General features: G+C 39.9%; 1 protein-coding gene across 4 annotated transcripts; it reads left to right on the forward strand.

Annotated features, from left to right (window-relative positions):
* The first annotated feature begins 32,275 nt into the window (after positions 1 to 32,275).
* On the forward strand, positions 32,276 to 106,529 carry LOC137294012 (uncharacterized). 4 transcript variants are annotated; one of them, XM_067824925.1, is made up of 5 exons: positions 32,276 to 32,517; positions 58,765 to 58,881; positions 86,033 to 86,412; positions 101,592 to 101,718; positions 104,419 to 106,529. In XM_067824925.1, exons 1-5 carry the CDS (start codon positions 32,491 to 32,493, stop codon positions 105,061 to 105,063), a joined length of 1,296 nt encoding a protein of 431 aa, XP_067681026.1. In that variant the 5' UTR covers positions 32,276 to 32,490; the 3' UTR covers positions 105,064 to 106,529. The 4 variants fall into 4 exon arrangements, with proteins under 4 accessions (XP_067681026.1, XP_067681027.1, XP_067681030.1 ...); XM_067824926.1 differs by lacking the exon at positions 58,765 to 58,881; XM_067824929.1 differs by lacking the exons at positions 32,276 to 32,517; positions 58,765 to 58,881 and adding an exon at positions 60,991 to 61,292.
* The last annotated feature ends 37,650 nt before the right edge of the window (positions 106,530 to 144,179 follow it).

Here is a 144,179-nt window from a genome sequence, read left to right on the forward strand (position 1 = left end):
ATTCAAATGGGCCGTCACAAATTGTGGGATGTGACGTACGTGGCGGTATGGATCGAGTGCTGACATAGTCGCGAATAACATGCATCTCATCTGAGTGAGTGAGTGTATATGGTTTTACGCCGCTATCACAAACATTGTAGCAATACCTGAGGGCACCATAATTGGACTTGGACTAAATGCGGCTTGTTGGTGTGTTGTTCAATGCCGCACTCAGCGACATTCCAGCATTGAGGGCTGGAAATAATTGAGTCTGGATGAGATAAACAAGTGATTGACATCATGAGCATCAATCTAGGTGCAGGTATTACTGCGACGTAAAACAGTGTTCAGGTGCAGACCAGAATCTACCGGATACCTTTCCTACCTTTGACCTTTTACTCTATTCTATGGTGTCATTCGCCTTGAGCATGTCACTAACATCGATAAATTAAATATTGATAGAAAAGGGACATAAAAAGAACGCACTCGCTCATTCCCTCATGCTGACTCTCATACTCACTCAAATCCATCCCTCATCCCAACCCTGCCCTAATCCCTCACCGATTCCACTTACTCCTCCTGAACTGCCGCGTTATTATGACTCTAATTACATTACCTGGTACTAGCGGTTCAGCATGGATGTTGTACGATCCTGTAGTATCTTCGATCACGTGTTCTTGAACGTGGATCACTCAACAATTCAGACACGTTTAATATGTGTAATGTTTTAAAAAATGTCAGTTGTTTCCCTGTATGTGTGTCAACACCGCTATTGAAACTTGTTATTCTCGTGGTTGTCTTATCTGCCAGTGGTTATTTTGAGAATAGGGAGAGAGAGGCTTATTTTATCTCCCTGCCTTATGGTGGCGGTGAACGACAAGTGTTCACACTCTTGTAGAACAGCTAGACACTTCATTCACTTGTAGTTTTTTAATGTCCAAGAGTTTGAGAGGATTTGTCACATTTTGGAACTGATTTAGGATAACAACAGTTCGATTAATGATATATTACAGAAGACTGGATTGACAAGTGTCTATTGAAAGGTTTCTCGGGGTGTGGATGTGGCGCCGGTTGGGTGTAGACAGCGGGTAGAGTACAGTGAGGCGGGTAGGGCTGGGTGGCTATAGAGGTATAGGTAGGCTGGGTAAAGTGTTTCGGTATAGTGAAGTGGAGAGTGAGGTAGAGTAAGATGGTGAAGAGTGAAGTCAATGAAGAAGTGCGGTGGTGTGAGTGTAAAGGTGCAGATAAAGTGGACGAACTGGGATGAGTAGAGTAATGATGAAAATTAACGTGTGTTTATAACGCGCTGGATTCCATATGAGAGTGTATGCTCAAAGCGTTGCATATAAAGGTGAGCTGAGTGCTGCAAGACATAAAACATTTGTACATAAAATGGTTGAAAAATACTACTGAAAAATCATTCTTCTATTGTGGCTAAAGGAATTACCTATTTGACCACATATGTGAAATCACGTAATGATAATACTACAAAATGTGCTGTCGTTGCTTCTGCTGCTGCTACCGCTCCCGACACTGTCTTTTGTAAGAACTATTACACATGGGTTTCAAGAACAACGTGGTCGAAACGGTAGGCCAATTAGGATCAAGACTGTCCATCTATTATAGCACCGGATGACGTTGATTGTTGCTCATGCTTTTAATCACAAGTATGCCTCTCACACACCCCATTATAAACATTTACTTTGAATATCACCGACTGGTGTTAAACAACAGACATAGTTACCACAGTAGCAACCATCACAAGGGATTGTAAAAGCAAACTCACAAGCAGTGCTTGTAATAAAACATTGCTAATCGCTGGCATAAGTTAACTTCACACTAGCTAAATGTCAAGATACGTCGACCAGTTAGGCTGTTTTCCTCTTCCTGGTAATGGAATTTCACTTCACCATTCCACCTAATCTGTAAAGAACTGCCAGCTTGAATTAGGCAAAGGCGTCAGTTTCGCCTAGACAGTCCATGACACCGACGTTGACGACTGTTTAGCAGAGGAGTGTCCCAGGAACGTCCGGGTTTAGTTCGCGACAGCGTCAACACAGACGAAAGTGGATGATGTGGTTCGTATATGCAGTTAATTGCAATGGTAGTCCCAAACCAACCTCACCCCAAATTGACAATATCCTAGAACGGTATTTTTCACCAAATAGTGTGGACCATGAGTAGAGTACGTGAGACTGTAACTGAAATGGTGGGGGCTAGAGGCTAGTGGGGCGGTTGTCAGAGGCGTAGGCTTTGGGTTGGGGGATGTGGGGGCGTTTGGTGCAACTGGCGTGGGTTTGGGGGTGGTTTGAGGATGTGATCACTGAGTGCGTTGGGTGATGGGAGTTGTTTCCACAGTAGCGACATCGTGATGGGGTGGAGGTGTGTGTATGTGTGTGTGTGCGTGGAGGGATTGTGGGATGTGGTTAAAGAACGTGCGTGGGAATTTGATTTCAACTTGGTTTGGGCTGTCATTATTTGTTTATGGCTTTATGAAATGGGCAATTTGATGACCCAAAGTAATTCCACACATGTATAAATATATTGCAACACCTATTACATACCCCTATTGTATATATCCCGTAGAACAATACACAATGTATATCCATGTCATAATATTGCTTGTATGATTATTTGGCTCACTGTACATGGAGTTTAGACATGCACTGGGTACGGTTATATGTGAGCACCATGTGCCTCTACGTGTACCCGTCTTTAACAAACATAGATAGTCAAGAAACTTTGAACATTGATCTCATTATTGACAAGGAAACATGAGACTTACTCAGCTGACATCTGCTTTCACATGAATGTAATTGACACCCTGTGACGATCAGATAATAGACAACGGTACATCACAGATATCCTAGACATGGTGGTTGTACCACATTTCGATGACCATCCCCTGAACACAAGGTCAGTCTTCATAGACGACAATGCCAGGCCACATTGAGCACGTGTCGTTGGGAATTGAGTGCGTGAAGAAACAGTAGCAAATCTACCTTGATCACCCAGGAGTCCAGATCTCAATCTCAAAGAAAATGTATCGGACAAAATGGGTCACGGAATACGCCAGAGAGATCATCAAGTACATAATATTGACGTAGGGGCAAAACCCTCTTCGAAGAAAGAAGCGCAGCATCTCAAAGCCAAATTCAGTGTCTGATACAGTCAAGATGACTTAGGTCAAGGATATTATTGCAGTTGACGCAGGTGATCCCATATACTGACGTTATGCTCGAGTGTTGATACTTATGGGATTGCTTGAGGATTGTATGACAAAATCGTGCAAATGGTCGCACTTATTTACGTCGTAACGCTATAGCTTTCAGCACTAGAAATTTTGTATAACATGTCTGCATGCCATTTTGGTGTTTAGATTTGTCATGTAAATATTCTTTGATTCCTTTCCTATGGTTGGTAACATATGATATTATGAAAATTATAAGAAAGTGTAATCCCAAATGTAACATGTGTTGCAAAATAAAGTGTGGCAGTGTTTTTCCATGTGTATGTGACCATTTGCAACAACGTCTTATGATATGCTCATATCATCAATCATCGGTTTGCAGTATCAATAATAGTCACCCTGCAGGCATGTTTTGAAGCTGATAACAGAAAGTTGTTTTAACGCAATCAGCCTCACACAGCCTGTGGGCCTTTATCCGCTCCGTGTTATAAAACAAACTTGGAACGCAGATTCCCCATCGATACCATGAGAAACACATCCCAATCGTGTTATCTCTACAGAAATGATGACGTTTTGAGCTAACTCAAACATCGGATTCCGTGCTCAGGCAATCAGCAGTCATTACAAACAGGCGTTTGGTGCTGATTGAAATAGCGGCAAATGTCTCAGTTTGGGCTAGTAATAAATTCACACGCGCAGCTTTAGCTCTGTGCTTTACAGATGTAAACATGCCTGTCTGCTGTGTCAGTTACAAGAAACTGACATCTGTCAATACAGGTGTCAATCACCAGTGAAAAATGCTTTGTAAGTTGCAGCGCTGGAATCTCTTAAACTGTATATTTGTTTGATTGTTCAATCCTCCATTGTCCCATTTACATATGCGATCAATTTTCGAAATTTCCTTCAGGAACATGCTGTATGCGCTAGAAATTACAAACGTTATCAAACGTTTCTGGGCCGCCACACTACTAAAGTAAGATTCCCAAAATAACTATACGTTGCCAACAAATAACATTTTTTGCTTGTTTTATTTAAAGCTGCCACCAAAGAAAGTTTTTCGCTTCCTTTTGCGCAACAGTACATGTACCAATATATTCAAGGGTCCATTTTCTCATATTTCATCTTCGAAAAGGGATTGCGTTCGAATTCACTCTGTTTATTGAGTTGGTGTTTCAATACGATTTTCCAAAAACTGGTAAACATGTATGTCTGCATCCTCTCGGTCTTCTAACCACCACAGTATGAGTTACCGTTATTTAAATGATTTATACTTCGATAGACCGGGCCAACTTACTGGCTCATTTGGGATCAGTGGGACAGCCTAGTGTTTGCCTCGTCAGTGATTTGTCGAACAGAAGGAATGTTCAGTTCCCGGGATATGTATAAAGACATCCCTGTGGTTTCCCTTGTCGCAACATGTTCTGAATAATTCTAAACCTAATTTTATACTTCTCAAAATACTTACAGACTGCCTTAACGGCATGTTACTAGATTTATCCTATAAAGCTATCCGAATCTGATGTTCTTTTATTTGAAGAGCATACCATGACAGCGAGTGAGTGAGTCAGGTTTCACGCAACAATTAGCAAAAGTCCATGGACCTCAGAAATCGGCTTCAGCCCATGTAGGAGTCGAACTCGGGTCTTCGGCATGGCGAGCGAGACGTTATCAAGTACTCGACCCCACCCCGCAAAATACAGATAATATCTTATACTAGCTGTTTTGATATTATATGATTTGATTTCTTTATCTTCTTATCGTTGCAGATACCTCCCATCACTTCATGAGTAATTTACCTATTTTCCATGTTAACATGTAAGGAAAATAATTCTAAACGATTTGTTTTTTGTTCGTGATGCTTGTGTACACTTTATCGTGCCTGGGGCACCTGTGATTAGACTGTTGAAGATGTCGTGGCTGACTTTGCCGAGTACATTTCTTGCGTGACCTATACCAGTTTTTGGCGTCATTTAGGCAAATCTCAGCTTTTATCCCCATAGACAAGCTTCTGTATCCGAGTACGTGACATTCACACGTGTATGCATGTATACATATGTTAGAACACCAATTTCACCTCTTCACCTCCTCCAAACAAGTTCATCGTTACCGGTGACATTTGCCAAATATCATTACAGCCCGGTGCTCTTTATCACGGAATACAATGCATATCAGATGAGCCATCAATCACTTTGAGAGAAATACAATACACCTAGAGGATATTAACACTCTTTAGCAGTGTAAAACGATTGTGTCAGTTGTGAAATGTGTCAACACAATACCAACATAACCAACACGGTAGGATATTGTCACAAGCCGCCATTCTCCTTCATGCAGCTGAACAAATATTTTGTTTTATTGATGGAATATGAAATCCATTTTCAACAGCGGTAGCGACTAATGCTCAGAATGACAAATGAGTCGTGTTCCGACTAAGCGAGACATCATCAAACCATTAGCCGTGTGGGCGCTGGGAAGGTTTGGCGGTGTTTCCAGTATATGCCTCGCATGTCTTCGTGTCAGGCGGGTTTGCTCGCCTGCAGCGCAGTCAACTATAAATGTGATTCGGAATGGATTCAGAATGAGAAAATAGGCCTGGACAAATCACATTTGTCTTATATTTGTCAGCAGAAATAAAAATACAGTTACATTACTTAATTAATTTGAAAAAAACCCACTATTCTTGACATCTTTCATCAATGTCACTTATGAAATTGGCTGCTCATAGAGACAAACACTGTTGTATGGATATGAAGGGAAATACGTATCTGCATCGAGTTATCAGGGTTCGACACAACCATCGCAAGCATAATGAAGATTACATACGCAAGGAAAAACATTTTAGATCGAGATAACCGTGCGTTCGACACAATGGTGCTGACAGTACATCAGCACATTATGCACTAACTGTCTATCTAAAAAAAATCGGCGTGGGTGTTAAAAGTTTGGGAGCTTGGTGTATATATTTCACAACAACAAAACACAAGCAGGCTCCATATAGTTTTCTCACATCGAAAGCTGTTTTTGGTCTGAAGGTTGAACTTGGAAAGTGAGAGAGTGTCAAATTACAGTGTTTTGAACAATATTTCCGTTACATCATTCCACTTCAGTTCCACCCGGTGAGCGCGGTGGGAAGGTTGTTTGAAGCCCCAGACTAGTGGTCCAGCGAACTTGGAGGTGGCAGGATCGAGCCCGCCTGAGACCGTGTTATAAATTCTTGGAGTCAACTTGGTGTGTGCACACTGTTTCAGTGTTGTCACAACATCTAGTGTGCAGTACACAAACCTGTGCATTCAAAAGAACCCACGAATCCGTAGGTAGATAATCAGATGGTGGCCACGTGAATACGTGCAAAACAGCTAGTTGCGGGTACAGCAATGTGCAGTAAACTTGGACAAAGTACTGTGACTGTATGTATGTATGTATGTATGTATGTATGCATGTATGTATGTATGTATGTATGTATGTATGTATGTATGTATGTATGTATGTATGTGTGTGTGTGTGTGTGTGTTTGTGTGTGTGTGTGTGTTTGTGTGTGTGTAGGTAGGTAGGTAGGTACATATGTGTGTGTATGCGTCATGTTGACAATTGTATTTTTTGCGTGTAAACAAAGATTTTCAAGGTGATTCTTTCTTTTTCAAAAACAGAACGTGAGCCAAGGCGGTATAAAACACACTTTCGTCTGTCTGTCCTCTTTATTTTGCCTATTAAAGTATTAAACAACAAATTTCATGTTTTGTTTTGCAGCGGCGTGGAAGGTTAATGTTGACACGATATCGCATGACTGTTTGATGAAAGTGCAAATGTAAAAATACAACACCAAAGAATTGTCAGGCCCGATTTTCTGACAAAACACACTCTTGGGGGCTAAAATCCAAATTAGCTGATAATTGTCAGACGAGATCAGTGAGTGTCACAAACGGCACCAACCGTTCATCAGAAGGGCGCAACCAATTTATTCCACTTGACACTTAAACAATTTACATACAAGATGCATTCGATGTGGTAATGTCTGGGCATATAATATTTCTAGGAATATTATAATCATTTGATCTAGTCATAATTTATGTACGATTGCGGAAAAAAATTCCTAACGAGAAATTTGCCATGCTACAGTGCTGTACCTGTAATCAATGTGTTGCTGCTAGGATCTATGTGTAACTTCCCGTTGTGTGTCATGTGATGATAGAACGGCTAAAGGCAACAATGTCCATGAAAATAGATATAATAAACTGCTGTTTGATTTTGGTCCACTATCTGTTAATTGTTCATACAGTTGTAATGACAGGTGTATAACCCATGAGTTAGCTCCTGGGTCAGTTCCAGGGTTGATCACAATGATTAATAATGGACCTTGGTACTCTCCCTCACCAAGCAGGCCGTGGTGACCAGCAACGGCATCTCAGGCTAGACAAATGGACATGGTTCAAATGACGCGTTTCCACTACACATTAGCAACTATTCACATTTATATTGGTGGAGATGCTGGACCCGTAGGGAGATGAGGGACATGGAGGCACATTGTGAGTTTGCAGTCAGTGTAAACATGTTGTCGTTGAGATTAACGTCAGTGGATTAGATTTATCACAGTCAATAACGAGCGTGTCCTCTATTGACTTAAAGACTCGCCCGCAGACCACGTTTTCCAGATTTATTAATTTTATTGTTGACTAGTTTAGGATTACCCTTTCTATCGCGGTCTGTTGCGTTTCTAAAATGATGAATACGGTATTCAAATGAAGCTAGAGTACTGATTCTACTAAGTATGTTCTTGCGTATAGAAGAGACTGTCCTGTCACAGTCACCCGACTCCATATTGCTCAGAGTAATGTGGCTCCGAATAAGACGCGAATGTTTACCCGAAACACAATTCTCCTATGCCAAATGTGAACATAGTGGTGAATCACAAGTGAAAGTGGGTCTAAATCACAAGTGAATGTACTCCCGAATTGAATCGACTTGAACAATGTTTCTAGCGCGCTGTGGTAGCATGATGACGTCGGTTGGTATTCATGCAGTCACAGGTGCTTGTAAAGCTAAAAACTGCCATCAAGGCACGTACTGTCTCTGATGGGGTATCAGTACTATGAAAAAGGTACTAATGCCCCATCAGAAAGAATATACATTCATGGCAGTTTTTAGCGTTACAAGCCTCTGTGCATGCAATCAATCACTGTGCGGTCTGATCCACAACTTATTGCCATCCTGTAGCATTAATGCTGCTGACATATATGATTAATATGTATTGTTTACGGCTGCAGCAAAGTTTGTTGCAGCGATGCGTATCACAGTATTTCAGGAAAGCCTTTTGAACAGTGAATGGTGAATTTTGCAGAGTTGAAACCCTTTGGTGAGCCAGCGTCAGGAGAATGGCTTCGATTCCCGTTTCAGTGTGATTAAAAACAATAAGTCAAACATGGAGTAAATTGGATGTCGATAAGGAGCCATTCCTTGTTATCATACAAACTAAAAATATCCTGAGGTTGCTGTTTCACGAGCCGAAAGTCGCAGTTCCACGTGGGTTTTACGGCAAAAAGATAAGTGGGCGTTTGCAATAACATATGTGAAAAAAATGGTTGACTGACTGGTTTTCTTGATGTGAATCAGACACTGAAAAATGTCATCTGACCTCTCTCGAAGACACCTTCACCCCACCTACAACCCCCAGGCCCGACCCTCGGGACAGATTAACTGTAATCCCAGTAACTCGCTGGTTTGTCTCTACATATCTTCTGAAAAACACAACCCCACAGTATCTTACATAAATAAACCCATGAGATTAATATCCCACCAAGTGCTCGGGAGGGAGCCTCGCCGCACTTAATCCAATAACGACATCAACAAGCCATCTCATGTACATTTCACCCATGCGAGCCAAAGAGTGAGGTCCATCAGCGGGGCAGTTATCACCGATGTCGTGTCCCCCGTACCCTTTATGTCCATCTCGAATATTCATAGCCCCCCAATCGGTACTTTTTCCGGCCGCGTTGACCACTCAGACCACTGGAATCTATTTATCGTCGTCTCATATCTCCCCTCTCTCCAGCATATCGACAGCTGGGATGGATAAATGTCAGCCCGGCTGTGAAATATACATCAGATGTCCTGCAATAGACAAGTGTCTATCAGACCAGCCAGCATATCTAACACTAGTTTGAGTTCTTCACACATGCAATCCCATGCAATCTACATTACACGAGGGAAAGCAAAGGTGGTGTATATTTCCGTGTCGCGTTTCCGGGTCCATTCGTTTTGATAGTGTAAATATTTGTTTAAGGAACGAACATGGCTATAAATGAATCGAATGTGGGTGAAGATTATTTACGTTTAGGTATTTACGCGTGTGGATCAACATTGAATTTAGGACTATTTTTGAGTTAAATAAACCACTGAGAAAGTTATATCGTTCAGCTCAAGAACACGTTCAACAAAACCATCCACCAACTCGACTCTATTTTAAAATGTGAGCATTCACGGTGTAAGATGGTAATATCATATCGCAAAGATCACCGTGATCCCCAACATTGCTTTGGATACCTTCGTACAGAATGATCTTAGTGCCAACATGATCGTGACTCCCTTGCTTTAACATGGACCAATCACAGTCGTAGAGCTGTGGGTGTTGTACCATGGCACACAGGTTGCCAAAGTCGCTTAGCTAGCTAAGATTGCTAGGGTGGCGGGGTAACCTAATGGTAACAGCATCCGCCGGTCACAGTGAAGGTACGGATTCGATTCTTCATATAAGTACAGTGTAAATCTATTTCTGGTGTCATCCCCCGTGTTATTGTTGGCATTGCCAAAAGCGGTGTAAAAGCATGCCGACTCACCCTAAAATCGATAATATTGTTGATGAAGATCACTAAGATCCGGAAAATAGATAAGACTGCTTACATAACCACGGTCACTGAAAGCCCCTGAGGTCACTATCAATCATCAGTAAACAGTTCAAAGGCTTATGTCTGAGAGAGCACTATGAGACGTTTGTTATATTTTCTATAACCGATTCACACTTTCCAAGGCTGAATTATTTTAATACACGGCAAGATGATTTACAATCATCATAATCTACCTCTTAATAAATCACAGCGGACTGATATCGTAAATTACATGTTTCGCACATATTTATCCGCACATCCTTTACATACTGAATCAATATCTCTTCCGCGGAGCTCACCATACCTACCTGCATCCTCTTCACGCACCTCACCACTGGTCCAGTCCCTTTACAATGCACATCACACTGACAAACGATCGCTCACTGTTGTGACGCCGCATGCGTTTTCTACATCAAATGTTTTGTTTGTTTGTCAACTGGAAATCCTATTTCGTTCTTACAAACAGGTGTGGTGAGAAACACGAGGGTGTCTGTACTCTTCCTCTTGACTGGAACCTCGAACACATCGTTCCACAAGCACACGTAAGCACACCTGGAATTGCAAGTAAGGTATTTAAATAACTATTTTGGCAAATCACTAAACGACAAACACAGATCCACACAAATATACATGGCTTGAGTTTTGGTGTGAGTGTACATTTTGAAGATACTTGCAGTGGCTGCGCAATCACTTGCGACTGAGAGTGTAGCGAAAAGGGCACGCACTGGACGGGAGCGTGAACTCCGTACGGTTTGTGAGTGAGTGAGTTTAGTTTTCAACAATATTTCAGCAATATGTCGGCGATCTGTAAATAGTCGAGTCTGGACTATACAATCCAGAGATCAACAGCATGAGCGTAGTTCAGTGTTTTCGGGCTGGTTTACCCATGTATGGCGGCAGTGGCTTGGATTTAACACTGAATCAAGCAATCAGAGCCTCAGGTTGTGTATATGGTAGAACGGTAGATGGTCCGGCGATAGTATATTTATCAATACATCTTACTGGATTATTGATTGTTACTGGGATTCAAACCTGTGATGAAGGTACAGATCCGACTTAGAACTGATCTTGTGCTTGTCGCAAGAGGCGACTAACAGGATCGGGTGGTCAGGCTCGCTGACTTGGTTGACACACGCCATCGTATCCTTGTTGCGTAGGTCAGCGTTCATGCCTTTGATCACAGCGTTCGTGATGCTTGCTTGTCTGATGGTCCAGATTCGACAATTTACGGACCGGAGCCATATAATTGGAATAGTGCTGATTACGGCGTAAAGCAACAATTAAACAAACAAATAAACCTGTTGTCGCCTGAGCAAGCATGACTGAAGGCTGTTACTTTGTACACCAAATTGACCACCATGCCCCTGCACTGGAAACAGAAAGGAGAGAAAGGTAGGTTTACATGAAATGTAACGAAATGGTCGTACTACCGATAACTTGAATACTGGTCATAGCACGATTACGCACGGCAGTCGTATGGCAATCGTAATATAGCTTAGTCGTGGAGGCGTAAAACATTATTCACTATAACCGTCTAGAGATTTATCCCCCCTAACACAGAAACAGATTTCTTAGCAAGTCTCAAAGACATGCTGGATAATTGGGAAAGAAACTGCCAAGCGTTTTTTTTTTCGTTTTTTTTTTATTTTGGCAAGTCGCGAACAGAGGAATTTATGCCTTTTTCTGTAAATTGATTTTTTACAACACGAACTTACTCAGCCAAACAATGCAGGTTAGGGAAGACATTCACTTAAGCTGGCTTTTGTAATATGAAGATATATAGCTCCATGAATCCAGATGGCTGGGTACACTGAGACAGGAAGGGGAATGCCACGTGAGAAGACAGTCGCTGTGTCCTCTGAATACCTTCCAAACATCTTAACATGATTCTGGCAAGACCCAAAAAGGTGCTGACCAGTTGATCTTCTTATGGTAGACTGGGAATCTTTGGGTGGTTTGGCTCAAATGTTCAAATGATACGAAGCATTCCAGGAAAGTAATTAGTAATACAAGTGAACTTGTATATCATATGGGACATATTTTGCGAAATCATGATCAGAAATGACAACAGCATTTCCACAGTCATAAGAAATCTCTGAATAAATTCGATTGTATCTTGTCCATCATGTGCACGTAGTCTATTAAATTCTTATGTTCGCAAAAATAGAATAGTATCCTGCCCCTGTTGGTAACTTTAACAAATCAAGGCCAGAGACATTTGTTTTTTCCGGTAAACGTACAAACCAGACATGATCGTTGATATCCTCCATGTGTCTGTTGCAAAAACAAAGGCATTCCTTGGATGTTGAAAAGCTGAAGAAATATTAGGCTCCTCAATAAGTACTTCATTACGTAGACACACGGCCAAGGTGTCAAGAACAATTACAGAACGCTAAATAGGTAGTTCGTCATTAACCAGTGCACACTGCCACACTTATTGCAAGTACCTATGTATGCGGTCTCTGTGCCAACATCGAAAAGGTGTCCTAGAAGTGTCCCCTTCCTGGGCGTTAGGTCCGTATCTACCAGTACACGCAGTCAGTGGGAGCGTTCATTAGGGCCACTAGTGTATGCGGCTTTGGGGCTGGCACATCGGGTTCTCAAGCTGCAGGAACACCACGGAGAACTACTTTTGGGAACCCTGCCATCTGATGCTGAAAAACGTCCAACACCGACTAGGTTTACCCGTTAACTATTTTATGGGGGAAAAACGGAATATGTAATATGCTCGGTATTTCCCCGTGTTGACGGGGAAGTGGGTCTAGAAACTAAATCTGTCCATTCACATGAGAGGCTCTTAGTTGTTTGTTGGTTGGGGCGATCACGTTGAAGAGGTTGCTACACGAGCGAGTGCTTAGTAATGATTTAATGGGACAATTGTCCGCATTTATGGCTTTCCAAGTTCTGAAACGTTTCGTGAAGTCATTATCACTCACATATACACGCAGCGATAGCGAAACGTGGACACACACGTGGACACAAGCACGCACGTACGTGGACTAGGCCCCGATCTACAAAGTTTTCGTATGACATTCTTAAGCCTATGACCATAAAGATGAAGTGCCTGCTATGAGGAAAATGACATCAAGTTTGACGTGATAACGAGTATGGCGTCATTTTTAAAATGCTTGTGGATTTGTAAGCTTATGTCGATTTAGCACATCCACGATTGCATGTCAACTTTGTTTACCACGTAACAAGAACATGGAAGATAACGGACCCCAGACACAATTGGCTGATAAAGGTCATTCCAACAGCAAACTAGGCTCAATAAGGGGAGGTAACCTCTATGTACTGCGTAAAACTATATTTGTCAGATCGATCCACAATCTGAACGTCGATACTCTCAGAACAACTAGCTTCGAATTATGTCTATGATAAACGTTTCATCGAAGGGTACCCCCGGGTCAGATGATTTTCTCAACACCCTATACTTAAAAGGCGTCTATAAGTGGTCGAGGGTGTCTCACTAACGGTAGGGATCTTCGTTGGCAATATCAGTTTATTGTCTGCTCGAATCCAAATTATGTACACGCGCCGCCATATCTTGAATATAATTTAGGGTACACGCGTGAGGATATGGCCGACAGATTAATGGGGAGATGTATTCCCATTGGGCATGTACTCCGGGTCCAATTTGGACGTGCTATCCACTTGGCCAAACACAGAAATACCTACACTGAGGAGGGGGCAGCTATTGGTCAAGCATCAATAAAGACGAAGACTATACCACACCCAGACACTATGTTGACCAGACGCAATGCGCATATTTACAAGGGGACAAGTGATGCATAGCCCGTTCTGCGACTTGACAATACCTCAATATACATTTATACATTTATACATTTGAGTCCATAATTAGGACAATAAGGATGCCGTGATACCGACACTGTCCATGACGTTAGGAGAAAATACCACATACCAGGGTTCAAACTGCGACATAGCCTTGAACTTCCGGGTTAGAACTGGTCTTCAGCAACCCATGCTTGTCATAAAATGCGACCAATGGGATCGGGTGGTCAGGCTCGCTGACTAGGTTAACAGATGTCATCGCATCCCAATTCCACAGATCGATGCTAATGCTGTTTATCACTGGATTGTCTGGTCCAGGCTCGATTCTTTACAGACTTCCGCCATACAGCAGGCCTATGGATATTACTGAATGCTGTGTTAACACACAAAAACATTTCGAACTGAAACTATTTGAAACGTACTTAGTATAATGATTTGATGTTAATTTTTGTTCTCAATAACTCAACAATTGACTAGTTTGAATATATCAGTCTTGTATTGTTGTCTAGTTCACACATGATATTGTTCTCTTGTTTTTGTAAAGGTATGAACACACGTTTCAGGTTATGACTTTAGGACAGGTCGACATTTTACTCAGGTCCTTTCAATTTCGTACTACACTGCTCAACAGTAATCTGTCAACAGCAGCCCCAAATCAAACCCACTCATTCACTCAGCTGTATTTAGGTTGCGTGCCCATAAAAGAAAATGAACGGTAAAATCTGTATGTTTATGAAACTGGTATTTTGGTCTAAAACGTTCTATGTATTTAATGTACAGGCACTAGCACCGACCGCATTGTCTAGCAATGCCTCGTGACTCCTACAGGTTGAATGGTGACCGAATGTCATATATGTTATGCTGACTGCGGTTGACTTTAATGGCACAACTGACCCATCTATAAGAGAAACAATTCTACAAGACCGCTGTTTGCATTACCACAAGTGGTATATGTACTACCGCCATATCGGCTACCCTGGAGGATATACTGTGTCAATTACGAAACAAAACACCCTCGTTTTTCATAGATTTACCCACGCAGTGTGGTAGTCCACATTGTTACGATGTGTGAAACGATTTATCGTGTCCTTCGCTGCTAAATGGCTGGGTTATTGCTCAAAGCCACGTAAAATCCCATGATTCCAGGCGAATAAACAATTTCTGCTCTATGTAATCTTGACAATGAATAACGTCCATAGTTAAAAGATGAATAAGCAACTGCAAACGTTACTTATGTTGAAAATACCTAACTTAATTTGAACTTGAGAGTCCAAACTAGGCTACCAACATAAAGCACATGCCCATTCAATCACGATTTCTTTTGACTTCCCCTTCAGACATTTTAAAATATGGTTGTCTACTTTATTTTTCCTTTCAGTATATTTATATTATCCATAGTATACCGTACTGGATACATATGAGTGCCTGTAAAAACTACCCCAAAATAATAAAATGATTGTATCATTGTTTGCAACTATCACTGCAATAAGATACAACAATGTACTTACAATGGATTTTATCACGAATACAGTCAACTGTAGCACATCGTTTATATGTTGTTAATATGAAAACAAAATTATGAATGATACTTTGAAGCCGTATTGGAGCCAACATCACATTGTCACAGCATACTAATTCTCAAAGACGTTTATTCACGAAGGTTCTAATCAGAGATAACCAAGGGAGAAGAAGAATTAATCTCATGACTCCGAAACATCTCTACGACCAGGATGATAAAACCAAGTACTTAATACCCACCACACTCCAACAACAGCGTATGGCATTACAAACATGCCAATAAACCAACGCTCAAACTGTCATTTCACACACGACATTTTCTCGACTGACCATTAAAGTTGATACCGATGACCACATCCCCGAGCGTCTGATTACCCCATGTGAGGTCACCCTGGTCAGTTAGTGGCCATCGTACATCATTGTCCGTAGTCATTAACGCCAGCACCTATCAAAGCAAGTATAAATTATGTCCATTATTTGTCATGGTCATTTGGAACGGGACGGAATGGATAACAGTGATAGTGGGGATGCCCCGAACGGACCACTAATTGACCAAGTGTAATACATTACCATCAGACCAAGGCTTCTAATACACCATGGCAACTGGCAACGGGATTAGCTATGTTAACCACTCTTGGCAGTAATGTGTGACTATTTATGATTTGCCAATTGCTACGACGGTACTAAACAGCCCATATACCAATTACATATTAAGCCCACGGAGTGTTTGTGGAGGTATTCGACGCTGTGTTGAAAATACTGTCCTGTAAATTGTCGGTTAATTTCACGCAGGCCATTTGTGAACAGTCCTCCTGTTGGTAATTGCTCGACTGAAGATAGGGTTACTCTTGATCTTGGCTTTCTACATTCTCAAGGCACCAGTGTCGAAAATATTAACCTTATTTTGCCAAGACAAAAAATTAACGAGTGTCACATAATTAGTTTTTCAATTGTAAATCTTTATACTCGTTCGTTAAAATTGTTTATGACGGGCCATTTTTTAAAATATGCATCCGTTTCCAATGTTAAAATGTCCCAAAGAGCCTCCGAGGCTATTTCCGGTGTTTCTGTCTCGGTATGTCGCTTGGCCAAAGAAAATGCCATTAATGTTCCTTTCATGTAATATTTCGACGTCTCTATGGCAATAACTCAATAACTCGGGTGTCACTTTGGGCGTGGCAAAGACACTGGTGTTTACTGGGTTCAGTATGTATCCGCTATGGTTTCTAAACATTAAAAAATAACAGAAAATTTTTAGAAATAATATTTAGTTTATGTCAACCATTTTTTTATCTTTACCGAATAACGATGACATGTACATGTACACTCGTTCCTTTCTATTTCGAGATGGAAACCTGACCTGTTCTCTACGTTTTGACTGCAGCGTGAATCAGGTCAACCTCCAAAGGTCTTTAGAAAAGGTTGTTTTTTTCTGTTTACAGCGTAACTCTTATATAAATGAAATATTGTGCAAAAGGCTACATAAAAAATCAACTTCCCAACCCAATGAAAATTTCAATTCCGTTTCCTTTTTATAGTTCACTTTTATATTTCTTCGATTACTTGAGTTGCGCAGTAAAATCTGAGCCCGGCGGATGTTCGCTTTAATGAATTCGAACCTAGCCAGTTCTCCATGGTTCAGTTGTGCTTGATGTACTATGCACTGCTACTAAGCCCACCCAGCTGTTGGAGTATTACTTTAATAATTTATGGCCAGTAAAACTCAATTCAAAGTGCAGTCTACGTTACACATCAGAAGGTTGCAGAGGCGTCAGTTTGTTTACAGCGTCATGAATATGTTCTTCTGAGATTGTAAGAGGTTCTTTTCAAACATCGTTTACCATGTCTTTATCGCTTTGGACCTCTCTTTCATATCACGGCATTCGGGTTTTTCATGACCAGACTGGATGCACCGTTTTGAACAGTCCTTCACATATATTTCGGCACGCCATTATGGCGTGGAAGGATAGTGCGTAGTGACGCCAGATAAGGACATTGATGTACGATATAGACATTGGACATTGACATTAAGTGGAGACCACAGCCTAGAATATAATACTTATAGACAACCAATCGTAGTAACAACGAGCCGAAGGCTAGTGGCTACGGGACGCACTTCTCCCTAACGGATTCGATCTACTTGACCACCCGCAGGTTGACATTCGAGGTCACTTTTCTTTGGTGTCATCTATCAATATATCACTTTGCAACTTCATAAGACTAAAGACGGCTTGAACGACCTTGAAGTCAGCGAACCTGGCCACCAGATTCAATTAGTTGCCTTTTACGGTATGCATTTGTTGATGGTGATCATTATTTATACTGGAATCCCCGTTGGTCAATACCAGGTATGTTTGTTTTGAATTGACTCGTTATAAATAAGTTAGAATTTTCACAAGCTTTACCAGGCTTCTGGAGAAGTGGCACCCAAGTCGAGATGACAAAATTTATCATTCGATCAATAATTTAAATATCAATCGTCTGGAATAGTTGTTGGAAAAGAAACCGTGTTTTCCCTTAGCAACGAAATAAAAACATGATCCATATCTGGAGAGATGTTCTGTGTGTATTCGCATCGATTGTGAGGCCGAAGGGAGATGAAGACTTCTACAGTTGGTTTACGAATAAAAGTCTTCCGTTCAGTTTAGCAGGCGGGATCTGAAGTTTCCCAGACGATGGTGCTTTCGGTTCTCCTGTCACCACCGCTACGGAATGCCGCACTCCAGTTTTCTGTTCACTAACCCTGACCTCTTCCTTTGCTGACTGCCAACCTTGTTTGACGGCAGGAAAGGGACAAGTCACTTTGAGTCTTTAGTCAGAGTCTTCATCCAATCCAAAAACAATCGTACAATCAGTATTTTCTAATGTTGATAGATGAAGTGCCGAGTGTTCTCGTTATCCACACGGACATAGCGTGTCTACCTGTGGGACTGTAGAACAGAGAGAGGAATATCTTTCTGAAGACCAAGCTATAGGGGCTGGACATATCCCATGAAACTCTGCAACAGGCAGAGGCCATAATGTCCTTTGAGATATGAATAAAACGACATAGAACATGTCGACCGTCGAGAGTAGTAAGGGAGAGATAAAGAACATGCACATGCTAACCATCGAGAGTAGTAAGGGAGAGACAAAGAACATGTCCACCTTCGGGAGTAGTAAGTAAAAGAGATAGATCATGTCCACCCTTGAGAATCATGAGAGTATGAGAGCGAGAGTTTGCCACACTGAAGTCCTCCTTCGAAACAAAGCCAAAAGGAGCTGGGAAACGGACAGCACACATCTCCCATTGAGACACAGCTACATCTTCAGCTACCAATACCGAGGCGATAACGTTCAGAACAGCTTTTACATCAGTCATACAATGACGTACTACTTGCTGTCCGTGCGTCATTAATGGAGGAAATGTGATATTTCTTACCTAATCATCAGGTTACTAGCCCTTAACTCCTTTTCCACAGGGTATAACATTATACTATGTGTTGTCACGTAATACAATCAAATACATAGGCATGTTTCCCAAAGGTCATCATCAATAATGACTGCTAAATTGCCTTATAACGGAAAAGGAGATTACCTGCTAGAAGTACGTGGATACAAGTACCCAAGAGACTGCTACCACGCATATACATCGAAATTGTTACTCCTTGGAGCAGTAATGCATTTTTGCATTGTACCGGATTCTATATTTGAAATGCCACACTGTTGTAGATGCATATCACGTTTAGTGTTTCATATATGTAACGCTGGTGTTCGGTTAAACGTTTTGGTGCGGAGGACCTTATCTCAGAGACGGTTGTAAGCTATTCGATGTAATTGGACAATATCGACAATATAAGCTTGATGGCGAAGATGTTTTGTAATAGAAACCACCGTACTTGGCAGCATGTAAAGGTCATTAAATACATTTACTTTACACATTACTAATGTGTATGAAGGGTCAGTACATGAGTATTGTTTTATGCCGCCTTAGGAAATATGCTAACTATACCACGTCAGGAACATTGGAAACCGCCTGTACATCTATTCAACATGCATTACGCACACCAGAAATATGTAACAATACAGGCCATTACTAACTAACAACGCAATGTTCTTGTTGAATTTGCTCTTGATGTTTATCATTAATGTGGTCGACCGGAGAAAATCAGTTGGATTTTCAGTATTACATTTAACCGAGATATTATTCAAATCATTCCAAACTGAATTTCTCCCTACCAGTCCTTTATCCGCATTGACCAACTCTGCATATAAATCACATTACCATTCCTAACGACTATAACGAATACAAACAGACTACAAAACATAAACAGGCAATGTTAAAAAAGCAGATCTGTTTATAACCGAACTCAATAACACACGTGGAAGGAATCACACGGAGCAAGGTGTTTCCAGTCAATACTATTGAACCACACCCGGTTGACCTACAGTCGACGTCTTGTTCAGGGGAATACATGTAGCTGATAAACTGACGGAGGTAATGTTGTCCACCTGGTATATGTACTAAAAACCTGCCATCCAATTGTATATATTGTCAATACTATGTGACGTAAGAGGCAAATTAAAGTCGACAAAAATATCATGACACTTAAACGCCAACGATCACATTTGTCTCTTACATTACTATGATGACACCAGGTGTTCCGAAACAGATGAACGTGTTCTGTCCTACCGTTAGGGGTTAATAGGGTCATGCCTCCGGTTCTTTCCCAAGTGGTTTTAAATGAGGATTAAGTCATAAAATCATCAGGTGCTGTTTGAGCGAAACATGGGTGATACTGACACACAGGTGGTGAGAAACAGGATATACCCATAGCAGAAGGCAAAACAATATCAACATGAAGCAACCGAAATAGACTGTGGTATATCGATCATATTTGCTATGAGCCAGATAAGTATAGGAGGTAACGAGGCATAATATTTCGTGCACCCCAATTTGCGACTAATATTTCTTTGGATGTAAGCACGTATCAGTAAACACGATATTCACTGTGTGAAACTTGCCAAGAAAAGCCAGATTGTTTAACGTAATGTCTCTGTGGTTATAAAACATGCAAATCTTAAGGGAGCAAGAGACTTTCTTCTAAACATTATTATATATGAATCATGAGTTGTCGCTTCAACAGCCTAACGCATACCTCCTTTATTCTAAACATGTATGAATGATATGAGGTAGCTTCAACAGACTAACGGATACCTCCTTTGTTCTAAATACACGTATGAATGATATGAGGTATAGATTCAACAGACTAACAGATACCTCCTTTGTTCTAAATACACGTATGAATGATATGAGGTATAGATTCAACAGACTAACAGATACCTCCTTTGTTCTAAATACACGTATGAATGATATGAGGTATAGATTCAACAGACTAACAGATACCTCCTTTGTTCTAAATTTTGAATCATGTGAAAAAACTCAACAGACTAACGGAAAATTCATTTACGATACATATGTCCATAACATGCGATAGGTAGCGATTGACCAAAGGATGACCTCCTTTGTGTTTATGTAAATATCATGAGGGCGTTACCAACCGACTGGCGAGTTATTTCAGATGTAATAAAATAAATGAATTACACAACATAGTTAACGATGAACTAACGAAAGTCTTCATTTGCTATAAACATGGGAGTCACTAGGTGGCTACCGACACTAATAAAATACTTTATTCACTATTAACACGTGAATCATTCGACCTCGTACCGACAGACTAACAACGAACCCCATGTGAAACATCCACGTTGTCACAGACAGATTAACGATAAATCTGCTGTGTGCACATGAAACACCCGAGGTAGCCACCAACAAGCTAATGGAAAACTGCACTTGCCATTGACATGTGCAGCATATGAAGCGGCGGCATACCTCAAAGATGTCATATCGATTGATGTCGTAAAACACCATTGTAGGGAAGTAATTATTTGTTGTGCATGGTTTGGTTTTTACAAAATGATAAAACGTTGCAGTGGTAACAGTTCTGGTTGATGAGGATGACAATAAAACTATATTAACATTGATTGTCCAACAAGCATGATACAATGGCAATACAAGGGAGCAGATTTATGGAGTAACGATGTTTATTTCTGGCAACCCTGTCTCCGTGTTAGACATGATTTATCAATTTTCAAAGATTTAATTGACATCGTTCTCCTCTTGTTCTGATTCGAAAATATTCGATTTACGTTGTAAGACGACTTCAAAGTAAAGCCATTATAGTGCAATATCATGTTCAACGAATGTAATGTCTAAATGAACGATCATTTTAAGATATTGATTCAATTTTCAAGTGAGTGAGTGGGTGGGTGGTGGAGTGTGTATGACTATGTTTATATTGAATTGATGTTTCACACCGAAAACTATCCAGACCATTTCTTTAGTAATGATCAGAATTATATTATAAAGGTTATAAACATTAAATATACCTCACGACACTAGATGTAAGTTGCACTATGCAGTGCAGTTATACTCAGCCTTCTTGTCAGGGGTAACTATATCTTCAACGCCACAATTACATTTGAGATCCGTCACTTTTGAAAGAACCCAGAATCGACAAATTCAAAAAGGCTCTGCCTGACGCCTAAACCATGAATCAGCGTGTCGATACCATACAATTATTCAAATTCTGTTTCTGACTCGTGTAAGATTTTCTCAAGGAATGTCAACGATATTAAGATGCATAAAGGACGCACGAGAAATCACTGCATGGCTAGTGATTACAAAGGTCGTGTACTAACTAAACAATATAAACTTAAACTGGCCTGCAGGTAGTATCAATAATGGTTTTCAGCAAAATAAATGTATGTGTGATAGTGTTCAGCTGCTTTACTCCTCAGAGTTTTCAGAGCTATAGTCCTGTCCGTCACAGAAGTGAAGGGTGGTGGGATAGTGGTTCAAGCTTTCGTTAATCAAACCGAACTCCAGAGTTCGATTCCTCACATGGGTTCAATGTTTGAAGCCTATTTCTAGTGTTTCCTCCGTGATATTGCTGGAATATTGCTAAAGGCGGCGTAAAAGTATACTCCCTCCCTCACTCACTCACTCTTAAGAGCGCATGCTACATATGGAGTTTCCTCGGTGAAGGATGCCTCTGCTCACACAGCAATGAATGGGCACCCGGTAAGATGAGATGGCACTAACTGGGTTAATTCTCTTGCCACTGTCAATGACAAGGTGTTCACAAACAACGCAGTGACACCAGGTGTTTCAGAAATGCCAAAGTCTAAAGGTGTTAAGAGTGAGGTCGTAGCATGTGTTCACGAAATGAAACAGCATAACATATTTATAAATAACCAAAACAAGTTCAGGTGTTTCTGAATTAGATGAATAAAACCAATTGTTTTTTCCAGTGACAACAATAGCAGGTGATCCGAGCCAAACAACAACAGGTGTTTGACCTTATTTCCGTCGGCAGCAGTAACATCATGTGCTTCAGTAGTAACATCAGCATCACCAGATGTTACGAACACGGAAAAGCTGTACACTATATGCCCATCGATGATGTGTCAAGACCCCGTGTACCATGTAGTGACCACCATCCATAAGTCTGAATGAATGAGCCTGACCGAATTGAATAATATCGATTCCAGGCTTCTGGACGATCTACAATACTGTATGTGTTTCCATTAATTTTATTGTTGAACGTACACTATTTTTGAAAGACCAGGTCATGTTTCCAAGCCATTTTAACGAAACCAGAGCACTCTAGACAAACAAATTATGTGTACTTAAAACCTAATCCTAATTCTAACCAGAAGCATAATTATGTAAACACCCCACGTTTAACTATACTTAGTATAGGATAGTTTCAAACTTATAACTAACTTGTAATTATTTTCATTGATAACACCTATGAACCAGGATCCGCTGAACTCCCGGTGGCATTAGTGTTGCCCAGTGAATCGTGGACACATTCTTCATAGGTAGTCGAAATCAAACAATGAACTCCGTTTTTATTACAGAATCCTACTGGTTACTGATGAACCAATTTTTATCCCCATGTATATTCCGTTTGATGTCGTATGTGACATTTGCACTGAACACTTAAGCGTAAAAGGCAAATTCCAGAATGTTACGGGTACCAAAGCTATTTGTCATGCAACTTCATGTAAAGTAGCCCACAGACGTTAACTGTTGACGAGACTTTTTAACCATGCCCGTAGTGACGTACGCTTCATGTGTTAAGTGGGGGGATCCTTTCTAGTCATATACAACAAGTAATTTTCTAAACATTAAAGCAATAGCCGAGGGTTTCAGCGACTCGAGGTGATGTCCTTTCCGCTTGTACACGACAAATATAAACATTTCAAGACGACAATTAGAAGTAGTTCTGAAACGCTTCAAAGGACATTGCTCTTGGTCATTTGTAGGTCCTTATTCCTGGAAATCTCAGACTCAACAATTATTGTAGCACTTCAGACGAAACAAAGATTGAAGACCTTGTGTGTGAGACTGTCAGTCGACATCAAAGATGTCGCCTCCAGCACCGATAGGGATATCAGCTGCAAAATAAGCATCATGGACAACCACGGTCGTTACAGATGTCGCTGCCTCATCGATATCTGATTATGTATAGTTGACTTATTCCGACCTAACCCTGTCCGGGTATATTGGTATATGCCTTAGATGTTCAAAACATGTTTATGCAATATATTGCAAGAATGTGACATTTACCTTTTGCACCAGAAGGGCATACTACAGTGACGCTGTCTGGCATTTCGTCCTGAAGCTTAGGCGCAATGGTAGGTACTCTCAATGTCTTCCAATTTGATTATTTGCATGTTTCCTTAGCAGTGTTGCATATTTCAACTGAATTTATCATAAGGTACAAGATTTTAATTATATTATATATTTTTTACATTGTTGATGAATCGAAATCTTTACGACATCCAGACGAGATATCTGATTTAGTTATATACCTTATGCTATTTCTTTGTCGTTCATATCGTATATCGGTAATCTTTGATTTTTTCAATCAATCAAGTTTATTTTGTTATTTAGTCCCCGTGGAAAATCGTACAATTGTTAGAAAAAAATTGATTGATTGATTGGTTATTTTTGGGGTATGGTATCACTGATCTGGTGGTTACACTGGTTCAAATCATGACCAACATAATCAAAGGACCTTAGCACCGAAAATCTTTAAAAATCCTGTTCGATTGCGGCTTTTAAAAACGTATCAAATAGCTCTACATGTGGTAAATTGTTACGCTGTAACACACGCTGTGTGAGCCGCCTGTGATTGATGCAAGTGAAATATTGGTTGTGAGATACACGTCCAGGGCAAATATACAATTCGTATAACACTAACTGGGGTACATCTATCCAACACAGAACATATTTGTGCCGGCGTTGATGTGATCTTAATGAGCGAACCTAGCTATGTTAAGGAAATGAAACACACTGATAAAATCACAAATATATCCTTTCATAATCGAATTTGATCAGTATTGATGTCATTGTTAATTTGATATAGTTTCTTCAATGTCGTGACTGAAAGCTAAATTAGTTGACTTTGGGGATGAGCTATTGTCAAGGTATGGGAGACAAACACATATTCTATCATTTGAAAGTGGTATTTAATTTACGATTCAGTTTGGAAATGTACTGTTTGAAAAAAAAACATTTGCGGAGAATTTGGTGTCCAATCAGGGTAATACATTTGCATTATTGTGATTTCACAATGTAACACTAGTTTCTTTTGACAATATATTACATAACTCGGCTTATCGGTAATCAGATATGTGTTCGTCCTTTTACTCTGTCTATCCATTTACAGCTAGTTGCTTTATTAGAAGCAGAATGGGGAATTTGTTATGACATCACGTTCATTATACTTCATATTTTTCGACTATATTAAAGGAAAAGTAAGCATTTTTCAATTTCTGTCGTACTCAGTGTGTATCAAGTTATAGAGCGTTTTGATTTTTTCTGAATGTGCATACAATTATTCGCCGGTTAATAAATAGTCATACGTTTCTCTGAAGTTTAATTTGATCTCCAATTAGTTTTCTTAATTTAATGTCTATAAGAAAATATTTATTACAATTGCGACCATACTCCCTGAAGACTGTTTAGATATATATTTTTTCTCAGAACGTATAATTGTTTTAGTAACGTATGTCACGAATGAAGAATAAAACTTGACGGTCACAGATTTCATAGCTTGTATTATGCATGACATATCGCAAACATACTGTACCTTGAACATTAGTGGTTTGATAAAATTTACCACGGGCCTTGAGTGATAACCTTTCGTCAGAATCTAAATGTTATTTCTAAATAATGACATTTGTCGTGAGAGATGCGGAACACTGCTCATGCAGCTAATCATCCCCCACTGCTGTTTTCAGAAAGACTACCATCTTCATAAAGCGGATTGACAGCTATTTATACAAGCAATAAACGGAATTTGCTTCATATTAAATTCTGGAAATTTATTCCGATTTCTCATGTTGCTACAAAAAAGGACATTATTATTCCCCCTCGCGTGCTGGCTCGTTGTAGGGGATTTTTTTGACAGGCGCAATCCCCATCCTGTCAGACCAGACAGGGGTCAATTACGTTCAATTTCAACACGAATTTCTCCACTTACATCATACACCATGTTGTGTGAAACAGACATCAGACTGATCGACGACACGGTATACGGATACATTTCAATAAATTGAGTCACGTCCGCAACGTCGGCAACGTTCGAGGATGTGAGGGTGCACGACGGTGACAAATTCACATTTTAGTTCAAACCCATGACTCAGTTGTTGAAATGGGTTCTTCTTCTGTTTCAGTACGCTTCATTACTAGTGCATACCACCGGTTATCGAAACGCACATGGTCAGGAGACCGAAAGTGACAAAAGCCTGATTGCTTTAAATCGAAATATTTTTACTGATAACAAGCCAGCTAACTGCATTTGTCCATCTCGACCTGACTTGATGTTTCCTCAGTGGATCTGTGAGTGTCTGTGATAGGGAATCAGCCAAGTTTAAATGCCATCTTCTGCAAGCAGTGGTTTGGGTGGTCGATTTACTGGGATCAGTGCGTTAGATCTGCAATGACAACTGACTCCGACAGTCGATGGGATAGGAAAATACTTGTTAATGACAAGTCGTCGCGGGCAGACTCTTGAATGATTGACATCCAATTGTTAGATGAGTGATGGTGGATTGAAATGTTTGCATTGTAGCATGGTGAGTTGACCCGCTGTAATGGAGCCGAAGATGCCCCTGAAATTCGTTGCCACTTTTTTTATGAAAGGGTTAGTGATAAATGTTTATGGCATTTGTCAAGTAATGCTGGGTCCGTGTTACCGTTTCTGTTCAGGCTTTCTAATATGCTTTGTTTGCTCTATTTGTTGGTTACGGCGCCAATCTGTAAATGATTGAGTCTGAACAAGATAAACCAGTGGCCGACATCATGAGCATTGATCTGTCACACAATGACATTCATAAACCAAGTCGGAGCGCCTGACCTGCTCACCCGATCCGGTTAGTCACCTCTTTGGACTGAACAATATTACGTAAAAGAACATTGATACCACTATAGAAATAACGTTTATTGTATGATAGGAATCATATTTTCTCTGTTGAAGGAACATTGATACCACTGTAGAAATAACATTAATATTACTTAAAAGAAACACATTATCACTGTTGAGGGAACGTTGATACCACTGTGGAAGAAACAATAATATTACGTAAAAGAAACACATTATCACTGTTGAGGGAACATTGATACCACTGTGGAAGAAACAATAATATTACGTTAAAGGAACACATCATCACTGTTGAGGGAACATTGATGAAACTGTAGAAGGAACAATAATATTACTGAAGGAATCAAATCAGGCAACATCACTTCATGGCAGTGTTCCTATATTTATTCTCAGATTTCCTCCTAATCTGCCACACAGTCCCTGATCGACATTAGTTTACGAACTGCCTTGTCCTATATGCAATACTAAAACCCTAAATGGAGCAGGTCCATATTTCCTGAATTTCAGGATCTCTGGTCTCCCTAGAGGTTTCCGGTTGAAATGGTTTGTTTGTTACTGTCAAGTTGTATATATTCAGAGACTAAGCGGTAGTCTAAATCTTCCCGCAGCACTATTCAAAGTCGGTGATTAAAACTGGAACAACTTAAAAGAACGCTTGAATTTTCCTGCCTTCCTTTATTTGTTTCTCACTATATATATATATATACACACACACACACACACATACACACACACACACACACACATATATATATATATATATATATATATATATATATATATATATTACTGAGGAAGACACATTATCAATATTGCTGAATTCATATTATCATCATTGTAGAATGTACTCTGATGAAATCTCAAAAAAATATTAATATGCTTAGAGAAGGAACAAAACTGCTGCTGTAGCGTCATGTATGTTGTATCTTTTCGCTAATCGTTAAAAAATAAAATATGTTCACTGTCTCAACTCGGTTTAAAGGTTTGTTTCATGAAGATGTGTATAAGAGCTCTCACAACAGGAAAATGAAAGTTGATGAAAGGGATGCTGGCGGATGTGTTTTAAAAATCTGTGCGTTAGGATAACCATAAACGCCGTCTCCAAAATTATTTGCATGTTTGTGAGTGTTGTTGTGTTTTTAATAACATCAACATTCATTCATAGCATAACGTCTTTATCCTCTTCATTTTTAAAACTACATCACATTTATAATAATTCCCCATATAAGCATATATACATTACAACAATTATGAAAGTGTTATTTCACAGGAATCAATGACATTATTACTATGTTTAGACATATTGATCGCGCATTGCATTAAAACGTGTTATCACTCTGATTCGAGTTTGTTAAACCGTGTCATATCAGTGATGTGCATTTCAGTCAATCAAAAGCGCGATATCCAGTTCCACAGTCTCCCCTCGCGTTTAACTAAACTGTACTTTTGACATAACGACACGAACCCAATTACCGGAACGTGACAATCTGTCGACTCAGGATATCTTAACTCGGTCTGCATACCCATCGCCTTAGAGGTCGACAGTGCAGAGGGTGAGCACAAATTAAATAGCAAGATAGTTGTTTGTACAGTGATATATTTCAGTATAATTTGTAATGGTACAGCTTTGTCTCATTACAAAATATTACGATGCAGGATTAATTTCGGTCGAAAGTCATGCAAAATGCATATATTTTACACATGTAACCGCCCTGTACTTTGAATTCTGAAGTTATAACATTGGAGTGATATGTGTAAGGAGAATATATCCATTTAAAGCTATGCTAATAATATCCTTTTATTCGATTAATTACAGACCTCCGGCAGGCGGAGATTAGCCTAGTGGTTAAAGCGTCCGCTCGCCACGACAAAGATCCGGGCTCGATTTCCCCGAGGATTCACTGTGTGAGGCCCGTTTCCCGCCGCGATATTTCTGGAATATTGCAAAATGTGGCGTAAAACTAACTCCTTCACTCACTACAGACCGCCGTCTGACTGCGACATAAAATAATATCGTTTCAATTTTGGAACATATGCTTCATACTTTGTACATTTCTTAAGACTTTTTAATAAAAATGTATGCATTTCACGGATATCGTAGACTCACTGTCAAGATGATTTCATGTCGGTTATGAAAAAGGGAAAACAAGAGGAAAGCTTTGGCTGGATACACTTCTGTATTGAGAAACTTTCCATCACATTACACCGACATACTGCCTATTGTTCATATGTAACTGAACTTGCACTATTGTCAATAATGTAAGTGAAACGCACCATTGCCGACGTTGTCTGTTACTTCGCCAGACACGACGCCAACGCTACAGGAATTCACACCAGACCTACAGACATGAAGGGTTGTGTTAGGACGTAGGGGGTCAGGTCACGTGATCAACTTCACACTCTTTTTACAAACATCGGGATCAGGTAATATTGACAAACATGACAAAAATGTCAGTTTTTCCACCTGGAGCTAAGCGGCAATCTTTGTCAATTCATTAGAGTTCTTTCACGAACGTCTCTGTCGCCACCTCTGCATGGTACAGCCGTATTTACCTCGCCTTGCAGTAGCTTAATCCCTTGAGTGATTAAAGCCTAAATCATATAATCCAGGGAGGTGGGGGAGGTGTTAGTTGAGGGGGGATGAAGGTGCTGAGAGGGGTTGGTGAGTTTTATCACATCACCTAAGGCATAAAGTTTACAACGATGCACTCGAAAAAGTCATATTTCGTTTTTAAATAAATTAATTGGGGCATTTTTACTGCCGTATCGACCAGACTAGTTCGTAAGACGCTAATGAGAAAACCCCGCTGTAAGTTTTACCCTGGGGAAATAACGTCACTCTTGTTAAACCTTACGATCCTATCCATGTCCACTTTTGTACTAGGCTCCTTAATCAGCGGGGTAAATATTTTCCCAATCACTGAAGCGATTTATGTGAGATTAAATAGTGGGGAGAAGGCGCTAGTAAATCATAACAAACAAACACTAAACAAACACTAACTCGGCCTATTACAATTATGTTATACCTAAGGCGGTTTTATGACACGACTATAGCCAATAAATCCTATTTAGGTGGCGTAAAGCTGTTTTGGGCACGTGTGTTTACTTTTCGATATAATAGTACGCTAATGAGCAAAGAGGCAACAAACTTTCCAAAAAGGTTTCATTTGTTACGATCGATCTCAGTTATAATAAATCCGGTGTGATACTTGTATCTCTCAATGTGTAATGTTGCTAGTGTGTACATAGGTTCTAATTTATTGAACATATTGATTGGTAATTAAATATGGTTATTGTCGAACACGCTGGCTTACGTCTGTGGCAACCTTGGCAGTTCTACTTGTGCAGACGCGGCAGTATTTTGACTACATTGAATTATATACCACGTAGCTGTATCGTGTTTCATAGATGATGTATTATTTAAATACCATTAAATCTATAGACACTGAATGCGTACATTTCTGTCCAAACCTCTTAATGCCTGCCCTCGTACAATGACGTACACACAGTTTAAGAGGCGATGTGGGTACGTGCAATATGGAGACATCAGGGTAGTGCTTAGTCTCGGAATATATATAATTTTGATGCTGAAAAACTAAACCATATAAATCAAAAAGGGAGCCTCAAGGAGTCCAGAGATTCAGAACCTGAGGAAATCTAGACTTGCTCCATTTATAGTCTTGACACTGCAGAGAGGGCTTGTCAGTAGGGAAAAGAATGTGGTTCGGGGACAGTGAAATTGACTAGCGCGTAGGAAGCCAATGTGTTGTGTGTGTGTGTGTGTGTGTGTGTGAGAGAGAGAGAGAGAGAGAGAGAGAGAGAGGGAGAGTAGGATAGACAGACAGACAGACAGACAGATAGACAGATAGATAGATAGATAGATAGATAGATAGATAGATAGATAGATAGATAGATAGAGACTTCATTAAAGTGTCGCAAGTTAAACATAAAACTGCGATACAACAGCACAAACAATTCAAATAATGTCTAGCATTCAGTCATTTTTGTGTACGTCCGAGAGGTTGCAAAGCCTTGTATGTTGAAAGAAACATCGATATACCTTTGGTTTATGAACTGCAGATACACCGCTGGTATTTGACATGTAAATGTCTAAGAATTGATAATAAATATCTTCTGCAAAAATTTAGATGTTTGTAGATATAACGTTGATAAACATGTTAATGATGTCCTGAAATATATTGCTGACGTATACTTTGCTATAGAAACATACTGTTGGTATATACAAAGTAAACATTCGTATACATTCTACTGGTATATAGTATGTCGATGTCCATGGCTACATCACTAGTGGAGGGAACATGAATGTAGACGGACATATAGTTGAGTCGTCACTGATAGACAGAGACGTAATATCATCTGACAACTGCTAATGGAAAACACCCTAATCAAGTCATTCCAATGAACAAAGCCAAAATAATTACGAACAAAGGTGCCCTGGTCGCCCGTACTACGTCGTGGCCCTAACGACATTACAACGCGAACTTTTGAAGAAATTATCTCTTTATAAACACTTTTACAAAATATGACTACTTTTCTCTGAACATTGACAGTGACGCGTTCTTTGTCTGCTAAATGACTTTACATTCGGAAATTGAATAACCACGTCTCGCTGATGAAAATAAATAGATGATAATTGATGCTACAACCGATTATCATCACATCACTAGCACTGGAAGCAGACAACCTGCCTCGTTGCGCTTTTATACCGTTTCATTTCACTCGACAAATATCTTAATATCTCCAATCAAGGATTTTTTATTTGCTAATTTTCCGACGAGGACAATGTAAACGCCCTTTGAACAAAAGACAACACTTTTAAACGTTGTAGCCGCAAAACAACACAGAGATACCGAGCACCGCTCAGAAACATTTATATTAATTACGACATAGAAAGGGTTCCTGGGCATGGACGATAAACATTTTAATAGTTTCCTTCACGGTAATTACCCTGTTAAATTGCCAGACACCCCGACTGCCTCACCCCTCCCCTTATCTGCCCCAGCGTCTGGTCTGTGGAGGGGGTAACTGAAATCTTCCTCCGTTCGCACGAATACAATGCTTTTACCCTGTCCTTAGCCTTACATTTTGTAAAGTGTGACCCTGCAAACTCAACATCAATAGTTGTATACGGGTAATGTAAATGTAACGGTGCTGCAACCGAAACGAAATAATCCCCGCTGTACCCTACTGTGAAGAGGGAAGAAAGGAGGCAGCGGGCTAGTCACGTGACGAGGGATATTACCCCCGCGAGCCAGCTAACCAAGTGAAGCGAAGCTAGGCAAATCAGTTTGTAGGCCTCCGTATTGAAGCTTGCACCATGTGGCTTGTGATGGGCTCCAGTTAGTAGTAAACCGTTGTTTGGTTCGCCGTTCACTGTGCGCTCATACAATCGATACCTCAGTCATATCGAGACGCCGATCGCGTAGAGTGTGCCCGGCGATGAGAGCAAAATTGATGCGATCCTAGCCGTTGTGTCTTCGCTGATTCGACTGCGGAAGAGTGATATACTGACAGTCAAGGATTAAATACGTGAAGCGGTGGTCAAAGGAAATGTACAAAAAGGACGAGTACACTATATTTTCACGACTGGACGCGGTCTACCTGGAACCAGTTCATGTTACTGACTCCTGCTGATACTGAGGTGAGTGCTCCTTTGATCAGAACACCTATATCACCTGTACAGACCTAACGCTGTTACTATTGATGCTGCTTAGCATGGAACATCACATTTAGTTCTACCTTTGCATTAGAGATGTGATGTGTTTATAGAGATGTGGGGTAATGTCGTATCTGTGGAATTCCTGTATGGACATTTGTGTCAGGCAGGTGCAAAGACGCTTTCTTCTGACAAACCTACCTGCGGCGTTTGATTTGCAGTGGAATCAATTCCTGGCTTAAAGCATGCGGGATGGACAATAGACGCTAAACGGTAACGATTTACGATATCAAATTATACAAACCTTTTAACACACTAGAAGCGGGAATATATTTATTTTTTCTAATAAGACCCGTATTAATAGACGCATTCGATGAGTGTCGTTTCGTGTGAAAAGGACTAATTCTGTTATCTTCACAACATTTTTTAAAGGTTATTTCCGTGTGTTTAATCATGATAAGACGGTTGGGGTTTTTATTTACACTTTGTTTCCCTTTAACGGAAGTTCGCGCTGGTATATCTCTGGCGTGATTGATTCAACCGGAAACATTATGAAAACTCTTATCTAAAAGTTAACAGACACCCGGCCGTTACATAAACTCTGTGCAACTTCCGTGAAGAATGTTCCCGTCAACTCGGGATCGAGAGGATCTGGGGGATATTCGAGCCTTTGTAAGAACGCCGATAGACTAAACAAAGAGTTTTGGGGACTTAGGAACAGAATCATATTGATTACAACAGATACGCTTCTTATGAAGTCAAATCCCGTACAATTATGAGCCTGATGGTCGATCTGTTCCTATTGCTCGAAGCACTGAAACAGGAATTCCTTTGTGCGTACACAACAAAATACTGTCAATTCGCGCACTGTTTTGAATTGTCTAGAAAGTATTTTGTTTTATGGTTCAATTTAACGCTCTTGTTATATATCGAGTCCGTATTAACATATTGAAGATTGAGAGGTTTGCACCAGTGTAGCAATGCTCGCCATTGTACGCCAAAAAGCTTTAAACGGGGATTGTTTGTGGTGTAATACCAGCGATGAATAACGATGAGTTCAGTGATGATTCAAAACGATGCATTCACCGAGATCAAATTGGCATGAATAGTTAAAACCTACATCTCAGCCTGCCATTGTTCTGTGGCCGACAGTTTAAGATCGTGTTGTAAACGTCAGAAATAGGAATGACTTGTCACAATGGCATCTTAGGTTGCTGATGATGGAGTTTCAAGCAAATGATGTAGGTAATCACGTGTTTTTTTTGTGTCGTTTACTGAGCATATATGGCATTCCCAAACCGATAGCTTCCATCCTACATTGCCAGATGAATGGCGTGTGGTATACTGTAATAATAGTATGAAAGTATATGAATGATATTATATACATAATTAGCATGCTATTGGCATTCTGTGTTACTATCGGGTACAGGTGTACTCTGATGAAAACGACAACCAACTTTGGGTGAAGACAATATTATGCCTCGTCATGTTAGATGTCTTCCTTGTTAAATTATGCCTTTATGGTATTCATTTTTAATATATGTTGAATTTGTTTTTTGTGACATGGTTGAATATACATGTACATTATGTTACATCGTTAATGTTTACATTACATCTTGACAGATATGAAATGGATGAATGGAGTATGTTCAGAAGTCAACATTATATAAACTTGTAGTATTTGCTTACTAAATAATTATATTGGCGGTGTGAACAACTGAAAGTACTAAATTATATAGACGACTGTTTTATGGCACATTGTCATGTGATTACATCCAATTAAGATAGAAAAAATGATTCCTTGTTCTACTACATGAATAATTAATAATGATAGTAAATGTTTAACACCTGTGAGTATACCAAAAGATAATTAAATATTTCATGTGTAACATTTCATTTCTATAAAACTTTTGAATAATAAAATTAAACTGTGTGTCAAAAGGGAGAAATTGCATCTAATCACTTTCAGTTCCCATTCAGCAATGATTGAGAAAACTTCAATCATGTCAAGTGTGTGTCCATTGCAAGACAGGTGACAAGGGCGAACATACTGAGAGGATAATGTAAATCACACGTCCTTTTCATTGGCTTTTCCGGCCTCACTAGTCTGACCAGCTGACCCTTAGTGAGACTTCGAGTAGGCTTTGATGACCACTGACCTCGGAGACTCGAACAATAATATTTTGTCCACCTGCATAGGGAGCAAACGGAGGGGTGCAATTTTCAAGACCAAACATATCTTAATTAGCTATAACTCGCCGTTTTATGTCGGCGACAACATGTTTCCGTATCAATATTTTCCAAATTGAATGGGTCATAAATATGTCCACCGGACCCTGTCAATCATTAAAGCATTGGTCAGATCCCATGGAGATTGGCCTCAAGATGGACAAGCGTAATGGGACCATTTCACTACTTGAGCTTTAGGTTATTTTATCGTACTATGGCCAAGAGCAGATGGGTCATTTCACAGCCCTTGTTCAGATGAAGATGGTTGGCTGGTCTGGGTTTCTACTTCGGAGAAGGTCATCTATTTCTCGTTAATTTGATTGTAGCCAAGCAGAGAATGAATTCCAGTTTTGCCACTGTCATAGACTGATCGCCTCCACATAGTACCCACAGGACGCTGGTAATAGTATCAAGACTGGAATTACAGCGAATATTCAGACGTACGTCTGTCGATGAAAGGGATACGGCACGATTATGACTGACGCCAACAAACAACAGTGAATTTCGGTGCTTGGGCTTCGATATGTTCTGAATTAAGAACGCGTTAGAACAGAACTACTATTCGATCCGGTTCTGTCTATATTTTGCATTGTGTTATACACATGTATATAATATCCTCATCACTTATTTAGGATTATGTTGTCCTAGCTCGCTTTATCTATAACTGGATCTTTGTCGCTGAGGGCACAGGGGAGTATCTCCTTGTTGTAGCTAAATTCTCTGAAGTCATAATTCACAGTGGTGCTTATTCTGGATTTTTACAAGAAAACAGACACGTGTTTGATGTAACGGGACTGAAATTCAGTAGCCAATTTGATGTCATTTTCCACTTGACCCCGAAGACAGAAATAACTTATCAAGAGACACTTGTCATCCGAGTGTCCCTCATACCAAAGATTACACTGGTCACCGGTCAGCGCCTCCCCGGGGGATGCCGTAACTCACGTTGATGCAGACGATGTCGTTATCAGCAACCCTGTTATCATTGTGTCTTGTCTTATCTGAAGACAAACCACTCAGACACGATGACAGTGTTCCAGGATTACGCTTGACGGCGATCCTGTCACGTTGTCACGGACGTAACGGTTACTTATTCTCAATCCTGGTAATTACCCAGGTGTAATAGTGTTGTTAGCTCCATCCCCTTCACCTGTCACCCCAGTAACAAGGATGCTGAAGTAGACAGTGGGATGATGTCATTGCAAGGACTCTTTAACAAGCTGTTACATTGCCCGGGGCCTTCGTATGTACAATTTCCGTCAACACGGACATTTTGCGGGCAGCGTGAATGATAGTGATAATGAATATAATGATGATGCATGTGTTGATGCTGATGATTACAATGTCACACATAATTGTGATATACATAATAATGAGCATGATTATTTTGATGATGAGGTCGATGATAATTATAATGTTGGTTACATTTATCATGATGATGAACAAACCTAAGTCACATTTTAGTTCAGTTCATTCTTAGATAAAATGATCGCAAAGTCATTAATCATTAGTATCCCTATGTGTCAATAATGAATACATCTACCGGGTACCCATTTATAACAGAGGTATCAGACTTCAACCACTTCAAACGTTATGTGTCAACAGTAGTGAGCTAAACCGTTCTTAAAACTCTTTATTGGAATCATCTGCCTATTACTGAAATACATTTCATCTACGCACGGTGCCTAGTTCGGTAGATTTCATGGGGTTCCCCGCTGTAACCAATGCTTAAGAATTCCAGTGAATATCACTTTAAAGATCAGGTCTGAAGATAAAGTGCATATAACGACATCAACGATGAATTATTCCGCATAGTTATATATCCCATCGCATTAACTATTCCTAATGGTCACTGACTTGCACAGTTGACCTCTTACATGCCAACTGACCACTCCCAATGGTCAAGCATGAGTTAAGATATCCCTCTCCCCAGGTGGTCTATACGTTACATACATGGTGTCCAGTTGGTCAGATAACACTGACCACATAATAGGATCTTACCATGCTCTATTATAGGGACCTGGGCCCCTGCTGAGGTAGTAATGAGATGCGTGTCCGGTTCAATAGCAAACCTAACCAAACACGACTCTCATAGAGACATCGTCTATTCATCGGTATGCAGAATGTGCGGTTAATGTTATCTTGTGGAATCTCAGGCTGTGGTTAGTAGTCAGTTTAGGAAGGGTAATCCGGGGTTAAGATGCCAGGTATCGAGGCCCGGGGGTGATGGAAATGAGGCCTGGGGGTCAGGGTATTGTTTCCTCGGACAGGCAGCGTGCCGTGCCAGGTGGGGATTTGGATTAGAGACGTATCCTTTTCTTGATGTCTTCAGAAAGAGTTAATACCACAGAATTGTATTGCTACTTTATTCTGATTTTGATTGTCTGTGAATTCTGTGACCAGTGGTTTGACCAATGAGTGATCAATGGTATAAAAAGAGTGTCATGACGTTTGTAATGACATGAGTGTGAGTTGTAGTAATAAATATATTTAAGGAAACGTATGTGTGTTCAGGTGCGCAGAACAGTGAAAGTAGGTCCACCCTCACAAGGACGTCTCTGCTGACAGCAGCACCATGATCTGAACCATCTACTACCATGCATGCACATACCATGTCCAAACTGAATTGTGGTAGATCAGTATTTGAATAATTATCTGTTGAATAGCTACTTCTGGTAATGGTCTCTGGGCAGACATTTAGACCTTTTTCTGACGCAATTATTTTTAAGTGATTCTCATCATACACGCTGATCTTTGCTTCCTTTGCTAAACATTTCTTCTCGCTGGCGACAACCACGTGACTTACTGGACGAAGGTGTGAAAGCGGTTCTTCATAAGTACATTCGATATCCAGAAACATCGTTTATTGACATAAATGTGCTGGTAAAGATTATTGTATATTCCAAACATACTGTAGGTTCATATTGTTACAGAGCATCAAACCAGTCCACCCAAAAATGCACACTATTGTAAACAACAAGTTTTTATTCAAATACTTGTGACCCGTAATTTTTCCACGTCTTTTAGTAAAGCCTTTTGATAATGTGTCATACAAAATCTGCTTTCACGAGGTGTCCGTAACGAATTTAGGATACTGGCAGCAACTTTCCGAAATTAAGTTTAAGATATCAGTAACCAGTGACTCTCTTTGTCATGTCAGATGTTCTGTTATATCCCAAATGTAGCACCGGGCTTGCATTGCGTCATGTCAGTGCTCAGTGACGTATTAGACCCACACTGTTGTAGCCGTCGACGTTGCTGTAACCCCGACAGATGCCATGGGCATTCCTCGGTCCTGATTTGGACACTCTAGGGAGGTTGGTTGAGATGGGGGGTCATGAGAATGCTCAGGGGGGCAATTTTAATCAAGAACTGTGAAGTCGAAAATTGAAAATGACAAGTTGGATACAAGGCAGTGTTATGGCGACTCAAATTAGCGAGTTATTGATTAAGAAAACAAAGAGCTTTGCATTTCAATTTTCATTGGAGAAGGAAAGTGTGTATGAGTTTGGGTGTCTTCAGTTGTATTAAGTTAAGAAATCTTGAAAGGAATGGGAAATTGTCTTTAGAGAAGGCTCGTTCCGTTTTCCATGATGAGGCGTTGTCTGGACGTTCGAGACGGACAGTGAAGGTAATTGATGTTAGACATGTATTACTCTTAATTCCATTAGTCAAGGGTCTCTGATATGAACATCGCATCTGACCCATTGTACACGCAATGTCATCCTTCTGTCATATCGATATCATGTCGGCGTGCTTTAAGATCAACGTCACTCAAAAATGTCTTTTTGAAGTGATTCAAATAAACGATGTTTCCTGAAGATATTGTGTCATATTGCCAAGTCGATATCGAGTGACAGTGTTATGAACTAAAAAATGCCTCGTCTGTTTGAAATATACAGCGTTACGTTACCTGCCAGTACATCGATATCACGTGACAGTGTTCTGAAATATATGACACTTCTTACTGAAGTATATAGCGTCACACTACCTGCCAGTATATCGAATTCATGTGACAGTGCACTGAATTATACAGTGTCTCACTACCACAGGTATATCGATATTCTATCCAGAACTCTTAGCACGGTTTTCTTAAAACCCGTGAAGGTCAGTGTTAGAACTGGAATTGGAACTACAAGTAGAAACCATGTTTGTCCAACAAAGCGACTTGATCGGGTACTCGTGACTGGATCGGGTACTCGTGACTGGATTAATATGTCTTCTTATTCCAACTGTAGAGATCGATGCTCATGATTTCAATACCTGAACTATTTGGTCAACATTCGATTATCTATAGACCGACGTAATATATCCGGCAGATATCTGATAAAAAACACGTTTAACAACAAAGAAACAATGAAATGTTTCTCCCACGGACGCCAGGTGTCACCTTCCATCTCAGTCAGGTGATGCAACTCTGCAACATACGTCACGTCGAAGTAGATTGCATGGCCACTGTCACCCAACTGCCACGTTGTCGATATCAAGACACTGGCAACAGCTGTGATCAAACCTCAACAGCAGGGTTGTACATTGCACATTCTTCCTGTTCTCTCTTCAGTGAACGCGCACCAGCTGTGTTTACGAAGTGTGATTGCTGTTGAGATTCACAGGTAAAGCGTCTCACTTAGATGGCGGTAATAAAATAAACAAAGTGTTTATATACAAGTCGACAGAGTGTCAAACAGGCATGTATATTTTAAGAACAACATTTGTTTAACCTATACAAACCCACCATGCGCTTTGCGTTTCTTGAATATCCAAAAGTAATCAACATGGCCCGATAACACAGATATATGGTTAACACGGGGATGTGGCTTATCAAAACCTTATTCCCTTTTCCGATAACCTTCAAGCGGCAATGCAGTAAAACATAGTGATTACATTTGTAATGATATTATTACCTGAGAAAATGTCTTTCAAGATTTTTCAACAAACGATTCGTATACCGTTTTACCTGAGAAATAAGTTGATAATCTCATACTGTTATTTAGTAATCTTGATACATATTGATCGCATGTGTGGTTCTTACATTTCCACGTAGTCGGACATACATCATCGTACCAGCAATGTGGTGATGTAATGAAACGTGATGGGATAAACTGTTTCATGCAGAACATGCAGCATGTGATTGCATTTCATATGAAACTGACACTATCCACGTGTAAGGCTAATCAATTGCTGCTGTCAGTCTCTCGAGCTTTCCACATCTCTGATTGAGACGGATGGTGTTCATTTCACTGCTCCTTGTAGATTTCACTAGAAGGTTTGATCCATGGCTCGCTGGACTGACGTGATTACCCAGCCCACCTCTGCAAAGCTTTGATTAGAAGTAGGCAAACTTAACTTAATTGTGGCACTCCACTTCAGACGCCTTCATTGGCTGACGTGGTGATTTATACAACTTTTATTTTACATGTTCCTTTACGTAGGCAGTCCGTGAAAAACGTAAGGCTTAGTGTAACCTAGGCTGTTTTCTTCGGGCCTTTGTGCACTGCAATACCAAAATGTAAGCCTTCATTTCAGTGTAACCAGAACTTCGTTTTTAAGCATAATTACTAATATTCATGTCTCACTTTGGTATGACATTATATTTTTTAAATTCAACTACGCCCACTTTGATCTCGAGTTCAAATTTCATCTCCAAGCTAAATTATAATATCTGCGTATAATTTGAAAGATAGATTAACCTTGACAATATTTATTGTTAGAGCAACGGATATTAAAAACTAAGTGCTGTTGAATACTGACCTTGGTCACATTATCTTCCATGAACTAACAACTGCACTACTGGGATAATTATTAGTTCAAATGCAATGTGCGTCAATTTCAAATTTGCTCATTTCAACTCGAGTTTACCACCAGCTGATGTATTTGAAACCTTGTCGATATCACAGATTGCTGACTTGTGGTTTGAGTGCTCTTCCAACCACATTATCACCCGACGCCCATTTCACTTGAGACTTACTGACAGCGTCGGGGTGATAATTTTACATGCCGTCTCTAACTCGAGGTTAACACAAGGGTAATCCAATGTTAAGGTCGCTTTGACATTTAACAAATCCAACCATGAGTACAATGTTCGCAGTGCCTACAGAAGTGAGCACGATTCCTCACGTTTTTTGATGAAACCAAATTTATTTTTTAAGTGATTCTCGTCATACACGCTGACCTTTGCTTCCTTTTCCTAAACATTCCTTCTCGCTGGCGACGCCCGCCTGCCGTACTGGAACAAGATGTTAAAGAGCAGTTCTTAATAGTACATTCGATATCCCAAGTCTTGCCCATGCATATTTCATCAAAGGAACGTCATACAGAAAGGAAAATCATTTCCAAAAGGAACGTGCTCGTGTTGGATGTTCGAAAATCCCCAACCGCCTTAACCGTATATAAATGGACTCCATAATCTTCTCCGAGTTGATTTATTGCTGGAGTTTTCCCTCGTTGGACTGGGAAGGCATGTTATCGCCTTCCCCGACACACCAGCAGATGGGGCAGCTTATTTGTCTTGTGTTGAGCTAGCCCCCACCTCCCACCTAGAATAACTTCACCCGGTCAGCGCATCAAGTGGTCAAAACATGTAAATCTTGGACAAACAAAGAACGTATGTCTCTAAATCTGCCCTACAGCGGAACGGCAAGTAAACAGATGGAAATGATATATAATAACTCCTTGCCAGTCCGGTTCCGAGTTTTTAACGAATGCATACTACTACGTCTACTGGTGTTCAAGAATGCATCGTCTTTTATGATTAAATATTTTATGACATTAAAATTTTGAATGCAATCTTGGCAACCATTGATAAAGACTCGAAGCATGATCGATAGAAGAAATGTGCCTTTAAAGTATGCATATAACAACTGGACATTGTTCAATTTAGATCTTTCATTTAAGTGTGTAAATTAATGTGGGATGTTTAATTGTATATTACAAAACATTCTTTTGAAACTGACTTATTCTGATGTTTCAAACTACAGGCAATCTCTATACTGAATGTCTGATGCTACTGGATGAAATATACATGTAAGAACAGGGATTACTTGTCTAAATAAGTGAAATTTATGAAATATTTAAGTGGAGAGATTACTTTGGAAATTATTTTGCGATATTTTAGATAAGTCATGAGATATGTGAATATGAAATATACATAGAAATTAAACCCAAATAAATATTCACAGTCTAAGAACACCACAAAAGAAAGTCTTCATGAGCAGTGTATAAGACTGGTTACGAAGAACAACGCTTAAAACATTACAGTATGGTAGAAGAACGGAGCTGTTTTATAACTCGAAAGAAACCCAAGTAAGGTGGTAGAGTCATAACCTACAGAAAATCTAGACTTGGTTCATCCAGGGCGTCTGCATTAGATAGAGATGGGCGGATTAGAATACAACGTGGTGGAAGGAGTGTGAGACAAAACTAAGTGTTTTCCTGTCATCTCATGGTGTGTAAACACATCTAAAACGTTTTGCTCTCTGATAATACCGGCAAATGTAGAAAAAATGGCCAGCGGTCAGTCAATATCTCTAGGCTATTGCAGATAAAAGGAATTAGGGTGACTAGACTCTCCAATAACACTGAAGTGATAAAAGGAGACCAAATGTCCAATACTGACAACAAACAACAAACACCCTGGTCAAGCTTGACAGCCTCTGACTGCAGGATTGTAGGATGGCCTTGTTTATTTTGTTTTTATCTCGGAGAGGTGTCAGAAATGATCTATGTAATTGACCTCGTGCTTGGATTTGGAGGTGTACTTTCCCTGGTGTTGGTTTAGGTCCAGTGACTTAATTATTGAATGTTTATTAACAATTATAACAGAAATATTCATAAAACTGCCTCAGGCAACTCTACAATATTGCCTTGCTGAGATACTACGTGGCATGTGTATGTTGGTGTTGGATTTGAATTGAACATAAGTGCATACATTGTTGTAGAAATATTAATATAGCTAGATAAGTGTTTTGGTGGAATTTACATCGTATGTCAAATTAGACTGACGCTTAGTCTGAATATGTATAATTTTTATAGAAATAAATAATTGAATTTAAACTGAAAATGAGCCACAGTGAGTTGAGAGCTAGACTTTCTTCATTAAAGGCTTTAACACTGCAGTGCTCTGTCATACAGGGCCTGAAACATTATGCCCAATTTAGATCATGCCAGTCTAGATAATGTGTGAGAAATCTAGATTTCCAAGTCTCGGGAAGCCTTTTCATTAGATTTTATGTTGCTTTTTATGAACTGTTTTTTCTGTAAACTGTGTTAATTTCAGAGACTATAGTTATTAGTTTAACACTGCAGGCACAAGTAAAAATAGTGAGGTTAAGGAACTGAGACGGACTGCTGTTACATCTGCAGATAGTTACCAGATGTACTTTAGTTAGATAAAAGACAGATTAATGTTAAATGTTCAATCGGTGCTGAGCGTGTTTCTCATGCACATGCCGTGTTTTGACTGCAATTGATTGACGCGACAGATATAAACAAAATGAGTGCATTGCACAAAGTTGTTCCAGAGCCGTGTTTACTGTTATCGGAATGGTAATATGGAACGATTTATGCTTGACCAGGTCCATTAATTAGGAAAACGCTGACGAAAACAAATCGATACAGGGAAAGTATTCCTAAACACGGCTTTTATCGCCGGCGCGCTTAAAAACACGGCGACTTCATAACGATCTATTAAGATAATCATTAGACCGTTGGCCGAATACTAAGAAGGACATTGTGCCACTGGTCATCTAAACTCAGGATCTGGATTTCCAGCGGAATGAGCCGCTGAGAGCAATTCACAATTCTGTGAATCGGTAAAAAGACCGGACATTCCCTTGACCGACCGGACCTTGGAGGGCCTTGAGAAGGCTGTAATAATGAATCCAGAATAGTGGCTATTGTTGGTCAGCTCGATAAAGTCGGTCGGTCAGTGCTTGGATGTGCGGGCATTCATACCAAGGGAGAGAGGGCTAGTCAGCTGCTTCGTTTGAGTGGGTAGAGAATTTGATTAATTTTAAGGGCGTGAAGTTTTTGAGAGGAACGCCTGAAGTTTATGGCGTCTAGGGTTGTCCATAGCGCGACTGACTAACATTGATTTGTGCGTATCTTGTGTGATGAGGCCATGGTTATGACAGAAATATCGACTTAAGCCATCTTTAATGGCACCATTCTGAATCCGGTCTCGTGGAGGATTTCCCATATGTGCCAAAACTTACATACGAAAGCCATACATACATACACACACACACACACACACACACACACACACACACACACACATACAGAGAGAGAGAGAGAGAGAGAGAGAGAGAGAGAGAGAGAGAGAGATAGGTAGATACACAGATAGGTAGATACACAGGAAGATAGATAGACACACACATTAGATAACACATAAATATGAGACGTGATACGCTTTAAATCGTAACGATCACATATACTGTGGGGCATATTTTTACAAATCAGCAAAATGTTAGTGGATGGATTCCTTGGGTAAGTTTTAATGGGTTTTTTTTAAATTGAAACAATGAAATTTGACGTGGAATTAATGAAACTGGTACAAATGAGTGTATGAAATGCCCTATTTATCTAAGATATTACAGTGACATTTAAATCGAGCAATTAAAATGTAAAATGTAATTGACAAAATGTTTCTTTGTTGAAACTCAGTCTAGGAGGAACAGAGGCTTATTCACAAGAGGGATATACAGTCCTCCTGCCCGTGTAGGTTTCAATCAATTTGACATGTTGCTGTCACATGTACATATCAGCCATGTGCGTCGCAGGTGAAACTGCTTAACTACACAGCGGTAGTTCTGGACGTATCATCTGGAATCTCTTGTAATCTGGTATTTGACAGAACCTTTATATTACCATTGGAAGCAGGTGCCAGAATGTCGTTAGCTCATTTGGACAATCAGTAAGGTAAACCGAGTTATATATTGCTATTGATTTTGTCAGCTAGGCCACAATTGGGCTTGCAGTTAGACGTACTCGATCAACGTAAGCGATGAACAGTGACATGACATATTTTGTAGACGTGATAAACACACTTTAGTCATCACAACTCGGATAAGCTGACCAACACCACATTGCGTTTAGTTATTACTCTGTCACTGGTGTGTATCTGGGGGGACACTTTTGTCAGCGATGGCACAGTGTTTAATGTAGTTGCACTTTTCGCATAGAGACCGAGTTTGACATTTTTTTCGGTTATCGCATGAATTGGTACATCAAGGTGAGAATAAACCCATATATCTATTCAAAAGGAGAACCCACTGCTGAAAGCGTTTTCGTCGATTAATTGTGTCCAGAAGAATTGAAAACGATATTAAATAGGACGAAAACATCCTGTTTGATACGAAGAGCATGTCAAATGTCTCTTTAAAATACACCAGTTCTTCGGTGATTAGATACGCTGTTTCATGCAACTCGACTAGCGTGTTTATTTGCTTAATGGACTTCAAACATTGATAATTCGCCCCGTCCTTGAACCAGATATATTATTTAGAATGCGATATTAACAGCTCCTGTCATCTCTGTTTCGCTCGTCAGCAACCAGCCTCATGCCCAGGCTGTTACTGATGAAATATACACGTGTAATTAGACCTTATGTAACGAGGCACACGGTGCAATGAGCATGTCAATCATGTAACTGACACTTGTTGTACATTTCAGCGCACTTTCTGCATGAACCGACAATGTGATTGACGTGGCATACGACACCTCTGTTCGCAAAACCTCTCAGGTTCTTGTAAACATTTAATGGGCCATGCTGTGGTTCTGACCGCAAATACCCCATCTGTTGAGGTCGTTGCTAACTTTTCAATCTCTGGTAAAATCTATTTCTTGTAATGAAATCACGGTTATTATTTTCGGTTGACTTTGAAATGTCTCTCGCACGCACTGACCGTTCTGACAATTACGGTACTCCGAGAAAAACAGGAATACATTTGGTTCAGGTTTTGTACCTGGCATGTACAACGACCTCTCTTTAATCCCAAAGACTCGAAACACCGGGTAATGACGAATCTGTGCAGTTGGAAGCGAAGTCACTTTGGCTGTTAGGAATCTTAAGGCTAGAAAAAGTCCCGGATAATTAAATTAATATTATGAACAGCTTCCCACGCCACCAACGTAATATCACGTCATCACTGTAGGGTCCTGGAGAGACTTGCACTAGTCTCTTAGGTAAAAATTATTACTTTAAATGTTAATTTCTGAAAAAAAAGAAATAACAGCGGTCGTTTACTTATCTGCCTCTTCGAAGGATAGAATTGAGCTCAGCATTCAGTGCAGGCATCCCTGACTCTCAGAAGTGAAACTCATTTTGGTATCCTCTTTATCGTTACATCTTCATACTATGAAACCAGACGCCATGGAAAGTCTTCAAGGTTCTTCCTTCGTTCCAGTAGAAGCCAGTACGTACATCAACGTGACTATTCGTATTTATATGTTGTTTTCCCCATCCTCACATCCTTGTACCTGTTCTGTTTAGTGTAGCATCATGTACATGTAGACGCATGGCCAGTTAACCTTCGTCACACCTCTTAGTGTTAGTGAGAGCATGAGTTTCAGTCCACGCCGCCTTTAAAAAAATGTTCGAGTAAAATCACGGCGGGGAACACCATAAATGATCTCCTTTTTTCCAAGTGGTGAAACGAACCGGAGTTCGGTGTGACGAGCGAACGCTTTAACAACTAGACTACCCCACCGTCCCAACACCTCTTAGCGCTGCAGTTCGGCATGAATACCCCACTCGGACAGAGTATGGAAGTTCCGAGTCATTCGTTTCATTCACTTAATTCCAGACAGGGCAACATAAAGTAGCATCATTTAACGTCTATTGGGGTGATTGAGGAAGAACAAACCACTTTTTGTTTTGTCATCTGTCAAGTTGCCCATTAACTGATGCTGCTGTAGGATGGGCATCATCTCAGGTTCATATTATGCGGTGATTTCATAAGCGAATATTATATTTCACACAAGTTTGTATTCAAATATTTATTTACCCTATATCCGATCTGATATCCGGGAGACAAAGACATGCCCGTGTAAATGATACATGCCCGTGTGTGTTATGTCCATAATAATATACCGTGTTATTGGTATTATGATTGATTTGATATCACAAAAACTCCGAATTCCGTGTACAGACACGTTCAGTAAACTCACCAGATATTTGCAGATATCTGTCACCACCCTGACGATGCACATATTATTTACGGGTGATATTTCTTTGGTTTGATGGCGTGCAAGCACTACACTGTAAAATCATGTTAGACACGTGACAGATTTCTTTATATTGCTAATAGCAGGCTGTACATTTCTCGCTTCACATGTCCAATAGCAGAAGCTAACATTTAATGTTTGGCGTGATCACAGCCGACTGAAATACACACGGTTGGGCCTGAGATGTCACGCCGACCCTGCAAAACACATTGTTGTCAATAGCACGTTGTCAATTTCCAACGGCATGCAATCACACGGTGGAGAAAGATGTATGACGATTCTTTGACGGGATCATTGCAGTTCAGGAAAGATACAAATACAAATTGAGGGGTTGGGTTAAGATGTGACCTTCGTGTGGAAACTGGAGATTAGTAAGCTCACCCCCGCGACACTGCTTAATCCACCCGCCAAAGGCTGGGATTGGGTTACACTGGTCAAAGACGGCGGTCGTGGGATGGTGACCAGGAGTTGGACATTGGCACGTAATTTAAGGGTTAGTGTAGTCTTTGTCGTAATGAATCGTCCAGATGGCGTGATTAAAGGACATCGAAGATTCAAAGCATGAAGTTTCCTTTTTGGATGGTGGTATCTCGATTTAACGACTATTTTGACGAAGAATCTCAAATTACACTTGACTCAAAGGGTAAGTTGAACCTTCTTCGCTTGTGACTTCGCAGCCACGTTGCTCTTTTACACTGGATATAATTCCATTTTTTATCGTGGGAACCAGTTGCTCGTTAAGCATGGCGCAATATGTTTGTATAAATCTATCATAGTAATAATAATCAGGACCTGGTGTTTGTTTCCAACTTTACATGCCAACAGTTACTGTTCTCGATATTTGGCCTTTGGGGTTCACGCTACCATCCTAGCAGACTTGTGCTTAGTCTCTGAATATATATATTTATTATCATTTTGATAGTAAAAAGTGAACCCTGTTGAAATGAAAAGGATGCGATGGGTAATTCTAGACTTGCTTCATTTGGGGATTGACAAAATACATACAGGGCGTGCTTAGAAGTACTGGAAATCGGGTGCTTCAGAGCTTGTGAGAATAACTACACCATAGTGCACTGGGATAGAAGGAAATTGTTTTTTAGAATAAATATTACATACTTTTTTAAAAGGTCAAAATGCAAGGCTTAAATATGTTGAAGTATGCATGTTAAGGTAGCCTTTGCATTATAACGGGTCCAGTTTTGTTCGTCGCAGGTCATGGATTGTCTCATGCTGAAGTACTGTAGTGCGTTTCGTTTGTATTTCTTAAATCTCATTGACGTGTCTTTTAAGAAGTACCAATCAGGAACGCGTTAGTCGTGAAGAGGGAGTAACTGTGTGTGGAACATATGTACCTATCGCCGAGTAGGAAGGAACGTGTTATAGCTCGGTACTTTTAACTATCTTTCATAAAGGTATGTTAAGAGATATAATTTCTCAACAAAACGTGTTTAATGCAGATGCTGGGTACATGCACTCCATACTTCTCAGATTAGAAACGTTGGGGATTAAAGTTTATCCTTTACATGTCTTTTGTTCAAATGCCAGTGTAAATAGGACCTTTATGAGCATCCAATATGTCAGTTCCAATCGCAAAGACCCCCTACTTCAAGAAATTCGAGGAAACGAATGTGCAACCCTCGTGTAATTTGCGTTCTTTGAGATTAGAAAAAGTCGAGTTGTTTCGTGTGGCTTTCGAAACTAGCCATTTCAGCGTGGCCCTTCTTTCAAACAATTCGCCTTGGCGCCTTGTGTGCCACATGGGGGGATATTCATTAGAACCCAGCAAGCATCTCACCGTGTTTTGGGAAAGGTCAAGCCAAAGTTACACTTTCCTCGCAGATGAAAGACGTCCATTCAGTGACCTGCAGTGACCACACGTCGCGGACTGATATTCAATACGGGCATCTTTGCACGTGGCGGTGCCAATCTCATAAAGTAATCTGATCACGTGGTACTGGTTCACGCTAATCGTGCGTTTAAAATACGAGATAAGACCAGTGGTGGCCCTTGTAGTTCTTGTTCCAACTTTGAAAGACACCTAAAGTTAATTAGTAAGACATACAGAAGCAGTGGGGGATCTTTATCCCCTATAAGCTAATTTGGTGATAATTTGTGCAGTCATCTGTTACGTCATCAAATTATGTGTTCCTGTCTCAACAACGATTGGATAACCGCTACCACAGTGTAAAAGACTACTTCAAAGGCGCCCTCTACTGGTGCTGGGAGTTCAAATTCAACGGATAGAGAGGTACCACGTCTAGTTTTTGTAAGGGTCTACATGCTTATTTAGCTTATCGTATTCAATATTTATATATAATGGGGCTTATTTTTTACCAAGGGGATTAGAATGTTGTAGATTTGATGTGTCTTATTTTCCAACTGTACGTTATTATATGTCAGTATATTTGCAGTTTAATTGGTGAAATCTTTCAATAGTTATATATCTTAGTTATATGATATTTATATAGTGCACATATCCGTGCAACCATTACATGCTCACGGCGCAGTATATGTAAATGTGCTTTTCTTCCGTTTCATGAAATATGCGTTTCTAATTGCCGTGGTGCAGGACTAAAATCTTCCTTTGATAGTAACATTAAACTGTCATTTTTGATAACGCCTTCTGGCGTTTGGTATTCAAGCTCTAACACTCCTGAATTGTTATGTATTATTAAAACTAGGTCATATGTTGCAAAGACCTTGCTCAGCATGGTCAAGATATTTTATGTACAAAGTATCCATCGCAAATATATTTACAGGGTTTAATGTTGTTTGCTGTTAAACACCTTCGTAATCCCTTGCAATATCTTTATGTTTCCTTTGTCCAAACAGTTTCAGATTCACGTCGTTTCTATAAGACATGTTGGTCCGTCTTTTCATCCCCACACAGCTCATTACAAGACAGTAGACATGTCGGTAAATATGTCCATGGCAGAAATGGGACATCAAAGTGAATTAGATATCACAGAACAATAGCTCCTGGGAATAGTTTTGATTATAACTATGCATATTTCATCAGTATCTGTAGACGATAGTCCAATATGAGACCAGCGCCTAATATTGTACGCGCTTATAGATACCTTTCGCCAGTGTGCCTGGGGCAATGCACATAGACCTGTCAAAATGACAGCTTGTCGATTTCATGCCCATAGCCGGCAGAAACAAGGCAAGAATCGAATGTCGCGCTTCACTGCACCACATCAGTTGGATAGATCTCGGAGTGATTTTTGTTGTCCTGTCTTCCGGGTCTAGCTCGAGGATTTAATTTGGTATTTAGGCTGCCATTAGTTTTCAGGAAATGAGTATTTTTGGTAAAGGAAGTGAAGCGTGGAAGTAGATGCGGTTTTGTTGCTTGTGAGTTGACAGACCCAATGGTGGGCCTGTGTAGATTGAGCTGTGTTGATGGTTGTTGGAGTGATTATTGGATTTAATCTACAAGTAATCTACCTGTCAGCTTCAGGCCTCGTGGCTGTATACTGGGACTAACACATTTATCACTGTTTCTGGATCTATTTTCGACCTGAACTTAGAAACATTAAATTTCGGATCATTATCATCATATGATCCGATTTATGTATGTGTGTGCGTGCACGTGCGCGTGCGCGTGCGCGTGCGCGTGTGCGTGTGTGCGCACGTGTGTAAATATTACCTTGATTTTAAGTGCGTGTGTGTGTGCGTATGTGTGTAATTATTACCTATATTTTTTTTAATCATCGTCTTTCCCAATCAGTATTGTTATTGTTAAAACTCCAATACCATGCTTATATGAACGCTGATATTTGCACATAAAGATGGACGTCACGAAGTCTTGAAATCTACATTTAACATAAATACACCGGCCTATGCGATGTTAGGTAATCAGACATACGTCATAAGTTATTAATTTCGGTGATCTATTTCAACCGAGACAGATTGCATGTCAGATCGTCATTCTGGCCGAGGCAGCTATGCGCAACTGATGGTATAAAACATTTATTTCAGCTCTTGACACGTGAGTTGATTGAAACACGGACCAAGATATAACCCCTAGATGTGATGCGAGACGATGTCATTATCTGGTAAAATTGGAAACGTTGGTGTCAGTGTCTCCATATCAGATTATGTGTTCCTCTCAATGAACACGTGTGTAGTGTGTGTGTTTGTTATTTATTACAAAATTAAATATTTCATGCAAGCTTATGACAGCAAAATCCCCCAGTAGTCCGTCCGTACAATTACAGTTTAAGAAATACGAAGTTTTGTAAATCGGTGCACCTCGAATACATTTCATTCAGTTCTTGTGTACCGATGTAAAGTTTCCAAAGTTATTTTAAAAATTCAAAACCAAGATGTATTGATTTTCGTGAATTATGTTAAAAATACGTTATTAGCTAGTTTGTGACTTTTTCAAATTCACAAGTAGGAAAGGCATTCATCCTTCACACGCTTTCGGCCAATTATTTATAGTGCAGACACCTCACGCACTTGCCAGCTGTTTTTCCCTGTCTAGTACGCCTCATTACCTCCCCTGTTTTGACATAGGCGTGAATAAATCCTTTTAAGGGATTCTCTTATCGTTTTTTGAACTTAGATCCGTAAAGGTCAGTCTTATAGAAAGGTTTCAGCCGACAGCAATACCGGAGATTCTCGAGTGATGGTGTTTATTTTCATCTGACTGGCTGCGATAGGCACTTTCTGCTTCGGTTACTTCTCTTGATGTTGTTCTCGGTCGGTTGTCTCCCTTGTAGAGATCGCCTCTGTGCGTTGTCATGCGTTATCGTTTCTGCAGGGTATATTCCTTCTCAAACCGGTTCCTGTGTCTAAGTCTGTACCATGTCCATCGGCAATGGGCAAGTCGTGTCTTTCGTTCTATGCACTCAGTGCCATTTCTATTCTTTCTTTCTAATTTTGGATCAAATCTTAGAAGACGAGATGTGTCGCCATCTTTATTTTCGGATTTTACGTTTTCGACACAGTACGGCCATTACAGCACGGAACCAATTGTAATGAATAGTATTATCTGTTTAATAAATTCTTTTTAGTCATATGTAAATCACTGGTTTAATTTGCGTACGTAAGAGGGTTACTAATTTGTCTATGGGCTGCTTTCTTTCTAAATGAAGCAATTCAGAAACATTCACTTCGCACACAGGCACTTTTGCTTAAAAGTAAACCATTTTACAATTGCTTAAGATAAAAATCCGTCTTTGATGTATCAAGTGCCAGGATTGCTCATTCAAATGGAATGAAAGGGTAGTAAGGTTTTGTCATTCAGATTCTTGCCATCAGAGCGTGTGGCCAAACCCTTAAGTGCCCGTTAATAAAGGAGAATCGCAATAGTGGCAGCGAGGACACACAGAATCAAATTACAAAATAAAATAGGAAACTCTCCCAGAACGCTCTGTGCAGATGCAAAGAACCTATCATTGTTTTTCTCATCGCTGTAAGCCTACACCATGTGTTTACCCATCTGGTGGCTTGGCGAGAAAAGGGGGCTTTGATGTTCATCATCTACGTATCTCAACTTCCAGGAACCACGATAGCCATATAACCAAGGTGGTCCGACACACACAGACTGGAAACTGAAAATGGTACAAAGTAGGAAGCACTGATATATCAGACAAGAGGGCACCCAGGAGGTGCGTCAACAGTTACGTCAACGTTCTACACCGAAGCAACATCTTATACTTGGATCTGGCAGAGCCACGCTAGCTGTAGCTACCAGCACTCTGGCCGTATCCCTGGCAGTATTATGTAACGAGAGACGCTAAGGCACAGCGGTGTTATAGGCAGATATAAACATCGCTGTATCTGAAATATGAATACCAACGAATGTTTATTTATAGTGGAGCGTGCGTTAGCGAAAGAATATATTGTTGGAGTTTACAAGAAGGTATATTGTGAACAAGAATCAATAGTGGTTTTTATGGTTCAGTTTGTGAGGATGGTTTACATATTTGACTGCTTAATCATCACAGATTAGACGTAGAACTGGTGGTAATGACAGAGGAGGATCTTATATACAATTACGTATGATTTGTGTAGGATCACGAACAATGGTTAGGCCAGTGGAGGTACATATACTCGGACTGACGAATATTTTCAAGCTGGAAAATGTTTGAAAATGATTAATCTGTTGAGAATGAGGGTTATCATTATGTGTTTGAGATTTAGGCAGGATCACATAAACATAAGTACTCTGTACACTATTTACTCATTTTGGCTTGTATGGCAGCCATGTTGTGGGTGGGGACTTTTGTGATCCCGTCGCGATCATATGATGCTTGAATGATTGCAATTAATAGGCTAAAAAACCCACTTCAGCCATCTTTCCTGGGTTTGGCCTCGGGGAAAGTAATTCATTCATAATGGCACTGATTGTCAAAGCATGTCAAACGGACTGCCATTGTCAGCATTCAGGTCCTATAGTAGTTGTGAACACGGCGGAACTGGATGCTTTAAACAAAGGCAGATAACTCATGTCAAAAAGGAAATCCGGTAATTGGAATGAATTTAAACAAGAGGAAAAAAGACCAAGTTCCTTTTTCCAGTGTTAGAATAACACGTCAAATGGGATACCTATAGATCGGAAATATTATAAAAAAATATGTATCGTTGATGTGGGTTGTATATTTTTATTGTAGTTTGCCCGAGCGTACGGGGAAATGTGACGGGGTGGGGTGGCAGCGAGGAGGTAGATATTTACTGTCGGGGAAAATTCCACCATTTGGAACAAACAAAGCTCCACCAGAGAAGGTCGTGTCTTCACCAATGAATGGCTGTTAATTTCAATCTCGTACTAGGTCTGGTGTGTTAACAATGGGCAGCACTGTCACCTTTCTCGCGCTGTTTACTCAATTAGACGAGAAACTGCAGTGAAAATGGGATTTAGGGTTTATCGAAGCGCATTTAAAGGAGAGCTCGGCTACGTGTGCAAAGTCGAGTGAAATTAAGGCTCTTCTTTTGCAATAATATTTCTTTTCAATAAAAACTGGTAGTCCAAAAGGTCACCATCTTCAAGTCAGAGATAATTGTAATCGTCGTGGTCGCAAAAACACAATGCACAGCTCTAAACCTTTTTTCGTTTACAAAAATGTCAAGCGAAGATGCTTTCTTCTGCAGAATCTCCATGTCCTGTTGGTGTTCTGCGTCGAATTCTCGGTTTCACCTGACGCCCTGTCATGTATCGTATTCTGCACGTAATGCATTTAAGGCCCAGTCCTGTGAACTCTTAAGCCTTTTGTGTTTATGGAGATATAAATGTACTTTGCGGGGAATCATATGGTGATCTCTGACTGGCAAGTGGCTTGTCTCTGTTTCAACAAGCAGATGCCGCCTTAAGTTTCTTGTCACCCTTTCAATGAAATCAGATATGGCGAAATATGTAAGGGACACGACTGTGCACTTCTTTGAATGGGTGAGTGAGTGAGTATGGTTCTAAACCGCTTTTAGCTGTATTTCAGCAATATATCGGAAGAGGAACCAGTTCATACCTGAGCGAAGGATGTATGATATAGGAACGTGAATGATAAAATCTGTATTGCATAATGCATTTGTGTCTTTTTCAATATTAATGCAGTTGCAGAAAAGAGTAAATAAACACAACGCATACACACTGGGAGAATATTGCATTACACCAGAAGAGTGCGGACAGAACACAGACATGTCATTGATCGTCAGTGGATGTAATTACGAACCGGACCAACAGCAGAACTTCTTAAACGCTCCATTTTTTAAAAAAAACACCACGACTTTCCCATTCCGTTTTAGCTGAATCTGTATACATTATGTCAGCTGATGCTCTGTCCCCGAACATAAAAGATTGAAGACTTCAATTGTATTCAAAAGGAGCCGCAGTCACCTTGTGACAGATTTACAACCTGAGAAAAAGCTAGATTTGCTCCATCGACGCCTAGGGCCATTGCCACTAAGGGCTGGGTGGGACTATGAAACAGACAAGCCTGTCATTTCACGCATTGGAAGCAAATATTTCATATATGTAGACATACCTTGGAGATTTCATAATGCCCGTATTGGAGTGGGTATCTGTCTTTGACTCACGACATACACAGGCGTAGTCATGCAGGACAAGGCAGATGTTGCAAAGTCCATTAATCACGAAACAAAAATAGAACCATTTAGATAGTGGTTAAGGACAACTATTTAGGTCATGGATGTGTGTGGACTGTGCGGAATTGACAGAAGCGTTGTGTTGAGATGAAGTATTCAGCCAGTAGACACTAATTACAAGTGAATTATTAAGATAGCTGCCCGTGTGCTACAGTCATAGACTGATGTATGTAACCAACACACACGTTACGATACTCACAGTAATAGACTTTGAACGAACGAACGATCGATGGATGGATGGATGGATGGATTGATTTCCTATAAGTGTTCGAATGCCGGAGAGGGTTTACTAATGACTGATAGCACGAACAACGATCCATGCCGAAAACACACGTGGCAGACACGTGGCCACCAGACCATGCTTTTTTAGCACCTAACCCTCACTCTGGTCAAACCTTGTGGCACTAGGGGAACCTTGTGATTGCCACCTCAAGTCGTTTTTAGCAGAAAAGATGCCTGATCGTTATCGCCAGGATCGAACAGACAAAATGGAAATGTTTATGCTTGTTATCCGATCATTGCAATTAAACCACTGATCCATTACCTCATCATTACAGCTGTCAATCATGTGGTCAAAATATTTCCATATATGCTCATCTGTATGAACATTTGAAAACTCAAGGATCGTTATTGCACGTGATGGGTGATACTCAGTGAACAGTGATTTACGTGATTAGTGATTAGTGATTAGACGTTTCAATGAATGATTAACAAGATTAATCGTGAGTTCGTAATGAGAAAGGCTTATTCCTTAATTTCGTTAAACCATGTAATTGTCTTTTCTGAAATGCAAATTGCATTTTCCCCACCAATTTCGCGCCTAATGACTCGGCCTTTAAAATAATTACCTGTTCAGTCAGACAGGCGTTATATTTTTCCGTCAGGCTGATGTGTGTTTTTTGCGCTTCGTTGATACGGGCGACAAGAAATACTTGATGCTAGTCTCCTCCTAATCTATAACACGTCCTCTCGAGGGATGATTAATTAACATGGAGTATGACTGCCCCCTGCGAAGAAATTACGCGCTTCAGAGAGACAGAAGTCCATAGACTGTTCAGCTGAAGTGGCTTCAGGGCTGTCGCTATTGTTTAAAATTTGGACACTGGTGCCAGTACTGAAACGACCCTGTCAGAGGGTGTGGTGGTTTTAATTTGAAACCTATGACTTGGTGTAACCATTAGTATTACGTTTAAGCTAACTAGTTTACAGTGGCCAAGACGTCGTTGCGCCGAACAATCTCCCTCAAGCGCGTTAGAGGGACCGAAGGGTTGAATCCCAGAGTTGCTAGTACTATCATCCGTTGTTTGTCAGTACCAAACCTGGATGGTCTCGCTGTTGAAGTAAGCCGATAAAAGTTGAATAACATTAGACGCTCTTCTCACAACGAGCGGACTCTAGAAATAGTTTAAATAAAGGGGCGAGAAATACAACTCGGTTATCAATAGCTGCATCGGCTTTTATTGAGCTGAGTTGGTATGACATGTTTAGGGGTTGATCCCCGTACAAAAGACTGGTACATGTAGATTATTTTACCATCATGTTCTCGGTAGGTATGACCATAGTAAAGCAGTGAGAGAGAGAGTGTGATTTTACACCGCTTTTAGCACTATTACAGCATCACACCGGGCTCATCGGAAACAGGTTTCTCACTCTGTCCCTGCAGGGAGAAGCGAACCCCGGTCTTTGGCGTGAAGAGGGAACGCTTTAACCAATAGGCTACACCTCCGCCACATAGTAAAGGCCCAATATTTTGCATTACGGTATTCTGATTATTTTATCATCTACTGACACACTAATCTGAACACCCAGTCAACAAAACAGGGCTATCCGAACTCCTGGTTATCGAATATCAGTCAGGTGATACTAGAATCTTGTCATCCAATATCAGGTCACCGACTTTTGACTACCACAATACAATGAAGATCCGGGTTTGTATTGGCCTTCAGAAACCCATGCTTACAATATGAGACGACTTTAAGAGATCACATAGCAGGCTTGCTGGCTTGGTTGACACGTCATATTCCATTGCGTAGATCGGTGCTCATGCTGTCAATCACAGTTTTCTGGTTCAGACAGGATCAATTACAGATCGCGGCCATGTATCATGTGTTCCTGAGTGCACCGTTAAAAATTAACAAAAGCAAACCGAAAAGGATATTCCGGGCAGGTATCATTGAAACAATGTGAAAAAACACTGCAGTGTTTTGTAGGACCAAACTATACCGACTTCCTCTTTGCCCATCACATTATCACCTGATCTTACATTCCTGTTTCCGCAGCCGATTTCTAATTAAGACCGTGATGAGAAAGCAATTTCAAACTACAAGATCATGCGCCCGTTGTTTTCAATGCCTGGGTGTCTTTATTTGAACAACATGCTCGAATCCAAGACGACCGTCCTTCAAACCCCTTATCCAGTTTGTTCCCACTCGACACATCGTGAAACAAAGACTCCAGATGGCTGCTAGCGAGACGACAGTCGCTCTGGCTCCTCCGCGTCACAGACTCTTCACAAATTGCCTCGTTTTGAATTTGTGTGACTATACCGTCCCCGATATGGACATTCTTTATTATGAAATGCACATTGACACGTTTTAACCTCTCTCCTGTATTTAATCTTGGACTGACCCCTAAGGGTAATTGCGCCTCCGGATGTAACCGGTCGCCATTTGTTGTTTGTTTTGGACTTGGTGGAGAGGTTCGGAAGAGGGGTATCACAGTTGGATTGGGGAAATTAACATGGCGGTCGGCAGAATTCTTTTGTTAAGATTGAAATACAAACAGGACAAAATGCCAACCATTTTTCTGAGTAATGGACTATGTCCAAAATGTTTTTTCTTCTTCATTCGTTTATGATTCATTCGCAGGCAGTAGTGTTGATGTTGTAAGGAGAATTGCGAGAGTGTTTGTGTATTTTCTCTGAAACAGTTGGTTAGCTATGCCATAATGTCCCATCGGCACAACCTTTGACTGAAACTAGCGACACGTCGTCCGTCCAGATCTACAAATACCGGGGTGGGGGTATTGCCTTGTAATACTGCACCACTCATGCAGAATGAAGTGGAATAATACAATAATATGATTGTCTGGCTCCCGTTGCTCTTTCTGTTTACGGTGCGGTGTCGTTCCTTTGGACCACAGCACTAAGGACAATGGCTTATCTTGAAAGTCTGGTAACTAAATGAAGTGCAGAGATGACTTGTCAGCTGATTCTTCTTTGTTCCTTATGGTGGCGGCGGTGGTGGTGATGATGATGATGATTATGATGATGATGATGTCACGACCACGGAGTGACATGTTTTGTCACAGTGTGATAATATCTTCTTCTTCTTCTACTACTACTACTACTACTACGACGACGACGACGACGCGGTCGACGACGACGATGAACCTGATGTCACGGTTAGGCACGATAACAACATACATATAAATCACAATAACAGCAGAATTATTTATGTTTACATTCACGGAATGTATTGCGGTCAAAAAGCATACCAGTGTTGTTTGTGGCAGTCTTCCCATCTCAAAATGCAATTTACGTCTAACAAGAACTAACAAAATGAAACAGTGATGAAAGTTCCTTTGTTCCAAGTTCGTGACTGGTCATGATCTCTTACCAAAACAGCATCACCTGTTTTTTCGGTCACCAAGTGCCTGTCTCCTTTTCAGGTCCGTCTTATTGACGATGGCGTTAGAGCTCTGGAGACAACATGGCATCGAATTAATGTACATACAACGAGTTATCTCCACTTGGATTCTAATGGACCCTTTCAAGTTTTATCATCGGTACAGGGAAAAAGTTTAATCAATATTTCTTGATCATCTTTGCTCGCCATCTCATCTTAAAGTTTTTTTTCTGCTTTTATGGTATTTTTGTTATCATGACGCCTGTTAAAAACCCCGACAGTTGATCAGTTTAATGCTATTGATGATGGCCTCTAATTCCCGCCGTGTTTTCCTGATGCTGTTAATTGCAGTAGATTGATGATGTGACAGTGGGGATTTAAACCAGCTTGTCATCAATCACGCAAATGAAACTTCAATGACAGGTAATGATGTAATATGACAGCGTTTAGACAGATATGAGCGTTTATTTAACAGTATATTAAACAGCTTGTCATCCATGCGCTTTCATCTACAAATTCAGTCTTTATACTCGAATTAGCGATCACAGAAAGGAGATTTTATTTGGAGATGTTGCGGCGTTCTGTGGTAGTCAATATTTTTTATATGAATATAATGTAATGAGTGAATATTTTTACGCTTTCAGCTGGAATATTTAATGCGTTTCTAGTTTTACGCGTTTTTTTAAATTTAGCGTTTTACACAAATATAATTTTAGCAGCGTAGTTTTATTATTATTTTCAATTCAATCAATAATTAACTTGGATAGCCAGTAGTCTCTTGTGTGCAATTCGACTTGAAGAGTTACCGCCCATAGATACTGTAAACATTTGGTCGGTGTTCGAATTTTCTCGGTTTTGGTGGGATTGGTCTAACAGAGGCGATGTAAGATCATACTCTCCCTCACTGTGACTTGTTTTGTTCATTTCGATTTTCGGTCAGTTGCCCACGTTGTCATTGTAAAATACATCAGATATTGGACATCATTCCATGTAAGAACTGTCGAATTATTCAATAGTTTTAGAATCTTTAAGCATAAACCTACTAAAATGTGTTTATACAAATTACAACTTATAAAATCTAGCTGACAGTTGAGCTGAACGTAGAACGTACGTACGTCAAGTCTTGAGTACAAACCCTGCAAGCTAATCGTAGATCCTCGCGAGAACTCGTGACTGTCAACACGCAATCGTCTCCTCCCACGAACTCTCAACAGTCTCGACACAGCGCGTCTTGCGTGCTCCAACTAATGGGAAAATCCTATCATATTGATAAAATTGGGAGGATACAGAGAAAATTAATTAAACTAAGTCCACATGAAGTTTTTGTCTCCGCAAAACAAGCGCCCAGTCACTCAAATTCTATATATATTCTCTTTGATTGATGAACTACCGTCGTGGTTTGATTCGATTTTGCAAGAAATAAAAATACATGACTCCCGGACCTAGTGATTTTTCTACATTTTTATCAAGTTTGTTTTAAAATATCCTGTGTTTTTCTTCACTGTGCGGGGAGGGAAGATGGCAAAGGTGTTTATTTACAGGTAATATTAAGTTGTGGATAAACACTGGAATGGTCGCCACAAGCATGGGTGCGTTCTGTGTCAGTACTGATCATTAGAGTTACCAGATGCAGTGTGTGTATAAATAAACATTGCTCAATGTTGGCAAGAGCATAAATGTTTATTTTGATATATTACCAGGGTTTAGCTTTTTGTTTGGGGTTTCGGAGTAATCGTGAGAGATAAATTGATAGAGTAAACATGGGAAAAGAAAGGCCGAAGGAATAAATGCAAAGGGGAGGGGAGAGAAACCTGCACTTTTTGTTTGTGCTTACATGCACAACTTTAGCAAGCCAGAAGAAATGCATATATGCCATTTTGCTTTTCATTGGACACAATCACACTCTACAAACTTTCTTTCCCTCAGAGCTTAGAAAAACTGATTATTACAACTTTGAAGAAAAAGGTGCCCGAATGCCCATTGTGTTAAGAGCTCCTGTCAAGTCAGAGATGAATTATCATTTCGTGATTCCCGTGATACAATCCCCAATCACGAATGTGGAGGAATTCGAAAAAAATAAGCGACACCTCTTCCCTGCATGGAGCGTAACATGTGTCGCGTCGCCATGTCTTCACGCGAGGTCTGATCAATCAGGCTACAGGCATTAAGGCATTAATTCTGCAGGAAGTTGGTGTTAAAGCCTTGGTGCTGTGCGAGGCCTAGTTTTTGTCATGATGTGTTTGACGAAGTCTAGTGACCACGGGACCTTAAACTCAGTGCTGCAGCTAGCGGAGTATGTAACACAGACGCGGACGTCGACAGGGGAAGCCTAGATAAACAAAGACTCGGCTTGAACGCGCACAAGCCCCCAAAAGGATTGAAAATTGTTTGCGCGGAGCAAATGCAGCGTATGTATGAAGTATTAACCAGGAATTGTTTCGCTACATTAACCAATTTGGACAACTCGAAAAACGATACAATTCGAACCTTGGAGGAAGCCTTTCAACGGTTATAGAGCGTGTGGATCTCAAAGGAGCGGTCTAATGGTACCGGCTGAGCATTGTGATTGCAGTAAGTAGACAAACTCCTGCGGAGATAACTTCCCTCTCTCATCAAAGTAAGCTATTGATTTTCAGGGCTTCAGTAGGAATATTCGGTAAAATGGTTTTGTAAGTGATTCCGATCTGATTACTGTCACTGAGGCAGAACATCGCGATGTATCTCTCATTGATTAAGGAACTGTTTATTGAACGGTTGCAGCTTACTCCGGGATTTGACTATCCAGTAGGGGCTACCTAGTCTATATGTGTTGATTGAAATCTGGTATGTTGATTACAGATATACTCTATAACCATCTACTTGTACGTGATATTGGATATAACGTATTTGAATGCATTGACTGTTTATAGCTCGATTGTAACGTTACCACACATCTATGAAACGTGCTCCGTTGTTATGCATCAAGGGAACACGTCTCGTCAATAACTGAGGAACATCTCTCGTCAATAACTGAGGAACATGTTTCGTTTGTATATATCTAGGGGACGTGTTGATGTTTTAAACAACAATGGAACATATTTCGTCATTAACCGGGGAACGTATTTTTGTTTTATATGTCTAGGGGACGTGTTGATGTGTCAGTGGAACGAACATATTTCGCCAGTGACTGAGAAATTGTTTCGTTTGTATGTATCTTGGGAACTTGCTAGGCGGTACTCATTTGTTATGTACAGGGAACATCCTTTGTCAGTGACTGGGAAGCTTGTTTCGTTTTCATATATCAAGGAAACATATTTCGTACTATGTGTCGACAGCTCGTTTTATTACAAAAGAACGTTTCGTTGATATACGCGCCGTCGTTTCATAACAAGGGGTCATGTTTCGTTTGTATATATCAAGAGAACTTTCAGTGTGTCCCCACACATCGTGTCGACGTTTGTACGCAGTGTGGTCAGTTGCATATACCTTGACAATTTAATGAGTGACAAAATAATGAGTGAGTTATCAGTATTCAAAGCAGTTCCGGAACCATATACAGTCTTTCCACGGATATAATGAGTGTTTTTACCTCGTGCCCTCACATCCGGTCAGTGTTGAATCCTATTACAAGTGTAACCAACGTATTAGCGCCATTTTTATCTACCCAACGTGTTATCTTGCAACGGTCTAGACAACGTGCTACCTTACCATGGTCTAGAGAGCGCGTTCCCTAACCATGGGTCTAGACAACGTATTTCCTTGCCACGATCTAGACAACGTGTCACGTTACCGCGGTCTAGACAACGCCTTACCTTACCAGTGGTGTAGACAACAGGTTACTCTACGACGGGTCTAGAGAAGGCGTTACCTTAGCATGGGTCTAGACAACACGTTACCCCTTTCCATGGGTCTAGACAAGGAGGGTCTAGACGGGGTATTACCTTACAACTGAGCTTGTCACATTTGTCGAGACAGGGTTACTACGGGTCTGAAGAACTGTTTATAGGTAAGGGTGAAGGGGGAGGGGGGATGATTAGATTGCTTGTAATGACACCAGAAAGTTACTGCTGGTCTGGATAACACACCAGTTGTATCTCGGATCCTGACAAAACGTTGCGTAAGCAGAAGTTGGAAACAGTTTAATGCATCATGCTATCACGACTCGTGAATACGCCATAAGTTACCCGTGGAGATAGATGGAATTAAGGCAGTGTTTGCAACACTCATTTCTGCTTAACTAAACCACAAATCTAGACCACGAATAACGGTACCTTATATCGAGGAAAGCATGGTGTTACCCGGGTTCCAGACATCATGTCCAGTTTCCAAAATCAAGGCGATATAATTCGTTTCGTCATTTCTAGGCAACGTGATAATCGCGTGAGTCAGCCCTCCATCCGCCGCGACGGCACACATTGCTGGATCACGAGCCAACCACCTGCGATACAAGGCCAAACCTGGGAACACATGCTCAAAGCGAATTAAGCAACACGACGCAACATAGGCTTACCGGGAGTTGCAACTCAACTTCCTTTGAGCAGGTGTGCCCTCAAACACGACAGCCATACATGTGCCAGTCTGCGAGCCGTCACCCTCTGAGTGTAGGCGACATGTGCAAGTATAGGAACCTGGTGATAGGTTCATTTGAACCAAACTAACGTCAAACCTATATCGGGTTCATTCTTCAGCAGATCAGTCGAGCGTTATTTCATCGTGCTTACTGTTCATTAGTGGATTAAATGTGAATTGTAGATTCAGCGAAGCCCAAGGGTGAGTCCACACGAAGTCGTCTGGTTCAGCTAATTTCCTGGTAAACGGATCACAAGTATGTTGCAACTGTGATCATATACGGACGGTAGCAACGGACTTTCCGTTTCCCTTCGAATACCGTGTTTCCGGTTTCACGGGGCTTCGTTGCACATGACACTTAACGTATCATCGACAGTAATACATGTATGTGATTATTGGGTTTTAATTGCGTACGAGTCAAAAATCCATAGTGGCGAAAAAATCAATCTGGATCGATGTACCCACAACTGATTCTTGCTTACGCTGTAATTTGATGAGTTGAGTTGGGCTTTACGTCACATCGCCATTATTGCAGCCATAAAGTGACGAGATGAACTTGGATGAATATTCCTGATAACATTTTGCTGCATTGGGAGACGCTGTAGTTTGCTCACCATGGATACGAGAAAAGCCTGTGGCTAGGGGGTTCGAATCCTGATTTGCCCGCCCGGCTTCCTGGTTCTAGGTAGATCAACAGTTTCCATGTGGGTGTGCACGATGTATTGCTCGTTTCACATAAATCTGACACTTGACATAGTTCAAATACTGAATCCAGCTCACTCAGTCTCTCGCAAGGAATATGATGGTAGTATTGTACACCAATTCTCCCACTATTCTGGCCATGTTACTTCGGTAGACGTCACAAATGTGTGATGTATTGATGATATATCATCGTGCAGTATAATGATAACCTACTTGATGCCTGGAAAATGTGCACGAAGATCGCCTTAAGCTATCTTACGAACGTATCAACGGGGTTAAGTTACTGTAACAACAAAACTTGATATTAAACAACGTTTAAACCGTCCATTACAGAAAATAGCGGAAGTTATTCACGCCATGAATGATGTGTACCGACTATATCCCTGATGTGTTAGACGGCTGCAGTCTACTTGTAACGCCATGATGACGGGAGGAGTGATGGACTATCTTATATCTCCTTACCACTACCAGAAATCAATACCTTCAGATTAGATTGGACTCGATTGCACGGCAATTCTCCGTTTTCTGATGAGTGCACACGGTGTGGAGGATTTCCAGGGAGATACGTCTCAGGAACAATACTCTCCTGTTGGGGAAGGAACTTTCACCTTCTATATTTGAGCTGTCAGTAGGTGGTAATGAAAAACTGACCGTTAGTGTGATGGATGGGTATTGATTTTAGATCAAGTAGATTGAAAGGCTGTCGTTTTCGTATGTATGCATATTGTGTGCTTATAGGAAGGCTGTAGTGATATACTGTAGGCACGCATAGATCTGTGGTGTGTTGTCCTGTTGGTAATTGTATTTTGCTATACAGAGTTGCTCCTTCTGGGTAGTGTGATTCCTAGAGTCTGTTCGACTCCTTGACTCGTCCTTACTTTGTTTCGAGGTCGGTCCGCAGGATTGACCAAAGTAATAAACATATGAAACCTGAATCACGTCTGATTTTTACCCACACACCCAGCAGGGTAGCTTAGTGGTTATAAAGCGTTCGCCCGTGACGTCGAAGACTCGGGTTTGATTCCCCACATGGGTGCAATGTGTGAAACCCATTTCTTGTGTCCCTCTGCCGTGATATTGCTGGAATGTTGCTAAAAGCAGCGCAAAACTAAACTCACTCACTCTAGTAACTGACATATTGCAAATGTTGACTTGAGTTGATAAAGGTGTTTCAATGCCACAACAGAGACTCGAGTTGGAGTCCCTACACAGATTAAAGGTTTAATAGTTTGGTGTACGCTTTCCCGAATAATAATCCCTTCACGTAATATTCTAACTCAGCAAACATGTTTTCTTTGCATAGACAATGGTATTATGTGTTCAAATATGTATGGTATATAATTTATTGTCAATTTACAAAAAGTTAAATGTGATTTAGTTCGTTACATGAGTACATTATCATTTTGCCTCCCAATTTCTAGACAATGTATCCCTAACATAACTGTACCACAGTCTTTAATTTTCCCAATAACGACAAACATTTTTGAAGATTAATTCAAATGTCAGGAACAGATTTATTTAAAAATCGATGATTTTATTTCTTCAACTCCACTTAATGTTGAATAAACGATATGGGCTACTTATGGTTGACGTTATGGTATTGATTTTTAAGAATATATATATAACGAGTGGTTATAGTGTACGTTTGTTGTGTAGTCCGTTTCTTGTGTCTGCGTCATTACTCGTGTAATTTAGAAACACGCGAGCATGATGAAGTTTTGCATATTCATTTTCGTTCTCAGTATTATAAGGGGCAATGGGATAGACTCGAGGTTAAAACGTTTGCTCGTCACGCGGGGAACACCAGGAATCGACTTCACACTTAATACCCATGTGGTTAGTCGAACCGGGTCTTTAGCGTGACGAACTAACGCTTTGATCACCAGGCCACCCTGCCGTCACGCTGAAGACCCGGTGAGCGACTGAGTGAGTGAGTGAGTGAGTGAGTGAGTGAGTTTATTCTTACGCGCACTCAGCAATAATCCAGCCATATGGCGGCGGTCTGTAAATAATCGAGTCTGGGCCAGACAATCCAGTGACCAACAACATGAGCATCGATTTGCAGAATTGGGAACCGATGACATGTGTCAAGTCAGCGAAGCTGACCACCCGATCCCGTTAGTCGCCTTTCATGACAAGCATATATACAGTCGCCTTTTATGGCAAGCATGGGATGCTGAAGACCTATTCTACCCAGGACCTTCACGGATCCTTAAGACGCGGATTCCACTTGGGTACAATGTGTGAAGCCCAGTTGTGGTGTTTTCCGCGGTGATATTGCTGCAAGCGACCTAAACCTAAACTTAGTCACACTCAGTACTTCCAAATTGACCACATACTTTGTCCAAATTAACCTTTAACACATCCCCTTTTATACATCAACTTGCACTCGTATTTCTGAGAACTTTATGCATGATCTTATTCCATCTGTTCAAACTTTAACATATCGTTCATATATTTTAGAATTTGAACCATCCTATCAAACTGGAGTCATGATTGAAATTATTTTTAATATGACATGCAATGCTTTACTTGCAAACTCCAGCACTGTGTAATGAATAATTATTACTAAAGGTTTCTGATAGTATAACGTTAACTGGTTAAGAAAAATGGTGAAATATACAAAGTCAGTCTCTCTGTTGTTTCCGAGTAATCTACAAGTCTACATTCGACGACAATGAACCAGTTGTTTATGCGAACAAAATAGACTGTTCATTTGTTTTGAATTTTCAGAGCTTAGTCTAAAAGGATTCCCATCTTTATGTTTCCTTGGAGACGTGCGGATCACGTCGTTCTGCAATGCTAAATGTCGTTTCCATTAAAACATATGATTGTACATGGGATCGAATTATTTCCTGGTATGTTCTAGCTTAACGAGTCGATTTACCCAAATGACGGTATCGTATCTCGATGATCGACTAAAACATGATAAGAGAGTCAATTATTAGTCTCTTTAGTGAAAGTGCGTCATTGAGGACTCTCAAAGCACATTAAGAATTCAATAATATGATTGCGATAACACACGATGACCCTGTGATTATCGATTCAGAGATTGTCATCAGACTTTGGGAAGGTATGATTGACAGAATTTCTCTTGAAGCTGACAGGTGTGTTTACAACATAAATGCAGCAGTGTACCTGTTATGCATTACGCTGACATGCTGTCATGGCGGACATTGACGGGTAGTTTTTAAGACTGACGAAGTGCTGAGTTTGTAAATATTTACCGAAGAGCTGATAATAATCGCTGCGTATTTTAACAGCGTTCGGGTTAAGCGTAGAAATTACGTTTAGAAATCGACGCGCGTAGTTCATTGGCAGAAATTTAACTTCACATGGCATGTAGTTGAATGTGCGTCGGTAGAGACACATCCATGATATTGCAAACTTTTGAGTCGAGAAAAACAACTTTGGTGTCTCTTACGTATCTTTAGCTCATATGTACGAGTGAGTAAGTTTAGTTTTACGCCGCTTTCTTTGGGATGAAGTAAAACCGTCTTGTTCCTGATATACATAAATGATATCAGTTAGCTAGATGAGGTAAAGTTACGTTTTACTGTTAGTTCATATGAGAAGTTGAGTATAGCTCAGTAGGGCACATCTGGACTTTGTACAACCTCATGCAACCATATTGTACAATGTACACCCCTCCAAAAAGACAATGACATACTCAGAAAGTACAGCGACATATACATCGAAAGTGCGATCTCATACGTCAATGTACGATGTTATACACGTCTGAAAACAAAATAAACTTCCTAACACCGTACTGTACAACGCGCACCTAAGAATGTACAGTGATTACACACCGAAATGCACTCTGCGTTACACATCGAAATGTACAATTACGCTGTAATCAAAATGACAATATTTTCTCATCGATTTGAAGAAAATGTGCAAGAACACACATACGACGTGGACGGTGGAATGCACAATATATTCTATAGTTTCATGTAGATCAAGGTGAGATGTCCCACTGATCCTCTGCTGTCTTCTCACGTGTCGTGTACGTATATGTGTGACGTGCTATATCGCGGTTGATTTGAAATAGACAACACATCCTGTCACTGTGGCTCCCATGCTGCTGCTACCACCTGACTCGTTGACAGCTATCGACGTTTGGAAAGCGATGTATATTGTTTGTGTGTCAGAAAGGGACGGACAAGTTGGACTAATTAACAGGGACTTATCACTATCAGTTAGTGTCTGACCAAAGACGGGTGACTGACAGCAATAGATTACAAGCACTACTAATGAACTGATATAGACAAGACCCTCGCCATGCAATTTATACATCCTAGACAGCCAATGTGTAATAGGATACCAGTGTATTAGAATTAGCACGGCACTTCGGTCATAATGGCCGTCTATGATTGGTCTCGTTAAGCCACCTTAAGAACATAGAGCGACTTCAGATGATTGCTGTAGGGAGAAGGTCCTGAGAAGAAAAGAACGAAGGGTAAGAAAAACAGTGGATTGAATTCAAAGTGGGGGTGATAGTGGTTCAAATAAAAACAGCTGTGGTAAGTGTGTTTTCGAGAAATGTCTCCGTATTACAAGTGGCCAGCATAACGGCGAATTGTATAATATTTCATTACCGTTGTCATCATTTGATCCCAAGATGTTGGTAATAAACCGCTGCAAGACAATAGGTATGAGGCAAGAAATACCCATATATTTTATTTCGTTTCGTTACTTGAAACCGGTGTTCATCAGTGTAATATTCTTCCTGAAACAGAAAAACAAAGAACTGGATTAAGTATCTTCCTGGCTGACACAAAGTCAGAATTGAAACTTGAAATTTAATGAAATAATCGATACAGCATGGCAACGTTACACCAGCTTCCAGACCCACATTAAAATACGTGTACAAAACGGTGCCTGTTTCTGTGTCGTGTCCATTTCTTGAACATGCACGGCTGAACACTGGTTCCGTGATTCTGTGATGTAAGATTTGTCTATGATTGATTTGTGTTGAACAAACAAATGGCACTTGATGTCAATATCAAAGGTTCTTGTTACAAGATAGCCGTTATTAATCATGTTATTTGGTACAGATTACAACATGCCGTGAAATTGACGTGCGTTTGTATCAAATTAATAACGTCAGACCATATTAGGACATCGTCTGAGCGTTTGATGTTATTAATCCACTAAATGCTTGAAAATGCTGCAGGACCAATTGTAAAATATCCCTGTGATTAATGACTCAGTGTGAGGAGACAGAATGGGCCAGTTGTATCTGCAACTGACAGAATGCCGTTCAGTGTTCTTCACTTTTCTCAGGATGACATGCAATGATAAAATCTCTAAACTCTCGAATCAAGAATTCATAGCATCATATTTCAATAGCAATTGTCCTAAATTATGTACACCCAGAACAGTATTTTGCCGTTCTGTTTAACATGTTCAGTGTGAGAAAGGTCTTGTACTTAGGTCACTTCAGATTTTACCCATGAAGTTGTCTCTTCAGTATTTCTTTTGACAATTAGTGGTCTATGATTAAGAAAAAGCAATCATAATTATTATGGGTATTGGAACAGTTTCAATCAGTAACCAATAATTGGATTCGGTTATTCATGATCTTAGACGCTGATATGCATAATTGCGTACACTAGGTGCCTTGCCTAAGTCGATTCTAAAACTTATACAATGGCGAGCATGTCTGTGCGTGTGTTTGCGTGTGGCTGGTGTGTGCCCTGACCTGAGCCAGTTTGATAGTGTAGGTTTTTTCTTAGTGATTTAGGTTTTATGCCGCTTTGAGCAAGATTCTGGCAATAACATGGCAGGAACCACCAGAAAGGGACTTCACACGTTGTATCCATGTGGGGAATCGAACATGGATCTTAGGCGTTACGAGCAGCTTCCCGTATCACCACCATAAATTACTAGGCTACCCCAGAGTCTCCGCGTGCTCAGTAAGTTACTATTCGCTGCAGTTTAACATGTCCACCCTGTCTGAGACAATACAGAAGTCAGAGCTAGCCGACGAGTTCCTATATAGTTCCGAGCAGCAGGCAAGGTAACAACAACTAAAATTCTTCTTCTTTGGACACATCGGTCCATCCGCCTAACCCGGAAGTTGTTGCGTCCGGGCGAGGTTGTATGTCATGTGTGTGCGTAAGCTGGTCATTACATAAATAAGTTCGAACACTAACATTATCATTGGGTGGGTGAATGAATAATGTTTTACGCCACTTTAGCAATGTTTCATCAGTATCACAGCAGGGGACACCTAAACTCGGCTTCACACATTGAAGCCATGTGGGGAATCGAACAGTAGACTACTTACTATCCACCCTCTCTTGTGGAATGAAAGACCAAAGTGACACTGGTCGAGGCAGTACACATATACAGCCATGGAAACCCTCATTAGCACCCAAACGAGACTGACAAAGCTGGGATCTAAATAAAGGCGAATGTTCTGTGCAATTGAGACTAATGACTATACGTGTTTTGCACAACTGTGAGAAAGTCTTCACCATTCACCACGTCGACGATGTCGTATCCAGACGCTAATTTCATTCCATGTTTATCACCATGTGCCCAACGCTTCAACATGACTCATTCCATTATAAAGAATAACTACTTCTTAATCTTTCTCATTCAAGAGTCCTCTGAGAATTTTACCATCCTCCGTGTATTACCTCTGTGTTTTATGGCTTTTTGTGGTAATAAGAATAATGATTTTCATGTTAATGCCCAATTTCTCCCATAACACTTCATATTTCACGAAAGGTATCATTTTCAAATTCACGATCCATTTTCGTATCTTTAGATTATTAACCGTTACATAATGAATAGCAGTAGAAAAAAAATTAAATGAATTTAATTTTAAAAAGTGTTGTTCAACTAACGGCTGGGAATATCACACTAAATTGTTGTCTACAGATCTGTTACTGTATTCGATTATAATTTCATGGATTTTGAAAATATAATTTTTAAATTACAAATGACATAACGGAGCGTCCATGATGAGTCAACCACCGCACGTGGCAAAGTCCCCGGATGTACAACGCTTTGTCTCTTTAACGGTTTTAACTGGGAATAATGAAGGCCAAATCAAATTAATCACTGATGCGACCGGTATGACATCAACAGTGTTGATCTCAACTGCCAACTCGTTGTTCGTTAAATTTGAGAGTGTTTTTTTTTTTCCTACCCAAAATCGCCAAGGTCTCCATTTTGGTGAAATACGGGGAAACAAGTGAATTGTTTTTCCACCTGATCCATAGGGTGCTAGAATGTTTACTCAATAATACTGAAACTGTCCGTACGATTAATTGTCATCAGCCGACCCAAATTTTAATCTCAATTTGCGACCTCGGAACAAAAATACCGAAACTTCTTTTAAATAAATCAGCAACGAAACAAAGAAAGCGTCAGTCTGAAGTATGCATATTTCTAGTAGGCTTTGATTTGTTAAATTTTAATCTGTGAAATGCCAATATTTCATAGCGTGCCGCAAACTCAACTTGACCTTTTCGGCCCACCAACCTAGCCGTGCAATGAACTCCCGCCATCAATCTCAACGTTAAGGAGGCCTAGAGAAAAATTCTGAATACTGAGTATTCAAGACGGTGGTGAACTACGAGATTTTGTACAGTGGAGCGCGTGTTCATTTTGTCAGCAGACACGCACTGATATATCTGAAACGCCGTTCAAAAGAACTCACTCACTGACACGAAACTTTATCTAACTGTTCAGCGGTGTAAGAGCGTGAGTATCATTTAGCAACATTCCAGCAATATCACGACGGAGGAGGTCCGATATACGCTTAAGTACGCATTGTACCCATGTTTGGAATGGAACTCGAGCCATCGACCTAACGAGGGAACGCTTTAACCACTGGGCTCCCCCGCCACCTCTTCAGCAACGTAAAGAAAATACATTTATGGGCCCCGTGGACTTGAGACTGAGATTGACATCCAGCGATCGAGAGAAAAACAAAGCTGCTCTGAGTAGGTGAGCTGGTTATCGGCGCTACACAAACGTTAGTATAATGATATCATGTCGATAACGGCCATCACCATTCTGTACCATTGATCTACATTATCGTCAACGTTGCTCCAACAACCCTCTTGATCTGTCACGGAGTAGCATGGTCGTTCATACAATGTTCGTGAAACACGGGGATGTTTATTTCACGTAACAGCTCTTCCCTTCCGAAAGGAATCGGTGTTTCCCCTTTAAGTAACTCAACGCCCGAGTCTATTGCTGTGATCGATTTCATTTGATTTGACTGGTCGAGTCGCAGGTCCATTAATCGCTGTATTAGGGTGACCGCTGACCAGCTCCATTGCTAGACAAATCAATTCCGTCTGTGATCAAAGCTGAACTCCCTCGTCCGTCTTCCGCGGTTTGACCATTGTGTCAACTGCGAGTTATTATTCTTCAGGTTTGTCAACTGCAATCCAGTCTGGTCTTCTGTGTTAAATATACGATATACTTTAGCTCATTCTGATACTGCAATCCTTAACTCTGAAGCGTTTTAACACAGCAATGAGTAATTCTGAAACCCTTTATCCATGTGTTATCTATTACACTAAATCTATATAAGGCCCCTCTCTTGTAATAGGCCATTTCAAACCGAAGTGCGATTTATTTAACTTACTGAAAACTAGGTGCACTTTTTATTTGTTTACCTTCATAGTGCTGCATTATTCGTTATTTCTCCGACTGTAAGGTAACTGTGACGCGATTTACTGAAGTTGGTTCTTTTCATTTCACTGATGAAAGAATATCTGGAAATTTAGGTAGTGAAATGATGTACCTTTTTGTACACGTTTGTTTTAACAAATGGTTTGCTTAAGCAATAAAAACGGACGGGTGGCTCTAAATTTACATTTACGTCCCATGGTTGTACAGGGATATGTTAATTCTTACAGATTATGGTGCTTGGTTTATTCACATCACACTCCTTCGTTGAACCTCCGTCATTTCGGCCTCCATTCAACATGAAGAAGGCTCCCCTTGATTGAAGTCATTATGAGTGAAGGAGTGAGTGAGTGTGGCGTAACGCCGCTTTTAGCAATATGCCAGCAAAATCACGGCGGAGGACACCAGAAATGGTACCCATGTGGGGCCTCGAACCCGGGTCTTCGGTTGACGAGCCAACGCTTTAACCACTAGGCTACCCCTCCGCCCCTAAGTAAAGCGAGATTAAACGAAATACCACAATCACTTTGCATGATGAAAAACTACGTAGAGAATATATGTATCTTTACAACGATTTGTTAGACACGGCACACGGTGCACCTGACGACTTGGATGTTAATGGTTGTGACTTTGGTGTATATATAATGAATCGTCGTCATTACATTCACCGTTGAGCGGGCGTTTGTCTCAGTGACGTGAACGATAGAAATCAAACTCCGATCATGCTTGTGTTCACGAAATGGAACATCGGTTTCCTTGCATTGTAAATGGGTGTTTCGCTTCTGTAAATCGTTACTGTTCTAACTGAACCCGATGCAGACAGTGACTTTTGTATGCACAGTGCATCTGCATAAATACATTAAAGATATTTCCCGACCAAACCTGAGCATGGGGCAGTCTTAATTGTCTTATGACAGAGTCAAATACATCAACACCGATTTCAGGTCAGAAATCCCATTGTTGCCATCAAACCATAGCCAATCTACCTGCAATCGACATTGTTTTGACATTTGTGTCTAAATGCCAGAGTTGAAATCGAAAACAGTAATGGTCGACACTGTTATGGCTAATACCAAAGTCTGTTATTGAGTTAATTAGGTCAATTTTGATTCAACCAAAAATCGGTTTGGTGATAATACGGGAACGACTCTTGTGACCTTTCGTCTATGTACATATACTTTAGTGAAATCGACAAGTGAAATAAGTGGCGAATAATAGAATATGGACTCTTGAAATGAACACTGGCTGCGGGCTCCACGTGAATTCCGCCTCGGGTTACATTTGATTTAATAACAGATGGCCCAGTAATTATTGATTAAGCGCACGCAATGTGTGGTGAAATACCTTATCAGGCCTGCAATCGATTTGATAATCGACTCCCTGCCTAATGTTAGAAGCATGTAAGATAAAATGCTGCAGGCAAACCCCCGTATTTTTTTTCTATTTGCAATCGGCATCCAGTTCGCCAAGATTCCTCGTTTTCGAGCGTGTGGGAAAGGCATACATCTTAGAGGACAGAACAAACATTTTTAGAAATATTATCCAGTCATTATGGAATTTATTGATGTTTGAGCGCAAACACACTCAATTCTGAGCAAACAGGACAATAAGAGACCTTCCATTGGCTTAGATGAGTCCAAGGCATTTCCTGCGCTGGATTGAAATTGTAAACATTCCTGTACAGGTTGTGCACAGTTTTCTCTTCAAATCTTCCATACAGGTGTGTGGTGTTGTCATATTCCTATCACTGACGTCTGTGTCTCTGTTCCGGCTGACGCGAGCTTTCATTCAATCCGCAGCCACCAGAACCTCGAGAGAAGCTTGTGTTCGAATCAATACGTGGCTTGAGCGTTATGCTGTCGACGCAATAAAGTCCTCCCAAATGTGCTAACGACGAACAAACTCGGAGCTCTAGATGAAGTTATCCTGGTAATTGCCAAGGTAAATATGACAAATCTGGACAATTGCCGTTCCGATACCCATAATGACCTACCCTACGCGACATACAGAGTGGAAACGACTGCTGGTGCCATTGTCCCTGTCTATGGCGTGACGGTGTAAACTTTCATAATAGGACTTTATTGCTCGCAAGAACGTGGTGAGTTTGCTTGATTCCCTCTCTGGGTTTTCTTATACGTTTTATTGCTTTCTTTTTGCTTGAGTTTCCTAGTGGGCTGCTTAAATCACAATGGTGACACACGTTTACGAGTAGGGGCCACTTGCTGGTTTTCGACAATGGAATTTCGATGGCCTACATTTTTAGAAGCATTTTCTTATTGGTATTGGTTAAAAGTTCTGTCTGATATTTTAGATATGTTTCAGTAAGGCCAATACCTACATATCTGTTCCCTGGACTCCGTTGCACAAAATTAGCATAGCGCTAAGATTATTATACCTCTTATATCTTAACATAGGGTCAGCGCTAAGATCGGTTTGAGAAGGGGCCCTATAATCTGCAATGCTGGGATGATAAACAGACCGCTTGATATAAAGTGTCCTTTATCATGCGTTGCTCTTATGAATGGATTTGGTTGACCTACTCATCATCGGTAGCATGTTTATCATTGTCATTGTTATTTTGATCATCATCATTATAATTATCATCACTGGAATGTTATTTCACCCGTCAACTACAGGATTCCCATAACAGCTATAAACGTTGCAATGACGATTATGACTACATTGTCGTAAAAGTGTTTTGGGTTGGATGCATGCTGGTCGAATGGTTAATCGGGTTTATAAACTATCGAAAAAATCAGTTTTAATCTTTCAAACGCACCAATCGCTTGACCTTTAGTCAGTCACTCTTTGCCACAAAAGAAGACATTCTCCAGATACGCATGTCCGTAATTGTGTGCCACTCAACCCCTCTGTAAGTCCCCGTCACTTGCACAGCGCTTCAGCCCTAACGTCCTTCCTTTAATCTCTAACACTCCGGTACGGCGACGTTAAAGATGGATTACAGTTTGTTTACCTTGTAGTAACGTGGTCAGTTGGCTATTCATCTTGTAGACAAACACAAGGCCCTTGTTAGACTTATCTAGACCCTTTGCTTTGACCGATGTTCGTTTGATGAAGCCGTGGTGTAAAATTCCTCTGTCAACTCTCATCACAAGTGGGGGTCTTCACACTTCTCCCTCCAAGATTGCCGGATATGAACAAGTCATGTATCACGCGGCTGTGTTTTACACAAGAAGCTGACAGAGAGCTTCTGAGCGTGCTAAAATATTAGTGCCTTAGTGTACCACGGCTGGGAGAGGAAAACTAATAAACAAACATGATTGCCCCATTACCTAGGACAAATATGGCTGTGCCCAAAGATTCTTGGCTGTGAGGTGCTTGTGTCCCAGTGAGGTACATGTTCTAAAAGTTTCACCTCAATGAGTGGTGAATACCCCCAGCACATAATGGGCTAATGTAACTCAACTCAAATCGGATGTAACGAGTGGCTGGTTGTTACGAATACTACTACACCTTGCGTGGAAGTAAATGCTACAAATATTACTAAGACCCATATTACTATATATTACTGTTATGACAGTTAATTATTTGTGCCCTCCATGACGGATTGGCCGGGACAGTAGGGTAGCCTGGTAATGAATGCATTCGCTCGTTACACTGAAGACCCGGGTTCGATTCCCCTAATGGGTACACTGTGTGAAGCATATTTCTGATGTAACTTGAATGTTGCTTGAAGTGGCGTGAAACCAAACTCACAGACTGCTATAGTAATAAGAAAGAATCAGGAATTTCTTTACCATTTTACCGCTTTTCTACAACAAATAACTGGTCTCCGAGGCCGTTTTAATTCACCAGGGGGAGACTTCATGTTTTATCTCGACGGCTTTTCAATTGTAGATGCTATATTCTTATGGCTTCGTACACATGCCTTTGTGTTTCAAGAACACTTATTTGGTCGATGTGTTTTATATTCTAACGAGTGTAAAGTAATTCGAAATCTATTTGAAACATTCTTTTTAGGGAACATGTACCGTCTAGTATAGGATTTGACGATATTGTCAGTTTAGTACGTCATTAATGCCACTTCTTTACTGTTGAACACAAAGAAGTGCATTCCCTCGCTGTTTCTGTCACGAAAACTAAATAAATCAACGCAATGTCTTGGACGATTAAGATAGGCTGTTCTTTTTACAGCCTTAAAGATAATATAGCGTTGTTTTAGTGTTCTTAGACACATGCATCCAAGAAGCTATCAGTGCGAATGTTGCTCTTAGACTGGACTCCTGTCTACAGATAACGTCGAGGAAAAAGCATGCTCGCGCGGCAAACAGTTCATTTCAGTGCTGGGTGCTTTTGTGGCTCTGTACAGATCCGCTCCTTATCGAAGTTCTGTTATACGCGTGCGTCTACTGCATCTAGACAACTTCGATTGACGTCGATATCATAGACTTTGGAGTTCTTGCTTGATAGAACAAATATCACAACTGGAGCAACGCACAAGCGACTTAAATATTATAGTCTTGTTGCCATAGAAACTATAGACGTGACATTAAGCTGACTCATTCAAGTTCTAAACTGCGAATGTGGTAGGGTAGTCCAGTGGGTGAAGCGTTCGTAAAACCAAACCGAAGGTTGGGTTCGACTTCCAAGTGACGAATTCGAATAATATGCGAAGTGTATTTCTAGTGTATATGCTGGGATTGCCTCGAATAATGCCGAAAGCGACGTAAAACCATGTTGAACGCAATTAATATTGTTGTTGTCGAACACCCGGCTTTACTCTGTGGCCATGACTCTTGTCTGCACTTGACAGTGTCAATGATCAGCATCTTTTCTAAACTTCTGATACTCTGTGATAGAGAAAGTAAATGCGGGAAGCCCGACTCACTAACCCTCTTGGTTTACAGCGAGGTGGGGTTGGCTAGCTGATTTTGGATAAAGCTTACGCCCGTCACGCCGAAGGCCCGGGTTCGATTCCCAACATGGGTACATTGTGTGAAGCCCATTTCTGGTGTGTTTTTGCTGGAACATTGCTAAAGCGGCATAAAACCATACCAACAGATTCTTATTTTACAGTTGATGCTTATGCTTAAACATATCAATGTTACATGTGTTTCTAATGCCAAGAAAATATCATGGAATTTTTTGCAATGTGAACTTTTCTCAATAATTAAAGACGTCGTCTGTTTTCTTATCTTCTGAACATAGAACTCTGGGACAGAAGGTGTTATGGCAATCTTAAACATTAACGAAAAAGCGAATAGAAATGAGGAAGGTTTGGGGGTGTTTTTTCCGAAGACGTTGCTTTCCTGGACCACTAGGTGACGCTGGAGAAATGATTCCTATTCTTCAACATGAGATCACGATGTTGTGCCGCGGTGTATTGAAGGGACGATCTGGTGGTTGATCGGATGATCAACATGAGCCGGTTCAGCGGTGTTATCAGTGACACAACGACCTTTCACAAACTTACGGCCCAACATTCAGTTAAGCGTCGAAAAACTTGACTTTGAGGTTTATTAAAATCTGAAATCTGGGACGTCATAAACGTTGCTTCTTGTAGGCACGTAATCTCCACTCCTGAAAAGACTCATTCCCTTTTATCGTCAAGGGACATTTGGGAATAAGAAGAAAAACGTCGTAAAATGTGTATAAATTGGTCGCTGAAATCAGTGATGACACCAGGTGTTCGAGCCATCCACGGCGTCTCTCAATCAATGGAGGCGGAAATTCTCAATAGATCGATGATTCAGTCACACTGAAAAAGCACAGCGTCTTTGACGTCTTAACTTCAATCGATATTATTTTATCGTTTTTGACCGCACGATGAGATTCAGAACAAAACCTAAATATATCCTTTGATTGGTTGAATGATATTCAAACAACACTGACGAGCAAAAATGGCTACTGGCATTTGTGTTTTCATCTTAAAGAAACATGTTTATCACGATCGCAAATTCATGTAGCTAAAGGTGTGGATCTGAAACCGGTTCAGCAATCCAGTTCGTTTGACGTGATGAGCAAGGTAGATACTGATCTTTTTAAACGTTCGTGAGGTCCTTTGCGTCATTTTTCCCAAACATCGTTTTCAATAACGTGTTACGACCAACAAGGGACGGATATATGAACGAAACAACACCGTCTCGATATGGTTAATTTCTTGTCGCTTTTGATACGGTGTGACGGAAATCCCGAAAACGGTGATAGTCGATATTTGTTCGTGACGGACCAGACCAAATACACCGACATGGCGATTTACACGAACCGACTGTCATGTTTCGTTGGAATATTATCCTGTATTTGGAAATTGACAAGGTCTCGCACTGAGTGACAGCTATTCACACAGTTGTAACAATGTCCATGGCATGTTGAATCGATGTGTCGACAGCGTACCTGATGATGGCGACTACCGTATTCAGTCGTATCCATGCGAGACGTTGAAATTGCTGTAATTTTCTAATGACAATGTCTGAGAACTGCAATAATGGGATAATAGGTGCTCGTAAGACACTTACCCCATAAATTAGTCAAATTACCCCTCCTGGCGGGGAGCACATTAACTTTTACAACGGTATGGCACTTTGGCTCATTTTCACCCGAATTTGCATTCTCATGTAAATAGCAACACCGCTTCCCCTTTCATGAAGATATTAAGTGCTAAACATAAATGTTTCTCAAATTCTCGTTTAAGTAATCTTCTTGGAAAGTCATATTCCGTTTAAAACATCTCTATTGGAACTGGTCTAATAGGCAGCGGGGAAACATATCCCGATGATGAATTTTGAGATGATTAAAAGTACTCAAGTGTTGATGAAAAATATGCACTTGTTTTCTCAAGGTAAATTATTCTGCGATTTTCCTTAGCGTATTCCATAGAGAAATATATATCCAGTCGATTTAACCAGAACATTTGTCGCGCTTAATTAAACACCGCTCGTTTAGTGTTTTCTGAACACCTGGTTCAGATCGTACTTAGAAAGCAATTGCTCGGGAAGTGTTAAGAGAGAATTTAATACTTCCGCATGTAATATTTATCAAACTACACCCATCTTTGTGCGTCAGACAATAGACCCTAGCGGCACGGAATAGACTATGGTAAATTACATCATTCAAAAACTAGACGGAAATCACGGGTTGTCATAGTAAAGCGACGTGCTTTTCAGCCAATGTCAAGATTGATGGTATATATTTCAGCCAAGAGGATATTGAGTCCAGCGTGTTTTAAAATTGTGTCGGAGCCATTGTACTCTCGCTGGCGTGATATCCGACCTTTCTTGGTTTGGAATTATTACAATACCATTGTGAGAAAATGCAATGTACAGAGGTTTAGAAAAAGGGCTTTTTAGCTGTCGGTGGTTTTGCTTCAGCTGCCAGCCACATTCATTTACAGCTTAATTCTTGATCTGTGTCTTGGCTAGTAAAGCTTATCAGGTTATGCTTCCCTTATCATGGAACAATTCTCTTATCATTTTAAAAATATCCTTATACCAGCTGTTTCATTTTTGATAGTGTTTCGTTGTCAGAATCTTATCTGAATTTTCATTAACATTTTGCATGAATCTTTTAAGGTATACTTGGTATCTGGGTTTGGTGTTGATGGCGGATAATACTTTCAAATTGATTTCATAAAAAATAAACTTTTACAAAATATTATTTGCTGAAGTTGCTTGTTATCAGTTTGTTAACTATGGTCGTTTGAATTTTGGCTGATCTGAATCATAACTAAAAATGTTTGCTGTTTTGTTAATCCTGCACTGAAGGCGAATATTAGACTGGCGCGCTTTGTCTCTGAATTAGCCGCCAGAATTAATGCCTATCTAGAAGTTGCGTGTCAGTTTTATCTAAAGTCTATACACACTCAATTACCTTATCAGACTTGAAGCAGTCATAAATTATTCAACAAAAGGTAGGCGAATGGTCACTCATTGCTTACGCAATGTCAATTGTCCTGACTTAATCCAGGACGATAAGGACGTTTCTTCGATTAGATCAACCCCGTCACGGTTATATAGTAACTGAGCAGACAGTTTTCCTGCAAAGCGGAGTCATCGGGTCTCTCAAGGATTATTTTAGGTTCATGAGTACTGTTTTCAAAGTTATCGTCAGAATCACACGATGAAAGGTAAGGGCGGAGCGTTTTAATAATTGATAACTCTAAACCGGTTGAGATAACTGAACGGACTTCGTTGGTACCTATCTCGTCTGCTCCCGTGAGCAGACGATAACGCAACGGTGCGCAATTCACCCTGGCAGATGACATCTGACGAGCATGATTGATTTATACTGTCTGCAAGGCTGGCTTAGTGACGTGTTCTTCGTGTAGCACATCGGGACAGACTTTACAGGACTTTCAGTCGTAGGTTAACAGGTGTACAGATAGGTGCGCTGATGGATGATTCGTGAGTTATGTGAATGTCATCGCGATGTCATAGCATTGCCTCGGCGTGCGTGAATCGGAATTAATCTGTGGGAGGCGTTGGTGTAATAGATGTGACTTGTCGTATATCTCGTCTCTTGGGATTCGCTCAGGTGTAGTAGATTCCAGCAAAAGGATGTGTTTTGTAACACACTACATCCACGAGGAATAGCTGTTCGCTTCAGAGAAACCAGGTAAGAACGTCTTTGTTGAATATTACGATCAATGTTTCTTTTAAAATTCACCTTTAAATTATTGAAAGAGTTTTCATATTTATTGTAAAACATCGTTCCATACACTTATAAAAAATCAGTGTATTTAGACGAATATTAGTAAGTCCTGCCTAAATACATATGATCGATAGGCACTATATTCTTTTTATTATTTACATTTGGAGACTTTTATTTAAACTACAAAGCCTGACAGAAGACAACTTTAAGATTTAAGTATAACTGCGCCAAAAAGGGATACACAACAGTTGCTTCCCCTTGAAGTAAATGATCCGGTTGTTTCTTCCGCGTCTTTTTTCGTGGCTCTTATCTCTGGAGCGAGATACTCTTCGGCTAATGTTTGTTCCATGTTTAGACATTAGTTAGTGTAAGTTTAGTACCATTTTAACGATTTTTCTTATCAGCTGAATCTTGTACCTCTAACCTTTCGATCGACGCGAGATCACTAAATTGACAACAACAACAAGAATAACGCTATTTACCACTACAACTACGGACGTCTATCAAACAAACAGGACAGTACATGTAATATGAAAGTGAAAGAGTGAAATTTCATTTATGAAAGTAGTATGTTTATTGATTATAAGTAGCAAAGTCTCGAAATGAATATTGCACTTATTGTTTCTTTTGAATGTTAATATATCCCATGATATCTATTATTATAAATGTGATTGAGAAGGGGCGTAATTGCTAATTTAATAATCAAGTGTCAATATGTTTTCATAGATCACATATTGGTTTCCATAAATCCCCCAGCTACGCACGAGAGAAGAAGAAATATTTGCACTACCCAAACCCGATTAATGCTAATATTATTAAAGTGTTTTATATGCCAAATGAACAATAGCTTTGTTTAATTATAAGCAATAAATGAGGTTGACTTTATTGCTACCCTGGGCCTTTACGAGTAACAGGCAACATATTGCGTTTTATCCTTAAGATCTGAAAGCTGGTATTAATATTTGATCGTAAGGACTCGTTTGAATCGGCTGTGCGTAGCGTGTTCGTTTGAAGTTGAGTGGGTACTACGTATCTCGTGACCTCAGTCAGACTTAGGAATCAATAAGGTCACAAAATGCAAACATAGCTAGTTACACGTAAGTGTAAACTAGGCGTGAATAATTTATACTAGTGTAATTAAGTCCCGTGTCACCGAGGAGAGATATGGATAGTTGTAATTGGGGCGGGACGACGTTTTCCCACATGGATAACCTGTCTTTGTTTGGTACGGGTTGCATTAGCGGTCTATGTTGCTAGCACTTCGCTGTGACAAACACGTTTACGTACAACAACAGTTAAGAAAAAAAGTGAGTACCCTACAATAATTGTTTCTATTGTCGGGTTGTTAGCGCGTAATTTCGCCGTTTACATGATATATAGGTAAGACAAACATCAATTTTCGGCTTACAATGGCAAGCTTAGTAACCAAATCTGATATTTACATAGACTCAGTACACTGCATGTTTTAAACATGTAGCCACGCTCGGCTGCATATATCGACAAAGCTGTAGGAATGTATGCACGTTGGATGAAGATAATCGGAAACTATCACACGAAAACGTCAATCGGGTAAATGTTATTTCATTAAAACGGTTTTTAAGGCAAATGCTTAAAGACTCAAATAGTAATACAAACAAATTTAGTAATTTCTTTCTATTTAAAGTTATGAAAATTTGGTATTACCATTTGTCCTTCAGACTAACTGTCACTTATACAGACCCGCACGTGACTGCTTTCACTGTATTGCGAGTTTGTGAAACTGAATGTTGACAAGTGTTAATTACCTGCTAGGTACACACTTGTTTTATATTGCTATATTACTGTACCGGACACACTAGACTGAAAGTGTTTTTGAGTGCATTGTTCCGTTTTAATGACATGTTTTCAACCCAAATCTGTGTTTGTTTTTTGTTTTGGGGTTTTCCTTAGAATCCAACGTTTCCTAAGGTGACGTTAAAATACAATTCTATAATTCTGCGCATGTAGTGTTTGGCGGGATGATTAGATCGACCGTTTTGTATTTTTAGATGGCGCCTTGGGTCTGATAACATGCTTGAAAAGTATAATTTTCCTTCATTTTTGGATGAAAAATGTTCTGCTGTTATGGTCGTTGAATAAAATAATTCAGAATCCCAGCAGCATGTCCCTAAATCGGGAACGTGAATTAATGCCATTTTTTTATGTCGTGAGTAGGACGTGTTTCTTTAATGTCATTAATCCCGATAACGTACATGTCAACAGCGAGGATGTACATAACACTTGGCCTGGTATTAAACGTTTATGTAAACGATTAGGAATGAGCGTAAAGAGTCCACCAACTCGCAGAATAGTCTATTAGCTGTCCATACTTGAACAACCCACGACGTGGTTAGCTAGATGAATGATGTCCCCTATGATATCTCTACACCAATATTTGTCATAAGATTTGCGTCAGTACAACAATAACATGGAGAGGACCATTTCCCGTAAATAGCTCCCAAGCTGTCTTGTTGCCCGGTCGTGGCCAGGAGGTTTGCAATGCCCACAACAAGGTAATGTATAACAAATCCGACTTGAAGAGTTCGCTGAACAAATACATGTCTGTGTCGTTTGATTGACAGTCGAAGCTGGAATGATAGATGTGAACGCTACAAGTATTTGCACTGTAACAGTACCGCGATCACGCACTAAGTGGAGCATATAGGCTGGGTAATTGAGGGTATTTGCTATCAACGAGCTGGAATGTGATGTAAAGTATTGCATGTTACTCAACTGTCCGGAAAGACTGTGTTATGCGCCAGGGAAGGGCAGTTAGTGATTAGATGATTTTGACTCATAGCGCTGTGACTTCCTACTTGCCCATTATTCCAACTATTACTTGAGACTGGGTACGAGATCCTGCAAAAGTAACAATAATGTTTTTAGCTGAGGTTTTCATGAACGTGAAAGGTTTTGTCGCGTCTATTGTATTGTTTTAAAATTATTTGCTTGGAAGACAATGTACATAGATGTTAATAAGGGTAGATTTTTAATATAAGTGTCCAAGTTCGTTTGCAACACGTTACCGTCTGCAGTGAAGTCACTTGTCACTCTGCTTTATCAAAGTGACACCATGGATTCAACACAGGTGTGTAAACATATTACGATTGGTTATCGTACAGATTTTTGTTTTGGCTGCACTTTTACAGAACCGTATATAACGAAAATAGGTTTTCAAAATGTCTCCACGTTAAAGATGGATAAAGTTTCACGCTAATTTAAGTACATGTCGATTGCCATGGTAGTGTGTTTGCAGTGGGACAGGTATGATGGTTCATGGATGACAACGCCCTTGTTACTTTATGATGCGACGTTGCCAGCGGCATAGGAGTCTATGCCGAAATGGCGCATCGTTATATGATATTGAGGTTGTCGTACAAAAAGCACCTTACCCTACCATATAAAGTCCTAAATATCTTCCGACGAGATAATATTCTTTTATTTTCAAATGCGTATTGAGAATTCTTTGTTGTAGAGCCAAGTCTTTGTCATGACATATTGTGCCCAAACATTCAATTTTTCAATGAGATGACGATTAATAAACTTTCCCATTTTCTGTCGACATATTACGTTAAATAAATGGTGTTTTACTGAAAGAAACTGATCCAAATCCTCCTCGCTGATTACACACAACCATTATAGATTTTCTTTCTCATAAACAACCCTATTGATCAAACGGAGAGATTTCGCTCATTAAAATCTGAAGTAAGCCTTCATTAGCCACCGCCCATTGGGCTCTATTTGATCAAAAGAATATGAATTTATATGTACACGAGATTTTCCAGAAACGAAATAGAGCACCGTAGCTTCGGCTGCTTAGTAATTATCGGACGGAGTAAGACTGAAGCCCACGACAAAGCGCATGTAACGTTAAACCATTATGAGTCGTTTACATGCTTTTTTCCATTCGTTTCGAGTGATTAATTGGACTTGTGCTTTTTTCTGTTGGCAAATGGGATGTCTCCTAGCGGTGTTTCATCAAACGGAGACACCAAGCAGAGAGGTTTCTTATTCCTAGACATATTTTGTCAACCTATTAACATGGTCTGGTATACATTGTCTGGCTATAATGATGACCCGGGGAGCGTAAGACGAGCGCTTGATGTTTTTATGCTATTTATCACACACAGAAAATGTCTTGTTTTGTTTAACTTTGGCAGTGTCAGTAATGTGAACTGGCTTTGTACGAGTTAAAATTATATTGATTACTACTTGTAATACGCAGAACGTTCCTTTAGCCATTTGTGTTTATTTATTAATAGCTATCATGAAATTTTATAGGATTATATTCCGTCACCAACACCGTGAGGACGATGTTGGGAGCTAGAATTACAGCTTGCCCGCTGTCGTGGGGTCAGAGATACATTTGGTTTCAGATAAGGACGAGGAATAATGACGTTTTCCTTCTGAAGAAAACTAGATCACATTGCCGACTTAATGGTCATCAGGCATTTTGTTTTGACTTGATCAATAATTACGTTAGATGTAACGCCATTTGTTTCCTTTCACTGTTATTTGGAATTTCATTGTATAATAAGTATCACTTGCTTGGCTAAAGCTTGGCATTAGTTCATATCGCATGGTCAAAATTTTAGAATCGTCATGGCTGAGGCGGTACGTTTTGTCGGTGTTTGTCAACAGACGCGAAGTTGAGGCTGATACGTTTACCGTTTGGTTAGATGTTCCATGCCAAACTATGATAATTTTATAAATTTTGTTTTGGATGTAAAAGCGTTTTATACCTTACTATTTCTAAATCCTGGCCTTCACTTTTTCAGCATGGTACAGGATTTTCGACCAACTTAATGCTTACCTCAAGGATCCTACCTTTCTTTGACTTACTGATGGCGGAAGTGTATCTCGACCCTTTGCTCCGGGGATTCTGGGAAGGGTTCCCGTGCCCCCCACCCTGGAATACAGGACTTCTGCACCGAGTCAACTGGACTGGATGTTTGGGGGAGAATGTTGGCGAAAGAGTCAAACTGTTTATGGTCGATAAATGTCGGATTGAAGTGGAGGACGACGAACCCCCTCTTTTGGACCAGGGAGAAAGACTGGAGACAGAGATCTGTGCAACGCCCTGTAAAGTCATCATTGTGTTGGCCTGTGTGTTGGTCGTCATCGTGGTATTGGCAGGGATTATGTTCTTTTTGCATCGGTGAGTATGTACACTAATATATCACACCATCACGCCACTAATAATCAGAAGCACTCAACAGTGTCTTGTAAATAATCTACCCTTGAAGAGGCACATCAGACATATGGGAAACATCCCTGACAAGAATAATGCTCTGTACATGCATGGCACAAGGAATTTTATGAAAGTTCGCGACTTTTGTGCAAATTGCACTTCAAGCTTTATCAGATTCTTCATACTTCGGTACATGCCGTTTATAACTGATAAGGAACACATTTCATTTGTTGGCAAGTCAGGATTTTAACTTCTTTTGCATAATGAGAACATTAAGCTTGCAGAAGTTCCATCATTATTCTGCAGTTTTTTCTTTATTCTTTTGATGCAACGCGTTGGCCAGGATGCTAGCACATTATCAAAATTAAGAATATACTAAAATAACACAAATATGAATAGTGTGACAGCTGTATAGCTGTATCATTTGTGAACATATAAACCTCAACCCATTTTGTGGACTTCATTCTTCTTCATTCGGAGTGAGTGTTTCATGACGCCAAACTCGCACTTCACAACACAACTGGAGCTTTCTCCCATTTCACTTCGTGAAAAACGGAAAGGTAACATACTTACCGGAGCAAAACCCTTGTATTGTGGTAAGAAAGACACATGACGGGTTGACATATGCACCACAGTAGAGTATTTGAGTGCACAAGTCCAGTGAGACACTGCCTGTGATCATTTGCAGACAGGACGATGTCCAATAACAATGGCGAAACAGTAAAGTGTTATCCCCATAATGATGAATTACATTTAAGTTTAATAATTCCATTTTCTCCTCGAAACCTCGTGGGAAATAACCATTCTGTCTCTTAAACGTCTGACTTGAAAATTGAAAATTATGCACCAGGAGCATTTTTTAGACGTAACACACACTGCCATGTTCCACGTGGGAAAATGAGACATGTGAGCTTCACTACCACCTGAGTGATTTTGGCTGGTAACTTCTCCGATGTCATGTACAATCGCCCGACCTTATCTGGATCGTTTTATCACACTTAACGACGACATGAAACGAGGCCATTATGTAAGAAAATGCATGCGACAAGAAGATAATCCAAATCAAAAATCACTTCATCACCGACGTAATTTCTCTAACTTTACCAAACACTATGACTGATAGAAATCAAGCCTGACAGATGTTAAGTTTCGAGTCCCTAATTGCAAACGGTCCCTGCCATAATGCCTTTTAAGATAACCTCTATGATATATGTCGCCTTGACTGGTTCAATGCGAGGTCGCATGTGGAGAGCAGACGACAACTTGGTACACGTGTATGGAAGGCTATTAGCAGTTTGATTGTATCAGGTATCGCCATGAATGACGAGAACATCGGATATTGATAAACTAAAACCTTGGACGATCGTACTATTTATTTGTGATTAATGGATTTTCAGCTGACACAAGGTTTTGTTAAAGAAGCAGGCGCGTGCAGGTGGCATGTTCTGCATTGCTAATGGCGTACTGAAATAAATCTCAGTAAGTGTCATCTTGTTACTCGCGTTTTCAGCGTTATGTGATTAATTCATCGGTTTTTGCAGCAATCACAACGACACGATAGAATTTATGAAACAAACACACGAACAGTTAACAGTTTTTGCAAAACATCAAAAACACCGTAAATGATTCACCTTCTGTAATGACACTAACGAACAAACAAACCCAAATGCTACTAAAATCAGTACCTGTCAACACGCAAACAAGATCATGTGCCCTCATTCTCTATCTCACAAAATCACCTCGTTATGTGTTTCAGCTGCTCTTCGGTACCATTTTATTTGTTGTATCGTTAATTCTCCTGTCCTAACGTTCCATGAATTATTTCCTGCTCTCCTCAAATGGAAGTACCTAAACAAACATGTGGCCTTCATCTGAAATACAAGTCTATCATTTTATGAAATTCTTCACACAATGTACTTAAACTGGGTTCTTCTATCCACGTGGCCCCTACTTTCTTCATCCGGTTTTGATGACTGTCTGGCCAGATTGGTTTAGCTCTATCCTGTTGACCACGGTCCAGTACAAAGCTGCTTTGTTCTAAATGAATGACCATCAGTCTCTTGAGGTGTTCACACAATCACCCCTAGACGGACATCATCGCTGAGAAAATATTGGTGCAGAAATTTAGTCTGGGTCCTCACGGGTCCCTTGTTTGATCTCTGAAGAGGGTTATGAAGCAAAAGTACACGTTGCCGACTGTGATAAATTGGATATTGATGTTGTATGACGGAAGAGAGAGGGACATCCAATATGACCACCGTGCCCAATGAGATAATCAAACAGTGTAGGTCTAAAATCTTCTGTGATACCATAAATTCCACTATCATGTACATGTCATTTCCAGACGCAATTCATTACTGATATACAGAATAGATATTGTTCTAGGTAGTTAGAGGGATAAACTTTCATATTTTCGTGTTTGCGGTTTCCTTATAGAACATCCCCATACTTCTATTTGTAATCAGTAGTTTTATATGTCGCTATCTACCATAGGGACCATGGTCTCATCAAAAGATGCACGTTGGTAACTTCTTCAAAGTAAAGAAAGAAGGCACGGCTTAATGTATACGTATTGATATCGTTATGCTTGGGTATCAAGACAGTACATGGATGGACGAGATGTTGGTTAGCATTTTTCTGCATTTTTCCCGATGGAAGCAATTTCCACCACATATCGTTGTTCAACTGGTCCTTACACAAATGGTTTAAGGAATAGAAATACTGTTGTGAAGACAATATAAATGACACTGCAATGAAAGTAAGCTAACAGGCCCATGACTTAATTTTTACGTCAACAGTTAAATGTTGTGGTTCACAATTACCATACACAATTGTTAGCGATTTCAAAGGTCAATACCAGAGTATTATCTCCCGAAACAGGTTCCATCCGGCGAAAGGCAGATTAGAAAAAATGATATGCGATTTCAGTCATCATTTGGTTAAGAAGATCAATGCCTTTTGCTAACTTTTAAGGTTAGTTTGTCAATCACAACCGTTAATCCATACTATCGGTATGTCAACACTCAAGGCGACATTTGTATATTTCATTTACAGTGTCAATGGACACTTAACCAAACATTATATCATTCACACAAGACGTAACAAAACGAACCCGTGAAGATCCCAGGAAAATAGGCCTTCAGCAGCTCATGCTTGCCATGAAAGGTGACTAAGTTGTCGTAAGAGGCGACTAACGGGATCGAATTAGTTGCAATTAAGGTTTAGAATCATTACCACAGATCCAATTGTTTCCTGTTACGTCATCCATTCGCTTGTATCCCCTTCAATGTCATACTACCATAGCATGAAGAAAGTATGTAGTATCTGATTCTGTCATTAAGACACTGGATAGGTAAATTCGGCCTGACAGTACTATTAAATGATATACCATTTGTATTAATAGAAAATCAAATTAGGCCCGGTAATCAATTTTCGTGAAGCCCCACCTAATTTGTAACCATATCACATTGTTTAATTATCTGATTCGGGACAAGTTATATGCTATTTTCCACGTGGAATATTCAATAAATCAGACGGTAATCGAATCATAAATTGAGCTGGATATGGTAGTCCCCCAATTACTAGTCAGCTGCCTCAGTAAGTGTAACACTATACAGTCTGGCTCACTCGCCAGTCTCTCGCTCACTCCAGTAATTGTTTTGACAGGAAAATGCCTCAGAAATGTAGAATAAAGAGCTCACAGGGTTTGAGGGCACATAGCTGTCATTTCGCTTGGAATTGCGTTAAATTGTCTGTGACAAAACAGCCTCACAGAAGATCATCTACAGCCATGATGCATCTCTTTCTGAAGGCACTGGTTGGTACGCGAAGCATTTCTCTATAATGGTTTATTGAACCGCCTGTCTTCCTTGCAAAACACCTTGACGTCCCTCCACGAAACCTACAACTGCTGAAGTTATTTACACAATGCTGTATGGTCGTTCACTTTCGATCTGTGCATAGTTACGTCCTGACTGTCCAGAAATAAGCGTTCATTTCATTGTTGGCCTTTGCATCTGTGCTCAATAGTCGATGTTTGTGAAAGCACAGCTCTGTATGCTACGTTGTGTATACACGGAAATAGTAGTCTTGTAGTCTATAATGCCACGTACCTTATGCAACCCGATGCAGTCTTTGAACGGTTTGACTCAGGCCTTGTTTCAGCCTTCCGGTTTCGGATAAGACGAGGTAGGATATTTATGATATGATGAGTTTCGGGTTTCCTTTGAAATATATAAGACTAGCTACATTACTCCTCATTTGAAAAGAAAGGTGAGTTTTGTAATGTCGAAGTAATCACATCATCGTTTCCTTGGCCTCCAAAACGTAGTCTAGGAACGTCATCAGAGTGTCATCTTTGTGGTCCTCGTTATTTCCACCGTTAATATAGTGCGTTTAATGTCAAACATATCGTATTCGTCACAATCAAACAAAACAGCCTAGTATCATTAATGTCAAAGACGTTGCCATAAGTAAGACCACAGATAACAAACAACAAATTACGGTGTATCTTAACTGTCAGCTTAACCTTTCAACAGAAAAAAACAGTACTAGAATCTGTAGCATACTGAGGGAGTATAATCCCAAATATAACACATGTTACATTTTACGCGTTTATTCAAGATAATAATGTAACCATATCTAAATATACGTGAATAAGTCGTGCAAATGAACTGCAGTTGTTATCAAAGGAACTTTAAGAGTCCGTTCTACTGACAGTTTCCAAGAGAAACTAATTTCAAAGTTTATGTGCATTGTGTTACTTGCTTGCGATACATTAAACTAATAAAAACAAATTGCGCCAATTTTCTGCATCGTTGCCCATCTTTGAAAACAGCAACTGACGAGAAACCCATGCAACATAGATGCTTTCTGCAACAGGGAATATCTTAAACAGGCATCTGTCATTATTTTCCTATTACACACTACCATAGGTTCCATGTCAATGACTCGAAGTAACCTTACAACAATATAACAATATTATTATCCATACATAACCTGCCTCATGGAGACGAAATAGGGTGTGCTATTTATGTGCGTTTGTCTCCTCACACCTAACAGCAGATTCTTGTTTTGACGTTTATACTCCTTTGTGCATACATATTTTATGTTTTAGAATAGGAAGACATCTTTATAACATAATTTATCCCCTAAACTGCCTCGTTTGAGCATTAATATATTCAACATAAAACCGAAAGGTGAAGCTGTATGTGTCTAGATAGTCTCAATTCAGTGTTTCCTATAAATATTTCATTGTTGGTTATATATAATTTGAATTTTTCAAGAAAAGGAACACAAAATCCCACAAGTTTTCCACAATCAGATTTTCGGTCTGTCAGTTGAACTACAAACTCGAAGAATGAAGGACAATTTTGGCATTCATTAAACATTAATATATGCCAAATTGCACGGTTCGTGCCAAATTTAGACGCGTTCACCGCAGTTCACACAATACGGTGTAGCCTTGAGTCGTGGATGTTTTTCAGACAATGCTCTGCAACTTCTTGCTTCCACTCCACTGTGCTCATTTCTTATCTCCATCTTGACCTCGTAAGAATGCAACGCCCAGCTACGATTGTATCGTTAAAGAAACAGATCCCACGAAATGGCAAAATTTCAAATTCTACAAACAAGTTCCAGCCAGCTGTCAGGCGCTGTATACACGAAACACTTGCACAATTGTCAAATAATCAGCAGGGTTGCGGATAACACGGAACAGACAGGGTTTCCCTGCATACTTGAAACGCGGAGGGGGGTTTATTGTTGTATTGTGGGGGTCTGGGGGTTTGTGGCGCAGAGGGATGGGAAAGGTGGGCAAAACTGTATTAGAAGTCTGATACAATATCACTGGAGTGTTTGCTAGACCTGGATAGTTACTTGGCGTGCGTGGGAAATACAGAGATTAGACGTATCAGATTTGGCTGATATAGTTGTACCTGTGTTGTCACTTCTTATCAATATAACGAACATAGCAGCAACAACCTACTGTTCTTTCTATACGGTTAATATTTGTTAACACAAACAGATGCCATCTTTGCTGTTCTGATATTCGCCAGCATGTTGTATGGATTAAAGGACAACCAGTTGGGAGTTGCACACTTATATACACCATATATATACACACGTAGAGACACCGCAAATAGGGCATTACTAAACTCTAGACTTGCCCTATTCACGGCTTCAGCTTGGTTTGGAGGGCTTAGCAGTATGGGAAATATGGTTCAGGGACTGTGATATACTTACGCCTAGTCTCTGAAAATAAATAATTTTGATAGTAACAAACAAGTACATTTAAATTGAAAAGGAGTGCCAGGCAGAGGAGAGATTCTGACCCAGAGTAAATATAGACTTGCTTCATTTAGGGCTTAAGCATTACAGAGAAGGTTAAGAAATAGGGAAAATAATGTGGTTCAGGGACTGTCAGACAGACTTGAACTGTGAGGCAGACACAAGATGTAACCAGCATTTGTCACTGACGTGTTTTGGATGAATTAGTGATAACGCAGTCTGGATCAGACAAACCAGTCTTTTCCCACATTTCGTTGCAACTGTAGCTCCTAACTATAGTACTGGTCAGTCCTGGTGGTCAAGCACATACGTACTCTCCTTTGCCACCATCGCCAGTCCTTGTTCCTGTCCACGTCTTGTATAGTTCAATTTGCGGTGTAATCAATGTGATATGTGCGTCTGAAATCTTGACTGTCTGTTATTAGGGTAATCATGAACTGGTAATTATGTATGCCACGACATATGAATTGGGAGACAACAAATGTATGTGACCATATGACATTAGCACGGCTGCTAATTTGATCAAGTCTCACAATTCTATGCTCACGAGATGGTAGCCCGTCTCCAAAACCGTAGAGAATAAATTAGAAACCGAGTCCATCTCCAGTCCAGAATAGGCAGGCAAATCCAGATTGCCTCAGCTGCAGCAATTTAAAAAAAATGTTTAACCGTCTTTTTATTAGAGTTATACATTGTTCTTTAATATTTATTTTGGGGACCAAATGTCAATCTGAAGACATGGTTGATGTACTGGGTAATCATTTCTAAAACGGAATTTTCCCAATGGCAAGCTTGTATGGGATATGTTTCTTTAACGCAGCCTATGTGTTCCACATTGGCAAATAACCGTTACTCTGCTCTCTCCGTTTCCTACACCGCCTCGCAGATGACTATTAAACAGCAGTTAGCACCAACCCGGGCATGTAGGTGTAAGGCAAGGTTATTGCTTGACGCTAACTGTTTTTCTTACGTCATGCTCGTTATCCAAGACGGGTAATATTCCCCAGGCAGATTGTAGCAAGAGCCATGTGGCAAAGACCATAGCAAATATAACTCTCCCAGACATCCAGATACTCAGTTTATTATGCCTTGTGCACTGGTCTGGTCTGTTGTTGTGCTCTGTTTATTTGTTCTTCTGCCTGTGTGGGTAGCGTTATTCATTGAGCTGGATCGACAGCTCTTGCGATTTCCTGTTGCTTTCGTAACTGGAGTAAATCTCGAAGACAAAGGGTGTCACGTGCTGATATATTAAAGGCACTGAAATGAAGAACAGCTGGTTTATCTGAGGTAGCTTAACTGATATATACGACAACTTAATCCGTTTACACGGTACAAGAGAAGGACATCTTTTTCGTAGTCGATAAACAGAAAAAAACAACTTTTTATGATTCATCAGAAATAGGTCATCGATTATTCCTGGTCTGACAAAACAATTATATGAAAGAACAGCGTAAAATATGTAGATAGTTCCATTAAGGGAATTCATTCGTACTAATTTGATTACTTTCATTTCAAGAATGGTAACTTGTACGCATGTCTTACCTTTGATTGGGCTGTAACGCAATCACGACTCGTTAGATCTCATTGTTATAAAATGTAAGACTGGGTGATCGCTTACAAGCGTGCTTCTTGGACATGGTTCGATGCTTGAGCCAATAGCCATTTATACTGGTATGTGCGTCTGGCCTAGGTTCAGTTCTGGAGAGTAGGCCCAGACAGAGCTTGAGCGTTGGAACATGCCCTCACTGACCTCCGCCTTTTTTATTCCACCTTTTCATTATTACACATTGCGTTGTTATTAGTGTTGTGTTTGACGTGTTTTCGTCAGAATAGTAGACAAAGTGATAGAAGTATTCAATGCATTCGATGTATGTAAGTCAGAATGAACACTTTTAGCTGCACTTTTTAGTGCCTGTTTACATAATATGCAGTCAGTGTAGTTATTATGTAAAACGCACGTCATTGTTCAGTTATCCTCACAATACCTAACCCCACCCACAGCACCAAGAAACCGAGGCTCAAGATATCGATCACTGGATTGCCTAGTATAGACTAGTACAGTACTTCAGTTATGGGTGTGATGGTTCAATAAATCAGATATCTGACTCTATTGCTAACTATAAACTCTAAATAAACTATTTCTGGGAACATTGCCATTTCAATGTGGGATTTGGGATTTTTATGTAGATTAATGTTCGTTTTGCAAGATGTTCAAAATCGGTTTACCAATAATCACCCATGTTGTCCGTTATATAATACATCAGCACTGCACACAGCTTTAGCTATCGCGTCACACCTCCTCGCTGCAACCGCATGAACATTATAGTGTTGAGTTACATCAGCTCCCTATTCGTTATCATTACTTTGACAGTCCCGTCATGCTTACAATGACCGTGGTCAAATATGTACCATCATATCGCACCATCAGCAAATAATGACCGATCGGTTGTCACACTGGCCTAAATGGTATTTCAGTTTGCCATCACCGGTTGTCATCCGATTCTCTGTGGACGCTCCAGCTGGTTTATTATACACGCAGCAAACAACACATTAGCGTTGTGGAAATGTCGCTTGCATTTGCTCTGTACTGTACCTCATTGCAAGTTTATGTTGCGTTGGGTTATACGAATCTCCGTGGAGACATTGCAACGGGAAATACACAAATCTGTATTGATTCTTCTGACATTTATGGAAATGACAAGTATCAACATTGATAACGTGATAATAAATGGCACAAGACGAGCAAACAAGTAAAAGTATTCTGAACCAGCATACCAATCTGAATGGATTTTATGGGATTGCAATAATTGGGCACAGTGTCAGAGGAATTCATATTACTGTTTGGAATGCTCTAAATAATTCTGTCAGGAAATAGTTATGCCACGTCATACAGCTGCATTTGTTCCAACAGTATTTCAATGTACTCTTTTTCGGATTTTGAATAGGACGTGTCTTGAAAAAATAACATTGTATTCAATGCAGGATGACAACGATTCAGTATGCTTTCAGCAATACCATCACTATCTTTACACAACAGGAAATAATCGATATATTCGTGCCCATGTTTTAACCCCCGGAGTTGTCAAATTATGGTTAAAGGTGTGAACTACTTGGTATAAATCGAAGTTCGCTTCAATTTACTCTAGACCTATTCTGTTTTCGTTGTTGAAATCAATATACGTGCTAAGTCTTCTGGTTCCATTTCTAACGAGTGTAAACCCCTATAGACCATGGCAAAGCATTACCATTGATCAAGCAGCTGTCCCAGGAGAGGGGAAATGTACGATACACTACTTAATCCCGAGTTTTCCTGTCAGGGGGAAGCCTATTTGGGAGTTGGGAAAACATGGATGGGGTTGGGCAGATGTACCACAGGACACGATGCGTCGGGAGGATGCTTTGATAAATCAGTAACTAAGTCTGTCTACTGGATGTGATGAATAGCCTGGGTTTTGTTAGTCGATGGACTTAAAAGCGATGGCACTACGTTAACAAAAATAGTAGCAATGATTTGTGGACCTCAACCGACACGCTCGTCAGTCTTTGTTCTGACTCCTTACTGATGACTTCATTGTGTTATGTAGACTTGCTGTCAGTCGTTAAGTAGACGTTTTGGGCCTCAAGGATCCCACCTAAGGCGTTGTGTGATACATAGAGAATCTCGCCCAAGTGTCTGCTGATATGTAATATATCAACACGTGTTGACAAAGTAACAAATATCCGAGGCTTGCCAAGGATATTTTTACCTTTATAAAGGTTGATATAATGTTGATATAATTAATGTCAGTATCCACGAGGGTGAGAATCTGTTTATCATTCAAAATCATTCTTCAGTAGTTCTCAGTGAAACATGTACATCTCTGAACACAGCACTGGCATTAGATTTGAAACGATGTCATAGCATTGTGACGTCATCAAGTTCATGACGTCATAGCATCGTCAGGGCATTGTGCAAAATCTACTGTCAAAGCGATATCTCCTAGGAGATATCGTCTGATCTCACACAAGCGATATCTCCTGTGAAACAGCTTTCGATGATAAATCACTGCTGGCTCCGTGGACGTATCATGATATAAGTTTGTAAAGATGCTTATGCACGTACTTCATCACTACAGGACCCGTGAAGGTCCCGGGGTAGAATAGGCCTTCAGCAACCCATGCTTGCCATAAAAGGTGACTATGCTTGTCGTAAGAGGCGACTAACGGGATCGGGTGGTCAGACTAGCTGACTTGGTTGACACATGTCATCGGTTCCCCATTGCGCAGATCGATGCTCATGTTGTTGATCACTGGATTGTCTGGTCCAGACTCGATTATTTACAGACCGTCGCCATATAGCTGGAATATTGCTAAGTGCGACGTAAAACTAAACTCACTCACTCACTCATCACTACAGCCTCATGTTTGATCGGGCCCCTGAAGATCCCGGTGAGAACTGACATTGTGTAACCCATGCTCGTAAGAGGCGACCAACGGGATCGGGTGGTCAGACTCGCCAACTTGGTTGACACATGTCATCGGTTCCCAGTTGCGCAGATTGATGCTCATGCTGTTCATCACTAGATTGTCTGGTCCAGACTCTGCTATTTACAGACCGCTGCCATCTAACTGAAATATTGCTGAGTTCGGCGTAAAACTAAACTCACTCAATTACCCGTCAACTGAGCTGCTTCGGGGTCTTTGACGTCTCAAGAGAGTACTCACGGGTCATTAGAGATCATACATGGTACATATGTACCTGACGTGACCGGTGCAGTGCTATCATTTGTTGTTTTTAACCAATACTCGTAGATAATGTAATGTATGAGTGTGGTTGGCATAGGAGGTATAACTAACATTTCACTATTAATCAGCATTGTTGAGTCCCTTTGCCAGGAACCCACAATCGTAGGTTCGAATCCTGGTAATGTTTTAGCTATTATTCCACACTGGAATATATCCGACACCAGTACAACGTCGGGCTTTCTGTTCACATCAAGCTGGCACACCATGATATAACTTAATATAAGTAATAGCGGTGTAAAATCAACTCACTAATGCAACGTAACATGTTCATTGCGCTCATGAAAAATAGTAATGGACGGATGGTCATAAAAATCACACAATGTGCGTTGTAGGCGGATTGCTTTAATCATTATCAGTGTGGTATAATAACGTATCTGGCTAGTTTGCGAGGAAATGATAGAATCACACAAGTCGGACACGTTATCATCTTCCTTGAAGTGATGGAGTCTGGACCAGTTACCACGCAACCACGGAACCACGGATGCTACCCTGTATTTTCACGTTCAGATTCAACCCTGATCTTTTGTGTATTAATGCTGGTATAGCATCATATATTACTTGAACTCTCTAGTGATTTAAGAAATAAACCCAGCCCCGTGCGTGGCATGTAGAACAAATACGTCTCGGTTTAGTCCAATGGGAATTAAGCATGTCGTGTTATGGTTCAATACAGCATGTTTGGAGTGACACTACCAGTAATGTGTAACCATTAATGTGAGTCTTTGAAGTATTTAAATTAGTTTCATGTAACCCCATGTGGATATACCAGTTCTTTCATCAACGTATTCCTCTTACACGTTGTATATCCACGCCAATAATGGACAAGCCAAGCATCGAAGCAATTCCTAGCACATCACAAACATTCCCCAAATACACACGGCCTGGTAATAGAATAATTACCCTCGGATGCTTTTATACACGTTATTTGCCATTAACTCATGTATATGTCACTACCCAAATTAAACTCCATTGAAATTTGTCCATCAGAACCATGTAACTCTCGCTGGTGCCTGCTATCGACAACGCTGTAGCCCATTCAGCTTCTGCCCCGTTAGTGACACGTCGGCAACCGCTATGCAATATACAAGGTCTATGCAGCAATGACAACCATGTTAGAACTAAGAGACGTTGCCTCTTGGCGTAATGTTTCCGCTCGGGTTCACTGTGAGAAAATAGCTAAGTGTTGCGTTGGACGTTCTTGCAATAAATCTGTCATGCCCTAACTTTGCGGACATCGTAGCGGAAAAGAGCGGCCTTACTTTTTGCAATAAATCTCAACGTTTGCAGTTCCTGTGTAGCGCCTGTTAGGTTTTTATTCGCCAACCATGCCTCCTAAATTTCGAGTATCTGTGCTCTATATGCGATGAGTTTCTCCATGCTGGATACATTTCCACTGCTTCCTCTTGAAGAAGCTTCGGTTTCAGCAGAGGTTTAACGTGAGCTTCAACACAACGACTTCGCCTCTCTTAGAGAAGAATTGTCAACGCAATATAAACCATTAACTGTGGACTCCAGTTCACCCTCTTGCATTTGAAGTGAATCGCCCCTTTGTTGTTAAGTCGGGTAAAATGCAAAATTCTTCTAAGCTGGTAACAAGAACTCATTAAATTTTTAATGCATTTGGAAATTCACACCCTGTCCTGGCAATAATTTTGCCTCTTAAGACTAATAAATACAATCCATGTCTTGCCGAAAGGACCATAATAATACATTACATCATTTTGGAAAATCTGCAGCGGAGATATTTTAATTCGATCTCCATTCGTTTTAATCTTTCTCCTCAGCTCTTGTGTGGCCTCTTTCGTATTTTATTAGACACAAGTGAATCCTAAATTTGATGTCACCTTGGCTCCGCATACAAACTGTCGTGTTAATGGAGCATTAGGAATTCTCAAGCCACCGAAATCTGCTTATGGGCTTGGTAATTCTGCCATATAAAAGTGACACATTTGCTTATGGTAGGATTTCCCCGGTAGCTTCCCTGTTATATGATATACACATATCAAAGAAAAACGTCAAAAATGTTTCTGTCCGCAGTACATGCTTCATCGTAATGGATGCTGAGTTATGTCAGCTCACCGAGGAATACATGACGTAATGGTAATGCATGCTGATGACACAATGCTTATTTACTTAAGAAATATGAATATATCGGTTTCACTCCATTTACACTTCTGTTTGTAATGGAAGTAATCTAATGTTGTTATAGCAACCCTCAAGTGTACCCTTTGCTTTCCGAATGAAGTTTGTACCCAGCATCATATGCTGGTCGCTGGTCGCAAGAAGCGAGGTAATGAGTTGTTATAGTGGAGGGTTTCACATATATACCATTCAAGAAGAGCAGGTGATATTAGGATTGATAAAATGCAAATGTTGAAGCCAAGGAGGAACCAGATGATGAAGAAAAATCAATGGAAAATATGACAATTTCTTCCATTTCTTTGTAAATGTTTCATTTTTGTGGATATATATTACCTTTTCTTGGTTAGTGGTATGCTCGTAAATGGATTACCCCCTGCATTTTAGTGGTATATATCTGTAGTTTCTCTGCCCAAGATTCGAATCCGTCCAGACAGCCGCCACGTTTTTAGAATAGTTCCGTGTTCAGCGCTCAGCAACAAACGAACGAATGCGGTTTATCGAGATGCGGTCACATCTGGTCATTCCCAAAATACCTCTTACCATACACTGCCTGAATGTAAGATGTGCATGATCAATTGTCGTCCGTTTCGGTCGGAGGGTTCTTCGTCTTTATGAGCTGCATTTGGTACCCCCTCTGTCTAAATTAGCGATAATTCACCGCACAGAATCTCTGGTGTGATAAAAACCGTCGTTAGCGACCTAATGATCACCTGTTCGGTCCTCTAACGAGGAATAACTGTTCCTACCTACACTTCTCCCTCGTTAGTAAGAACTCCAGTCCACTTGTAGACTGCAGCAGTCGGTGGCATCTTGGCTGGATGTTGCAGTAATGTGGGGTTGAGCTTTATGAGAAACTGTCATGTTCTGACATTCGCTGGAGCTCTTTTGAAGTGATGTCGAGTGGTGAAAGAATTAGCCATGCAGGGGCGACGTGTTGAAAGTTTCATTGGGTTTAATTTCAAACTGAGTACAGGGGAGGGACGTTTCAAGAGTTTTTCATCGCAAATCATACAGAAATAAAGTAGTGTGTTCAGTTTGAAATGACGGATGTTTGAATTCGAATTGCCGGAAAACATAACGTTTGTCAGATAGGTCCACTGTGAAAAGAACGCATGTGCGTAGTCAAACAGCTACACGTGATAGATTGAGTGAGTGAGTTTTAGCTTTATGCCACTCTTAGCAATGTTCCGGCAATAACACGGCGGGGGACACCAGAACTTGTACCCATGTGGGGAATCGAACCCGGGTCTTCAGTGTGAAGATCGAAGCGATCCTACCGCGTCACCCGTAATAGAGTGGGAACTCAAAACATTAATGTATGAAATAGCGCCTGCCCCATGGCCCGGTGCTCACTAGTTACACTGCGGGCTCACAGCTTTCATTTTCTAGAAAGCCCTTTGGGCCAATACATTTTCCAAGGGTATATAATTATTTCACCGTGTGATTGACTGCAAGAAATATTTCGAAAATTATTTCAACTGTGATAGCTAGATGACGTCTGCATGTATAGTTCATGATAAATCAAACCATAGCTTCCCACCTACCCATTTATCTAACAGTAAATGTGATTAGTTCAGAGAATGCTTTCAATGACCAATCCGTATTTGTAAACTTGCTGTTGCACATGTTTACTTTTAACGGGGAGAGTTACAAATATCCTGCGCTCACTGCATGCAGAAAATGTAGAGAACATTCTTGCCCAAGATACTGAGATTGATTCTGACTTTGCTGATTCAGACGGCAGTATTTATAGGTGAGAGCACTTATTGCTTCAGACCTCAAGCCTTCAATTATCACACGATGGCTACCCACACCTACATGTACATAACAAGTTGGTAAGTTTAAGAACTATGAAATTGTGTTCAAGAAAAGGAAATATCACGATGATGTAATGTAATTTGTGATTTTCAAAAATGTTTCGTTTGTTGCAGAAAACAAAAAGAGAAACCTCGGTCTCCTTCAAGTCCAAGCCACCAGACGGCGCTAAATCCCGGAGATAGCCGATATTACACGAGCTGTCATTACGCCTCAGCGCCCGTTGTTCCGCGACAAGTTGAGGTGAGCTATTTGCCCAGATTGGCACTATCAGCTGATATGTATGTTATTTATACAACAAATGTATCTGGCGCTATGATCTGTAGCGTTATCTGTCGGTGGAAGGAATTAACATTGAACAACTATGAGCAAAGAGTTGTTGTATGTCGAGAAAACGTGAAATTAACATTACATATTCTGTAGTCATATTGAAATTCTAATCTGCTCTTCAGAAAACAATGATATTAAGACTCGTCAAGGTTGCATGGTCTTCGTCACCGACTACGAATGCAAGTAACAGAATAATTTTGCTGTTTGTTATCGTTAGCTCTGAAGTACCTGTCAAGGGGCTGAAATATTGTAAAGTAGATTGGCATGTATTCACAGGACAGAGAATCAATGTTATGTTTTATATCAAAACTTAAAAAAACTGAAACAACTAAGGTGCAGTCGCATAAACGATAAACGATAATATCGTCGAGGCAAAGAAAGAGAAAAGCGCATTGACCTCTTAGACATTACAGCATCGCACGAGATGCAAATCGGTCCTCATTCTGACAAAGTGCTCCTACTATAGTAACTACAGTCTAGTGGGTGGCTCGCACGCCTAGTTGCCTAAGACGTCGTGGAGTTACATCCCCTTGTCATGTCAGGATGTGCTTATCGTGAATGCGAATCACCGAATCGTAACCTCTCGAGTGAATTCCACCAAAGTGGTAACTTGTAGGCTTGATTTACGTGGTTTGTCTCCAAAATCAATCTAAACACCATGATATGTGCAATACAACACTGAGCGGCGTTGAACCACGTCCACAGGCCTCTTGCTGAGGTAATGCATCGGATTATAACTATCCATACATGGTCTGAGCTCTTCGCTAAGCCGTACGCTAAATCGATTACTGATTTACATTTCACGCCCCTGTTTCAAAAAAGTACGTTTTAAAAGTTGTCAGTTCGAAAGAGAAAAAGACATCAAGCCTATTAATTACTTGATCCTCGGTGCTAATCAGACAGAAGACATTGTTAACCCCTTATGAACTGAAAAAACAAGTGCCAAGCACTCTTGCATTAGGAACTTGACATTACAAGGCTCACCAGTGCGACGTGTCAATATCATTACGTTTGTATGCGTTGTACATAATATATTGGGATATGTTATGAACGCTTTTGAATCTTTTAAATGTGTTCTAGAAGTATGTTAGGGACTCAATACAATAACATCTAGCGAGCTTTGAAAAGTGTTTATGTTTACGAATCTCGGGTATTTTGTAATGTCATCTATTTGTTTGCAGAGCATGAAACTGACAGGTTCCCAACTGCGAGGGTTGCAAGCAGTAACAAACCATTAACTATCCTATTCTTAGAGATGATCTTCTCTTTCGATGTGCAGATGTAAAAAATCGACAGTGCATATGATTTCCAGTCTCGACTTTTCTCAGAAACAGGTTCTGTTTTGTTTAAGAGTGAAATAACTGTTAAAGGTGTATGAATGGATAAGTGTAAATTAGTGCCGACACCAGTTGTCGAAGTAATACTGACGTTATGTTTCCAGTCGGCTGTTTTCAGCCTTCATCTACTTCGTAGGTTGGTGTAACATCAGAACTAAAATATTAAAAAAGTATCTGTGTGTAAATAATGACGCCGCTCTTAAGATTAGTGTTGGCCAAGTTGTTTATGTTCGCCAAGTTCTGTTATGTTACAAAATATGCCCCATAGTCCACCAAGACCACAATGTTGTATTTTCAGAAAAAGGCTAAACCAGGAATTCATTACTGAGCGTGAAGTATTATTGCTATCGTCTTGAAAGCTTCGGATGTTAAATGGTTAAACTTTTATTGGGTTCCTGGCACGTTAGTAGAATCGCACATCATTGTCATTCACATAACATGCCCTATAAACAAATCTTCATTTACGCTAACCGAAACAGTACATGGCCAATACAAATGTCTTTGACGTTTAAATGGTTAATTATGATAAGGGACAAAGCTACCATTGACAGATAACCCACAGCTAAATGATTCATCGCAGGTCTCATTGTCCATCCATCAATTAATTAAGCAAATTCTTGAATGAATCATTTCCTTCACAGCTTTTCTTTGTTACTTGAAGACAGTCATAATCTTTCCCCTAGCCTTGCAATCACATAATAAAATAACCGTACAATGTCTTCAAGAAGGAAATGTAAACAGATTAGATACTTGCCCACATCTTCCATAAAACGTTCAATGTTAGTTTGATTGATTGAAGTATTGTAAACACACGACTGTCATCTCATATCATTTATTGACATTTATAGTCAGCGGGGATTCGGATTTGTAAATCAAGGTTTCATGCAGGTTTATTGAGATGAACATTTGAAAGACTGTTTCATATTGCCTCATAACTATAATATCCTAAGGTTATAAACTCGGATCTAATTACTGCGGGAAAGATTCGTAAATTTGGTTACTGGAGCATGTTCCAAAACGAGAATCTCAAGGCATAATAGCGCAATGTTTGCCTCCCATTTTTGTCATATTGATTGATTAATATCGTCAATTTTCCAAACGAAAATGATGAATGACGAACATCGCTGCGATTATGTCAGCTTGCTCAATCTGGTGTTTTGGGAGCCCACCGAGTTGGAGCATGCTCGTTATTATTAAGTAGTCGCATACTTCCATCACAAATATGTCAAAGTATATTTTGGTTCTCGTTTTAAGTCCCCCGTTTTTTCATTTTCAGACAACAATCCGCGGGAGTAGAATGGAGACTCGAGTTTTGAATGGGGACCAGTTTCAGCAGCCATATCCTCCCTTGCCTCCAGGGGAACGTCCGTATGGGCAGGTGCGCCCAGAGATGGGACTGCCCGTCAGCAACACCTTCACAAACTATCGCAAACTGGAAGGAGATTACACGCCGTCCACTGCAAGCCAGAGCAACAGTGATAAATCTCCTATATACGAGTATATAGAAGACTCGGACTCTATCCGTGATGACCGTCTGTCCAGACATTCTCGGGACGTTTCCGCGTATTGCGAATGCCAGGAACATGGCTATAATTCGCAGGGGTACAGCTCCGATGGGATATACAGTGACCGAGGTACACAGACGACCCTGCCAATCCGACACTTTCATCGACACGACGGCCGCCATGATAGTCGTCACGAGAGAGACATTCCATACGGTAGCCCTCAGGAAAGCTTTGATATAGATGATTCCAGTATGTCGAGGAGGGAGGCTCGAGGAGGGCAGCGATCTCGACGGCGTCCAGGATCTGGTACCTCCTCACACGACAGCAGACACAGCTACAGGGAAGGGTCACAGCGGAGACAGATCCCTGCCTTGCATCCTCACTATTTCTGTCCGCCCGAACTAACCTACAGATAACTCTCAAACAAGATTTGGTTATGAGTGCAGGACACTACCGATGACAGGGTACTTGTATGTGTATGTGTGCCCCGATATCATCCCAAACAATTTATTGTACACCATTGTCTTTCTGTGCGCGCACGTGCGAATGTGTGAGTCATGTCTGCACGTAAACCATGCAATACCTTCAGTCAGTGGTGCACGCACGTGCTTTTGTATTGCACTGTTGAAGAACAGATTTATTCCAGAATATCCACAGTATTACACTGACATTCAAGCAACTCTTGCCTGCAAACTACTGGACTTGTTTGTGTTTGGAATGATTACGTTTCTGGAACAGCTTCATGGATATTCATGAATATGAGTCTCCGATGATAGAATGTGAATTGTGTTGATTCGTTCCACCTTTGTGTTCAACAACCCACTCTGTGGTGTTCAGTATTGTCAAGTACTGCAATAATCTCCAGAAACTGTGCTTTTTTATTCTACTTGTATAACTTGAAGGTCTTGCTTTAAACAACACGAATTGTACAGGAACTAGGGAAGAATTGATGATGTTAAAATTATGTCGCCTTGGTTGGTGTTGCTTTTGAATGGAAGTGCTAGAGAATCGTGAATAGTGGGGTTTTTATATTTTTCAAACTCAACTGATGACAAGACGTCGGTCGGAAGAATCGAATTTCGACCAATTCCAAAGATACCAAAGTCTTGACATTGCCCAATGTAGCATTAACTTTTACGGAAATTTCATGGCGTGTTCGATGCGTTGAAATATTGCTAATTATTGAACCGCCTTTCCATATTCTGATTCGATAATAGACCCTGTTAATAGTTTACAATAACTGTCACGCCTGTATTGTTATCGATTAGAAGATCGAAAATCAAATAGTTTGAGGAGCGATGAAGTATATTTTGAATGACAAAATGAGACTTCCACGTGGCAACAGAGATAGGGGATGAGGGCTTATCCCTGTTCACACGATGCAAGCTAATGCACCAGTCAGATCTAACCGTGCTAACTGGGGGAGGCTGTCATTGAGACCTGTCTCTGCTGACCAGTAATTGTACATACGTTTGCGTTAGCCACCAAGCCCCCCAAACCCCAAGTCTTATGTGCTTTGTAGTAAAGGTCATGGTGTACAAATTTAGTTTTCAAATCAAAGGCTTAAACGTCTATGAAGCTTGATTACAAATATTGGAAATGACCATATACAACGATGCGATGATCATATCGTTCGTTTTGAAGAATTCAAAGTGTACTTCTCGTTCTACAATATTGTTTTGAATGTTTGATATGTTCATGAATCATGTTGTAAATGCAAGGATATTGGTGCAGGTGGGCTTCTTTGTTGTAATGTTTGTGAGCCCAAACTGTGTGGATGTATAAACCATGGTGTAAATATCACTGTACATAGCAACACATTGTCATGACAATCAATGTTTGTTGAGGGGACATAGAGAATAAACATATCTTGGATATAAAACACCAGTTCCTTTTTTGTAGAATTCCATCAGTGGCTCTCCACGATGTCAAAATTCTCACGCATTTGTTTTTTAGGATGACAATTTCGGAAGGAGATACAACAGGCACGACAGGAGTGTCACGGTAACTTCTCAAATGTCATCTCGCCTTTGTAAACATGAGCTGTGATTTCAGCCTCAATTTTTTTTTTCATCCAGTGATGGAGGCGTGATGTGGAATCTCCAGTGGGTGACATGATATTGCCCCGTACGGTTGAGGAGAGAGACATCAACCATAATGACGATCATGCACTACATGCGGAACGGTCTCGCAGGAAGCTTCAATTATTTGTATTTTGTTTTTTGCCATTTCAGAAACGGAAACTGTAACCAAGAGATCGATTCATTTGAGAGCCAGAATTTGCAATCACAAATATTGGATGGGATGATTACGTTCAGTTTGAAACTTTGATTACGGAAAATCCGTTTGCCGACCAAAATCTGCTTTTTCACGAATTTCATCTGTTATCGTAATAGGTATTTGAAAACGTTACAACCTCGTTTTGATGTATCTAAAAGAAGATCCCATTAGGGCTGATTGTTATACCTTATGGACTGAAATGAGTTTCATTTACTTCAGATGCGCTTCTAAAGGATTGCTTAACTGGTCCGAGAAGGGACCCGAAATACATATCGATGGTTAACGGAGAAAGAGGTCCTTCTGACTATCACAATACAGATTCCCTGTGGGATACGGTTGAGACCGTGTTCCCAATAACCCATGCCTATGGCAGATAGCGACAGAAATATTCAGTGGTCAGGCAAGGTGACATCTTGATTGCGTGTCATGATACCAGGACAACAGACCAATGATCATGAAGACCCTTGTTGGAACTGGCCTTCAGCAGCCCATGCTTGTCGATGTTGCTATTAACGGGACATGGTTGACACATGCATACCCATGATGTTAATCATTGGATTACTGACTGCCACCATATGGCTGGAATATTGCTGTGACGTTAAACAACTAACCAAAGACAATATGAAACATTGCTCCTAATTTCGCTGGATTGTCTGGTTTTGATTATATGCTTGCCGTCCTCGTGGATGCATTGTTTCTCAGTCTAACGGTAAATAAAAGCAGGGATACAGAGACGAAATCTTCCTCTTTGCTGACATCAAATGTATCCCCATTACAAATTCTCTGGTGCTGAATTTCAGCTCTGTATCAACAGCAGTCACAGGTTATCAACAGACCGCTGTGGTGTATCGTGGTCCATCTGGGAGCAGAAGCCAGTGACTGTGGAAGACCACACCTGAAAATGTGTTAGTATTCAGGTGAATGTACATCAGTAAAAGTATATTGCTTTTGTTGAGGCAGTGGCTGAATGAGTTAGGTCTGTGCGTGAGTGAGGTGGGATATCTAAGTATTGCCAGTTCACAACACTGAGCCAGGGAAACCTTTCTTTGTCATCACGGGTAAAGACCAAGGTACTATAGCACACAACTAGTCATAATTCATCCAGCCAGTTTCAGTCTTCTGCAAAGACGGGCATGTCCACCTCTCGTACCCGAAACCACTGTCAGGACAATGTAGTTACCAAACAGCAGAGATGCACTGAAAGAAACACGAGACGTATTCTCATGAAGACAATACGTACCTATATATAGACCACCGATAACTTCACAAACCGACTAGATTACATTTGTTACAAATTTGTGTTAACACGAGCATGAATAGCATTATAACCAAATCAACACTGATTGCATTAACACTTCATTTGTCACATAGTCACAGCTGATATCACTGGGATAATAAATCTCTGATCGAATACGTCTTAATTTGTTCTGTCATTTCATTGACCACATTCAGAAAAGGCATTACGGCTATAATTTTAGATGATAATTAAGACGCAGGTCACAGTGACCCCTTTTTAGCGTGGTCACGTCGACCCCGAGAGCTACTTCAGTAATGTACACTATAATTCCTTCTAAGCAGTACAAATGAGTGAAAGTCATAAATTACACGTGTATAATGAATTCAATTTCTAATGGCTCATCTCCCGTCAGCCTAGAGTAGATTAGCAGTCCCCCTGGGATCACGGCCTATTAGAATAGTGATCAATTCACACAGAGTTAGGGGCTGCTCATTACACAGAAACGTTGTCACCAAGTGAACGTCTTCTTCAAGAGAGACGTAATAATGGATGACTCTGCGAACACGTCCACAGTTGACCGAATGTTACCAAACTTCCTGGTCTTTCGTTTTTGGCCAGTGACAAAGATGACAGAACCTTTCATTACGTAACGGGTTCCTTGCTGTTAAATCTAATATTGATCTTTAAGTGTTAAACTTCAGAGACGTGACTAATCTTTGACAGCCAGGGCGTCTCGGTTTCATGACAGCTTTCACATCTTGCCATTTTCAGAACGCACGATCTGAGTGAAGCTTGGAGCGTTTATAATTGTCTCAATTACTCAATAAAGATGACACGTAATCCTGTAAGAGGGGTATTGTCACTAACACCACAGCCGGCTAACTTCAACGGAGTTAATATCTTAGGGAGAGAGTTGCGTAATATCAAAAAATATCAGTTTCATAAATATGCATAAAATAACTTTTGAAGATCATGAAACAAACGTGTCGTAAAAGAAAGGGGAGTTGATGAATTACAGGTGTACAATGATATGCACACACGTACTTGTATCACTTACGTTTCTCTTTATATATATATATATATATATATATATATATATATATATATATATATATATATATATATATATATATATATATATATATATATATATATATATATATATATATATTTATTTATATATATATATATGTATGATGTGTGTATAGAAGCATTTCTAAAGGAGTGGCAGAAAATGTCGTATTTACCCATAAGTTAATAAGGTAAAAAGTAAGTGTACAATGTATTAATCACGTTAATTTAAATTCAGAGCCACCCACCCCTCATTTCATATAACCGTTTCATATAAACAATGACTTGTACTTGTATCTCACTTTTACCTTAAAAAACAACTATATATTCATGTCACACTCATGAATATGTCATAATGTTCAGCCGATGGAAATAGCTGCAATATAAAATGAAACAAACTGTCAGTTCCTTGTTTGTCAAACAAATTTCCCAATAAACGTACATCTGTGAAATTACTTAACCATTACTCATTTTACTCAGAGACTATAAATTACGTTTCATCAGATGCCTGGAGGGAATACGTGAAAGAAATAACATTCTTTTTGTGAGTTCTATTTGTGCGTCACGATGTTCCGATTTCATGCTGAACTCTATTAAACAGCAACTTATTAAACAAACATAACTCTGTCATATGTTTAGGAAAGGTCACGTGGATCGTTAAGTTCATCTATAATTGAAACAAAGTCGATCTGTCTATACGAATGCAGATTAAACTGTGTTTATCCGCCACGGAACACTCCTTATAACGGACAGTCTGATACCATAAATCACATACATAGTACAGCGCATTCATAACAAGATCCATCGAATTTAGTGATATAGGTTTATTTCATTGGAGTCACGAAGCAGCGAACGCGAAACAGCCATTTTGACGTAGATTAAATGTGTTTGTACAGGCAGACAAAGATGTTTTAAGCGTGAGAGAGGGTGATTATAGATCAAAGAAGTCTTAAGTTAGCCTTCTTAATCTTCAAGCCAGGCGTATTGTCTACCCGAGTAGTTGATGTCCGCTTTTAATCAAGCCGGCACGAAAGCTTCTCTTCGTTATTACCCGACGTTACAAGACACGTTCTTAACTAGTTAATTAGCCTGCGTTGATTTTGTCTGTTTTAAACATGCGCCTTAGTCACGTTGTTTTATGGTAGCATTGTGCTTCTCGTACCTAAAACGGAAATCGTGGCGTCCGAAACATATTATTATGGCATTATTATGCCATAATGCGTTGCATAGAGTTAATAAACAATATCCTTTGTTCGCATGAGATTTTGAGCATCTTCTTTGAAATCTGTTTCAAGGACTACCGAAGCTTTATGTAGCATGCCCTTATTCACATACTGATTTGTGCAGCTTGTGTTTGGCATAAGTTGGACACTGGATAACATGAACGTAGAACACGGCATTGTTGTTTGTTTATATACTGATCACAAAATAAACCCGTTTGCAAGCAATGGTCAAATATTTTGTTGTAACACCTTCAAAAATATTTAGCAGATGGAGAACTGTTAGTTAATGACAAATGAACAAATCATATAACCTGTCTACTGAGGGGAGTTAAAAGGTCCCATAGGTGGATTCGTGAAGTATTCTAGCATTATTAGTAGTATTTAGTAGTATTTTAGTCCATATGTAATGAAGGACACACTTATCAGTAATCGCCGAATTAACGTTCGAGTATATCCAGTAATTGGAGTCAACATTTCATAGTTACAAGCGAGCATGCTCTCTCCATGAAATCCCATAGCAAGGCATCACTGAAACGTTTGTTAGTGAACATATATATGACGTTTCAACACCGGACACACCAGCAACTCGAATGATGTCCGATGCAGTTCCATGTTTGACGTTTACCTGCATTTGTGACCAAAGCAAATGATGAGATAAGAAATGTTCACCTTTTCGCAAATAACAGAGGCGAAAACAATGGGGTGGGTTTTTAGCTTAGATTACTTATGAACATCGAATATATTTTGACACTTTCATTTCCACAATATGCATGTTTCCTTGAAAGGAAAAACACACCAAAATCTTTACGAACAGGTATGCATGTACAAAATTGATGTATATATATCGTAAGCTTCTCAAGTATAACACGCTATCTCCTTCCTCTTAACGAATCAACATGAATATTGCTGAAAATAGTACACAAAGGATGATCGAACCACCCCGACGCAATATCGGGTCTTGTTTGCTCTCTGTTATATCCGATGCCTTTCCTAAACTCGTACCAAAACAAACCAGCACCAACATATGTACAACAAACAAGGACGCTGAGTGAGTTGTATATCACGACGCGACAACAGAAATGGGCCTCACTCATTGTACCCATATGGAGAATCGAACCCTTGTCTTCGGCTTTACGAGCAAACGCTTTAACAACTAGCCTACCACACCGATCCCTACAACGGTTGGACGCGACAAGGAATGATCAAAAGTTGCAATGTGTTGGAGAGACGTGGAAACTGAGCTGAGCAATGCTGTAAGAATCGTTTGGACTTCATATCATCATTCCTTCTGACACACGAGATCGTTGGTTGATTTGTTTGATTGACATCATTAGAAGTTGATGAGTCTTGCTTGACAACGTCTCAAGGATCCATACCGAAACGTTTCACCATATGTAATAAAGAAATTGCTATCCATAAAGAATCTTACTTTCTTATGAGATCGTTAGTGCCAATTTATGTTTGTTTGTTGTTCAACGCAGCACTCAGCAATATCCCATTTGTATAGCAAATGCCATTTAGGTATATCTTATAATGTCTAGATACATGCATATTTCGTTCCATTGGTTAAATATTAGCAACATATACTACATGTGTACGTTATCTGAGATGAGTTAATTCCAATAACAACAAATCTACGTAAACATTATAAACATCCACATCCGAATTACAGTTAACGGTGCACCTAAGTAATATACCTTATCTGCAAATTACTGATAACATTTTGATAATTTTCATCCTGTGCAGTAAACATTAAAATCATCTACACCGGATCACATTAAACAGAGCACAAGCTTTGGGTAATATTAGGTACTTGCTAATTACAGATAATCTCTCAATAATTTACATCCTGTGTGAAATAAATATTTACATCCTCATCATCACACCACGACCACTGAGATAGTCTTTAAAAACCTTCGAATAAAATTTTAAAGTATACTTGCACAAACTTGTTCAGTGGCTATCCAGTACCTTCTATAAGTGTCCATATCTTCACATTCTGCTGTATGTTCTTGCTTCTTGTACGTTCATATAAACATAAAACAGCCACGGTATAAATGCCTTCTGTGATACACTTCGACCGAGCCGCAGTAAACCTGTACATGTTTTGCGCACTAAGGATAAAGCTAATGTTTTACACTCCACTCGGTTTTCATCAGTACATTTGTGTATTTATTGATTTACGATAAGAAGGAAAGAAAACCTAATTGGCTTAAATGATTGCCAAATGACGATGTAAATTTACTGAACGATTACCAAAGTGGTCCTCAATCAACGTATGTATGTATGTATGTATGTATGTATGTATGTATGTATGTATGTATGTATGTATGTATGTATGTATGTATGTATGTATGTATGTATGTATGTATGTATGTATGTATGTATGTATGCATGCATGCATGCATGTATGTATGCATGTATGTATGTATGTACGTGTGTGTGTGTGTGGGTGAGTGTGTGTTTGTATGAGTGTGTGCATGTGCTATATACTATCCATTGTATCAATGACGACAAATTGGAATAGTGAGTCCCCCCGCAAAAAAGTGATCCGTTGTACACGATCTGCATATGTTTAACGTCCCAGATGTGTTTGAGAACGAACTACACACAAGGCAAGTATGATTCAAAATCGAATAAGATTAGGTTGTTTAATTTCCACAATACACCAATAACAATGTCATGCAATGTGCAACACCACATACCATGGAGTGGTATTATGGTCAGTGGATAAAGGTCATGACCTTCTTACCTCGAGAACGAGTACACATGAAGCTTTTCTCAGCTCCCATATGAGTACTGGAATATACTACTATTCTTTAAGGTCATTTACCATCTTCTAGTTGGGTTTTCCAAATCACTGCAGTGTGAACAGATTCAAGCTTTCGACAGACGCACTTGGCCAAAGAGATAACACGCCATATATCATATATGTCATTGGTTTAGTGTGATGCTGCTGACATGTGTACGAGTTAATTTAACGAGCGAGGCCACTCATCCACTTACTCTCCGCCGCCGGCAGTCATCCACCAAGGTCCACATACTGATAAGTGTAGAATGTATCTCAAGATCATTCCAAGGCTGCTTGTATCAACAGATATGAAAAAAAATCCTTTATAATCAATGCAAGGCCATGATTTGTGGCAATCTTCACTTTCTGAAAATGAGGAAAGTTTCTGGAGCTTTTGTATTATACTTTATTCAGATAAAAAAAAAACTTTTTTCGTAAAATATGTTCATTTAAAAGACTATATGTGCAACTCCAGTGATAGCATCAGTCAGTGACGAAGGGAGGATCTTTAACAGAAAGTGGCTTGGAAGTTATAAATTTGGTGTGATTTAGCTGTACATACGATATTGTGTTCATTGCCACAGGCACTCATGGATTAGAAGAATCAGCTTAACAGGGAGGGTCGTATGACCAGGGTGTATGCCAGACCATGTACAACGTTCCACGCCATCGGCAGTGAGATCTCACTAAGTATATCTGTCTTATGGCGTATGGTAAGTGTACCAGGGTTATAAAAGTTTGTTCAGGGAGAATTTGGGATTAAAAATCAATCTGGTTTTGTATCCAGGGAAGCCTAATTTGTCGATCACAACCTTCTCAATCATTCCCATATAACATAACATTTGAAAAAAATGAAATAAACTCCCCAAAAACGTTGCTGTAAAAGGTCAGAAAAGTAAAAAAGGTTGGCGGTGGCCTTTTATCCAGTTTGGCGTTATATAGGGGCAATTCCTGTTTTGTCTTGAAAATTATTGTTCGGTATATATATTCTGGCGTTATAACAAGGATTGTATGATATAGACTGTACCAGTTTTTATATTATTTGTGATATCTTAAACTTGAAATGATCGACTCATCATGTACAGTAAGTTTAGGAAATAGTGGAGATCTGGTCTGGTACCTCACCTGATAAAAACGGTTTCTTACATCGGCTTGCCTCGTTACCACTGTTGTACCCTTCTTCCGACAGACAAAAAGGGGTTTATTAAAGTCTGACTTCACAAGCGCATTACACCAATGCACCATACATCTACAATAAAACCGTAAGCTACCCTTAGATATGATTTCTTCAGTACATTGCGGGTGCGGGTGCGGGTATGGGTGCAAGTGAGTATGCTGGTGCGAGCGTGGAAGCGGATGCAGGTCCGGGTGTAAGATGAGGACAACCCCTGTCCCTGTCTTGATTATTGCATTTAACATCGTGGAAGCTCAATGTTATTGTCCTCGTTCAGACCAGGAAGTTATCTTTTCACATACAACAGTAATGTAAATATTGCATATACTTATATCAGATAATAATACACGCATCAACTAGATGCGAGTCATCATTGTATATATTTATTGTTTCAAGGAACGAAATTGCTGAAACGTAACTGTTACTGTTCACGAGGACACAAAACAGATTATTTTCAGACTGTATAATGTTACAACAGAATATCAATCTTTCAAAACGATTTAAAATTGCTGTTGGACAAAAAATTAACTTATAAATCGACATCGTACATACGAAAGCTCAATATTTTCCTTCTCTCATGACAATTTAAAACTTGCGGAACAAATGCGTATTTCACCCTCCTTGTTTACGTTAGGAGTACATTAGGTCATTTATTATCATTTAATCTGAAAGCATGTTTTATTAAATCAAAAGAAGATTGGGTATGCAACGTTTGAATGCATGTTCCTTTAAGCGTAAAAATTAGGAAGGCGTATGCGCCTAGTTAAATATTATTTTACTCAATTGATAGGCAATACATCTTGTAGAGCGAAGAGGTGTGCGCAAAAACCGAGACAGACTATTTTCAAAACATGTTTTTAAGCGAAATAAATCTGTTTGAAGCCGTAATGATTTTAACCGGCCCTATGTTTACTAAGTTTTTTCCCCTTCAGGGTTCACGCTCTCAGTATGCGAGGAGTCTCTTGTCGACGGTTGCTTCATCACGTGCAGACAATTTGTCATCGTGGCCTCAAAGCTGAACATTTTCGGTTTTCGATTTGTGATCCTATTAGCATTCCGGCCATACGTACAAATACCAGCAGTTGATGAAACGTTCCACTTTTTGGGATTCTTTTTCCTTGGTATTATCTGCGAATGACTGTTTGGCGTTTGATTGCTCTCGTGAATGACAACAACATGTTTTATTTCCACAGACATATGCGAATTAGATTTTTTTTGCGATTTTCTTGTGTTGAAACTTTGAAAATTTTAATCATTTTTAGGAAAAGATAAGAATTTGCTAATCTTTATTGCGGCGACCTTTGGTTTCAATTACACATGATTAAATCGAAAACTGCAAAGTAGAAGTAATGCTGTTAATTATTCATAATTGATATGAAATATAGTACAAAGCAAATCAAATCGCTCACAATATACAATTAGATTCATTATCACTATTTCCACTGGGAGAAGTCAGACGAAATGTCATGAGACTCTGAAACAACCATAACTTTCTATGTCGTAGTGTTGCTATGCTTGAAACATGATATGGCACCGTCGTAACCATATCAAGAAGAACAATGGTCACGTGGTAGCAATGATAATAATAATAATAATAATCACGAAACATTAGAAATTCAAAACCCCACTATTTTCAAACATAAAGAAGAAAAAACGTGGAAACAATTGCTCTGAGTACACATCCTTGTAACACACAACGTAAAGAAATAAATTCTAAGGAAAGGCAATGAACATTTGTTTTTATTCTACATGAAATTCGGGCTATCAGAACTCGTAACAAACGAAACAGTTGAGGAATTTCATTTTCACAATGGCATTTACTATCTCCTTGGAACGAAGTACACGTGAACAATTTATTATTATTAAGTTTTGCTGTTATATTATGATAGGTAGAGCATTATTTTGCTGGCATGTTTAATATACTTATGACCATCGTCAAGACGTAATGACGTGGTCCACATATATCCTCTTATGAATATTAGCTTTAATATCGTGTGAAATCTACCACCCACGCAGAAAACATGACTTGGTTGAGTACAGCGTAAAGGGAGAGGAGTAGCTTCATCCTCGTTGTTATGTTAAGACCTTCTCGCACGGCACTCAGAGATGAAACGTGACTAGGTGATTGTCCAACGGCAAATATAACTTGGACATAAAGAAAGATGAAATAGGATTATTGCACGTGTATAACCGCGTGTGTGCACGCGCGTTGCTGTTTGCAGTAGCACAGACCTATGTTGGTTCTGTTCTATAACTGACTGAAATGTCCGGTCTAAAACGTATACCGCACCGCAGAATATACGGATTACGAGCAGTAATTCACTGTTATATATATATTTACGGATGCAGAATCATTAATTATCACGTCTTGGCGAGATCTGACTGTACGTTCTGAAATATATATTAATAGCATTGATTTCATAAACTATAAAGTAGACCTAACACATTTTAGTTTCAGGCTATGTGTGATCATGAACTGGGAAAGCAGTTAAACCCAAACTACTGCTCGAACAATATTTATGTTCATTCGTGACATTGAAAGAGAGCACGAATGTCATGTGATGCTGAGTGCAACATGGATGATGTAACATATATGTACTCTTACTTCATACATACTCACTTGTAGACCCTAATGTTTTATGATTCAGTCCGTCAATACAAGACAAAAAATATCATTTTGACTGTTGGCAACGTGTATCACATCATTAGAGAACGATTTGTGTCACGATTAAGACATGAAGATAATTTAATTATCTAGTATACGGCATTCAACTGCAAGTTAGGTGGCTTGGGACTGGTGGGTGAGCAAGCACCTAGCCCTGTTTCCATTATTGCTTGCATCTGTAAAATCTTCGTCTTGAATTGACTTAGACAAAATATAATACCGAATACCTAGCAGTTAAAAAGTTCCTACTTTGACCTTTTTTGTATGGAGAGGCCATATGCTCGAACCACCGACTTTGTGATCTCTGGTCAGGCGCTTCAACCCCTAGATAACAGGCGCTCATGTTTTATAGAAATGGTTAGATCTTGTACAGGGCTTCTGAATGAGCATATGCAAACCCTAAATTGATAAGGACAATATCTTTTATACAAATCCATATAGTTTCGTTTGCATAAGCAGCCTTCACCTTTGTGCTGTAACGTTTTGTTCTAGATATCATTTTATGTAACTTAGGTGAAAAACACGATAGTTCAGACTTGACATTTAAAATAAATGGTTTTATGACTTAATGAAAATGTGTTTCTTCCCTTAGAACTGGCACCGGGTTTAACACAGCCAATAACTTACTTTTGTAATGGCGCCTTGTGTTGAAATGTTTAAAATAATGTGATATTCTTTGGAAACGATATCGTTCTTAAAACCCACAGTTAGTCGATCACCGATGTTGTCTTCGCATTATAACGACGGTGGTGAAAGTATTAAAACGGAGCAGATGTATTATAAGATTAAACAGATAAATGCTCGTTGGCGTCAACACTCTGAATATAAATGAGCCTGTGCAGGAATGCATATTATCAACATTACCGTGATAGTAACGAACAAAAGAAATCTGCAGTCAACAAGCCACTACACATTGATATCCCTATGCCAAAAGTTTGAGGTTTTGTTCACCAGGCACTATGAAATGTCACTTTGAGCGCCATTTGTTCAATGGCAAAATTTCCAACTGTGCGCAGTTGGATAAAAAAAATGGAAGGAAACTGTGAGCTTTGTCTTCGTATCAAGATGCTATTTTTTAACCTCGACACACAGTCACGACAATTCCTGGTTAAGTTTTCATTACCTACCCCTTCTATCTGAGCAGTGTTGAATTGTGATGGCGTTGTTTTGGAAGATGTATTCAGTTCAGGAGAGACCTTGAAACCTGAAATTGGAAAATAGCCTTGTTTGCACCAAACTAACTAAGCACTGCAAAGAACCCTGTAGATTTGAATAATGAGAAACTGGTTTCCCGTATGAAGAATTTTGTGTTCACAGAAACAGGTTTCACCATAAAATGTGTTTTCAGGTTTCAAAGGAATGCTGTCTTTGAAGTAAATAATGTCAAATAACTTCTAAAGTTTGTTTGATTTCATTTTAAAGTCATGCTTTTTTGGCAATTCAAGCAGCCATTTGTTTTCTAAAGCTGGTAAAAATACATTTAATTATGCGTTTCCAATTTACGCCTGTAGTCTTGTTAAGAGTACTGGGGCTTTTTCTCAAACCAAAAAATATAATCTTTGTCAGGTCCAACATATAATTAATGTACATGATAGCCATGTTGGGGATATTATGATGGTATAGAAATAGAGATGTTAGTATTGGCGTAAAGTATATAAAAACGCTACTTGTATTTACAGTGATGAACACTTGGTATCTTGGGGAAACGCCACGATCTTGGACGTGAGAGTAAACACTTTCGATTTATGGTTATAAGTATCTTTCAAATAAACGTAATGACCACATGTTTCATTTTATGCAGAATGATTAATTAAGGCGATTTAAACAAGATAATAGTTTGTCGACCAATATTTAAAACTATCGGTGCTCCATATCTTAATGTTGCTGTACTGTTACCAAATAAAAGGAAACATCTCGAAACATCCACACATTTTACGGGCATATTAAAAATTCAAAAACGTCGTCATTGATTTATTTCATTATTTACTAGAATGTATAGACTTAGAGGGCTTATCATCTATAATAATGTATATCTATATAGCGCATTCACTCGTCTTTTCGTTTAGAAGAGTCATTGTATTCCGTGTAAGTATATTTTGGTGTATTCCTCTCACGTGATTTGAGCAAAAATGGTGTTTATGACATAAAGGGCTAAACCTTTGGAATAACAGTGGAACAGGACATTTGTGATCTCTTTAATTTTATACGTATAATGGCAAAATACATGCATAATTCATTATTGTTTTTTGAACTGAACGTTAGTAGTGTTTATACCGTTTAGACACAAGCCAAAACGCATTCTGAAGACCTTGATATCTCATCCATAAACATCATTGTTGCAACCAACTCCAGTGCAAATGCCAAATCGTCTTGTGTAATGATCCAAATTGGCACAAAAGCCACGTTAGTATCAACACCGAAGAACGGTTCTCTACGTTGTAGATCAGTATTCAACAGTATATAGATTCGATGTGAATATGAAACTACATCGTTATCTGTGACCTCAACCATCACCCCACAAGTGATCCTTTAATACAAGAGATATAATAATGGTCTCCAAATGGATTCCCAAGGCAAAGAGTGCAAAACTGGTAATCTCATTGATTCTGGAGCGGTCTCCGTTGCCTTGGGGAATAGCAAGGGCTATATGCTATCTCCACCATTGTTAAGCATTTGCACTGATCTCCGCTAATATCACACAGAAATGGTCCACAATTGATTGAGCTATTACCATTGCTCTGTACAATAATTGTAGAAGAGTCCTTCAAAGTGTGTGTTGGCAAAGTCATCAGGTGCAAGAAGCAATGATACGTCAGACGCTAGACAAAAGAACTGCCTTGATCTCTGTGACTGTTGTACAGAGTGTGGATCTTGTGATATTAATATTGACCAACCGTACTATATTAGGTACAAATGAAAGCAGCATTGTTTATTATTTGTCTCAGTCGGTCTGTGGTGTTCTTTGATTGATATAATTAACAGTACTGCGCTCATTTTTTATGCCGAAAAATATACACTGCTTCGATATTGTTTACTGTTATTACTATCTGTGTGTCGTTTGGAAGAAAACAGAGAAATTTTGTGGTGCTTTCCAAACAAAGCTGAAACGTCATCTGTGCTTGTTGTTCGGAGACGTAAGGCCACGCAGTGCATTGACGAATGCTGTAGAAAAGGTTAACACTTGATTTTCGTCTTAACGATGCGTTTAAGTCAATTTTTGCCATTGACAAGGCTAAGTAAACAACAGCCTGTGACTTGTTAGACAGAAAAAAGACTTTAAAAATGACTTTCATGTGCATCTGTTGTATCTATTAATGACACTTTCGTTTCTCGGAAGGTCAGGCTAACACGGGGGCAGGGAAATAGTTGGATATACGTTTTGCAGGTCGACCCCATTGTTTCAGGGGTTGTCATAAATGACTTTGTCAGGGAAACGAACTCCTTCGGCAACATATTACAGCTGTAATTATCATGATATTCGCTGAATAGAAATATCTCAACGTCTTCAACGGCTGTTACAACTGTTATATTTGTAACAGATATTTCCCAGCATGTGATTACATTTGAGACCGGTGTGATATTTGCGGAGTTGTTTTTCAAAATTATGATTTACAGTCGTGAAAATGTGTGCAAAATGACCCAACACACTACATGTGCCAATACGCATACGGCATGGATGCTGTTAAACTGCGAAAGATGACTCTGTTCAAAGTACGCTTCTGTCATTATCTATTTCCACGTTTTTAACTGATTGCCAAACAATTATTACACGTTACTAATCTATAAACGCTCAGTGTATACAAACATTCAACTAAAAGTATTTCTGATACAATTCTTGTGTAAATGTCCCGAAACTTTGTCGAAAACATTTTCGTTTTTCTTTTTGAACATAAAAAAACAAGTTTGATTGTTTTACGTCTGATGCACCCTCTCATGTCAACATGTTCGTCCTTTATCCGAGGACATTATAAATATATTCTAAGTATTTTTTAGAGGATAAAATGTTCGTACTCTTTAACTCGAGTAAAACTGTGAAAATAAACATGAACTCTTTTACGGCGTGCTGTCATTCGGGAATGAATATACTAGCATGCATTGAAATTTGCACATTTTCGTCATCTCCGATAAAAGTTAAATAGCCCGAGGATAGGTAATTCGATATGTACTGAGCGTCACATGGCCCGAGTTGTGTGTTAACGATTTTACATCCCACGCCATTGTTTCGTGGATGTTTCCAGCTTGTGCGGTATTAAAAGAAATGGCAATCATTGGAAGAACGGTGACGATTCGTGGCAACGTGAGACGGGAATCGTTATATAACAAGCTGTTCTTTTGTGTGGGAGATTGGTCGAGACTAACGTAATTGCAGAGTTACGACTGCTCTCATGATTTCGTAGAAATGTGACAGCAAGTATCTTCTTTCCTATATCATCCGTTTGCTCCACTACATATTCAACAGAATGTTGCTCCGTCGGCCTATGTCCACAATGTATAGAGCCAAATATTCATGTCCTGTGTCAGCTTCGTCAGCTCAGATCAATACATCTTTGATACATTATATGTGACTATCAGTACACATCACAATACATTAACACAGGCTGTCTGGCGTTAGCTCATATCAATACATCTCTGATACACTTTACACGTCCACCACTTCACATCACAATACATTAACACAGGCTGTCTGGCGTTAGCTCATATCAATACATCTCTGATACACTTTACACGTCCACCACTTCACATCACAATACATTAACACAGGCTGTCTGGCGTTAGCTCATATCAATACATCTCTGATACACTTTACACGTCCACCACTTCACATCACAATACATTAACACAGAATGTCTGGCGTTAGCTCATATCAATACATCTCTGATACACTTTACACGTCCACCACTTCACATCACAATACAGTAACACAGGCTGTCTGGCGTTAGCTCATATCAATACATCTCTGATACACTTTACACGTCCACCACTTCACATCACAATACATTAACACAGGCTGTCTGGCGTTAGCTCATATCAATACATATCTGATACACTTTACACGTCCACCACTTCACATCACAATACAGTAACACAGAATGTCTGGCGTTAGCTCATATCAATACATCTCTGATACACTTTACGCGTCCACCACATCACATCACAATACAGTAACACAGACTGTCTGGCGTTAACGCATATCAACACATCTTTGACACATTATATGTGTCCACCACTTCACATCACAATACATCAACACAGAATGTCTGGCGTTAGAGCATATCAATACATCTTTGACATATTATTTGTGTCCACCATTTCACATCACAATACATTAACACAGAATGTCTGGCGTTAGCTCAGATCAATACATCTCTGATACACTTTACGCGTCCACCACATCACATCACAATACATTAACACAGACTGTCTGGCGTTAACGCATATCAATACATCTCTGATACACTTTACGCGTCCACCACTTCACATCACAATACATTAACACAGACTGTCTGGCGTTAACGCATATCAACACATCTTTGATACACTTTACACGTCCACCACTTCACATCACAATACATTAACACAGAATGTCTGGCGTTAGCTCATATCAATACATCTCTGATACACTTTACACGTCCACCACTTCACATCACAATACAGTAACACAGGCTGTCTGGCGTTAGCTCATATCAATACATCTCTGATACACTTTACACGTCCACCACTTCACATCACAATACATTAACACAGGCTGTCTGGCGTTAGCTCATATCAATACATATCTGATACACTTTACACGTCCACCACTTCACATCACAATACAGTAACACAGAATGTCTGGCGTTAGCTCATATCAATACATCTCTGATACACTTTACGCGTCCACCACATCACATCACAATACAGTAACACAGACTGTCTGGCGTTAACGCATATCAACACATCTTTGACACATTATATGTGTCCACCACTTCACATCACAATACATCAACACAGAATGTCTGGCGTTAGAGCATATCAATACATCTTTGACATATTATTTGTGTCCACCATTTCACATCACAATACATTAACACAGAATGTCTGGCGTTAGCTCAGATCAATACATCTCTGATACACTTTACGCGTCCACCACATCACATCACAATACATTAACACAGACTGTCTGGCGTTAACGCATATCAATACATCTCTGATACACTTTACGCGTCCACCACTTCACATCACAATACATTAACACAGACTGTCTGGCGTTAACGCATATCAACACATCTTTGACATATTATATGTGTCCACCACTTCACATCACAATACATTAACACAGAATGTCTGGCGTTAGTGCATATCAATACATCTTTGACATATTATTTGTGTCCACCACTTCACATCACAATACATTAACACAGAATGTCTGGCGTTAGCGCATGTCAATACATCTCTGATACACTTTACGCGTCCACCACATCACATCACAATACCTTAACACAGAATGTGTGGCGTTAGTGCATATCAATACATCTTTGACATATTATTTGTGTCCAGCACTTCACATCACAATACATCAACACAGAATGTCTGGCGTTAGCTCATATCAATACATCTTTGACATATTATTTGTGTCCATCACTTCACATCACAATACATTAACACAGAATGTCTGGCATGTCTGGCGTTAGCTCATATCAATACATCTTTGACATATTATTTGTGTCCACCACTTCACACCACAATACACTAACACAGAATGTCTGGCGTTAGGGCATATCAATACATCTCTGATACACTTTACGAGTCCACCACATCACATCACAATACAGTAACACAGACTGTCTGGCGTTAGCGCATATCAACACATCTTTGACATATTATATGTGTCCACCACTTCACATCACAATACATCAACACAGACTGTCTGGCGTTAGCGCATATCAATACATCTTTGAGACATTATGTGTGTCCATCAGCTCATATCCGCAATGCATTAACATGGGTCGTCTCTGGTCAGCAGATATCTGCATTGGTTTAAGCAGAGCGTGTTGCCGTCATCTCACAGTCACATAGGTTTAAGCACAGCGTATTACCGTCAGCTCACGGTCACATAGGTTTAAGCACAGCGTATTACCGTAAGCCCACGGTCACATAGGTTTAAGCACAGCGTATTACCATCAGCAGATCAACACGTATGTTTAGATGGCGTGTATTGCCGCCAGCTCATAGCCCCATAGGTTTAGGTATAGAGTATTGCCGTCAGTTCATAGCTTCAGAGGTTTAAGTGGAGTGTATTGCATTTAGCTCACAGCCAAGCAGGTTTAGGTCAAGAGTATTGCCGTCAGTTCATAGTTACAAAGGTTTAAGTAGAGAGCATTACCGTCAGTTCATCGCCACAGATGCTTAGACAGGGCGTATTGCCATCAGTTCATAACCGCAGATGTTTGAGCAGAGTATTCCCGTCAGCTAATGACAATATTGACCTGATACAGACTTTACGTCGGTCAGGTGAGATAACGTTAAAAGAGTGTCAGTGCTCAAAATAATACAGTTACTCGCTTCATCTGACCAACTCTCCTCCCAGTCTCACACGGGGTTACAGGAAGCAGGGGTTGGGAGAGGATACCGTAATAACGTAGGGCATACGCCCCTTGTATGCCTTCCACTTCATAGCAGCTGACTAAGAATGGTCCGTGGGAATGATCCATGACAACTCCTTGTCATCGTGCTCCTACCACATGGATTGGTGCTCAGACTGTCAACCACTGGTGTACCTGACCGAGTCTCAAGACTGTTGTCTACATTGACGACAGTGCATGTGACAAAACATCCACTCATTCCTCGCGTCTGCAGACATCTGGACTTAATAATACTTGAAGACCTTTAATGAGCAAGTGCATATCGCAGCTTTATACTGACTTTGTTGTGCTTGTAAACTGCTGATCCATTCATCACACAAGGGGAGGATAATACGAATACTTTTCATCACATCGTGCAAGTGTTTGGTTTAACTCTGCTTTGAACAATACATTCTTGTTATATCACAAAATGTCAGCTTGTTGTGGGAAGAACGCCCACACTGATGGGTGGCCTTACATGTTTACAACTTGGGTGAAGCCCATGATACTAGGAAAGTGACAAGTTTAGAAACAGTGTGAATCAGGGATTCGAACTCTAGAGCATAGGGTCATAACGTGCCCAAGTTACGTTCTGGGTGAAACAGTTTCCGGTGTCTTAAATGACCGGGCCTCTCGGGTTTATTGTCACAAGTGTATCAATCGCATATCATCACTATGTCTTTGTGGTCCTTTTCACACGATAATGAAAAATGATGAATATGTTAAGGTTAATGGTGGTCATGGACATGAGGCAGTCATAATGAACATTGTGAATCAGCTTCTTTGATCCTGAACATGATGTATCTGAAATGACAATTCATGATGAATCCTTTGATAAATGAATTGAGATGGATGCTCCTCGCGAGTCTCCCTAAAGAGGAAACTTTGAAATATTTCTGATAAGACAACAAATAAGATATTTAGCAGAATCAACGGATGAACAGGATACATGTTCCCTAATATTAAGAATTTATTTACAGTGCAGCGAATATGTACTTTCTTGTCGAAGTGAAGATTCCGGTATGGAGTGCTAAAGACCACATTAAACCCCATAAATAAATCCCACCTGAAATGAGTGATAATTGAGTGAGTGAGTGAGTTTAGAAGACACCAAGTATGATGAACACATTGCCCATTAAATCATCTGTTGTCTTCAGTCGTACAATGTTGAATGTAATTTGTCGGCTTTCTGACTATCAACACATTGCCTATTACATAGAAAATGGCGATAAGATTGAGAAGAGGATTACCCTTTTCTCCCGACCAGTCTGCGTGGTCTTACATATGGGAACGTAGCAGATGTGAAGCGGCTGATAGCGCCCCCTAGTGGCGTAATAACTCTTCCACTAGCCGATAATACCACCTCATAAATCATCACACTTGTTTATGGAATGATAAGGGGTTGGGTTTCATGAAATGAATCCAGGGACAAATATCAATGAGGTTTCTATTTCCGGACCTTGTTTCATGCAGTATATTTGAATCGATAGAGGCGAAAGTTACGAGGGGTGATGAGTATACAGCACCATTTTTGTTCCAAAGGGCAGTCAGTATGCGGGTGCTGCTGAAAAGATTCCCAGGAAGAACGTTCAAGGGTCTGGTAGTAACCAACTGGCACCAGGGGTCAACGATGCTTTGACATTAACCTGGTTAGAGATAATTGGAGCATTTCTGTCCCAGCTACTTTGGTTGGTACTGTTAGATTAATGATCCCTGTTATTGCTGAGATATTGCCCATGAAATACACGCATTCATTGATGGTCGTTAAGCGAGACATATAGATTATGGTTAATTTCGTTCATGTCTGCATTTTGTTACAACCTGAGTGTATTTCTACCCAAGACAAATGAAATAACGATCGGGGAGAATACAGGAACATATAATTATTTTTACAAAAAAATGAAAATACACCTAGAATTGGACCAGACGTATCAGTCAACCTGTATTGAACCTCTGATGCAATATCAGTTTTAGTGGACGTTAACAAAATGTGTGTCTATCGTCTTTTCCAGCTAGTCCCCGGGATGGTGGGCTAGCCTAAGGGGTAAGGAGTCCGCTAGGCACCCTGAAAACCAGGGTTCGATTCCCACATGGACACAACGTGCAAAGCCTACTCTGGCGTCCCTGTTTTGCTGGAATGTTGCTAAAAGCGGTGTAAAACCAAAGTATTCCTCATTCATTCAGTTAGTACATGTTTGTTGCGTCATGGGGGTTCTTTAAACTTTGCACAGACATTAAACGCTCATTCAGGCATGCAGTTGATTTATATAAGTTTAATGTAGAGCCACTGCTACGAAAATAAAGCTATAAAGATAAAACGTTCTATGCAAGCAGCGTAACACCCTGAGTATGTTATATATCCATTCCATACTGATGAACAGCCTGAAAGAACCAACTCGGTCGCGATTTTCTCAAGCTAAGCACAGATTCTCTCGCTCGTAATAGTGATGAATATAATTGGATGTCTGTCCTTGGGGTCATGGTATTTGAATCGGGTTCCAAATGAACACGACATAACCGAAATATATCCTACAATTAGTTTCGTCATCACAGTAGCGCATTCGTTCGGAAAAGAAATTCGCACAAGCAATCAATGTTGTTCTCAGTAGTTCAAGTCTGGCAGATTGGAATTTCTAAAGTAGCCATTGCAAATGAGTCTAACGTGGTAACCATAATCATGTTTCCTTAACGTGATTACAAATATAATTCCATATCGACATGCGAACTCTCGACCTCGAAGAAACGTTGCCTTGCACTTTTGACTGCTGCCGAAAGATACCTACTGCTTGTCGTATTACCACGGACCATTTCAGACCCATCGGGGTTGTCATTGCACATCATAATGAATTTACGAGCAAATTGAAGCCGTTACTCAATATTTGCTGTGCAAAAGGAATGCCCGCTGATGGCGACGGCTAACCTCGTAAAGAACCGCAATAGCCCAATTTCCCGTGGACCGATGCTGATTGGTAAACACCTAAAGCGGAAAGATGCAATTTTCAAATTTGAAACTGAACTTAAACAAGCCCTCAACCCATATTGTCATTGGAATGTTATTTACCCAATCGATATAAATTGCAAATGCTTTGAGAGTGGTAATTTGTTCTCTTCATGAAAATTTCTGGTTCTCGTTGTTGAAATTAGAGTGACCTGTTCCAACCGCCACTGCGTCCTCCGATGGGTCACCGACAGTGCCATCGTCTACACCAATATTAACTGTCCTCAGAATGATAAAAGCTAATGATTGTTAAAATTGTAAGACGGCTCTTTGAACACATGTGTAAATGAAATGATCCAAAAGATGTTTTGGTATAATTCCATGGGAGTCAACAAATGTGCCAGATGACCTCAGTCATATAGAATTGGTGTAAGGTGACGCGACCAAATGGTTGTCTCTTTTCGGCATGAGATGGATTTGAAGATTAAATATGGGCTTCACATATTATACCAATGTGAGGAATCGAACCCGGGTCTTCGGCGTGACGAGCAAACGCCGTAATCACTAAGCTACGCAGCTGTCACCTTAACCTGTAAAGATCAAAAAACGTTTTAACATTAACTTTTAAATGGTAAAGATATCCTTTTGTAGGCATGTTTTGACAGTCAAGTGGAATTCGTCCATGACAACCGAAAAATCTGAATGCCTACTGAATCGCCCTTTACAAGCAGCATAGCTTGTTGGGATGCGTTGTAACTGCGGTCCCCACGGGTCTAATTACAACCTTAATGACCACTTTTATGCGGGTAAACAGATCAGATGAATGACGTCAAAGTCGACTTAAGCGGTGACGTATCAGTTAAATCAATTGGTGATCCTGAACAGCACGTGGATGGGGGATTAACAGCATACCCAGTGGCTGTTGCCTGGGTGATTGAATTTTACATCGAATTTCGTCGTCATCGGATTGACGAGTATTCCAGTACACTACGTTTGTATCGGACATGCTTATATCGAACTGACAGATATAACGAATTGTTGAGTTTGGACTCGTCCTCTTGCGGTATATGATACCTAATACATGTAACAAACAAAGTTAATAACTAAATAACTAAATTAGTAGTCCTTTAGATTACGTTAAAGCCACAGTTCACCGTTCAAAGCAAAAAGCTACAGGAGAAGTTCCGCAGTCAACCTGTAAGACTGTGTTTAAGCTGGCATAGTATCAAAACCCCATTTTCAACGTAAGCTGCCCATAGCAGATCATTCGTAACCTGCATGTAGTTCATTTCACAGCACATCATTCGTAACCTGCATGTAGTTCACTTCACAGCAGATCATTCGTAACCTGCATGTAGTTCATTTCAAAGCAGATCATTTGTAACTTGCATGTAGTTCATTTCACAGCACATCATTCGTAACCTGCATTTGCGTTCATTTCAAAGCAGATCATTTGTAACCTGCATGTAGTTCATTTCACAGCACATCATTCGTCGCCTGCATGTAGTTCATTTCACAGCACATCATTCGTAACCTGCATGTGCGTTCATTTCACAGCAGATCATTTGTTACCTGCATGTGCGTTCATTTCACAGCACATCATTCGTAACCTGCATGTGCGTTCATTTCACAGCACACCATTCGTAACCTCCATATGCGTTCATTTCACAGCAGATCATTTGTAACTTGCATGTAGTTCATTTCACAGCAGATCATTCGCAACCTGCATTTGCGTTCATTTCAAAGCAGATCATTTGTAACTTGCATGTAGTTCATTTCACAGCACATCATTCGTCGCCTGCATTTGCGTTCATTTCAAAGCAGATCATTTGTAACTTGCATGTAGTTCATTTCACAGCACATCATTCGTAGCCTGCATGTAGTTCATTTCACAGCACATCATTCGTAACCTGCATGTGCGTTCATTTCACAGCAGATCATTTGTAACCTGCATGTGCGTTCATTTCACAGCACATCATTCGTAACTTGCATGTAGTTCATTTCAAAGCACATCATTCGCAACCTACATGTGCGTTCATTTCACAGCAGATCATTTGTTACCTGCATGTAGTTCATTTCACAGCACATCATTCGTAGCCTGCATGTAGTTCATTTCACAGCACATCATTCGTAGCTTGCATGTAGTTCATTTCAAAGCAGATCGTTCGTAATCTGCATGTACTTCATTTCACAGCACATCATTGGTAACCTGCTTGTCTTTGATTGTTCACTAGGTCATTCTTAATCTGCATGTAGTTCACTTCACAGCAGATCATTTGTCCTGCATGTAGTTGATTACAGATTATATCATTCGTTATTGGGGATTGAGTTATCCATAATGAACGTGGGAATGGGTTGTCCAGATAATCGAGGTTTCATTGTACGGGAGCGTATGAGGAAAACGTTTATGTCCAATAGCTTCGAAATCGTATTTTAAACTGACTACTTGTATTCATCTTTGCCGGCTATCGTAATAACCATACATAATTCGTCAGTAATTAAAATTACCATGCCAATTTCATGGGTTTTCTTTTTTTGTTACTGTTACTATGAAAAGATACTTCCCTGTCAATATTGTGTGCCATAAGACGAAGGAATCGCTCTGTTTCAACCATCTCTCTGCCATCCTTAAGTCCGTTTGTTTAACCATCCAGGGACCCGACACACTGACAAATAGAGACATGGAAATTACACCATAAATCACTCTTGTCACCTCATCAAAAATGAAATGAAATCGAGTTCCTCTTCAAAGATTTTCTCAGCACCATAAATCTCATTATAGAAGATGTTTTTCAACTACAGGAAACCTGGGCCAAGTCGTTGATCTAGGTTCGAAACCTCCAGAAACTCTATATATGCCAGTCTAAACCAACGTGACAAGCACATTAATTCCAAATAAGTAAAACGTGTTCCCTTATCTTGTCGTTTACTCTCCACAGCATTGATTACTAAAGGGAAATGCATTCCCATCGGTAATTATAAGTGGCATGCTGTATTTGAAATCGACATGCCATCGACATTGAACAGCTGTTTAGCATCTCAGTAACTCATATTGTCCGGAACACACCATTAGCAAAATGGTAAATCAATGGTAGTGACAATTGATCCCATGTTTTATGCTATTTACAATCTCGGCATGTAGTTGATTACCATATGCCAGCCACAATAATAAGGTGGATCCCCTTTGAACATTTTATATCCGGGTTTTAAAAAAACGTTTCTTGCACATAAAGCTGCTTTGTACGTAGGAAATAAAAATGACCGATGGCTGTGTAATCAGTTAATCTATCCTGGTGGCTAGTTTTTCAAAGGGATTATTTTTTGTTTTCGTTTGAAGATATTTAACGGAAGGAGCCAGGTTGAATGAACAAAATAGGGGATTAGAATGTAGTCCACCTGCTCTCGGTTGTCATCTTGCTCCTGGATGTGTCTCAATGAGCAGAGGAGTGCTCTCACAGAGTATCTTATTTTGATCTGGTGATACGACAAAACAGACCTATTTTTTGTGCCACCTTTTTCAGATGGATGCTCATGATGTTGATCACTTGATTATCTTGCCATAGAGTTGCCTCATGTGAGTGTGCCAGGGGTCCTTTATCGCTGATATTACCGAAAGTTTTGATCTTCGCTGGTAAAGCTTCAATGCTTTTCAGCACCGTAACATGTTTAACCGACGTCATATAAACATGCATGACTTCGGGGCTCCCTCGCACATCAAGCTGACACTAAGCAATGCTAAATAATAAATAATACTGTTCAAGTGACCCTAAACACAGCTCCCTCACCCAACCTTTACTTTCGAACGAAAGATGGACGTAGCGCCTCCTGATGTACACCTTCAAAAAGAATTATTTTTTCTCAAAGTTTGTCTTTCTTAAGTGATCCCATTTGAAGTGATAAATGTGTTTTCCATCTCGTAACTGTAGAAGTCTTACATATGACAAATATAAACTGTAAAGTGACTTACAGATACACGGAGGAATTATTCTTGAAACTGTTTTTTAACATTACTTACTGATAAGGAATATAACGAAGAAAACATCTGGACCTCCATACACATGCATGTTCAGCAAATAGGGGACGTCTGAACCAGAAGCGGTGCCAGTTAATCGAGCATTGTCTACTGGTACCCGTGTGGAAAGAATCGACATCTCTCTGATGTTGGGAGCTTGTTGCATTTCTATTTAATTACCGTTATTGCATTACAACGTTGTTTAAAAAAATAAATGGCGTACATCCAAGAGAGACACGCCTGTGGAGTTTCTTGCTAAAAGTCAACACGTTTAGGCCGAGGACGTGTATGATACTTGTCTGTAAGGCTAAACGCACCGTTCATGTGTACCACCTGTTGTATGCAAGTTAAAGTAAGCTAATTAAATGCTCAGTTGCACTCTCTGCAAACCCATTCTTACAGATAATTCGGCGAGTGAAGCTGGTTTTATGCCGAGTTTTCAACACACCTTAAATATCACGGCTGGGAGGTACTCCAGTGTGCCGATGTATTACTTCTGTAACAAATACATATTCTTGATATAGTCGGAATTGTACAATCGACTCAGTTTTAGCAGACATTTCAGATGGATGGAAGCGTTTTGTCGCTTCTACATAAATAGTGCACTTATATTCGGACGAAAGAACACTTATAATTGGTCATCAGACCACAACCGTCTAGTTACATAGTGAGTGAGTTGTATCTCATGCCATGGTGGGCAGTCATCAGACACCGTATCACTGCTGGGAATAGCACCCTAGCATCCGTCATGACAAACAAACGCTTTAATCATGAGGGTGCTATGCCATCTAGTTTTACCTGAAAAGGGACATTTGCTTTGGTTTAGCTGCTAGAGTACTATACATTCTACTTTATTTCTAATATTTTGGGCGGCCAGGCCCTGTGACCAGGTGGATGTGTTCGAATGCCATGTGTAAGGCTATTGTGATGATTGTACGTGGCAGCACATTGACTGAAGCGCTCCTGCAATAAACTAGCTCTGGTTGTGGCCTTAACCAGTGTTACGGATTTACCTCATATGGTTGTGGTAACTTAATTTATAAATATACACAACTCAGTTGGAGTTAAAGGACACCTGATGTGGTCCTTGCGTTTTCTATTGAGATCATGTGAAGCTTAGATATACACAACTCAGCTGAAGTTAAAGGACACCTGATGTGATTCAAGCGATTTTATTTGAGATCATGTGAAGCTTAGATATACACTACTCAGTTGAAGTTAAAGGACACCTGATGTGGTTCTTGCGTTTTCTATTGACATCATGTGAAGCTTAGATATACACAACTCAGTTGAAGTTAAAGGACACCTGATGTGGTTCTTGCGTTTTCTATTGAGATCATGTGAAGCTTAGATATACACAACTCAGTGGGAGTTAAAGGACACCTGATGTGGTTCTTGCGATTTTATTTGAGATCATGTGAAGCTTAGATATACACAACTCAGTTGAAGTTAAAGGACACCTGATGTGATTCAAGCGATTTTATTTGAGATCATGTGAAGCTTAGATATACACAACTCAGTTGGAGTTAAAGGACACCTGACGTGGTTCTTGCGATTTTATTTGAGATCATGTGAAGCTTAGATATACACTACTCAGTTGGAGTTAAAGGACACCTGATGTGGTTCTTGCGTTTTCTATTGAGATCATGTGAAGCCTAGATATACACAACTCAGTTGAAGTTAAAGGACACCTGATGTGATTCAAGCGATTTTATTTGAGATCATGTGAAGCTTAGATATACACAACTCAGTTGGAGTTAAAGGACACCTGATGTGGTCCTTGCGTTTTCTATTGAGATCATGTGAAGCTTAGATATACACAACTCAGCTGAAGTTAAAGGACACCTGATGTGATTCAAGCGATTTTATTTGAGATCATGTGAAGCTTAGATATACACTACTCAGTTGAAGTTAAAGGACACCTGATGTGGTTCTTGCGTTTTCTATTGACATCATGTGAAGCTTAGATATACACAACTCAGTTGAAGTTAAAGGACACCTGATGTGGTTCTTGCGTTTTCTATTGAGATCATGTGAAGCTTAGATATACACAACTCAGTGGGAGTTAAAGGACACCTGATGTGGTTCTTGCGATTTTATTTGAGATCATGTGAAGCTTAGATATACACAACTCAGTTGAAGTTAAAGGACACCTGATGTGATTCAAGCGATTTTATTTGAGATCATGTGAAGCTTAGATATACACAACTCAGTTGGAGTTAAAGGACACCTGACGTGGTTCTTGCGATTTTATTTGAGATCATGTGAAGCTTAGATATACACTACTCAGTTGGAGTTAAAGGACACCTGATGTGGTTCTTGCGTTTTCTATTGAGATCATGTGAAGCCTAGATATACACAACTCAGTTGAAGTTAAAGGACACCTGATGTGATTCAAGCGATTTTATTTGAGATCATGTGAAGCTTAGATATACACAACTCAGTTGGAGTTAAAGGACACCTGATGTGGTTCTTGCGTTTTCTATTGAGATCATGTGAAGCTTAGATATACACTACTCAGTTGAAGTTAAAGGACACCTGATGTGATTCAAGCGATTTTATTTGAGATCATGTGAAGCTTAGATATACACAACTCAGTTGGAGTTAAAGGTCACCTGACGTGGTTCTTGCGATTTTATTTGAGATCATGTAAAGCTTAGATATACACTACTCAGTTGGAGTTAAAGGACACCTGATGTGGTTCTTGCGTTTTCTATTGAGATCATGTGAAGCTTAGATATACACAACTCAGTTGGAGTTAAAGGACACCTGACGTGGTTCTTGCGATTTTATTTGAGATCATGTGAAGCTTAGATATACACTACTCAGTTGGAGTTAAAGGACACCTGATGTGGTTCTTGCGTTTTCTATTGAGATCATGTGAAGCCTAGATATACACAACTCAGTTGAAGTTAAAGGACACCTGATGTGATTCAAGCGATTTTATTTGAGATCATGTGAAGCTTAGATATACACAACTCAGTTGGAGTTAAAGGACACCTGATGTGGTTCTTGCGATTTTATTTGAGATCATGTGACGCTTAGATATACACTACTCAGTTAGAGTTAAAGGACACCTGACGTGGTTCTTGCGTTTTCTATTGACATCATGTGAAGCTTAGATATACACAACTCAGTTGAAGTTAAAGGACACCTGATGTGATTCAAGCGATTTTATTTGAGATCATGTGAAGCTTAGATATACACAACTCAGTTGGAGTTAAAGGACACCTGACGTGGTTCTTGCGATTTCATTTGAGATCATGTGAAGCTTAGATATACACTACTCAGTTGGAGTTAAAGGGCACCTGATGTGGTTCTTGCGTTTTCTATTGAGATCATGTGAAGCTTAGATATACACTACTCAGTTGAAGTTAAAGGACACCTGATGTGATTCAAGCGATTTTATTTGAGATCATGTGAAGCTTAGATATACACAACTCAGTTGGAGTTAAAGGTCACCTGACGTGGTTCTTGCGATTTTATTTGAGATCATGTAAAGCTTAGATATACACTACTCAGTTGGAGTTAAAGGACACCTGATGTGGTTCTTGCGTTTTCTATTGAGATCATGTGAAGCTTAGATATACACAACTCAGTTGGAGTTAAAGGACACCTGACGTGGTTCTTGCGATTTTATTTGAGATCATGTGAAGCTTAGATATACACTACTCAGTTGGAGTTAAAGGACACCTGATGTGGTTCTTGCGTTTTCTATTGAGATCATGTGAAGCCTAGATATACACAACTCAGTTGAAGTTAAAGGACACCTGATGTGATTCAAGCGATTTTATTTGAGATCATGTGAAGCTTAGATATACACAACTCAGTTGGAGTTAAAGGACACCTGATGTGGTTCTTGCGATTTTCTTTGAGATCATGTGACGCTTAGATATACACTACTCAGTTGGAGTTAAAGGACACCTGATGTGGTTCTTGCGTTTTCTATTGACATCATGTGAAGCTTAGATATACACAACTCAGTTGAAGTTAAAGGACACCTGATGTGATTCAAGCGATTTTATTTGAGATCATGTGAAGCTTAGATATACACAACTCAGTTGGAGTTAAAGGACACCTGACGTGGTTCTTGCGATTTCATTTGAGATCATGTGAAGCTTAGATATACACTACTCAGTTGGAGTTAAAGGACACCTGATGTGGTTCTTGCGTTTTCTATTGAGATCATGTGAAGCTTAGACATACACAACTCAAGTCAAGTCTTGTATTTTATGGCATGTTAATGATTGTGGGTGTTTTTCTGATATATTATCTAAAATGGTTTAATTGAAACGAATTATCATTGATACATATACAATACCAATAAATGTTAGCTTTGATAATTAACTGACGGAGCATGCCACTGTTATATCCATGGCATTTTGTTATGAGACAATAATCCTTTCGAAAGTCGTATGTGACTGTTTCTATTCCATCGGTATAGTCAACGCAGAGAACGTATCACAGTAATAGAGTAACGTTTGTCTGTATAATATTTATTCATCAAAATCAAATGATGGTGATTGCGTAATAGGCCAAGCACACATTCGGTGGGTGTCATCCCACGTGGCCTAAATTATTCAACAAGGTAGGTATATGCCATTAGGCTAAGTGGAGATTCATGCCTCACGGGTTTTATGGGATATGGGGTGGATTATTGCTGGATTCAGATCTGGAAGGATTCGTTAACGTAGTGTATGTGTGTTATTTATTACATGACTACTATCAAGATCTACACTGCACATGTAAGATTTTCGCCTGCTACGAAACGTTGAATAAGTTTCAGTATCAATTAGCAGTGAACATTAATTTTGATGAATGAATCGCTGAACTTGAGCAATAACCTTCTTAATGTACGTGGCTTTGTGTTTTTCTTCGTTTTCTCGCTCTGTTACTATTTCGAGCTGTCTCTTTCTGTTCTCGTGAGCGGGGTCGTAATACTGAAGTCGATAAAGAGATATCCCCTTTCGGTCGCCATAGATTTCTGGCTTAATCTTCACATTTCAACTTTCAAATCAACACGTGTTTTATTGTGTACCCCGATTGCGTAAATCGATCTTCACAATATTCATCATAGGGTGCTCAATGATGTCAATCACCGGATTGTCTGGTCTGAACTCCATTATTAACAGACCGCCGTCATATAACTGGTGCATTGGCGAGCGATACGTTTCTCTGCAAACCGCACGTATAACACTGAACTATGGACTGAACAGTTGGGAGCTGTTCAGGCAATAAAGGCATGGACGTGGCCATCAAATCTCAAAAGGATAATGATTAAAGAGGTAATTTTATGCACATGAAGTTACAAGACATTCATACGATCAGTGGACCAAGTACAGTCAAAATCAAAGCCTTCTTTGTAGAGCTTAGAAGATTTTAAGACTGATCCAACAAGATACCCATTTGCGAATGTGCGTTGGGATAATCTCGGGCACAGCGACTTGCTGCAGGTGACAACACATCGTTGAGGTGGACCACCGAAGCCCTGAAACCATCCGAGCGTTCCATTCAAGCAACAATCCTCAGTCGTCGCCTAGGTGAATTATCACAATTGCCTCAGATTCGCAGTTTCACCTTCGACTATTGTATACATCGGCCCACTACCATGTACCCTAATAACGATGGTTCTGCTGGGGAAATAGTACCAATCATAAAAAACATCAAACGCATGATGAATACACCTGCACTTGATTTTCTCGACGTGTTTCCATCAATGCCAAAGAAACCCATTTTCCATATCCCTCGATCAACCACAGGTGCACCTAGAACAATGTTTTGTACATATTCAAACATCCACAGTGAAGATAGAAGCTCTACGTGAAGAAGCGCAGCGTGATATTAATAAACAAGCTGTGTTTTTGCATCTCACTGCTGAGGTCAGGTTGATGTTTAGACGTGTAAATGCTTTGTTGTCGAGTTTTCATCATGTCGACATGAAGATACACTAACTTTACGTACACTGGAATCATGCAGCTGATAAGCGTGACGATCCTTCTGTTTCGCATAACGGATTCCTAGACTCACTCTATTATACGAAACAACAGAGGGTTGATTTGCCTGTTCCATTGACTGATCTAGTCCTCACACCATCCATTATTGTTTCATGTTAAAAATGATATAACTTTGATTGATGGCAAGACTTGATTTACCCCAAAGTCAATGGTTATATATAGTTTGTTATACACCCAACTATGTGTGCAAGATCGAGACACACAATAAAAGACATTCATATACATTTTTTTTTAAAATCTGATTAAGTGAATTAAATTCTTATTATGTTCCAGATAACGAACCATATCATAGAACCGCACTCGATGCATTTTCTCTATGTTCACTGGAACATCATCCTCTGATGGGAAGTGATAACGTCGAGAGAAACAATGCTGAAAATAACACACCGAAGTGCCATCAAAAGGATTTGTTTCAGATGTTATAATCTTGTTCTGGTTCGTGGAACATAATATAACTATTCACTTTTTGAGGCTTTAAATCATAATGTACTCCTCACCTGTAATGTAAGAATATTTATTTGAGAAGCTAAATTCCATGTTCCATTTTTCTTTTAAAGTAGATGAACATATTTGATGCTCATTATGATATGGTGTTTTGTATATGGTCTTTTTGTCGTCGATAATTAATAAACACGTCATAATTTCATTCTGGAAACCCGAATGTCCAGAAACTCTGGGCACTGTGGCCAGTTTCTACTAAGATATTTCACAAAATTCAACATGTAGTTGTATTCAGATTCAGATGAAAGGAATAAAAACCTTTCTTCGAATACTTAAAATTGGGCCGGATATGAATGGAAACATGTTTTAATTTATCATGACACAAAATATATATCATTTTGACCTAATTTGGTTAACTTAAAGCTTAATTAAAATTCATGTCATGATGACCTTTTCTTAAATGATCACATCCATAGACTTCAAATTGTGTGAGACGATATATTTTCCAATTTCTAAACCGAGAACTGGTTATGATTAATCTCTTTACGGACCCGTGAAGATCCGGGGTAGAACAGACCTTCAGCTTGTTATAAAAGGCGACTGTGCTTGTCGTAAGATGCGACTAACGGGATCTGGTGGTTAGGCTCGCAGACGGTTCATCGGTTCCCAATTGCTCAGATCGATGTTCATGATGTTGATCACTGGATTGTCTGGTCCATACTCGATTACTTACAGATCTCAACCATACAGGTAGAATATTGCTGAGTACGGCGTAAAACTAAACTCACTCACCCACTCATATCTTTACGTTCTACCGAGGAAGATCTGTCGTGATCAACCTATATGCACACGTCTTCCCCAACGATGCTTAATAACAAACTGTGTTGACATGCAACACTTAATGACACAGCGGCCCCAGCTGTCCAGATATTCCAGACTTAAAAACCAGTATGACAACACCACTGAAATGACTTAATACAGCATGTAAACCGACTTTGCGTTTCCCTTGAAGATCATATATTGTACCCAAAGAAGTTAATATTGCAAAATCTAATTGATAAGATGAGCTTTTTGGAATTTAACGATGATAAACACATCTCCGCGATCAATGGTATCGCACGGCGAAGGAAGACCTCATTGGTAGCATATCTTTAGACAGGGATTTCCGCGATGATAGTTTTCTTGAATGCGAAGCTCTGGGATTTTCAGAGATGAAAGATGATACAGAAATCAGCTGGGTTATTAACGCTTCAAGACACAACGATTGCTGTTTATGTTATCGTATTAGTTGGTGGTTATTAAGGATGAAGATGTTGTGTGTGGCTCTGATGAAAAGATTTGGATGTTTTATCAAGCCTTGAACGCGTTGCTGGGATGCCCATGACAGAACTGTTGTTAGTGGCGAGCGAACCAGTGAGTGTTTAGGTCACCATTGCTATTAGCTGGAATGTGTGTGCACATTTATGACTGTTCAACACTGTTCTGTGTTTACTTACATACATATAATGTTTGTGTTTGGTTGGTTATATAAATATATTGTAAACATAGATTCATTAAAAATCTGTTGTACATAATACATTACGTAGATTAATGCCATACAACGTATTGTGTTGACGTACATAATTACTTGTAGGTGTTTACCTCTTGATCATTACTATATATTACAAGCAGATTCATAATAGTGTATGTGTGCACGTTTATCGATATTGTAACAAACAGGTAGATTTATGACGGTACTGATTAGTTATTGAATACATTACAAAAATCATATGGAGGTTATTAGTCATGAATATATTATGTACACTCATGACAGTGCTGCTGTGCTTGATTACAGTTGTATCTCTTGTACCTTGTATCTCCCTTTGGAACAAATCGAATGTATTTAACATTATTCGTGCGTATTCACAACAAGGCTCTGGTGATACAAGAAGTTGTTCCAAGACAATAACAAAATGTTGTGTGTAGGGAGTTATTCGTTAACTTAAAGATTGCCGTAAAATGAAGTGAGAATATGCTTGTGTGGTTGTTATGTTATGCCACACTCAACAATGTCAGCAAAGGCACGCCGGCCTTAAAATAATCGTGTCAGTCAGCCCAAATGATGATACTACATGGTTCGATGTTATATGCCGATAGCTTTTGTATTAATGACACCCACTCCAATCCCGTTTTGGTCGGTTCTTCCGATAGAGGACATATGCTAATCCGGACCTAAACAAGCACATGCGCAGATGCATTGATTCTGTGTGGAGTCTACTCTATTTAAACACTGACTACGAGTTCCTCAGTGAAATCTGTTCACTTAGCAGGTAATGGGTACCCGACAGATTAAGGTTAACATGTGAACACTGACCTTCTATCTACTGACGTATATGGCCGGTTTTGCGTTTGAAAGGAATTTGAGAAATGCCTAAAGCTCCAGTAACCAGGGTAATAGTATATGGCCGGGGTGTAGCATTAGTTATCTCATTGAGGTTTTGTTGTGTAAACGAATAGCAAACTTTTCGTCATTTCAAAATATGTGTACATTAAGAATATGTCCCAGCTCCTATCTCTCCATTGTACGCCTACTTTCTACCCACATAAACACACCTCCAAACAGAAAAGGTATTACAATCTAGCTGGCTTTGTGTCTCTCGACGAAGTCTACTTAACAACTGCTGACATGCCAGTAATTGTGACAGAGGCTTTATAGATCGGTTGTTCCGGAAGTCGTCTTACGTCAAAATGTGTCAGTGCCTGTCTACCGGAGAATGATTTGTCCACACATGTAATCGCATCTAATTTACGTATCCAAAAGCAAGAAAACAAGTATTATCTAATTTGCGTCGAGCTGTAAGTAATCGAGTCTGGAGCAGACAATCCAGTGACCAAACGCAGGAACATCGATCTTCGCAATTGGAATACAATGACATATATGACATAGTCAGCGAGCTTCACCACCCGATCCCGTTAGTCTCCTCTTACGACAAGGATGGGTTACTGGAGATTATTTCTAGCCAGGATCTTCTCGTCCGATCAGAAATGAGGCTGTGGTGATCACGTCAGTGTACTTGCAACTCTATGATATAAACAAATGTTTCTGACTGAAACCAAGATATGTTTTTTTCTCAATGAATGTAACCTTCTCTCAACGTTTCTGTGATGCACAGCACAGCGGTACTATATTCAAAACAAACTCCTTAATTTCTTGAAAATGGAATACTGTCACACACCTTGAAGCTCTTTCCACATGCTTTCCTTCTTTTGGATACAATGATATCAGCCAGCATAGTTCGACATGCTTTCTTTCCTTTGGATACAGATGACATCACACAGACTGATACATGTTTTCTTTCCTGAAGATATACTACCGTTCACATCATCGATGCATTCGCCGCCTGATTTCTTTCTTTTTTGGGATACATGATACAAAACCGACATGCTTTCTTTCCTGAGGATGAACTACCGTCATTCATCTCGAAGCACTCACCACATGCCTTTTTTCTGTTTATTTTGATACATGATACACGCATACGTAAGCTCTCTTATTTGAAGATGAACAACCACCGCACATCTTGATGCACACGCCACAAGCTCTTTTTTTCCTTTATGAATACAACACCATCACACATAATGATACAATAGCGGCATGTCCTCTCTCTTGCATTTTTGCAAGGATGTACATAAAACTCGATATATGAACACAGGCGGCACGAGAAACCAGTGTGCATGTCCATCGACCACAAGTCACTGAATTATATATTTATGCAACATCTCGGCTTCATGTGACGTTCGACAGTTGTGACAGTTGTGTAATTCAAAATTCCCGAGGCATAGAGACATGTCACATGCCACAATGCAACAACGGTTCAGCTACAGAAAGAATGATTGATATGTACACGTATGAAGTAAACAACTTCTCGATATGACATTCAGAATGGAAATTTATTATTTCACAGCTCTTCATAAAACAACGACACTTACCGTTCCCTTCCTATGTACTATTAAGTTGATAATACTTTTCCAAACGTTGTACAATATCATTTTACTCTAAAATAATCCATCTCTCCCTCAAATACACCAGATGCACACATGTGCTATTCTACAAAGACTGATTCTGCAAAATACAGACTATCTCCAGTTATAAATAACCTATATTATTAGCTTATAAATTGTTTTCCATATTCTATCCAATAATTTCAAGAACAACCCGCGGACAGGGAAACACGAGATATTCAATTATGTATCCAGTTCATGAACGACCCAGCCAGGTTGGAAAATGATTCTGTGATATGCCAACGAGCCTGCAAATAATCAGATTCTGTTTGCCAGTGTAGAAAACATCAGACGTCAAGACAGGGTGGGCTCCGATCCACAGTGAATCTCATCCCCAAACAATCATCACCTAGCTGGCTCCGTATCTAAATCCCGACTATCTGCAAAACCGTTTCTTTCTCAATCCCTGTAACTCAATTGTGGCAGCAACGGTGTTAAAATTACCAGCTAGGCTACAGTGACTTACGCCCTGATTTGATTATGAGACTGAGCATTCAATAACGCCCCGAAAATCGTTATAGAAGCGACGGGACCCGGGGAATATCGGCGGGACAGTGTTCACATACCAAGTTTTCAAGCACTATTAGAAGTTCATTTATCTCGGTGAAATACGTCCAGCTAAATATGAGTGGACGTCTGCCTATCAGCGTTATCAGGTTAGGGGGAACGAGAGTAATTACTTATTGTATACAGTCATATAATCTGGTAAAAGTGGTATGAATTCCTGTGGTAAATTTCAGTAATCGAATCAAGGGTGTAACGTGGCTCACTCATACATGAACGACTGATTACTGCAAGGGGAGAAATTGATTGTTGAGAAATGGGAAGAAGACATTAACGGCGGGTGTTTTGTGTGTCTCTCGCGCGTGCATACACCGCTGGTTAAGATATCAGGAAGCACAAAAAGCTTCTTCCTAATTACTGATATTTCCCAAATCGAAATTTCTTCTTTGATGCAAAGAAAAACCTTCAGCAGGAAAAAAGATGGAAATTACAGTGGAGTGATTCAGATGGTAGACTGGCATATTTCTATCGCGATCATTATCATGTCTGCCTGTATTCTGTTTCGATTTTCTCTTTATGTGGTTAACAACAATTCTCATTTAGACTACTTGTCTTTTTGTTCTAGATCGTGATACCCATATGGTGGTTTGGCTACATTTGCATATGTGTGTGTATGTGAGTTCGCGTGTGTCAATGTACTTGGTTACATAATGGTTTGTCGCAATCCGAAGACTCACTATATGAAACATAAATGTCCGTTGCTGTATTTGAGAGTATCCATTTCATAGAACGCTGCGTCTGAGGCACAGATAATCTGAGGATCATGCGTTTGGGTCATGGAAAACAGGGGCATTCAACACCAGTGTTATTTTCTGGACACACTATGTTCTCCGTTGGCAATGCTCAAGTTGTGTCACGACAACCTGTATCTAGTCGAGTGCTAGCAAACTAGCTTTCGATAGCACGGAGGATGTTATCATAAAACGTCATCAAAGAACCGCGGCACACGATCAGCCATGACACAGAGCTTAAACCCGCTGTCTCAGAGTCACCAGACTTTTGCTAAGACAGCAAGGATTATTTGAATCCGGAATTCCATAAGTATGTATGATACAGTATTTGTACTGTCAGTTTGGTTGTGGCCCTTGACACGTCTTCTTTGAGTCGTTTTGGAACAGTGACATATTCCGATTGAGAACCATGCCATCCAAAGTTTGTATAAACAGGTAAACAAGCATAGTTCATGTTAGACGTGCAAGAGGTCTGTGAAGTCAGATGGACAAGACAGACGACAATACTTTGGTTTACAAACATGTCTGCACGAGGTTTGTAAAGCAAGGTGTGTATGGTGGGCAAGTATACTCTGGCTAACAACGATGTCGACTCGAGGTGTGAGAAGCAAGTTCGGCCATTGTACAGTTCCGCTGATATGAATGATACGATGTATTTGCAAAATGATGTGCGTTTAACGCTTCCATTCTTACCTTTTTTAAAGATTTTTTACCTACAGTGCATTTGTGTGAGCAATCCATGTATTCATGAT

Source organism: Haliotis asinina, chromosome 8, assembly GCF_037392515.1.
Source record: "Haliotis asinina isolate JCU_RB_2024 chromosome 8, JCU_Hal_asi_v2, whole genome shotgun sequence".
In the NCBI taxonomy this organism is placed as follows: domain Eukaryota; kingdom Metazoa; phylum Mollusca; class Gastropoda; order Lepetellida; family Haliotidae; genus Haliotis; species Haliotis asinina.

What these genes read in the sequence shown, in the direction of transcription:
- LOC137294012 (XM_067824925.1), top strand. Translation starts at nt 32,491, where the DNA reads ATGTTACTGACTCCTGCTGATACTGAG. An exon ending in CCTTTCAAGTTTTATCATCG is followed by an intron (nt 58,882 to 86,032) that starts GTACAGGGAAAA and finishes TCACTTTTTCAG; the next exon opens with CATGGTACAGGATTTTCGAC. An exon ending in TTGTTCCGCGACAAGTTGAG is followed by an intron (nt 101,719 to 104,418) that starts GTGAGCTATTTG and finishes TTTCATTTTCAG; the next exon opens with ACAACAATCCGCGGGAGTAG.